The sequence below is a fragment of the Lynx rufus genome, unplaced genomic scaffold (genome assembly GCF_022079265.1).
Source record: "Lynx rufus isolate CCGP_SWC_20201006 ecotype Redwood Valley unplaced genomic scaffold, mLynRuf1.p SCAF_11, whole genome shotgun sequence".
Taxonomy (NCBI): domain Eukaryota; kingdom Metazoa; phylum Chordata; class Mammalia; order Carnivora; family Felidae; genus Lynx; species Lynx rufus.
Window position 1 is genome coordinate 12,386,009 of NW_025814825.1, and position 123,802 is coordinate 12,509,810.

Here is a 123,802-nt window from a genome sequence, read left to right on the forward strand (position 1 = left end):
TTAACAATTAGCAGGAATGGTGGACAGACTGTCTCACATCACAGAATCTAAGAGAAGGGAGCATTGCTGGCTGTCAGTCATGAGCTCACATTTCCTGACAACAGGTGACTTGACTGCTGGCCCCCAGGGCTGAGAGGAGCTCCAGAGTACTGGGGTCAACCAGGGGCTGGGAGAAACAGAGGCCATATCCCCACTGGAGGAAGAGGCGACCCTTAACCCTAGCAACCCCAGTGAGTGTTTTCCTTCTCCTTCTGTGCTTCCAGCTAAATTCATAAGCCTCAAAGGACAGGAGGAATCTGTTTCTTCATCTGTCCCCCAAAATGTGGCTTGGTTATAGTGCTTCCAGCTAGGGACAGACTACATTCACGAGGGTAGCTTCTACTACGTGACAAAGAGACCCCCAAATCTAATGGCTCAAATACAAAAGAAGTGAATTTCTTGCCTGGGTAGCAACACCAGGCCTAAGGGCTGCACACAGTCATCCAGGGACCAGACAGACAGAGGCCATCTTTAACAAGAGGCTTCCAAGGTCTCTTTTAGGGGTCACCTCCATTCCCACCAGGGGAAGGGGTTAGTACACAGAGGTTATTCTAGAGAGGCCTGGAAGTGGTACACCTCCCTTCTGCTTTCATGCCGTGAGCTGGAACTTATGGACACACCTGTGAGAGTGGCCACGAAATGCATTCTAGCACATACCCAGGAGGAAGAGGGACGCTGGTGAGCTAGGTCTTAGCCTCCCTGGTTTTCTTCCTGTGCCTCTGCTGGTCTCTTCTCAGCCCCCTTGCAGGCTCCCACTCTGCCTCTGTCCTGTAAACACTGGTGGCCCCAGGCCCTCACTGCACCTACACCCACAGCTTCAGCTGACAGCAGCCTGGGGTGCAACCCAGACGGCAGTGTAGGTCTTCTCCCAGCCTAAACGAACCCACCCTGACTGTGGCTGCTCTGAAAACACGGCCCCAGCTGTAGCAAGGCATGAGAAGATGATGGGCCCAATCGGGTAATCTGCTTTCTGGCATTTATTGACGAAATCTGAAAGTGGGGCATGTGATAAGGAGAGCCAGAGATCAAAGGGCATGGACAGAAGGGCCAGAAAGGTCTGGATGGCCAATAGCAAACTGAGCTTACAATGAAGGAGAGACTGAGTGCAGAGGAGGCAGAAGAGGGAGGACAGGGGTGCCTGGGGGGCTCCATTGGTTACGTGTCTGACTCTTTTTTTTTTTTTTTTCAACGTTTTTTATTTATTTTGGGACAGAGAGAGACAGAGCATGAACGGGGGAGGGGCAGAGAGAGAGGGAGACACAGAATCGGAAACAGGCTCCAGGCTCTGAGCCATCAGCCCAGAGCCCGACGCGGGGCTCGAACTCACGGACCGCGAGATCGTGACCTGGCTGAAGTCGGACGCTTAACCGACTGCGCCACCCAGGCGCCCCTTTTTTTTTTTTTTTTTTTTTTTTTTTTTTTTTTACGTGTCTGACTCTTGATTTCGGCTTAGGGCATGATCTCACGGTTCACGAGTTCGAGCCCCACATCAGGCTCTGTGCTGACAGTGCAGAACCTGCTTGGGATTTTCTCCCTCACTCGTGCTCTTTCTCTCTCTCTCTCTCTCAAAAATAAATTAAATAAACTTAAAGAAAAAAGAAGAGAGGGAACAAAGCAGAGAGGATGCTGAGTCATCACACACACCTAGCGGCCCCTAGAGCCTCCCCAGGTCAAGGAGGTTTCTGGCATCCGTCCAGAGGTTCTGAACACTAAACCTATTTTTTATTTATGTAATAGAAGTGAGTCTTTGTTCCTGGGGCACCTGGGTGGCCCAGTCATTTAAGTGTCCAACACTTGATTTCAGCTCAGGTCGTGATCTCAAAGTTGTGAGATTGAGCCCTGACTCCCACTCCCATCATTGGGCTCTGAGCTGTTGGGCTCGCTCTCTCTCGGCACCTAGGTGGCTCAGTCCGTTAAGCGTTTGACTCTTGGTTTCGGCTCAGGTTATGGCCTCACGGTTCATGGGTTTGAGCCCCACATCAGGCTCTGTGCTGACCATGTGGAGCCTGCTTGGGATTCTCTCCCTCTGCCCTTCCCCCACTTGTGCTGTCTCTGTCTCTCTCAAAATAAATAGACTTTAAAAAAAGAAAGATTCTCTCTCTCTCCCCCCCCACCCCTCCCCCTCTTGCATTCTCTCTCTCTCTCTCTCTCAAAAAAAAAAAAAAGAACATCACAGGAGCATTTGGCAAAAGTGGAAGGGGGTGGCTGGGTGAAGGGTGTATGGGGATTCTTGCAACTTTATGTTGAAATTGTTTCAAAATAAAATTATTTTTTATTTATTTTTTTTTAATGTGTATTTACTTTTGAGACAGAGAGAGACAGAGCATGAACGGGGGAGGGTCAGAGAGAGAGGGAAACACAGAATCAGAAGCAGGCTCCAGGCTCCGAGCTGTCAGCACAGAGCCCGACGCGGGGCTCGAACTCACGGACCGTGAGATCATGGCCTGAGCCGAAGTCGGACGCTTAACCGGCTGAGCCACCCAGGCGCCCCCCAAAATAAAATTATTTTTTAAAGAGAAGCAGGAATATCTCCTCTCTCTCTTCCCCCATCCACCCACCAGTTACAGAGAACATGACAGGAGACTCTGAGGTCCCAGATCAGTGACAGAACCAGCAGAGGGAAGGGGCCTAGGTCCCTCGACCGCTATTGCATAAAAGCCTCCCTTCCCTTCCTAGTCAGGTACACTGCTTTGGACTTCACGCGGGCAATAAACTTCTACTGTCTGAAGCCACTGAGCTGGGGGGGGGCGGTGGGCCAGGGGGGGGCTTTTACTACATTATCCTAACTCAACAGCTGGCTGCACTTCTCTGCGTGAGGTCCCACAGACACTCCAAGGAAACAGCTGGTCCCTAACCTTGCTGGCCATTCATTATTGTCCTAGTCAGGAATTCAGGCACCGTTTGCCCTTTCTCTCTCTCTGCGTTGGCCCGCACGCAGTCGGCGCCACCTCCTGTGCCCTGACTTGGTCTTCGCCATGCCCGGCAGTCCTGCTTCAGCCCTCTTCTCCCTCCCCTGGGCCTGTGGAGCTGGTTCCCCAGCCCTCAGTCCTGCTCCTTCCGGACTCCCCTCCACTCAGCGCTGCCAGAACACACGCGTGGTTTCACACTTCTGCATCCCAGTTCCTGCTGCTCTCAACCTGGAACGCCGTCCCCGTTTCCTGCCCTCCTTCCGGGGCTCGGCTCCTAAGACACCTAGATGAGGCTTTGCCCGATCCCCCCCTCCCTGGGCCCGAGGACACAGCCTTCCACCTGAGCGGCCAGGGCTGCCCTGCTCGTCACGCTAATGGGCTGGCACACCAGTCTCCCCAGAACACTGGGCTCCTGGGTGCCCACTGGAATGCATCGTTCCCTCCCCCTCTCAGCTAAGTCAGACCTCAGCCCTCACCCCCTGCCTCCGTTAATTTACTGTGGACTGACTTTGCCCCCTGGGCCATTCCTACTCTGTGAAGGGGAGAATGACGATCACAGGAGGTGGTCACGTAAAGGCCGCCCAGAGTTGGCACTCCACAGGTCGGTGTTAGAAGCCAAGCACTTCCAGAAATTCTCACTGCTGAGAATTAGCCCCCCAGTCATCCCCCAAAAGGTATTCAACCTGTCAGTGACTTCAGTCATTTTTTGAGCGCCTACCTGTGCAGGGCCCTGGGTACCTAGTACATGTTTTGACTTGCAGGGTTGGTCTTAGCTCCTCGGGGCTGCCTTGGTCTCATTGATAGCTTTGAACTCCCCAACCCACCCCCAGGGCCCAGGACAGGCCTGGACACATCCCGGACACTCTGTAAACACTTGCTGCCAGGCCAAGATCCCCACCTTCCAGGCTCTGCAAGCCCCACCCAGTGCTGACTGGTGCCAGTCAGGACCGGAGGCCAGGCTCAGTCCGACACAAGAGTAGGCCATGAGCCAATGCAAGCTGGTGCAGCCACTCTGGAAAACAGTATGGAGGTTCCTCAAAAAACTAAAACTAGAACTACCCTACGACCCAGCAATTGCACTACTAGGCATTTATCCACGGGATACAGGCATGCTGTTTCGAAGGGACACAGGTACCCCATGTTTATAGCAGCGCTATCAACAATAGCCAAAGTATGGAAAGAGCCCAAATGTCCATCGACAGATGAATGGATAAAGAAGATGTGGTATATATATATATATATATACAATGGAGTATTAGTCGGCAATCAGAAAGAATGAAATCTTGCCATTTGCAACTACATGGATGGAACTAGAGGGTATTATGCTAAGCGAAATTAGTCAGAGAAAGATAAATATCATATGACTTCACTCGTATGAGGACTTTAAGAGACAAAACAGATGAACATGAGGGAAGGGAAGCAAAAACAATATGAAAACAGGGAGGGGGACAAAACAGAAGAGACTCCTACAATATGGAGAACAAACTGAAGGTTGCTGGAGGGGGTGTGGGAGGGGGGATGGGCTAAATGGGTAAGGGGCATTAAGGAAGCTACTCCTGAAATCACTGTTGCACTAGATGCTAACTAATTTGGATGTAAATTTTTAAAAATTAAAAATTAAAAATTAAATTAAATTAAAAAAAAAAAGAGTATGCCATGAGCTCACACCCCAACTGAGAAAGGAGGAAAGAAAAGGTGTATTTCTGTGCCTGATGGTTTCCTACTCCCAGGGCAACTTTCAAAACATAGAAGAAAAAAAGAGAACCTGCTAGATAGAAGTAGAGATTTTCTCCTATACATCCTCTTTATTCCCAATCCCCAACTAGACACATTTTCCCCTGTGAGATCCCTGAGGCCCATTTTATGGGCTGGAAAGTAAAGGCACTGTGTCAGAGCGTTCCTGGAGGTCAGCGACACTCAACATATGAAGACCCACAAATCCTAACTTTCAGGGACTCCACCTAGAGGTGCAGTAGAACAGAAAGATTTTCTTTTCCTCTTGTCTTTGGTCTTCAGAGCAGGCCTTTCTGAGGAAGCCCTAACCCTAACCCAGGGAAGCAGGTGCTCCTGGTGGCCAGCGGCCATCAGGAGACAGGGAACAGACGCAGAGCCAGGACTGGGCCTGCCTTCCAGCTAGCACCTGTCCCTCAGGACCAGGGCTGTTGGGCAGCTGTACGGGGCTCCCCAGAAGGAGAAATAACAGAGTTTAGTGCCAGGGGGCAGAGAGAGGTGAGGGCTCCAAAAAGCACCCCCAAACAGGCTTCCAGGTTGGAGACCCATGGGGCCAAAGGGAAGTTTGGTCCAGATTCCAGAGCCGGACGAGATGGGTGGGGATGGGGAGGCAGCCCAGCTGGGGTGTGCCCGGGCAGGGTCCTGAGGCCGCTACCCTCCGCTCGTCCTGTGGGATAACATGGTGGCTCTTCTCTCCAGAGGGCTGGCTCACAGCTTGCTCCGCGGGGCCTCCGCCAGCGGCCGCTGCAGCCGCCACACCACCCTCACTGGCTCAGTGGCGCTGTCCAGCTCCCGGAGGCCGCCCAGGTCACCCGTCTGACTATACAGCTGCAGGGCTGGCTGGAGCACCGTGATGGGAATGCTGAAGTTCAGGTGAGGGTAGGTGGCCCCTGTGTTATTGTCCCGGGTGTTGCTGGCCACGATGCCTGTTGAGGAGTCCAAGAGGAAAGGGGGGATGAGCCAGAGGGCACACGGATGGGAAGTGAGGCCCATCACCAGCAGGGAGGCCCTCGGACCACCGGGGGCTTGAACCCCCCTCATAGTGACAGACACCCAGCCTCCTTCATGGCCTCTGGCTCCCACACCCCAGTGCCCCTTCCCCGTTTTACTCTCTCCTTAACCGTCAGTACCTAACAATGTTGCGCTTCTTTTGTGACCTTTCTCTCCACCTAGTATCGGCCCCACGGGCTTTGCTCAGGCAGGCTCCCCAGTGCCTGGTGCAGGGTCGACACTCAACAAATACTTGTTGACTGAATGAGTAAGTGAATCAGACCCCCACGCAAGTTTTTTGTTTGGCCTGCTCAGTGAGTGCACGTGTATGTGTGTGCATGTGGATGTGTTTTGTCATTGTCGTCGCTTTTAATTTTAAGTAGGCTCCGCGGGTTTGAACTCACGGCCTCAAGATCAAGAGTCACATGCTCGATGACGGAGCCAGCCAAGCCCCCTTCTGGATGTACTTTTTTAGGCTTACAGGAGCCTTGCCAAAATGGTTCGGAGTCCCTGTACACCCTTCATCTAGCTTCTCCTCATGTCACTGCAAAAAAACAACGATCAAAACCAGGAAATTAACCCTGGAACAATGCTGTTCACTGACATGCAGAATGCATTTGGATTTCACCAGTGATTCCACGAATGCTTTTTCTATTCCAGGATCTAATCAAATGTCATGCCTCCTGGGTCAGTTTCAGTCTTTCCCTATCTTTCGTGGCCGTGACACTTAGAGGAGTACAGGTTACTTATTCTGCAGGACGTCCCTCAATGTGGGGTTACCGGATGTTTTCTCCTAAGGTTAAGGTTTTCCAAGATTGAAAATGCCGTCCCGTGCCCTTCTCAGGGCGCCCTGTCAGGAGGTGCGTGATGTCCAAAAGCACTTCTTGAGACGCTAACCTTGATCACTTAGCTAAGGTGGTATATCTGCCAGGTTTCTCTATTGCAGGCTTACTGTTTTCCCTCTTGTACGAAATATTTTAGGATCAGGCAAATATCCTCGTTTCTACTTTCCATTCATCGGTGGGTCCTGCCCACAGCAATTCCTTCTGTGGTGTCCTAACAGTGATTTTCTACTTCCTTCATTTCTTCTACATTTATCACCTGGAATTCTTCTGTCAGGAAGAGCTGTCACTTGTCTCCATTTCAAGATGCATTCAGTTATCGATGTCAGTGTGGACTCAGATACTCATTCTTTTCTTTGAGTTACCATCCAACCCTATCGCTGTGTGGTTTGCAGCTCAAGTTGTTCTACTGGGAGCTCCTTCAAGTCAGCTCTTCATTCGTCACACATCTGATGTGCCGATCATTCTGTCGTTAGCCTTTCCTTCCTCTCCAGCACCACTAGGTGCTCTGGGCTCATCTTGGATCTTCCCTGCCTGAGCCCGGGAGCGAGTCAGTTCCTGGCGCCTTTTATTAGAGAAACCAAGGTCTGGGTTCTCGGTGTGGTCATCACAACCGGGGTGTCACTGCTTCTAGCCCCTCTCAGCAGACAGAGCTAGATTTTTTACACACACGCACACGTACCCACCAGCTCATGCCTGCACACGTATCTATACTTATGTCCGTATCCACGTATCAGTATATGTCCAAATCAAAAGATCTAACAACCCCGTATTAAACAGACAAAAAGGTTTACCGTTGCTAGTAAAAAAATTGCCGAATCAAGCAATGTTAGGCCCACATTCCTATGGAAGGAGGCGCCAATGTGCTGCAGCTGAGTGGTGTTCACCCCGGTTCACCCCTAACCCTCCATCCCGGCCGTCTTCACTCACTCATCCATTCATTTACCTGTGACTCTTGGATGAACTCAACTCCTGAGTTTCATAGATTAACTAAGATTAAGCGACTTACCTAAGGCAGAGAAGAAACTAGACCTCAGATCTCTTCCCTCCCTGCTCAGCACCCGCTCCTCTCCACTCCCAGGAGCACAAGTGCCCGAAAACCTTGGCTAACTGCCCCTTGGGCGTAAGGCCCACCATCTTCCCGGGCCGAGGGTGGCTCCCGGGGGCTGCACGCCCGGCTCTCACTAGATGGGACTGAGGCTCTGGCAGGGGAGGGGCTGGGAGAGGGCCAAGGAGCTGGTTACCCAGGAGGTCTCCTGTGCGGGTGGAGAAGAGGGGTCCCCCGCTGGAGCCGCCATGCACGGCACACGTGGTCTGTAGCATCACCGGCGTGTCATCCACCTGCACCACAGCTGACAGGATGCCCGAGGTCACCGAGGGCCCGCACGCCTGGCCGAAGACGCCGAAGCCCACCACGCTGACAGCTTCGCCTACCAGGGAGGAAAGGAGGGTGAAGCTGGGGAGCCGTCTCTGCCTCTCCAAAGTTCCGAACCCTCTCTGCCCTTCAGGCTGCTGTGAAGATACTCCTACCTCCGGGGAGTCTGCCCCAGGTCCCCACTGGACTTCCGCTGATCTCCCAGCACCTGCTCACCACTTGTCCTCAGCATCAGACTACTCTCCAGCCTTCATTTCCCTGCGGGACCAGTGAGTTACTTTTTAGGGTTCCTGGCACCCACCCCGGTGCTCAGTCAACGCTCGTGAAATTAACACCCATCTCCTCCTCGGACTAAGAAGGCTTGGTGAAAAAAGGAGCGGTGATGAGGGCTCCAGGCTGCCCTCCAACTGCCTTTACCGAGTGCTCTGAACGCACAGGGCATGCGGCTAGATGCTTTACAGGCCACATCTCACCGCACTCCTCGCAATGCCCGGGAGTAGGGAGCATTATCCCCATTTTATAGATGTGAAAACTGAGGCAGAGAATACTCAGTTGCCTGTCCGAGGACACAGGGCTAGCAAGTGGCAGAAGAGACGCCAGCGTAGAGAGCTTGTGGCCTTTGCTGTTCCATCACGCCGCATCTACACAACGAGGCCTCTGGAACTTCCAAGGCGGCGTGCCCCGCCAGTGGAGCCTCAAAAGGGCAACACCGTTCTGGCCAGCTGGCAGGAGCCCCCAAGCTCAGCCGCTCCACATGACACTGCTGTGGACACTGAAAGAGGGGTGCCCTACGCTTCGGCAAGGATTCCCCCTGCCCCCCAGGACCTGGGGCATGCCGGGCACAAGCAGAGAAGCCTCCAAGAGCAACTCCAGCCAAGGCACTGAAACCAGGATGATTTCATGCCAGCTTGACGCCACCCTGCCCCACGCCTCCAGCAGGGGTGGGGCAGGGGGCCCGCCTGGGGGACTGGCCCCCCGATCTAGAGGGTTAGAATGTCCAACACTGACTGTGCTTCCTCAGGTCCGCCCCACACCAGAAGCCCTCTCGTCCTTTACCTTCATGGAAATGCTCGGCAGGCACCGGCAGGGAGACATCGGGTAGGTCCTCCTCCAGGCTCACCACCGCTATGTCGTAGGGCGATGTCTCCTGGGTGGCAAATACCACTTGTCCCCAGATCGCAGCACTCCTGGGAGCAAGGGAAACAAAATGACAGGCTAGCATGCTGACCCGTGAGTACCGGGAGGAAGCAAGGGGATGAGAGTGACGGTAAAAACACGGACTTGGGAGTCCAAAGATGTGGCATCAGCCCTGAACCGTACCAGGCCGGCACATGTGGGCACGTCACCTGGCCATCCTGTGGTACTTCCAAATGTGCATCGCCAACCGTAACGTACTTCTCCACTAGCTTCCTGCACTTCACCGGGTTTCCTGAACACCTGACACCTGGAGAGCACTGAGGGCCGGGGCTGCTGTGAATGCTCTGGGCACATCATCTCCTTTAGTTCTCCCAGCGGCCCTCAGAGCTAGGCGCTGCGATCATCGCCATTTTAAATGGTGCATTTGAGGGCCAGAGAGGTTGAGTAACTTTCTCAAGGTCACACAATAGGTGGCAGAAGCCAGGGCAAACATTCCCAGTGTTCTCCTTCACTGCCTCACTTGAGGCAAACAATGCTGCCAGTCCTGTGTCCCCATTTACATACATAAATGCTAGCACATCTGCAGCTCTTACTGTGGGCCGGGCTCTGTTCCAAGACTTCACATGTCAATTCACGGAAAGGCAGCTTACACTGACTTGCCCAGGTTCACACAGGGGCTCCCCACTACATACTCTGCAGGGATAGCTTCCAGGGGACCTGGTGGGTTCCCTAGAAGCAAGAGTATGTGTGTGGTGAAGACGGGGTGGAGGATGGGGCACCACACATACAGGGAAGTCCTCATTATCAGTCTTCCTTATAAAGTCGCGGCTGTCCTGTTGGCCACCAGTGGGAAACCCTACGGTGAAGCTGGGCTGGGTTAACCCTGGAAATTCGGTAGAGGGATCTGGAAAGGCCCGGGCTGCGTGGCTAGGCTGAGGTAGGTACAGAACTTCAGGCATTAACACCAAGGTGCTATACTGCTCTGCTCCTGCCTAAGTGAAGTGCCTGGGACCACAGCAGAAATAGAACAGGTACCAGGAAAACACAAGCCAGGAAGCCAAGGCTGCTGAGCAACTGGAGGTAAAGGAGGGCAAGAGTGCTTTTCCCTGCAGAGAAGGAACAAACGGCTGAAGTCCCAACCCGGCTGCCAGGATCACCCAAAGACTGTTCAAAATACATCTGTGTGCTCGACCTCACTCCCACATTCTAATTAGGTGGAGCCCCACACCCGTCATTTTTGTCCAGCTGGGAAGATCTGCTTAAGATCTAAGAGAGCAATCAAGTAAGAGTAACAGCCCCCTCTCATCACCCCAGGAAGGCAGCATCCTGGGCCTCTGGGACTTCACTACCGCTTTCAGGGGAGAAAGAACAGGGCTACGAAGTCTGCATTCAAGGAGCCAGTGCTGTGTGCCTGCTCTAAGAGCAGTCAGATTTCAGAAAGAAAACAGGCTGGGCGGGAGGGGGACGGGAGTGGGGGGGGCGGGGGACTGAGGGGACGGGGTGCTAAAAGATGCCTAGTCAGAGACGCTGTGACTTCCCACAGTTCCCCAATGCAGAGTTGCTCGGCATCTTGCCCAAGCCCCATTCACTGCGCGCCACCCCCCCCCCCGCCAGGAAGGAGGCCCAGAACCCCCTAGGCTAGGGTTCTGAATGCCAAGGATGAGGGGAGGGACTCCGGTCTCTACCCACTCTACACCATCAAAGCATCATCGTGATGCCAGAAGGCCTCCCTAATCTTCAGAGTTCCGCTCTGAGACCTGCTGAGGGGGCAGAGGTGAGGCAACCTTGCGGGCCTTACTTGGGGGGCGTGGCGCGCACCAGGACCCTGGCCGCTTCCCGAGGGGCCACATGCCGGCAGGTCACCACGAGGCGGGGCGCCACGGCCACTCCAGAGCCCCAGACGGTGCCGCACTCCACCAGCACGGCCGCAGCTGCCCACGGGGGCCCTGGGTCTCGGGGGGTGAGGACCCATGGGGCGCTCAGCTCCTGCGGCAGGAGGGCTGCCAGGGCATCGGTGCCGGGGCACAGGCTGCCCAGCGCGGCTCTGGCGGCACGCAGGAGAGGGGCGGCGGCGCAGAGCAGCGTGAGGCCCACCCACTCGCGGGCCTTCCAGCAGAGGGGCGCGGCCACCAGCGCCACCAGCGCCCCCGCGGGCCGCGCCGCGAACACGCCGCCGCCCTCGGTGCCCGGCAGGCAGCGAGCGTCGGTGAGCAGCAGCGGGCCGGCCGCGTTGCTGAGCACGCCGCGGCTGAGCGTGTTGAGAAAGATGTCCGGGCAGAAGGCCCCGAACGGGGAGCCGCAGGCCAGCAGCGGCGCGCCCTTGGGCACGGCCCCGAGAGGCGCCACGGCCACTGCCGGCCCGCGCTCCTCCTCCTCCTCTTCCTCCTCCTCCTCGGAGTCGGGCCGCACGCGCAGCAGCGCGAACCAGCCCAGCGCTCTCAGCTGATCCTCCTCCTCGTCCTCCGTCACCTCGTCCTCCGGCGCCGCGCTCGCGAAGCGCCACTGCTCCGCCGCCTCGCCCCCGAAGAGGCGAGCGAAGTGGGCCCGGAAGGCCGGGCAGCTCAGCAGCAGCAGCAGCTCGGCGGGCCGCGAGGGCTGCAGGGGCCGCCCGCGGGGTCGGGCCTGAGGGCCTGACTCTGGGCCCGCGCACTGGGGCGTGCACAGCCCCGGGCGGCCCCGCTCCGCGCGGCCTGAGGGGCTCGAGGCTGCTGGACCCCGCTGCACGTGCAGGCGCAGGTCGTCGCCGCAACTGTCGCCGGGCAGGAAGGCGGCGCCGGCCGCGCTCAGCGCCCCGGTCCCAGCCCGCAGGAAGGGGGTGAAAATGCCCCCGTGGCACAGCACCAGGTCCGGGCAGCGGCTCAGGATCACCCCGCTGCAGCTCCACGAGCCGGCCTCGGGCTGCCCGGCCCGGGAAGCGCTCACCACGCAGCCCGCCCGCTCGGCCGCCCTCATGGACGGCCCCCACTGCCGCGCCATGTCCCCTAGGACTGTGCACACGGGGTTTTCAGGGGAACGAGGGAAGCGAGCGAGGAGCCCGGCCGGGACCCCTGATCCTCCGCGGCGCCACCCAAAGCTGGAAGCGAGAGGCGCAAACACTGACTCAGTTCTTCCTTGTCGGGCCTGATTGGCTAGGCCCCAACTTGCCGGGCCCGATTGGCTGGGCTTGGGGCCGAGCCCTGATTGGCTGCCCAGACTGACCCCGTCCCTTTCCCCGCCCTCATGGGTTCGGGCCACCTGCGCGACGCAGCGGGAGAAGCTGTCCTGGAAGGTGAGCGTGGGGAGAGTGACCGGCGTGTGGTTTTGCAGGGAGACGGGGCTTGGGCAAGGTGGGATCCCTTCTCTGTTCGTTGGGCTGCAGGAAAAGGAACAGAAATAAGGGCTGACATGCCTAGATTTGACCAGAAGACAGGACCTGAGTATCTGCTCAGGTCTGAAACTTCGGCTTCCGACCCCCGGGGTAATAAGGGCAAGGAAATCCTTGACTCCTTGACCAATTTCAGTGATTTCAAATTTTGTAAGTAAGTCCTACAGCGATCCACTAGGTGGCATGCAGCTGACAGGACTACACCTAGGGCCTTTTGATGCCGAAGGCTCGGGACAAAACTTACGAAAACGGTTTTCGCAAAATAAAATTGCCCTTTAAAACTATTATGAAGAGTAACCGAAGTCACACTTTAATTTTACAACCCTAACTGTGCAGTATGCACATTTTACATAACATTTATCACCACCACCTAGCGTTCATCTAGGTCAGGGACCAGACACTTGTTCTGTAAATGGCCAGAGTGTCAATAGTTCAGGTTTTGCAGGCCACACGTTCCCTTTCAAATACCCAACTAGATTTGTGTTCAGTAAACTTTCCTCATGGTCTCTGAAGGTTGAATTTTATGTGTCACAAAATAGCAACCTCCCTCCCCCCCCCCCACAGGGTATACAAAAACAGGCAGCAGCCCAGATTTCAGAAGGTATTTATGTCAGCATTAACAAAAATTATTCAGTTGGTACTTAAACTATAAAACCTTTTTGCCCCAATTTCTGAATAAAATTAATGCTGCTCAGTGTATTCCCAGCCCAAGGGTTAGCGCTTGCAATGGTCCCAGTGACACAAACCTGTTTGAGGAAGTTAAACGATGACCCATTATAGTAGGAGGTGGGACTGAAATTAGCAAGCAGTCTTCCATAGCAGGCACTGTCTTTTGGTTCCCTGACACAGAAGGTGCCTTGATCACAGTAACATCTAACTATTCCAACTTCCTAGTAATTAAGTTTCTTTCTCTCTAGAGTCCAGTGATTCTCCCTTAATGACACTCAGACCTCCAGCCTGAACTGTTGTGCGTCAGGTTCTTCTGCTTACAGCACATTAGGGTATAGAGTCCTAAGTCAACAGCCAACAGCCAACAGCCACGGTGAGACCCTTTGAGTGCTGGGCTCATGGACTCAGCCTGGAATTCTCATGTTCCACTTGAACTCAACAAACAATACATACATACAGACCCCGTGGCATCAATGTAGTAACACGGACATTAGTTTCAACCACAAGATGCCTCTGATACTTTTAGTACTAGGTCAAAAATAGTATGTTGCATTTTGCTTCCCATTCCATTTGTCCCATTAGTTTTAAAATCTCTTTTGGGTTTTCTAAAAACAAGGCTTCCTGCAAGCCTAGCAAATGCACAGGCACACGTTTCATCCCTTCCGCTATTTTACCAAACGTAGCGCTCAGCTGAATCTCTCCAATTCTGTATAAAATGATGAGTGATAAGCAGCTAAACTGGATCCAGTCCTTGCTAGCATGTTAATATGAGATTTTGCTAAAAAGTCCACTACGTGCATCCTATTGCCGAGATGGCCACCAATCCCGGGATCAGCACATGTTCCAAGCCTCTCAGACGGTAACTAAATTCTTTGGATGAAGTGTGTGAATAGGCCTAGCTTTTTTTTCCTCCTGGTAGCAAAACTTGTCTTTCGTATCATCTGTAACTATTTCTTCCTGTAACTAGGAAAAGAAGTTCTGCTTTCCCACCTCCAACAAATGTCATGTTCAAACTCAGAACAAACCAATACAAACAAATAAATAAAATGGAACAGGATAGTAAGTTTAACTTTTTATTAAAATGCTTAGGATACAGATTGACCTTCTTTTGTAAATGACTGTTTTACTTTTCCTGAAATAGGACATATATGCACTCTGATAAAACAGAATGAAAAGTCTCAATTCATGGGAGTTCTTGTACAAAGCTCTGATCCTCACTGTTAGGAGACAAGCTCCTCACATCAGCTTCTTTTGCAACCTTATTAAAGGAACAGTGTTTTCTGTGGAGCAAGAAACAGACGGATGCCAGTTGACTTTTCAATCTCCTCTTTCTCCAGTGGCCAAGATGCACCACTTTCACAAAGAGCTGCGCTGTGTAGAATCCATAGTTTTCTAGCTTGCTACAAAGTGATTAGGGACAAATAGGAAAAAAACAAGAAACAAGAAACAAGAAAACTAGCACTGCAATCATACTTCTCATGTCTCTGGATGAAGAAGTATGGGTTACCTTTAGCCAAAGGAAATTAAAAGTATGCATGTTAACGACCTAGTTCATTCACCATTAGCTAGATTTGTTCATTTAAGGCTTTCACCCCTTTCCAAACCAACGAGTTTTGTCCTAACCCAGCTACGCTTGCAAATAAATGAAAGGCATGCTCTTCCCAGATTGATCCTTCATTGAGCCTCTGCACTGGGTACCTGGCAGTGGAAAAGTATGCTTTCCTAACAAGTCAGTGGTGAAGACTAACAATGAGAAATCCATTAAAGAACAATACTCTCCCCCCTGCAATTTGTTATCCACACTTTCCCTGCCTTCACATTAGACACAAGATTCTACTGAATTTAGTTGAATCCTCTGCACATAAGCATCATCATCACAATTTTCAATTCTGAGGAAACTTCTAATCTCTCATTAAAGGAAAAAATGAAGATATCCACCCATCTTAACAAAGGGTCTAATATTGGTTAAGATCATGAAAATCCCAATTTTACAGGTGACACCAAGAAAAAGGAATGCTATAAAAATAATCCTCACACTACTGGGGACACTGAGGCTTTCTATACTAAGGTCTTCCTGACAAGTGACGCTGGCTCAAAAAGAACACCACCACACAAAGTTAAGATTAGAGTTTCCGCAGCTTACTTCTGGAATGGAGAAAGGCAATTTCATACCAAAAAAAAAAAAAAAAAAATCATCTAGCTACAGATGTTAACCTTTAAACACCAAAAAAACAGGTAATCGATAAAAAGAGCTCACAAACAGTCCAATAAAGAGACTAAATCCTGCAAGTGAAAATTTTAAAGCCCATTAAAGAAATCTTTCCTGGATCCAAACAAATGATACAAATACCAGATTTTTTAAGTTCTCAACTCACAGAATTAAGAGCCCTTCAGTGGCTAACTTTGTCCTCTGCGATTCACCGATGCAGAAAATTTTTCCCTAGAATCTGTGCAAAAGTAACAGACACACACCTGCGGTGTAGGGCAATTCGGGAGGTGTTCTCTTTTAGGAGGCAAACGTCATTTCTTATAACTGAACATGAAACAGGTGTGTGAAGAGAAATGAAGTTTCCCAACAGTATAAAAGCAAAGCAAAGCAAAGACCGGCTGCGGTTTGCAACTCTGTAAGTAAAATAAGAAAATAACTGCTCTATAATTAACCCCTCCACAGTGAGCAACCTGCTGTACACGCCCCGACGAGGAACGGGCCTGGCTGGCCACAGTGGACACCTCCTGCAACTGCCAGGCCCAAGTTCCGCCCTTTCCCACTTCTCTGCGCAGAAGGTGGTGCCCACCGCAACAAGGCAGGCAGAGACACGGGGCGGGGGGTGGGGGGGTGGGGGGGCTTCTCTCACTAACCTGTTATCTCAACACAAGTGAGTTCACCTGACTGAGCTCTGGCCTCCGACGTGTTTTGGTGCATAATTTTATGAAGTCTCTAAATGCCATTCACTAGATCACGAGGAGGAAAAAAAAAAAAAAAAGAATAGAAAACTCTGGACCAAGTAAATTCTGAACTCAAAAAGTGAAGAGGGACACCAATTACATTAACAACGCTTTCTTTAAAAAATAGAATCACTTTCTTTTGAAATCAACCACAGTGGTGAGACGTGTTTTTCTTTCAGGTGCCCCATGATGGCATACAGCTTTACCCAGCAGATCCTGCCAGCTTCCGAGTCCCGGGACACTGACCTGCACTGGCATGTGGGGCAGCGTCACCTCCCAATAGTGTGTAGAAAGCACATGTCACCACTGGGCGATGAGAGGGCGGACAGAGACTCTTGGCTTCTCAACGCCACACACGGTTGAAGAGCTTTCCTTGTTCTATTAGAAAAGTTCATGAGGAAGCTGGGAATGGGATCAGTCCAGAGAAGTAAAACTCTTTTATTTTCACTGTCCAAACATCAGTCAATATACTGGGAGAGCCAGCGGAAGCCCTCGCCGTAGCCTTGCCTCTTGAGCACGCTGCACATGAACACTTCCATGGGGCGGGCATTCAGCTCCTTCAGGGTCACGTTCCCCTACGAGAGGCAAAACCGAGAAAAGCCTGTTAGCACCCCCATGGTGGAAGAGCCTGAAAGAGTGATCACAGGAATCACTTTCTCCATCCCTCAAAAATAGACCGAAGTAGGGATTCATGACAGAAATGCGGTCAAGGCCATACACATGACTTCCCCAGGGCTTCATGCTCTCAGGAGAAAATAAGCGGCACAGTCCTAGTCCCAGACTCTCTTTGTAAAGAGAACACACAGACATCTGGAAAGTTATGGCAGCAAACCAAGACAAAGGCCACTAGGTCCCACAGAACCAGCATGTTCTTTGACGGACAGAAGTCCCCAAGACTGTTCAGAAATAAGGACATTATCATGAACACAACCATTCAGAAATCTACACTGATGACAGGTTACGTTGAGAAAGTGAAGAGTCTTCTTTTACACGTAACACTCATGTAAAAGAGGAGAAACTCAATTAAATTAATTAAAGCAAGTGTTTCTAGAGAGATACTGCTAACCAAAAAGAGACAAGACTAAGAAACCATGTAAGAAAGTCAGAAAGTTATCAGTGATCCCAAAACTGCAAGCTGAAAAAGCCAGAATTCCTGCTCAACTACCACGGATACGGATTTTTCTGACAAGCGCTTCTCGGCAACAGAGCTCTCCTACCTGGGGAGAGCACAGCCTACTGATCCGGAAGACTTGGCTTCTATTCCTCAACTCATCTTCAAAATGGGGACAACAGTCCTACCTCTCTTAGCAAGGAACACTGGGGATAATCCAGTGCTGGGTTTCACTGCTTGGAAAGTGATATGAAAGGTCACTCTTCTTCATAACCTGAAATCTCCAGTCAAAAACAAAACTGATTTCTGGTTAAGAAGGCCTCCTTCAAAAAAGATTTGAGGGGTGCCCGGGTGGCTCAGTCGGTTGAGCATCCAACTTCGGCTCAGGTCATGATTTCGCGATTCGTGAGTTTGAGCCCAGCATCAGGCCCTCTGCCGTCAGCACAGAGCCCACTTCGGATCCTCTCTCCTCATCCCCTCCCTCTCCTTGGCTTACGCTCTCTCTCAAAAATAAACATTAAAACAAACAAAAAAAAAGATTTCTCTGAATTGGGTTTGAAAGGGAGTCAGAAAACTCTTAAATTCGTCTGCCTTTCCTACCCATTTCTTCATCCTCATATACCTGAGGAAAATCTCATGAGAAAACTGAAAACACATTCTCCCGCCTTCAGAGTGATTACAAATCACTGACGGTAAAACAAACCCTAAGCCCAGTTAAACTTTTGAAAAAGACAAATAAAAAAAATCTAGATAGCAAAACATGTATGTTTCAAAAGCTGTGAGTTTCCTTTGTAATAGGTCCCCTGAAGATTTTTCTCTTACCTTTCCTGTGGTCTGTCCATAAAGCCCAAATATCTCACGCAGTTTTTCTTCACTGATGGCATCCGTTCTGTCGATCTTGTTACCCAAGATAAGGATTGGCACGTTGGATATTGTTTCATCAGTCATTAGAGCCTAAAGACAACGTAACAGCTAGTTGAGGAATCTATGAATGCCCACCAGATAATGAAAGCAACTCTACCTTTCTCTTGTCTATAAAGCATCAAATGTGAAGTGAAAATCTGATCATCTTTTACCCGCGCAATTAACAAAATCTTGACATGATACAACACTCTGAACATTAGGTAAGAAGCCCCTACACATTACTTTGACGTTAGGTAAAAATCCCCTAAGAGCCTCCAAACAATTGCAACTTAAGGCTGGGTCTATTTACAAGGCAGGAGAACTTTCCCAGCCTTAACTCTCAGATCAGTCACCCAGCACAGACCACCCTCGGACGATCCACCGCGCGGTCCTAGAAGACTGAGTGCTCTGGCCACAGGAAGTCCCCGAGTAGTCACCGAGTGCCCCATGTGTGCAAACTGTCTCTGCCACTGAGAGGGATACAAAAAGAAGAGGAAGACCTATCTGTGGCCTCAAGAAATCCTCACTCTATGTTCATCCATCTGTCAACAAAGCAAGGCAAATGGATGACTAAGTGTCACAATGAACAGGGACAGAATATAAATACTGAAAGATATTCTGGGAAATCAAAGGCGAGGAAAATGATGGGCTTGAGGAAAGTCTTAGCGAGTCTTGAGGAACCTAAACTAAGCTCTGAAAGAGGGGGCAGGATTTGGATAGGTAGAAAAGAGGAGAATATAAGCAGTGGCTTTACAGTAGGGAAAGAATTGAGAAAGCCACAAGGAGCACTGCCTGCCTTTATGCTGACACACAGTAAACAGAATGGGAAGGCATGACTACCATTATGGTGCCAGGGTGAGAAGTTAGCTGCGATCGATCCTAAAGACCCCAAATCCAGAAGCTCCTGGATAGAACCTATGTGTAAAAACACAATGAATTCACAGAATCTGTGCTCAGGTAAGAGACAACAATCTAGCCTAAGATAGCAGCGTCCAAGGAACAGTGCAGGCATTCTGAGGAAGGAAGATAAGAGACTGCCCTCTGGATGAAAAGACAGATAAAAGAAAGGCCAGAGCTGGCAGAGATCTCAAGCCTGGGAATCCAGTGACCACTGACAGGAAAAGCTAGGAAAACAGGAGAGCCAAAGGGATAAAGGGGAACGCGCTTTGACCATCTTACGTTCCAGGAAATGTTAGACAAGATCAGAGTAAGGATGTCATTCATTCGTTAAATACTAACCAGACGCCTACTGTAAGTCTGACGCTTTACTAGGTGCCAGGGTTTCACAAAGAAACGAGACTAGGTCCCTACTAAGTTCACAATCTGATGACAAGACCTACAAGAAAACCAGTAAAGACCACAGACACTGATAAGGCGGCAAGACTAACCATCTCAGAGGTCAGGGAAGGCTTCCTAGAAGAGGTCACGGCTGAACTCTGAGATCTCTTAAAGGGTATTTTTTAATTTACCGGCAAAAGGGGGTGGGGTCAGATGAGAAAGCCAGGCAGGGACAGCCACTTGTGCACACTGGAGGAAAGACGAGTTGTTCTCTATTTTTGGAAGATAGTTCAAGGTAGGTAATAAAGAGAAAAGCGGCTGGAGAAATGAAACAGAGGAAATATCAGGAGAGATCTTACATGCCATACAGATTTGTGGATTTTATCCCAAAAGTGAGAGAGCTATTAAAGGATGTTAAGTAGGCCAATGACAAGTCTGAAAAAGTTCCTTCTAGCATTACAGCATGTGGGGGGGGGGCAGTGAAATCTATAGTAATTCACAGGATCTAGACCATGTGTCCAGGTAGACAGTGGGGATGAGTTCCATTCCGGAAGACCAGAATTGGTAGGTAGAGTTGTCTAGCAGGTAGCGTCATGTATGAGGCTGGAGCTCAAGAGAGGTTTAAACAAGAGAAATCCATTTGGGAGCCACTGGTATGTGGGTGGCAGATGAAGGAATGGGAGTGACCTGGACCAGCCTGGGAGAAAGTACAGACCCTGGGGAACACCAAGATTTAAGGGCTAAGCAGGAGAATGGGTGCTCGTGAAAGAATCTGAGAAGTATTAGCCAGAGAAGGCACACCAAAACCAAGAACGTAAATGGGAGTTTGAAGAAAGAGAGAATACCAGTGCCAAGAGGTCGAGTCAGGGAAGGAATGCCCTATAGCGAGTCTACAGAGATGAGAGCTGTAGAATTCAAGAAACACACTCACAAATAAAGGTGACAGGTTCACAGTGCCAGAAACAAGAACGCAGAGAGACAGTTACAAACCAAATCAAAAGAGGCACAGGGTGAAGCGGGAGGGATAACAAAAGCAACATGACAGAAACTGTGAAGTCAAGGAAATGCAATGTTGAGGGGAGAGAAAACTTGAAGCGAGTCCTCGATAGTATGAAATGCTGCCGGCGACCAAAACTGAACACTGAGGACGGCCTGTGATCACGTTGGCGAAGTCCTTCAGTGCAATGTGGGCAGCCACAATGTGAGGACCCAGATTAAAAAACATAAAGAACTTTAGTATCTCTCCTAAGGCTGCATTATGCCATCGCTTCATATACAGTGACCACACGTGAAAGGAAAAGGGATTGCTTATGTTGGGGCAACCAGCATAAACTGGGCAGTGTCCGAGCAAACTGGACACAGTCACCCTATGATAGATATAAACAAAGTTAACTGACTCCAGTTCGTGCTGAGTTTCCTCAGGACACTGAAAAGCAACGTCTTAGCTTTTAAAACACTCTCTTCCTGTAGCCAGGACTGTCATCAAATGTTAACTGGAATGACAAAGTATTGGCGCTACTGAGCTGTATTTCTTAAACGAACTAGAGGCCAAGGGGCGCCTGGGTGGCTCAGTCGGTTGAGCGACCGACTCTCGGTTTCAGCTCAGGTTATGATCTCACGGTTCACGGAATCGAGCCTGCGTCGCACTCCACGCCAACACCGAGAAGCCTGCGTGGGATCCTCTCTCTCTGCCCCTCCCACGAGTATGTGTGCACACGCGTTCTCTCTCCCTCTAATAAATAAATAAACTTTAAAAAAAAAAGAGAAAAAGAGAGAGAGAGACACAAGCCGAGAAAAGAAAGACTATAATCTTACATTCAGCTCAACTTTGGATTCCATGAGGCGAGGGTGATCTGCACAGTCCACCAGAAAGACAATCCCGTTAATTGCCGGGAGATAATTTTTCCAAACCCGGCGTGCTGAAAGACAAAGTTTACAGCTGCATTGATAAAAAAAAAAAAAAAAAAATAGAGATTTTGAAAAAATCTCTGTAAAATATCTCTGTATTTTTTTTTGCCCGAAAATGGGCAAATCTTGGCTAGGTTTCAGTAATAGTCGACTCCATATGGATTCTCCATGTCCTAACCGGTATGAAATCAGAACCGAGGGTATACACTGACGGCCCATGAACTAAATCTGACTTTTTCCAAATTCAAAAGTCAAGGTATTCTGCCAAACTGTAACACCTGGCAATGCCGCACACACCCACCCACGCATCAGTCATCAGCTGGAACTGAGGTGTGGCTGCCCCTTCAGACGATGTCTGGGCTCCAGTTTGGCAAAGCTTCCACCGCTCCCTACGGTCTGTCACCCAGTCACTTTTACTCAAATGACCTACCTTGCCCCCAAAGCTGTTTGCAACCTCTGAGTTAAACTCCTCAGGATGCCAATTACCTATCCACATACCTACAGTCTCAATCTAGTTCCCAACTAACCAATGCGTACTTGTACTGACACACTCACGTGCTCTGTCCTCAGAAGCCTGGGTCTGACAGGTGGTTGAAGTTCCCAGGCAATTATCCCAGGGTCCCATGTTTAAAACCAGCATGCCTGGGGTTCCTGGGTGGCTCAGCTGGTTAAGTGTCTCCACTCTTGATTTCGGCTCAGGTCATGATCTTACGGTTCATGAGTCAGAGCCCACCATCAGGCTCTATAGTATGGAGCCTGCTTGGGATTTTCTCCCTCTCTCTGCCCCTCCCCTACTCGCTTGAGCTCGTGCACTCACCCGCACTCTCCCTCTCTCTCAAGATAAATAAATAAACTTCAAACCAGGATACCTTATAAATTTTATTTTTTTAAGACATGAAGTGGTAGGGGCGCCTGGGTGGCGCAGTCGGTTAAGCGTCCGACTTCAGCCAGGTCACGATCTCACGGTCCGTGAGTTCGAGCCCCGCGTCGGGCTCTGGGCTGATGGCTCAGAGCCTGGAGCCTGTTTCCGATTCTGTGTCTCCCTCTCTCTCTGACCCTCCCCCGTTCATGCTCTGTCTCTCTCTGTCCCAAAAATAAATAAACGTTGAAAAAAAAAATTAAAAAAAAAAAGACATGAAGTGGTAAAGATTTGGGAAGCAATGCTTCAATTGTATTATAATTTCTAAGCCATTCATTTCTAGTACCTTCAATGGGATGAATAACATCTCTACATCAAAGAGTTAATATTGGTTAACTCCAGGGATGCCTGGGTGGGTCAGTCTGTTAGGCATCTGACTTCGGCTCAGGTCAAGATCTCAGGTCCCAGGAGTTCGAGCCCCACATTGAGCTCTGTGCTGACAGCTCAGAGCTTGGAGCCTGCTTCGGATTCTATGTGTCACTCTCTCTCTCTGCCCCTCCCCTACTCACGCTATCTCTCACTCTTAAATAAATATAAAAAAAAAAATTTTTTTTTAAATATATTGGTTAACTCTGAAGAGTGGGATGGGGAAGGAGAGGCTGGGGAAATTTTCACCTTCCATATTCCTAAGTTGACTGTATACTGAATTTGTTACGCTGAGACTGGACTACTTTATTTTTTTTAAGTAACCTCTACACCCAACATGGGCCTCGAACTCATAACCCTGAGATGAAGAGTCGCATGCTCTTCTGACTGAGCCAGCCAGGCACCCTGAGCCTGGACTACTTTTATAAGTTAAACATTTAAAGTTTTTTTAAAAAAGGAAATCTTCATATGTATAGCACTTTAGTAACTTCTGTAAAATGGTAACTAAGTTACTATGATAAGTATTTCTGTTAAATAAATTTTCCTCAAACAAAACAAAACTATATAAAACACATTTCCCTTCTTTATCAAAACCTGAAAGCTAAATTTAACACACCAAATAACATAATTCTCAGTTCAGGTGCCTAAAAACTTCTACACCTGCATTCTCCAAATGGTCTCCGCTCATCTTATAATTATATTATCTCTGAATTTAAATCCTTTGAAAGCAGAAAAGCCACCATACGCCCATTTCTACCGCAGTGAAAATAACACAAACTCATTATAGAAGAAAAGGATACGAGACCATCTGTAATCTTCCATGAAACACACATACACTAATGTTTCTGTATATATTCTTTCAATCTTTTTTCTGTACAGGTATTTTATGTGATAGTGATCATACTACAGAAGATTCTGTGGGCTATGTATTTATTCATTTAAATATTAAATGAATAAAATAAATGTAATTATGTGTTAATGAAATGACAGAATACAAAATCATCTAGATCATTCCTTAGCCTTTTGATTAAAATTACCAAAATTTTAACCACTGGCTCAAGGTGGTTGAGTATTCAACTCTTGATTTTGGCCCAGGTCACACATAATCCCAGGGCCATGCGTGGGCTGGAGCCCCGTGTCTGGCTCCATGCTGAGCATGGAACCTGCTTAAGTTTCTCTCTTTTTCTCTCTCTCTCCCTCTCCTTCTGCTCCTCTCCCCCGCTCACGTGATCTCTAAAATTAAAATAAATGAATGAATGAATGAATGAATGAATGAATAAGTAAATAAATAACTTGGCTAAACCATTAAAATTGCCAATATTTTGGGTTTCTCTAACTACATTTTTAAAAAGCTATATTAGATTCAACCTAATGAATACTCCAAAAGGAGACTTCTCAACTCAATTTAATAACAAATAAATATGACAGAATTTCAATAGTTTCTTTTTTCTACTTTCCCAGAATATTTATTCCTACTTCTTAAATGTTTTACTCCTACGCTTAGAGTCTTGTCAAATGTAAAGTGAGTGTCCACCAGAAAAATACCCCATTCTGTATATTTCTAAAAACCACACAAGATATCTGATAGGAATCTAGGAACTAAACGAACACAGCCTGCATAAGGCAAAAAGCACTAAGAGAACAAGAAGGTGGAAAGTGGAAAGAAATGTCCTACCAACCACCCCAAGAGGACAGATTATACAAAATAGATCAGAATGGTCACAAGTAATCCCCGTATTACATTTGCAACTTTGGACAAATCTGAAATTACTTGCAAAAAGTAACAATTTTCTACATACTTACACTCCACTGAATAAAGAACAGAGACATGATTAAATCTGATATGTGAGTGATACTGTACTGGATCTTGTTCAAGAAGAAAAATGTTATAAAGGAGATTATGGACACAAGTGACAAAAAGAGAAATCTATAATACAGAGTAGATAAAAATAAAACTTCCCGGCTTTGATAACTTAAATGTTAATATGTATTACACAGAGAGGGAGACTAATAAATCAGGGCAAAAGGTATAAAGGAGTAGAGTTCTCTGTATTTATACAACTTTTGACAAGTTTGGTATTACTTAATAAGTAAATAAAACAACTTCATTTAAGTAATAAGATCTCAATCATAATTTAATCACAGCTTAAGAGGTAAAAATGACACGCTGCTTAAAAAAAAAAAAAAAAAGGAAAAAAAAAAAGGGAGGCATAAAAAGAACCAAAATGGTGACCCGCAAGTCAATACCATTCTTCCACTGAGTTGTCTTACCTTGCTCATGCCCACCAAGATCAAAAGTTGTAAAAGTCATTCCAGCAATTGTCAACTCTTCTGAGGCTGAAAAATTGTTAAAACAGAAAAAAAAAATAAACTTCATCCAACAAGGCTCAGCTACCAGTATTGTAAGCCAATACAAATGCAAAACCTAATGAAGCTTTTACTTTGTAAAGGATACAAGAGTGAAAATATTCTGAAATTATTCTAAAAAGCCAAGTTTTTTTCTCCAAAGTGTTTGCTGCTCCTTAGAAGTAGATATGGGAGGGGCACCTGGGTAGCTCAGTCGGTTAAGCTTCCGACTTCGGCTCAGGTCATGATATCACAGTTCGTGAGTTCAAGCCCCGCAGTGGGCTCTGTGCTGACAGCTCAGAGCCTGGAGCCTGCTTCAGATTCTGGGTCTCCCTCTCTCTCTGCCCCTCCCCCACTTGCACTCTGTCTCTACATGTCTCTCTTTAAAAAAAATAAATATTAGAAGAAACTTAAAAAAAAAAAGTAGATATGGGAAAGGTGTTGTTCCCTTATAGAACTAGTGAAAATAAATACTGACAAAGTTCCAGAGGTTGAGACTTATGAGTATATGACCTGAATGTGTCCTATAGGGAATTTTTTCAAATGAGCTGTCTTTTGGGACCTCCGTTAATACAAGAACTCCATCAACTGGGAATTCTTCCCCCAACCCTAACATTGTCCTTCAAATATCAAAAGGTCACCTGGTATTTTCAAACCTACTCGGATGTAGTGTTGGAACATGCTGGCCCAAGCGGTCATCTTTGAGCATGTGTAGAAGAGTGGTTTTGCCTGCATTGTCCAAACCCAAAAATACAAGTTTTCCAGATTTCTTGTAAAGCCCTAAAAAAGAAAAATATTTTTACATAAGTTTGCTTTCTCCATACCAAAGGCTGCTTGTATTTAGACTGTTGGAGGAAATGTACAAAGTTTGAAACCTCTGATATATTTTAAGGAAATGGCTTTACCTAGGAACTGGAGCACACTGCTGAAGCCATTGTAGATCCACTCAAAGATGAAAGACATTATTAATGCTTCCTACCTGTATAAAATACGAAAGCGGCAAACATTAGCTTTCTGAATGCTAGTAGAGTTCCGGAGAAGTTAACTTTTATTCTGTAGCCCTGATGCATGTTTACAGTCCCATGTTTTCAGGACCAAGAAAATAAAGGATTTTGCACCCTGGAGGGAAGTCTCCCGGGTCCTCAGAGCTGCACAAACTCCTGGTTTTCTAACAGTCTTTAATCTATGATGCTCCAAAGACTAGGAGTTACAGATAAATCTTCCTCTCTTACTGTATGACTTACTCCTCCAGGCAGCTGCTCGTCCACATTTCTCTAGATACATCGCTGCTGTCTACCCGTTAGCAACACCTCTAGGAAATCAGTCCCATCAATAATCTGAATCAAAATGTCACATCAATACACTAAGTAGAAAATGAGAATGAAAAGCACATTAACGTGAATGAAAAGCATATTAACCCTTCCTTGTAAACACTCTGAAAAACAAAGTCACCCAAATCCTATCGGCTGACATAATTTGTCCTGCTCCACTTAGCAATGCTATCTTTCTTTAACAATATTTATTGAACCCCTCTTGCAGATATGTGTCTCAACTTATAAAAAGAGATGATATCACTATTTTGGAGAGTCATGAAGAAATAAGAGAATCCTTTTGTAATGTGAATAATCAAGGCCTAACTCACTTTACAAATATGGATTTTCTTAGAATACTCAAAACAAAAGATGACTCAAAGCTACTAAAAGGTCTAAATACACTGGTAATAAGCGGGGCGCCTGGGTAACTCAGTTGAGCTTCCCGACTTTGGCTCAGGTCGTGACCTCGCGGTTCGTGAGTTCGAGCCCCGCGTCGGGCTCTGTGCTGACAGCTCACAGCCTGGAGCCTGCTTCGGATTTGTGTCTCCCTCTCTCTCTGCCCCACCCTTGCTTGTGCTCTGTCTCTCTCTGTCTTTCAAAAATGAATAAACATAAAAAAAAATTAAAAATACGCTGGTAATAAGCAAGAGGACTTCTGAAAGAAATTAAAGAGGGTAAGATCTAGAGCCAGTGGTGGTGGTAAAGTTTCTCAGAGTCAGCATTTTCTGGTCACTGAACTTTTGCCTCAATACCTCTGACTTGGTGCAGAATAAAAGAAAGATCCCCCACTTTCACTCCTCTCTCCATCAGCAAGAGCATCTGAACACAAGGCTATACTAGATGTGACCAACTGCTATCAAATATAACTTTCATGAATTTTTGTTTCTTTAAAATAATAAACAAAAATTCACTTCTGTTACTTTTACTAGTGACCTTAATAGGCTTATCCACAAAAACACACCTATATTCTTCAAAGAATGCTAGATTAAAAAAAAAATTGAAAAATGAAGACAATATATGTTAATTTTCTTTTTTCTGTCCAATAACTGGGGTTTGTTTTTAAATCAAGCCTGATCTATAAACTTTAGGGATTGCTTAATGCTTATTTTCTATGACTCTTCTCATGGAAGGCCAAATGAAGCTTGGGAGTTTGGGTGAGGGTGAAGGCTAAGGCAAAAGCTTTTATAAAAAGGTATTAAATAAGTTTTTTTGACCTTTTCAGTTACATTAAAATATACTTTGGCAGAGACCAAATTTAGCATGTCAAATAACGTGTCTGGAAACTCAGTCTGCACTTTCGGAAGTCCAATGAGTTAACTATACTTACAAAGCTCCTGTTCTTAAGTTTCCACTGTAGGTAAGTAAAGGAACAACGTGCCTTTTCTCTGCAACCCCCCAAACCAGTCATCCTTCCCTACTTTTCTCAGTCTACCACTTGGGAGAAGCACGGCTCACCTTTACAGGGCACCTCTCATTAAGAGTACTCCCACTCTGATCACTCCTTTAAAACCCACAGTTACATATTCATTTGTACTACACTGGTTTGCAATCAATACTTTATAGACTCTCTGAAGTTTTACCACATCATTTTAGAATTATCCCCAATTCAATGACTTCTCCAAAGCTGACAAGGAGAAAACCCCACTTAAAGGAATTTTTCATGATAACTGAACTAGTCTGATTTTCCAATTCACCTTCCCTTGACATCCTTGCTTAGAAAGTCCTAGAATCCTTCCCTCCAAAATGATCTATGGAAAATGCTTGAAGAAACTCTTCAGGTGATGTTGAAAAATAATAAAAACCATTACTGGACCCAAAGAGTTGCACTATTTGGCCACCCAAAGTTAACGAAATGTCTCTGATGGCTCCTCCATCCATGAGATCTTAGGATTCGCACCCCTCATGAATAGTTTCACAGTTTTGTACAATGCCTGCACATACATCTCATTTCAACCTCACACAACACCTTACTGGGGAGGAGTCCTTAGCCTCAGACAAGGATGCTGACACTCCTAAGTCAGCTGACTTAACCAAAACTGCTCAACGAACAGAAGTATCAGTGCCAAGACCAAAACCCTCCTTCTTAAATTCCAAAGCCAAAGCTCTTCTTGTTAATATCACATAAAATTCAAATCCAAATAACAAAACGGTTTTTAAAGGAACATTAAAACTTCCTTAACCCACGAGCTACACAGATGATAATCTTCTCAAGTTTTCTTCCTTACAACTTATCACACCTTCTGAATGGTATTTTAATAATGGTATTTTAACCATTCAAAAGGGTATTTTAATAACTGGCATTCTATTTCCTATCCTTGATCCGTCCTACCACCTCATGGCATCTTATGGCAAATTAGAGTACTCTAAAACTTAAGAACTCCAAACTAACACAAAAGCACTGCCAATGTATCCAAAACTGTGCAAATTTCAGGACTGACTGAAGTCAATAAAAGAGGAGCACTAGCCAATATATACACTACTTTCTATACATCCTCATTACTTCTTACACATACTCGTTACAACTCTGACACACCATTCCATACAGATCTGGGATAGCAAGCTTCTGGTTTTTTAGCTAAGAAACTATGCTTAGCTGCAGGGTAAATGTCAAAGGTCAGCTCCAAGGCAAAGCACCACAAGTCCTCTATCACGACCTAAGTAGATGGACTGAGGTAAAGGAGAAAACACAAGAGCAAGGGAGAAATTACAAGAGAGACAAGTGGGCTTCTGACCTCTAGGCTAGAATCATTAAAACATTAATCTATACCAAACGTGCATGAAGTAATTTGTCGACGCACTGAAGAGAGGGAGGAAAAGAGGAAGGTGGAAGAAGAAAATACAGGGTTCGACCCAAGACCTCAAATAAAACATAGCTGAAGGGAGGGGGGGGGCGCACTGGACTAGGAGCCAAGAGATCCGGTTCGAATTGCTCACTCTTGCTCTCTGCGAGGCCTTGACCAATTCACTGCCTCGGCGAGCTTTATTATTCCCCAGGTTGCAAACCAAGGATAATCATCAAGGACTCCCACCCGCCTGACCAAGGGCTGGGAGGCTCATCCGAGACGAGATGTGAAATCGTTTCGCAAACAGGAGCGCACAGTACAGACAAGAAACCTGTTATCCCGCCCAGCCGCTTCGGGACCCTCGAAGGAATGCAGATCGACCCGATATCCCAGGGTCTGTCAGGAAAGGGAGCAGACCGGCCAAGTCGGCCAGTCCCCACCCAGAACCAACCCCGCGGCCCCGCAGAACCGCCTGCGTGTCACTTCCCCCCCACCAACCCCGCCTGCGCCGGCCTCCGCCCCGACCCTCCCCGCCGTCAGCCCCAGCCCCTCCCGCTCCCCGGCTCCCTCCCTCGCAGCAGCCCCCAACTCACGGCCGAGGGGCTCCTCCGGCAGCAGCGGCGGCTTCGACCCTCCCTCACACCACACAGCCCAGCAGCACCCGAAACCGCCAGCTACTCGCCGGATATACGTAACGCCCCCTCCCCCGGGACTTCCGGGCGCGTGCCTGCCCCGCCCCCTCGTAGCGTCACTGCGCTCTGCAACGCCGGGGCCGCCTACCGACCACTCAGGCTGCGGAGGGGCGGGCCTCAGAAGCGCCCAGCGATCCCAGGGGCGGGCCCGGCTTGGCCCCGCCCCCTCCCTTTTGGACGGCTGGACGCGCGAGACGTGGCAGCGCTGGGGCTCCGAGGGCGGGGCGGAGTCTGGAGTCTTCGCGGTGCGCCTAGACTCCCCCCGATCGCCGCTTCTAGTCCGACTGCTTTCGCAGGCGCTCGGGCAAATTCGGGAGCGGTGACCGACGGCTAGGTAGGTTCTCAGAGAGAAGAGTTGCCCGACCGCCCTCGGCCTAGGGTGGATCCCAGAATGCCTTTGCTTTGAGTCGCAGTTCTGTTTTTAGAAAAACGGCGAATACGCATTGAGTGTTTATGTTCCAGGTCGTGCCCTCGTCGTATTTGACCCTGACAGCAGCCCTTATGAAGCAGATACTATTCTTATCCCCGTTTTGCAAATGAGAGAACCGAAGTTCGGTGTAGTCCAGTAACCAGACCCAAGTTCCTACGCTACGGCAGCGGCAGAGCAGCACGTTGGCTCCTACTCTGCCGTCCTTCCCAAACTTTTTCTCATTGAATTCTGAAGCCCTACGGGATTGGTATTGTTATTCCAATTTTACAGACAGAAAAACTAAGTCAACTGACACGATGAATGATGTTTTTGGACAGTAAGACTCAGTATCACACATAAACCTCTCAATTCTCCTTAAGTAAAATTATAAATGGAACGTAATTCCGATAAAAGTACTAATAGGATAAATAGGTTATGTGGCTGCAGCAGATCACAAATATTCAAGCTGAAATCTATCAGAAAAACCTAGAAATTGAACTCCTAAGATAAGGGAAAAGATACAGCCAATGTGCATCTTCCCTTTTGGCTCAGAAGTGTCATACTCTGCAAAGCATGAATAAATCATTTGGAAGCAGTGCTAAAAAAAGAAGAGGGTCCCCCAGGCAACGGCTGTTGAAGCCCTTGTGCCAGCAAAACTTGCCTAGTGAAGCTTTTCATCACAGAAACACGGTACCTTGGCTGGAGTTGGTGGTGACTTTCATTGAGAGATTGGCAAACCATCTTGAAACAATTAGAAATACCCCTCACGCAGAGGCACATCTGGAGAAAATGAACAAGGCTTTAGCAAAGATGGCTCTTTTGATGACTGAGACACAAGACCTGGCAGAGAATGTACTCAAGTGGCAAGAACAGCAAAAGAAAGTTTCCTCTTGTATCCACCCCCAAAATATTAGCTGAAGAAAGTTAGCTTCCGACCCATGATATTATAATGCCTCCTTTACCTTTTACTTCTAAAGTTCATGTCTAAACTATTAAGTCCAAGTGGTTGCCAACTGTTTTTGCTTAATTATATGTAGTCATGCGAAGTTCATTCAGTCATAACATGGGCATTTCTAAGCTTTGCTGCTAGCAGTCCTGAAATAGTCCTCTTTATATTGAAGGACTAAGATTCTAAGTTTACCAAGTCCAAACTGAATTTGCCTTCATTTTTCATTTATTTTCATTCCACTGTTCAGTAAAGCTCGGGAAGATTAAATAGGACGATTACAATTTATTAACGTGAAGGCATCAGCCATATCTCAGGTAGCTGGCTTGATTATGTCTTTTCTTTTTAATGTTTTGTTTCTGAGTTAGAAGAGTTTTCTTGAACCTGGAAGTACATTGACCGTTCCTGTGGGATTGTCACTGAAATTGTTGCAGAAAAGAACAACACGACAAACCAGAGCGCTCTCCTTTGAAAGGCCTGCTTACCTTTTTGGTCCTCGGCTGCCATCTGGGAACTTAGATGTCAGCAAGGTTCCCTTCCCTCTCACTGGTAAGAGTTGCTCACTGTGACTAAGATGTTTGTTTGGTGTGGTTTGTGCTGAACATCTGTTTTCCTTTTGGGAGTCTAGAATGTTGGTACATGTTAGGAGGAAGGTACCTGTGTGACTGGCCCACAGTAATAACCCTGGGCGCTGCATCTCTCGTGAGCTCTCACGGAAGACATTTCACACATGTCACAGCTCCATCGCTGGGGAAATTGAGCACATCCTGTGTGACAACACTGGCAGTGGACCCTGGAAGCTAGTGCCTGGTTTCCTCTGGGCTTTGCCCCATGCATCTTTTCCTTGTACTTTGTATGCTTTGCTGTAATAAGCTATAGCCGTGTGTACAACGATATGCCGAGTCCTGTGAATGCCCCCCACACGTCATCAAACCCGGATGGGGGTGTCTTAGGGACCCTGACACACTAAGCAATTCCTGAGGATGTTCACTGGAACATTAGGAATTGGAAAAGAAATTAGAAAAGGAATTGGAAAAAAAATTAGAAAAGAAAAGGGCACATTATGCAAAACTCTTAGAGGGTTACCTTACAAAATGCTCAGAATATTTTCCCTATCTGAGATTATTGTGCATATAAAAGGGGATGATATACAGACACTTACTAATACTAAGCCTCAGGACGTATTAATTTGTACAAGTACTATGATTATCCCTGACTTGTTTTCAGACTTCCGGTTCTCTCTTACTTTAAAACGTGTACGTCGATCTTTGTATTCATCACACTTCTTCACACAAGAAGCCCTCAACACAGTGGACGAGTATAGTTTGTAACGAAGCAGGATTGTTACCAAAAAAATATCCTGCCGAAACAAGCAGGAGAGATGCTTTGAAGCCTACGTTGGTGACTTTTGCAGATGGGGTATAGAGTGGTCATAGTGTCTCAAATGTCGCTCAACGTTGCTGAGACACTTGAGCAAAACTTTTGGTTGTGTTTCACCAGAAGTCTGTTCGAGCCCAGCCTTGCTTTCAGACATCTAACCCTGCACTTTGTTCTCCTGGTTTTCTGTACTTATATGCCTGGTTGTTTTGTCTTTTGTTTTTTCTTTTGTCTTTTATGTCTTTGTCAAAATTAAAAAATAAACCTGCAATTTCTCACTAAAAAAAAAAAGATTGACAAAGTCAACTACAGAAAAATAGAAAAGTTTTATATAGCAAAACAGCACAGACACAAGAACGATGACACCACAAACTCAGCAGATGGCAAGTTGGGAGAAAATATGCATAATTGCATCCCAAGTGAGAGATTAATATGAAAAAGACTAACTGTTGTTAGCAAATAGACAAAGAATAGTACCAGACAATTGGCAGGGAAATATAGATGGGTCTTTAAGGATGATAAATAATGGAGGTATAAGACATACTCTAGTGTATATAGATATGGGAAATAATAGAAGGTAAGATATTTAAAACTCACTGAAATGCTATTTTCACCCATTAGATTGGCAAAAGCGCACCTGTTTACTGGTGGCAAGGCTATTTTAAGACTAGTTGAGGAAGGCCCCACTAAGGTGCCATTGGGACAGAACCTGAGGACATGGCGGGGAGGGTGAAATGTTGCCAGGCTGATAGCAGAGGCCCTGAGGCAGGACTGTGCTCCGAAGGTTCCAGGAACAGCTGGGAGGCCAGTGTAGCTGGGCAAGGTAACAAGGGAAAGAACGGCAGGAGGTGAGGTGAGAGAATGTGTGGGGTAGGTAGTTAAGAGGGTTCTGAGCCTTCACCTTACCTGCAGGCTAACGAGGTAGCCCGGCACATTTTGGGGGTTACTGGCGCAGACACAGGCTTTCATTACCTCCAGCTTAGCAAGTAGTATGAGCTTCAGGTTTGTGTCTTCTCTACTCGCCCCTGCTAGATCCTTGGGAGTTGATGAGAGAAACAAAGGCAAGAAAAATGCAGTTTAAAGTACATTCCCTTACAGCCTGCAGCCCTTTGGTAGATGTCGGAGACCTGCAGCGTGTAACATTCGCCCAAACGTTTTTGGCCGCCTTCATGCTGTAATGTTTACGCTTCCTTAAAAACTACAAGCATCCTTATCTCGACAATAGCTAAATCTTCAGGGTCCTCGGAGACCCTCTTTCAGCTTCCAGAAATTCCTTGGACACTTATATTTATATACCTCCCCGCCGTCCACAAACTTGAAAGTATATAATCAGTCGCTCCTCACAACCCCAGTGCAGCCCTTCCTGCCCACGGGGCCTGTCCCCGTGCTTTAATAAAATCACCTTTTTGCACCAAAGACGTCTCAAGGATTCTTTCTTGAGGACGTGTCAAGGATGTCTTTTGTGATTTGCTCACGAACCCCACTTCAAATGCCATCAGGGGTGACACGGAGCAGCCCACGTGGATGCTGCCCATATAGGGGGTTTGCATCACAGCTGAGGAACCCAGAGCTTAGAGAACCCGACGGCAAGCACACCCGCCTGACCTTTGACCTAGAGGGAGGCATTGTTACGCTGGATACTAAATCTGTCTCCTGGGTGCGGGCTTGGACTCTGTCTTCCCAGGCTGTTCCTTGTATAAACACCTTTAAGAAGACAGTCCAAACAAAGGCAACAATAACTCTGCCCCAAGAAGGGGAGAATTGTCTCCCAGAAGGGGGCAAATCCTTAGAGCCTTGGAGGCCACGGTGGGGACTTTAGCTTTTATTGTGAGTGACCTGCAGAACCAGTGGAGGGTTTGAACAGAGGAATTTTATGTAATTCTCCCCCACTCTATTCTTACTCCCCAACAGAGGCTCAACGGTAGGTAGACAGGACTCAGAAACTAGAACGGAGATTGAAAAGCATCTGTGTTAGTCATGGTTCTCCAGAGAAACAGGACCAGTAGCATATATGTAGATACGTATATAAGAGGGGGTTTATTAGAGGAATTGGCTCACGTGGCTACGGAAGCCGAGACGTCCCAGATGCGCCATCTGCAAGCTTGAGAAGCAGGTGGTATGATTCTGTCCAAGCCCAAAGGCCTGAGAATCAGGCACCTGCTGGTGTGTATGCTCCTAGAACCAGGAGCTCTGATATCTGAGGGTAGGAAAGGTGGATGTCCCAGCTCAAGGAGAGAGAAAGAGAGTTTGCCCTACCTTTGCGTTTGTGACCCATTTGAATCCTCAAGGGATTGCATGATGCCCACCCACATTGGTGAGGGCGGATCTCTTTACTCAAGTCTACTGAATCAAATGCTAATCTTTTCCAGAAATGCTTTCACAGACCCACCCAGAAATATTTTCCTACCTACCAGGGCATCCCTTAGTTGGGTCAAGTTGACATGTAAAATTAACCTTCATGGCATCTGTTGGAACTGTCAACATGCGGGTCATAGGTGAGTGAGCCTGATAAACGCAGTTTTGGGGGAGTACCGAGTATGTGTGCTGGACTGGAATGATCTAAGGAGAGACTGTGGAGAGGAGGAAATGGGGCAGTGACCCTGGACAACGTCGTTAGAAATGTGGCTGTGAAGGAGAGGAGAACCAAAAGAGGTGAACCAAAAAGTCATCGTTGATGAAAATCAATTATACCTTTCTGCTCAGTAGTAAAAGCTGGAATACCATCTATGTCAAGACTTAGAAATTCATTCAACTCTTGAGAAAAATGTAAACATTGCACTTTTTGTCATCTGGAGGATTTCATATAATGTTGATTAGAAAAATTGTCCTGAAAGGCAATCTGTTTTGAAATTTAAAGAGATGGGGCGCCTGGGTGGCGCAGTCGGTTAAGCGTCCGACTTCAGCCAGGTCACGATCTCACGGTCCGTGAGTTCGAGCCCCGCGTCGGGCTCTGGGCTGATGACTCAGAGTCGGGAGCCTGTTTCCGATTCTGTGTCCCCCTCTCTCTCTGCCCCTCCCCCGTTCATGCTCTGTCTCTCTCTGTCCCAAAAATAAATAAACGTTGAAAAAAAAAATTTTTTTTTTTAAAATAAAAAAATAAAAAAAAATAAAATTTAAAGAGATGAAAGCATTAAATTTTCCACATGTTTCCCCTTTGACATAATCTAGAGTGCAATCAGGAAAAAAAAAACTTACTTCTCCTTAAAGTAACTGTACATCTCCTAGTTTACAAAAGAGAGGGAAAGGGCATCTAACGTCAAGTCCTTTCCTGAAATACATTCTTATAAATATCTATATGTCTGGATTCTAGTTTCCTTGCTCATAATAGTTACACAAACTTAAGTTTTTCCTTAGATTTCCTCATGGACAGGGAATCCATCCAAAACTGAAAGGGTTTTGGAGTCAGAAAAATCACTAAAAGAAAAGAAAATTATTTTTTCTCTAAACCCCATGTCCTTCTGAATAGTATGTTACTTTCTTCGTCCCCTGTTATACTCCTGTAAGAGTTGAGGAACCTAATAAGCAAAAATGCCCCTTCCTCACTCTTTTCAAGATGACTCAGAAGAAAAAGGCAAATCAGAGCTCCCTGTGTCTTCAGCTCTCTAGGAAACTAGAGCAAGGCATATGCACTGTGACACTCGGGAGATTTTCAAGCCATCTTTGTCCCATTTTTATTAGGAAACATGCCTTATCTTTGTACGAGTGATTTTACATAATATCATTTCATTCCAGTCAAATGTAGCAGTCTCAACAAGAAAACAAAAATGGGCAAAGGGCTTGAACAGACATTTCTCTAAAGATCTATAAATGGCCAAAAACATGAAAAGGTGCCCAACGTCATTAACCATCGGATAAATGCAAATCAAACTGACGCAACATACTACCTCGCACCCATTTGGATCGCTAGACCCAAAAAACAAAGAAAAGAAAGGAAGAGGGAAAGAGAGAAAGAAAAGGAAGGGAGAGAGGAAGGAAGGTAGGAAGGAAGGAAGGGAGAAAACAAGAAAATAAGTGTTGGCAAGGATGTGGAGATACTGGAACTCTTGGGCACTATTGGTAGGAATGTACAATGGTGCAGCTGCTGTACAAAACAGTATGGTCGTTGCTCAAAATGTTGAAAATAGATTTACCATCTGACTTAGCAATTCCACTTCTTCATTATGTATCCCAAAGGATTGAAAACAGGATCTGACAGAGATATTTGTACACCCATGCTCACAGGAGCATTATTCACAGTATCCAAGAGGTGAAAGTAACCCAGGTGTCCATCACCAGATAAATGAATAGAGAAAAGTGATATATACACACAATGGATACTATTCAGGCTTAAAAGGGAAGGAAATCTGACGCTACAACATGAATGAACCTTAACGACATGCTAATTGAAATAAGCCAGTCATGGGGCACCTGGGTGGCTCAGCCAGTTGAGTGTCCAACTCTTGATTTTGGCTCGGATCATGATCTCGTGGTTCACGAGTTCAAACCCCTCATCGAGCTCTCTACTGTCAGTGCAGAACCTGCTTTAGATCCTCTGTCTCCCCCTCTCTCTGCCCCTCCCCAGCTGCGCACACATGCTCTCTCTCTCTCAAAAACAAGTAAAAACATTTTTAAAAATGGTTAATATTATAAATTCTTAAATTGTAAGATATGTGTATTTTATCACAATTTTAAAAAGAATTAAGTTTTATTTATTTAAGCAATCTCTACACCCAGCGTGGGGCTCGAACTCATGATCCGGAGGTCAAGAGTTGCATGCTCCTCTGATTGAGCCAGCCAGGTGCCCCTAAAAAAATTTTTTAATGCACATGTTTCACTTGAAACCTCCAGCATTTTCACAAATTTGAGTGTCATACGTGCACAGGGGCCATGCTAATCTTCCCTTACCATTCCAGTTTCAGTATATGTGCTGCCGAAGTCAGCACGGAACCTCCAGTGTTGTCAGCTTTCTGTGCCTGGTCCATTTGAGCATCTCCATTTTCTGCAGGGTTATTCCAATCCTCATCAGCACTGACTTTCCCTTTTTTCTCTTTGGGTCCCTTCACCCCCTTCTTTGCAGGGACCTTTCAAAGTGTAGGCCCTGGCTTCAGAGGGGTAGGTTTAGAGTTGGAGGCATTAGTATGCATTCATATTTGGCTTAATATAGATACAGATGGCTATACATGGAAATATTTATACCTATGTGTATTTATACAGGTTGTTATACCCACATATTTTTCCTTGCCGCATCCACTGAGAGGACCTAGAAGCAACTCAGTAGCAATGAGCACACCCACCACCCAGATCTTGGTTTCTAATACCATTCTCCAATGAAAGGAACCAAGGCTCTTTGAGACATGGCTGACTCTAGGGCTAGGGAGGGAATATACAAAAATAAAATTACAAGGCAACCTATGGAATGGGAGAAATATTTGCCAATCATATATCTGATAAGGGGTTACTATCCAAAATTCATAAAGAATTCATACAACTCAATAGCAAAAAACCAACCTGATTAAAAAATGGGCAGAGGGTCTGAACAGACATTTTCTCAAAGCAGGGCATACAGATGGCCAACAGGTATGTGACATCACTAGTCATCAAGGAAATGCAGCTCAAAACCACAATGAGATATTGCCTCACACCTGTTTCAGAATGGCCATTCTCAAAAAGACAAGAGATAGCAAGTGTTGGTGAGGATGTGGAGAAAAGGGGCCCCTTGTGCACTGTTGGTGGGAATCTTAATTGGTGCAGCCACTGTGGAAAGCAGTATGGAGTTTCCTCAAAAAATGAAAAAAAATCGAACTACCGTATGATCCAGCTCTTACATTTCTGGGTATATATCCAAAGACAATGAAAACGGAGCTCAAAGAGATACGTGCACTCCCATGTTCATTGCAGCCCTGGTCACAATAGCCAAGGCACAGAAACCGTCTACATGCCCATTGATGATTGAATGGATAAAGACGACATGGTACGTATACACGATGGAACATTATTCAGCCATGAGAAAGAAACCCTGCCATTCGTGACAACACGGACGAGCCTGCAGACATTATGCTAAGCGGGATAAGCCAGAAAAAGAAGTCAGTACTCTAGGATATCACTCACACATGGAATCCAGAAAAAGCCAAACTCATAGAAACAAGAGTGGAGTGGCGGTTGAGTAGGGTGATCTGTGTTACATACTCAACAGTCGCCAAGAGAGCAGATCTTAAATATTCTCACTACGAAAAAGAAATGGTGAATGACCTGAGGTGCCATGATGGAGGGGTTGGCTGACGCTGTGGTTTTAGTCATTTTACACCGCGTGAGCGTATCTCATCAATATGTCGTACACCTCGATTTTTCTTTAAGTTTTTAAAAATTTCTGTAAGGCATCTCTACACCCAGCGTGAGGCTAAAACTCACAATTCGGGGATCAAGAACTGGATGCCTTTCTGACTGAGCCAGCCAGGAGCCCCGACGAGTTGTGCACCTTGCAACTTACGCTGTCGTCTGACCGTGTCCTCTCAACCAAACTAGGAAAAGAAAAAGATTGACAGAGAGGGGGAGGGGAGAGCCTGGCTGGTGCAGAGGAATCTGCGACTCTTGATCTCGGGGCCGCAAGTTTGAGCCCCAAGTGGGGTGTAGAGATTACTTAAATAAATAAAACTTTAAAAAAAAAAAAAAGAGTGAGCGCGATAGAGTAAGAGAGAGAGGAAGGGAGAAACATGTGATGGTATTTATGCATTTACACTAAATGATTACTATTTATAGGGATGTATCAAAGACCACGTTTTGAAAATGAGCTCTGGAGTCAGACCACATGGGTTTGAATCCCAGTTCTTCCACTTACTCACACTCTCACTTTGGGTAACTTATTTAATCTTAATGTGCCTCAAATGGATAATACAAGCATCTACCTCCGCATAGTGTCTCTGGTGGTTAGCTCCGTTCCTGGCACCTAGGTGGTGTCCAATGAAATTTGTTCAATAACTGACGGAGTGAATGAAGTAACGATTTTTATGGAGATTAAATAAGGTCATATAACTTTAGTTTGCTGGCATGGTGCAAACATTCAATAAAGGTTGAGTGTTACCATCGACATCCTCTCTAGCCTTGGGAATACTTCCCTAGCGTGGGCTGTTCCCTGTGTCTGGAACACCCTTCCATCTCTTCTGCACCTTGTTTCTCAAGACTCCGGTCAGGCAAAACCCCGCAGTCAGTCTTTCCCGGGTGGCCCCTTCCCAAATTGTCCCCCTGCTTCTTTTCTCCACTTATAGCACCTCTGATGTTGGGTTTACAATGATTTTTGTTTCTTTCATGATGGCCTTATTGAGATGTAATTCACGTATCATACAAGTGACCCATTTACAGGGTACAATTCGGTGATTTTCAGTATGTTCACAGAATTGGGCAGTCATCACCTCAATTTTCGCCATTCCCCAAAGAAACCCCATACCCATTAGCCCCACTCCCCCTCACTCCAGCCGCTGGCAAGCACTAATGTACTTTCTGTCCTGATGGATCTTCCTATTCTAGACTTTCATGTAAATGGAGTCGTGCGAGATATATGGCTTTTTGTGTCTGGCTGCTTTCACTCAGCATAATGTTTTCTCGGTTCATCCAGGTTGTAGCACGTGCCAGTATTTCATCCCTTTTCACAGCTGAAAAATACCTACTTCATGGTCATACCACTTATCCACTCAGCAGTTGATGGACATTTGGCATATTTACACTTGTTGGCTATTCTAAACAATGCTGCTATGAACATCTGTACAAATTGTTGTGTGGACACATTTCTCTTGGTACATACCTAGGGGTAGACTGCTGTGTGATCTGGTAACACTATGTTCAAGTGTTTCAACACTATGTTCAAACCGCCTGTTTTCCAAGGCGGCTGCACCATTTTGCATTCCCACCAGCAGTGTATGGGGGGGTCCAGTTTCTCTACATGTACCATCATTTTTCAGTGTACCTCCATACCAGTGAACTTCTTGAAGGCAAAGAGGGTGAGACTGCGGTTTTCTGTCCCTCCAGCTCTTAGCCCAGCGCGAGTCACCGAGAGAAACTTTTCTTTCCCCAGCTCATCCCTGCTCCACTGGACTACATCAGAGTCATGGAGACATGATATCTTCCGTGTTAAAATATATGCTCGGGTAGGAGTCCACTCTGTTATTATACAGAATGAGGAAAATGAGGCCCAGAGAAGTCAAAAGATCTGCCTGATGTCACACAGAGCCAGAGCTAGAACTCAAGGCTCACGACTGGAAGCACAGAGCTCTTTGCCTGCAGTGCTCTGCAAAGTGCCTCTGAATTTACTCCAAGACCAGAGGAGAATGAACTTTGACTCCAGGGATCTGGTGGCATAGCCCTAGATAGCAAAGCCACAGGTAGCACCTTGCCCTGAGATAGCATGTTTCTCTTCAAAATCCGTGGGAAGCCAGCATTCAAAACCACAGCATGTCTGGTGTGTGTGTGTGTGTGTGTGTGTGTGTGTGTGTCTTTCTTTTAACCTATGAATAACCTTGTGATTATTCACCCTCCAGTAATATAGAAGCTGCAGGTCTTTGCACGGTTCTACGCGGTGGCTCTAGGACCCCTGGGCACAGGCTGCGTCCCCGTGGGGTGCTGGAGCCCCCACGTGGGTATATTTTAACGAGCTGAGAGGAGAGATGCGAGGGAGGACAGGGATGCTAGGGAAGTAGACGTGACTCAGGTGTGCAACAGCATCACCATCTGCCTCCCAGGGAAGGAGCAGGCGGACAGGTTAGGGGAGGATGGCCCCAGGCGCATGGGTGCAGCAGCGAGGAGCCACATGTCACACTGGAACACCCATACTACGGCTCTAAGGTGGGGGCGTGGGTGTCAGCTCTGGAAGAGGCCTTCAAGGGGACCCAGGTCAAACCTCATTTCCCAAGAGTGGAAGCCGTGTGCTGTGTGTTGAAGGTAACCCAGCCAGTTAGTGTCTTGGGACCACCTGACCAACTGCAGCCAGTATTATGTAGCTTTGCCAGGTGACAAAGGAGACCGGCCCCTCACTGCGGGGAGGGCCATGGGGCTGGGATGATGTGACATTCCCTGCCCTTCACCAAGGGCCTGGCCCCAGGCGCTCAGAGACCACAGTCCCTTGGCCTCCTTGGTTCCGTGTTGCAAGTGAATTAAACAAGATGGAAGTACGTAAAGCATATAGCACAGGGCCTGACATTTAGTAAGTACTCACAAGTGGGAGGTTTTTTATTTATGATTTTTTTTTTTTTACGTAGTCTCTACAGCCAACATGGGGTGTGAACTCACAACCCCGAGATCAAGGGTCGTATGCTCTAATTGGGCCAGCCAGGGGCCTCACAAATGGGAGCTATTTTTGTTGTTGCTGTTGCTGCTGCTGTGGTAGATGTTTGCTGGTTATCTCATGCTGATTATATTACAACCCACTGAGAAATCTTTCGCCGATTTATGAGATTCATGACTAGAGCAGTGGTTTCAAACATCAAGGTATGTTAGAATCACCTGGGGGAGCTGGTTCAAAATTAGATTTCAGGGCCTAGCACCTCCTGGGTCTAATTTAGTAGGATACACACACACACACACACACACACACACACACATATACACACACACACATATATATACACACACACACACAGAGACTATAGACTGTATACAGAACATATAGATAAAATATATAGAGAACATACATATAGTATATCTAGAATATATATATATGTATTAAGTATATGTAATATGTATATTGTTATACATATTGTTATATATGTATACATATATATATTATACATATTACATTATACATATATATTATATATTGTATTTACTTCTTTATTTTTTATAAATATCGCAGGTGATTCAGTGCTGGTGGTGCAAGGGTCACCCGCACCCGGCTGCCTGGAGCCGGGAGCCCTCTGCCCCTAGCTGCGCTGAGCACTGTCCATTGGTGTCCTGCTTCATTTGATTTTCTTAAAAAAAAAAAAAATAAGTTACACATGCTTTTAGGAAAACCATCCAGAGAGCACAGAATCTTATGAAGTGGAAGGAAACTCCCTGGACCCCACTGCTTCCGTGCTTATGTCTGCGTTCCCACCCCAAGATAATCATGGTTAACCGTGGTTTGTTTCCAGAAATGGTCTCTGTCCGTACGAGCATATCCACTAATGTATAACGTTTCCCCCGTGCTCACTTGGTCAAAAACACGAAGAGGATCAGAGGATTGAGCAAGGATTGGCAAATGTTTTCAGTAACGTGTTGAATAGGAAATATTTTTGGCTTTGAAGGCCATATGGTCTCTGTCCCAACTACTAAACTCTCCATTGTAGCTTGAAGGCAGCCACAGCAATTTGTAAATGAATGGGTGTGGCTGTGTTCCAAAGCGATTTTAGTTACCGGACAGGTGGCAGGCTGGATTTGGCCCACAGGCCACAGTTAGCTGCTAGAGTACAATTTTGTCTTTTCACTTATGTATTTTGAACATCTTTTCCATATCAGCCCATGCAGTGACTTTATTCTTGAACCGCTACATGGTATACTGATAATATACTTAGCCACTTCTCAACTGGACAGTTAGACATTTTTCCAGGTTTTGCCGTACTAAACAAAGCTGCCATACACCGTGCGCTCGGTTGACTACTCTCAGTCAAATGGAATGAATTCTCTGAGCAGAATTGCTGACTCCAAGGGTAAGAAGGAGTTTAAACTTTTGATAGAGATGGCCAGACTTCTCTTAGGCTTCTTCTTAAATTCAGATTGCCACATAACCTTGTGATTTTCATTGTGTAATCTTCCTGCTGATGACAATTTTCTCGTTAATTTGAAGTTTTTGTAATAACTACGGGAAAGATTCCACCACAACAGAGGGGACAATGAACTATGTGGTAACGAACTCTAGTTTATAATTGTTTAATAAATACTTGCCCGCCATGAAGCAATTTGCACTGCATTCTTGTCCACGTAAAAAGCAAATTCCCTTCTGCCCAGAAAGCAGTAGCCCGGGGCAGCTCTTTATACACGTAAAGAACATTCTGTGCAAAAGCACAAGTGAAGCCCTTGCAGAGCAAATATGCTGATCAGATGGGACATAATTGCCTTTACAGCTGCAGCGTATGCAGGCCAGGGCTCGGCAATGGTGCAAGTGAATTTTGAATTTCCAGTTGGAGCGCTCAGTCAGACCCTTTACACAACCGGGCCAATGTTGCAGATTCCCTTATCTGAAAAAGATGCAGTGATCCCACTCGGTGTTGTTGAGATTACAATTATGAACAACTAGCCTCCATTGAGCACCTGCTCTGAGCCCGGCACTGGGGAAGTCCTTCACCTCCATTCCTTCCACCCTGTGATGATGATTCAATGACCATCTTACAGATGGAAAAACTAAAGCTCAGATAGGCCAAGTAACTTAACCATGGTAATAATATAGTCAGGCTTGACTTCCAAGTCCTTGGGGGAAAAAAAAGTCATTTGCTGCATTAAAAACTGGCAAAAACCTTCGTGACTGATTCCTAACTATTGGGCCAATTTTTATGAAGTCCCCCACGTTGTATAATCTTTCGTTACAAAACATATTTCTCATCCTGACAAATAAATCACTTCAGCAGTCGTGTATGACCATGACTGAGGCAACATTTAAAAACAGACTTATAAAAGGAGTATGAGAAATACTGCTAAAATCTGAATGTTGACATTTCTGATTCTGGGTCCAGGCAAGATGGCATAGCCCCGTTTTTCCTTGCTCCTCACGGCGACACACAACTACAGACCGTGGAAATGGCAAAAGAGACAACCAAAGGAAAACCCCGGAAGGTGGTAAAAGGTGAGCTGGTTTGGGACCAGGACCAGAGAACAGCACAGTGGCAGGGCACGTGCGTCCTACCACCCAAGGGAGAGTCCTTCCCCAACCCTTAACCTAGCAATAGAAGGCAGCCCAGATAGACTCATTCCTCCCTCTTAGAGAATGGGTGTCTCGCTGGTGGGTGTGACACTACCTGGCAAGGGGGATCGCTGGGAGTCCAGCCAGGAATAAGCCACCAGGGACGTATTCTCTTTCCCTACAGACTCTCCACCAAGTATCCTAAGTGGGTGGGCAGGCTGAGCCTGAGGGAGAAATCCAGCTATCGCAGGTGGACAAGTCCAGGAAGCCTCTTTATCCCTGCAGCCTAAGTAAGACTCTCCTCCTCGACCCAGAGACACTGGCCTAGTCCCTGGCTAGATGGAGGGGATCAGTTTGGGGACCCACACATGCTTCCCCCACCAAGAGATACCCACCAGCCCCTTGAGGTGGCACCTGCAGGTACCAACAGAAGCTCCAAGGGCACCACATAAAACCAGGCAGACCAAAGTAACACTGCAAAGCTGCTGTAAAGTGCCTTTGAAACCGCAGTCCCCAAAGTAGGCCGAGCCCCATGTGCTAGCCCTAAGTGGGGTGACACCTGCTAAGACATGAGATTTAAATAGGGCCATCACAGATGAAATGTCTAGGATACTACTAACAATTACCCATCATACCGTGAACCAAGGAAATCGCAACTGAATGAAAAAAGACAATGGATGCCAACACTGAGATGAATTGTGACAAGGATTTTAAAGCAGCCATCTTAAGACTGCCATTAGACTGTCCATTGGAAATTCCCTTGAAATAGGTTAAAAAATAGAGAATCTCAACAAAGAAATGTAAGTTATAAAAAAGAACTGAATAAAAACCATAGAACTAAAAATACAGTTAACTTCATAGTTCCATTATAATGGCACACTTGCTCAGTGGTTCACTGTCAGAGTGCAGATGACGGAGGACAGGCTCCATGAACTTGGGGACAGAACAACACAGCTCACCCACTGTGAAAAAGAAAATAGGCTGGGAAAAGAGAGCTACGGGCCTGGGGACAGTAACCAAAGATCCAACCCTTGTATCATCAGATCGAAAGGAGAGGGGGGTTAGGCCTAAAAGGGTATTTGAAGAAATATGGCTAAAAATTCCCACATCTGGTGAAAGACACAAACTTACAGACCCAAGCTGAGCAAACCCCAAACAGGATACAATGCAAACATAGCGGTAACTATCTTAAATGTGAAATAGTGGAGCCACCCCGGAAAACAATTTGGCAGCTTCTTATTATTAAACTAAATGTGCATCTATTGAGGTGCCTGAGTGGCTCAGTCGGTTGAGCATCTGACTCTTGATTTCAGCTCAGGTCAGGATCTCACGGTTTGTGGGGTCAAGCCCGAGTCGGGCTTCCAGCTGACATCGAGGAGCCTGCTCGGGATTTTCTCTGTCTCCCTCTGCCCCCTCCTCCGTGCTCTCTCAAAATAAATAAATAAACATTAAAAAAAAAAATAAACGTGCATCTATCATTTGACCTAGCAGTTACAATGGAAGGTGATACTGACACACAAATGTGTATGGGAATGTTCACGGCAGCTTTATTTGTAACAGCCAAAAACTGCAGTGAGCCTGGAAGTCCTTCAACAGGCAAAACAAAGTTTGGTATGCATACCATGGAATACCACTCAACAATAAAAAGGGATGAATAAAAAAGAATGAATTTTCAAAAACATGCAACAACCTAGAAGAATCTCCAGGGAATTACGCTGAGTAAAAAAAAGCCAAACCCAAGGTTACCCACTATATGGTACCATTTATAGAACATTCTTGAAATGACAAAATTGTAGAACTAGAGGACAAATTAGCAGTTGCTGATTTGGAGATTAAGGATGGGGGGGTGGAAAGACCATGAAAGAGGAAAGCGTGGTTATAAAAGGGCGACAGGAGGTCGTGTTGCCAAAACTTGAGCATCTTGTAGGGTACAGGAACCTTCCTAGGCGACTCAGTTGTACACAACAATACACACCACAAACGAGTATAGGTAAAACTGGAAAATCTGAATAAGATCAGTATTCTGTCTCAAAGCCATTGTCCTGATTGTGACATTATACTATCGCTTTGCAAAATCGTACCTTTGGAGGAACAGGGAAAGGTAGAGAGAGAAATTCTCTGTATTATCTCTTACAACTAACTGGATGTGAATCTACATTGATCTCAATGAAAAATTTCAGTTTAAAAAATCCACTTAATACATGCCATTACACAAGTAACATCTTATTTACAAATGAGGGAACTGAAGTTGGGTGTTTGGTAACTGACCTAAGGTTACAGAGTTAAAAGTCGATAGGCTAGGATTGAAAATTCAGGTCTGTACAGCTTCAAAACACATGACCTTAATCACAGAGCTACCTGGGCTAATAACTCAGAATATAATGTAAATAACTCAAGAGTCCAATTAGTTGATTAGAGAAATTAAAAAAGTAACTATATCATTTCAAAAGCTGAGCAAGGTTTTGCTTTCTGCTAATATAAAAACTTCTGCTTTACAACGGGATGCTAGGAATTAGGTAAGAACATAGTATCGAGGCTACTGTAAACACAAGGCGTTTCATTCTCAGGTTCCTAAAAATCAAGCCAATTTTAGCCTAATAATTACAAAATTGAATTATAAGATCACGGATAGAAAACAAACGCCAAACGGCAACCCACGCCTCTTTGGTAACATCAGGTTTCAGATTAAAGTAAAAATATTATAAATGAAGTTTCAGCAAAATAATTTTATTTCCTAACACATGGTAAACATATACATCCAATATGTAGTTATCTTGCATGTTTATTCACAAATGACTTCCAAATTACAACTGCTTTGACAGTGAAACATGTACTAATAGTTATCTTAGTTGAGATATGAAAAATGCTTTTAGATGGATAACATTCTGAATATTGGTCACAGCAGAATTTGCTTTAGTTAGATGAGCTCTATGAATTTAAAGCTTTGAAAAGCTACTACTTTTGCATCTAATACTCCAGATGAACAGGACGCAGCAATATCAGCTTGTATTCCACAGAATTTTCCTTAGTTTTTCTGGTGATGGAACCACTTATCCACTGTATTTGGAGAAAAGAAAACCAAATTAGAATCTCTATTAAGAATCAAAACATACCCGGGGCACCTGGGCGGCTCAGTCGGTTAAGCATCCGACTTTGGCTCTGGTCATGATCTCACTGCTCGTGGGTCCGAGCCCCACATCGGGCTCTGTGCTGACAGCTCAGAGCCTGGAGCCTGCTTCAGATTCTGTATCTCCCCCTCTCTCTGCCCCTCCCATGTTCATGCTCTGTCTCTGTCCCTCAATAATGAATAAATGTTCAAAAAAAATTTTTTTTCTTAAATAAATAAGAAGGATCAAAACATACCCAACATATATCCTACCATGGGTTGCCTTAAAAAAAAACTTCGACGTGACATTTCACAATGTGACATTACATGTGACATTTATAAGCAAAAACAGGTGACTAATCACAGTGTTTTCTTTTGGGCTTCTTTACTCTTGATACTAATCAATACACACGTAATTCTCACCAGAAGAACCTTATAGAGAATTCTAAATCTACAGGGGGAGAGAACTGTTTTCTGGGTGAAGCAGCCTGTGGCCAGATTGGGATCCAGAGCCCCACCTGCTCCAACATCTACAAGGCATCCACCCAGCACCCAGAGGAGAAGACTGGGTCGTGCTTGGGAAACTGCCATGATGGGGGCTGGGGGGAAGGAGAGCCCGTGCAGCTATCCTTCTTCCCACAGACATTATGGGACTCTAGAAATGCCTCTTCTCCCCTTCCTTCTCTTTCTCCGTAGATGTGGTATGTAAGATGTATCTGTAGATACAGATATAATTTTCCCACACATACATACAATGTTTAGTGTAGTTTTACTAGAATGGAGATCTTACCATCTGTTGGTATTGTGCAGGCAGATTCACATGGTGGTGGTAACTAAAATAAAATATGAAAATGTATTAGTCTAATGCCAGAAAAAAATAAGCTAAAAAAGTACACCAACACATATATTAAACAGAATCTGAACAGAAGAGGACTTCCCCAATTTTTAAATCCTAAAAATAATTTATAATATATAGAAACAAGGTAATGTTTGCTCTCCTGCCAAGAAACAAATTCAGGCCTCTTAGCTTTTGAAGGCACCCAGGAGAATAAACAAAAGGAAATGCATCTTGAGATAACTGATTTATGCATTTGCAATGATTTTATATATATACATATATATATATATATATATATATATACACACATACATAAAAAGTAGGCAGAGCGTTCTCATTGAAAAGTTATGATTGTTAGCCAATGGTTTTTCCCTTCTAATTTTTCCAATTCACCTCAACGTTGTCAGGATTCATGTATAAAGACAAACCTAAATATACTGGCTTCGTTGTTAAATTATTCTTTTTCCTTGTAATATACCCCACTTACAAGGCTACTAGTAAGAAGTCAGACTTCATGTTTTCTGTTTGTTTTCCTTATTTAATATAGTTAATAAGAATAATTTAGGATTATCTAGTTCAGTCTTTTGGTTAATCCAAATAATTGAAAATAATACAAAGTCAAAATTGTAAGATTATGAACCACTCCTGCACGGTGCCTGAAACTTGACCACTTTCTTAGTCCTTTCTATAAAAAGTCAAGTAAGTTCCCATTAATTCTTTTGTGAAAAATGGCCTGTGATAGGTACGCAGGCACTTGGGTTAGTCGGTATATTCTGGAATCATTTTGATTGTTACAAATTATACTGTTTTCTCATCTGCCCTGTTAGTGTTGACTAGCATCCTTCTTAGCTTCTTCCTTCAGTCAAAGGTCTACTTGTGTGCGCTCATCGTTTGCAATTTCAAGACCTAACACGGTAATATGCATGAGGAGGAACTCTGATATTTGTTGAAAGAAGTACTTTCCTTCCCCATTAGCATAGTTTTTTTTAGCCATCAGGAACGGTCTTTTTCAAGGAAAATTTTACATACAGCATCCACAATAGCTTTGGCAGCATCAGGATCACACTTGAAGGGGCTCTCAGGCACCGTAGTATTCATGCTGTGAAAGAAAACAAAAGTAGTCATGAGTCATAGTAACGAAACCTGTCTATTAAGAGTTAAAAAACAACAGGTTGAGATGGGAAGCCAGATGAGATTCAAGTTTGGTTTACCTGAATCAAGTTTACTCAAGTTGTAGGATAGAAAATCAATATATACAGAAATCTGTTACATTTTCTATTCACTAATAACAGACCATCGGAAAGAGAAATTAAGAAAATAGTAACACTTGGGGCGCCAGGGTGGCTCAGTAGGTTAAGATTCCGACTTCAGCTCAGGTCATGATCTCACGGTTCATGGGTTCAAGCCCCGTGCTGGGCTCTGTGCTGACAGCTTAGAGCCTGGAGCCTGCTTCAGATTCTGTATCTCCCTCTCTCTCAAGAATAAACGTTACCAAAACAATTTTTTAAAAAAGAAAGAAAATAATAATATTTACAGTTGCATCAAAAAGAATAAAATACCCAGGAATAAATTTTTTTTTAAGTAATCTCTGTGTATGCTCTAAGTAATCTCTATGTGGGGCTTGAACTCACGACCCCGAGATCAAGAGATGCATGCTTCACCAACTGAGCTAGCTGGGCACCCCAATTTAACCAAGGAGGTGGGAGATCTGTACACTGAAAACTGTAAGACATTAATAAAAAGAAATTGAGGAAGACACAAATAAATGGAAAGATACTCCATGCTCGTGGACTGGAAGAATATGGTCAAAATGTTCATACTATCAAAAGCAGTCTACAGATTCAATGCAATCCCTATCAAAATTCAATGGCATTTTTCAAACAGGACAAACAATCCTAAAATTTGTGTGGAGCCACAAAAAACCCTGAGTAGCCCAAAACAATTTTGAGAAATAAGAGCAAAGCTGGAGGCATCACACTCCCTGATTTCACACTACCTTACAAAGTTACGTTAACCAGAACAGTATGGTACTAGCATAAAAACAGACACAGAGATCAATGGAACAGAATAGACAGCCAGGAATAAAACCCATTCATATAAAGTCAGCTAGTTTACGGTAAAGGAGCCAAGATATACAATGAGAAAAGGACAGTCTCTTCAATGAATGGTGTTGGAAAAACTGGACAGGCACAAGCAAAGAATGAAACTGGACCACTATCTTGCATTATACACAAATATTAACCCAAAATAGGTTAAAGACTTGAATGTAAGACCTGAAACCATTAAACTCCTACAGGAAAACACAGGCAGTAAGCTCCCTGACATCACTTTTGGGGATCAATTTTTGGATTTATCCAAAAAGCACAGGCAAACAAAAGCAAAAAATAAGTAAGTGGGACAACATCAAACTAAAAAGCTTCTACACGGCAAAGGGAACCATCAACAAAATGAAAAGGCAACCTACTAAATGGGAGAAAATATTTGCAAATCATGTATCTGATAGGGGGTTAAGATCCAAAATACATATATAAAGAACTCATACAGCTTGACAGCAAACAATCAGTCTGATTAAAAAATGGGTAAGAGCATCAGACAGAAATTTTTTCAAAGACACACAATACAGTTGGTCAACAGGTACATAAAAACATGCTCAATAACACTCACCATCAGGGAAATGCAAATCAAAACCACTGTGAATCACACCCATTAGAATGGCTATTATCAACAAGCCATATCAACAAGGTAAGAAATAATAAGTGTTAGTAGGATGTAGAAGAAAAATGAAGCCCTTGTGCACTGCTGGTGGAAATGCAAATTGATGCAGTCACTATGGAAAACAGTATGAAGTGTCCTCAAAAAATTAAAAATAGAATTACCACTTGATCCAGCAATTCGACTTCTGTGTATTTATCAGAAGAATACAAAAACACTAAATGGGAAACGTGTATGTACCCTCGTGTTCACTGCAGCTTGATTTACAACAACCAAGACATGGAAAAAACCTAAAGGTCTACCAATGAATGAATGGATAAAGAAAATGTAGTGTGTACGTACGTACACACACACACACACACACACACACACACACACACACACACTCTGGAATATTATTCAGCCATAAAAAAGAATGAGACCTTGCCATTTGTGACAACATTATGCTAACTGAAATAAGTCACACAGGAAAAGGTAAACACCATGTAATCTCACTTATATGTGGGATCTAAAAACAGAAAAAACAAAACCACGCTCATGGATATAGAGAACATACTGGGGGTTAACTGAGGCAGAAGGGAGGGTGGGTGAAATGGGTAAAGGGGGTCAAAGGTACCAATTATCAGTTATGAATAAGCCATGGCTCAAACTCACTTGTGTGCTCTCTCTCTCTAAATAAATAAACTTTAAAAAAATGGTATATCTAGGAGATGGGATATTTTACAGAGATGGAATATTACATATTATAAAAACATTTTTTAATGACATGGGGAAATACTTATAGTGTTAAATATTTCAAAAATCAGGGGCGCTTGGGTGACTCAGTTGGTTAAGCATCTGACCAGCTCAGGTCGTGATCTCATGGTTTGTGGGTTCGAGCCCCACAACGGGCTCTATCCTGACAGTTCAGAGCCTGGAGCCTGCTTCAGATTCTGTGTCTCCCTCCCGCTCATGCTCTGTCTCTCTCTCTCAAAAATAAACAAACATTTTAAGAAATTAAAAAAAACAAAAACCATAAACTATAGATGCAATATAATCTTAACTACTATTATTATTTCAATTTATTTTGAGAGAGAAAGAGAGCACGCACATGCATGGGGAAGGGGCAAAGAGAGAGGGAGAGAAAGAATCCCAAGCAGGCTCTGTGCTCAGTGCAAAAAAAGCCCAATGTGGAGCTCAACCTCATGAATTGTGAGATCAGGACCTGAGCTGAAATCAAGAGTCAGACACTTAACCAACCGAGCCACCTAGGTGCCCCCCCAAATTTAAATATAAATAGATGCTGTTGTGAGTGTGGAGTATGTGTTTATCTTGCATAAATGGGTTCATGTTAAGTACACTACTAGGAACTTTGCTTTTCTCCCTTAATATGTTTTGGATATCATTCCATATCAACATATAAAGATATTCTTTTAACGTGCCATATACTGTCCTATCATATAGATGTACTTAACCATTACATTTTTCCTTTTTGCTATTATAAAGGGCACTATAATGAACATCCTTATACGTGTATCTTGGTGAACTACAGATATATTCCTAGCAGTAGTGGTATAAAGAAATACATGCAATTTTAACTTCTGGACTAGATATTGTCAAATTCCCCTTCACCAAGCCTGTACCCATTTATACGCTCAACAACCATGTATGTATGTTCTTGGTAACCCTGGCTATCATCTAATTTTTTTTAATTTTTGCAAATCTAATGGGGGATATCATTATCTTGCTGAACTGCATTTTATAAATCATGAGTGAGTCTGTACACCTTCTTATATGTAAACTTCCTTTTTCTATCTTTTCTCTCCATCTATTGAGTTGTCTTTTTCTTATCAACTCGAATAAGCTATTTACAAATTATTTTGCCCCTTGTTGTGTTTTTTTACAAAAAAACTGGGAAAAATGGTCTCCTGATACATAAAAATATCACAAGTAAACCTTTCTTTTATGGATTTTGAGTCTGTGTTCTATTTAGAAAGGGCTTCTCTACTATAAGCTAATTAATAGATTAACCTATACTTATTCTATAATTTTTTTGCATCAAAATTTATGTTTCTGGAATTAAATACTAATGTAAGACGAGGGCCGACAGGCTGCACCCAATTAAATAAGGGTGCATTAATTAAATAAGGAAAACATGCTGAGCTGCTTCCCTGGGGAGCTCATGAAGCACCTACCTGGTCACAGCACCTTTTAAACACAAATCGAAACAGCCAGAACATGGTGGTGGTTGCCAGTGTGTATCTGCCATTAAGGAGAATAAGGAGGAAGGTCGGGATCTAGCCTGTTTTCTTCCTCAACAGCCAGTTGGTCCAACACCATTCATCCGTAATACTTTACTATAAACTAAATTCCCATATGGCATTGGGTCTACCAAACTCTAACAGGACTGAGTAATCTGACTTTCTTCTTCAATATCAAACTTTGGGTAAAACAATATCACTCAACATTATGAAAATAATTAACACTCCTCCCCCCACCTCCAACACTACCCTCATTTTTTTTTTTTCCAGAATTTTCCTGGCTATTTTCACACGCAAATTTTTCCTAACGAAATTGAATGTTATTTAGGAACATAGTTTACTTTTCTTTTTATCATATTTTATATTTCTCAATAGTCTTAAACTGCTCTTCTTATGGGTCTTGCACTGTCTTGTTTATACCTTGGTGTTTTGTTTTTCTAAGTTTATTTATTTTGAGAGAGAACACATGTGTACAAGCAGGGGAGGGGCAGAGAGACAGAGAGAGAATCCCAGTGCCCACCACAGGGCTCAATCTCACAAACCGTGAGATCATGAACAGAGCTGAAATCAAGAGTCAGACACTTAACCAATCGAGCCACCCAGTCAGTGCCCCTGAGTATCATGTATATTTTAGATACAAATCTGTTTCTTTTCTTTTTTTTTTAAATGTTTATTTATATTTGAGAGAGAGAGAGAGACAGACAGACAGACAGACAGAGTGCAAGCAGAGGAGGGGTGGAGAGAGACTGAGACAGAATCTGAAGCAGGCTCCAGGCTCTGAGCTATCAGCACAGGGCCTGATGTGGGGCTTGAACTCACAAACGGTGAGATCGTGAGCTGGGTCAAAGTTGGAGGCTTAACCAACTAGGACACCAGGTGTCCTGGTGTTTCTTTGTTTGTTTTATTTTTATTTTATTTTTTTAACGTTTATTTATTTTTGAGACAGAGAGAGACAGAGTATGATCGGGGGAGGGTCAGAGAGAGGGAGACACAGAATCTGAAAGAGGCTCCAGGCTCTGAGCTGTCAGCACAGAGCCCGACGCAGGGCTCGAACTCACGGACCGCGAGATCATGACCTGAACCGAAGTCGGCTGCTTAACCGACTGAGCCACCCAGGCGCCCCTGTTTGTTTTTTTAAATACTATTCCATATGAGACCTTTTCCTCCATTATAGTTTCTGTAATCACTTGTATAGAATGCTATCAATATACATACACACTCATTTTGTAATAGGGCACCTTTTTGAATTATTTCCTGGGGTTTTCTAGGTGCAAAATCATATCATCTATGACAATTTGATCCTCCATTTCCAACATTGCTGCATCAAAATACATCATTTCTCTTATATACTTCATTGGCTACTATTTCAAGAACGACATTAGTTAAGTGGTGATAGTGGGCATTCTCTTGTAAACCTCTAAAAACCCAAGAGGAAGCATCTGATCCTGGACATGGGTTGGGGGCCAGACAGACTTGGATGTGAGTCCTAACCATGAAACACTTATTGAAGGATGACTTTGGTTAAGTTTAATTTCCCTGCATCTCTGCTACATGTTTGGCAAATATTAACTGCTCAATAAGTATTAGCTATTATTAGCAGTAGTAAATTCTGTGTGCATGGTAGATCCTGGTTTAGCGGCAACACATCTTACATATTTAGATCAGAGCAAAACTCTTGCACTCAACCTTATTTCACTCACTACATTCTGAGCACTCTGCTTGTAAGCCTTTCTAGTTACCCTCACAAAGCTCTGATCCCACGGTCCCTTTTATAGTTTTAGTTTGTACTTGTTCAGAGAGTATCTCATGAGTACTTTTCAGTTGCTTATATACCTACCTTCCCACTTACTTTAGCAATGACTCACAAACCAGCCATCCCTTTTCAAAGGAATGTAATAATACAGTGTGTTTATGGTCGTTAAAACCTTTGGAGCAAGCTGGTCTGCCTTCTGTGGTAAACACACAGAGAAGAGTTCCTGCTTACCAACTGATCCCCTTTCCATCGATCTTCTTCGTCACTAATGCTCTCCAGTGGTCATGAGTGCTTTTAATAATATCAGTTGCAAAATCCTGTAATTTGAAGATATGCATTACAAAGACAGATAAGTGTCTTTTCCTTATTATCAACATTTTGCCAAAGCCTGAGAACTTTGTCTTTTCTAAATTCGTTTCCTTGTGTCAGAAATGGAAGAGGACATTTAAATGAATCGATATCAAGGCTGTCTTACCTATATCTTTAAACATTTGTTTTATGGTCATACAGTCTTTAAATGGTAACGATATAGTTAAGTTGGTCTTGATACAAACGGGCCGAAAGCTACACTTCTATATGACACACTACCTTATCTTTAAATTCTGCATTGAAAGCAAACTGGTTCTCCGGTTTTCCATCAGGAACCTTGTACCTTCTAAACCAGTCCACAGTAGCTTCCAGGTACCCAGGTTTCAGCCGCTTGACATCGTTAATATCTAAAAAGAGGACAAGCAGATTGCAAGATGAATATGTAATTGTTCATGCAATACAAATATCAAGTACGTACTTTGAGAGAGCGATAGGATGGATTATCAAAAAAGTTCAAGATAACATTAGAGTGAACCACCTTGCTGAAAAGAGAACACACAGACATTAAAAGGAAATCATCTAGTGTCTTAGAATAGCTCTGATGTTAAGTACTAAGAAAACAACCAATACAATAGTAACTTCTATTAGAGAGTTTTCTGCCAGGAACTGGAAACAAAAGACCAAATATGTTTTTATTATACCACAGTGAGGAAAACTGTCAGAGCTGATTTAACTCTCTGACTGCGAACCAGACATTGAAAGGTATGCTGGATCCGGACTGGAGAATCCTGAACACCAGATCCAGAAAAGAAAAGGTCGGCAAAAAAGAATCCAGTCAACTTTTGTTCCTCATCTTGCAAAGCTGCATACAGAGACACAGGAGTGGTCTCCAGAGCTACCAGAACTGCCTCCTGATGCCACATCAAGAGCCTACCAAAGACAGCACCAATTCTGTGCTGTTGCCTCTTGGGTTTGGCTTTCCTAACCAGCCCGGCAGTCCTGGTGTTGTAGCAAGCATGGAACCCCAGGCTTACTTTCGCGGGTTCCCACAAAATAGCAGGGCAACCTGGCTATCGGGGCTCCACAACGACCAAGAAGATCAGTGTGTCTGAACTGACTGCTTTAGTGGTAAGTAGTCCTCTTCCATGGCTCTGTGTGTATCTCTCCCAGAGGTGTGGCTAGTCAAGAATTCTCTCCATCTAGCAATGCCAATAAACTCTTCAGATTATAACAGATGACAGACAGACACTATCTTAGGCTGACTTGGAGGGAAAGCTGCATACTATTTGCAGCATGGGGCCAACCGCCCAGAGAAAGTTTTCAGTACTCCAATAGCCTCAACTGCAGGGCAAAAGGCCACATACATGTTTTAGGATTCCACGTACAAGAAATATCCAGAATCGGGAAATCTATGGTGACAGCAGATTAGGGATTGCCAGGGCCTGGGAAGAGCAGGGGATAGGGAGTGACTGCTTAGACATAGAATGATGAAATGTCCTGGAACTAGACTGTGGTGATGTCGTGTGACTTTGTGAATGTATTAAATGCCACCAAATTGTACACTTTAAAATTGTTAAAATGGTAATTTTGTGTTAAGTGAATTTTACCACCAAAAAAAAAAGGGGGGGTGGGTAATGAAGTACTGATACATGTTACACTGCAGATGAGTCCTGAAAACATTATGCTACGTCAAAGAAGCTAGACAGACACATTAACATACAATCCCATTTGTGTGAAATGTTCAGAACAGGCCAGTCCATTAAGACAAACAATACATTAGTGATTGCCAGGGACTGGGGGAAATGGGAACAGGGAGTGGCTGCTAATGGATACAGAACTTACTGTTAGAGTAGGGAACACGTTCTGGAATTAGACAATGGAGACAGTTGCACAACAGAGTGAATATATTAAAAATCGTAGAATTGTACACTTTAAAATGATGAATTTTATAGCATGCAGATCATATCTCACTCAAAAAAATTTTTTAATAAATAAGTAAAGCAAGAGAATGCTAGTATGTATGGAAGGAAAAGAGAAAAGAGTAAACACAAACTACCAGATTTTTCCTTTCCTGGAATGAAGGAGAAAATTTACTCAATTACTAAGTTAATTACTAAGAAGTTCACTGTGCGGAATAACAGTGCTTTGTCAAATGTTTTGCTTCTCCATTCTTTAACAGTTTGAAAGCGTGGGCTTATTCCTTAGTGCTTACTGAAGGTGATTCTGTCTCTATAGGTTAAATTTGGTGGGGAGTAAGATTTAGATGTAAAGACTTTAGATCTTCAGATTTCCTTACCATTGTAATTGGCTGCATCAGGATCATCCACATTAATGGCAATGACTTTCCAGTCGGTTTCCCCTTCATCGATCATAGCCAGTATGCCCAGAACTTTCACACTAATTATTTCACCTCTTGCACATACCTAAGAGTCAATAACCACAGTTAGGACAATACCACAGAATGAAACTTTGGAAGAAAAGTTTTACTTGGTAGATAACAGGAAACAAGGAAGATGCCAAGTTTCTGCAAACTTACCATAAAATGGTTTCTTTAGGCAATTTTTAAAAAGCTAAACAAGCAGATCCCTGTCTTATCAAAACTGAAAATAAGTACCCTTGGAGGCCCTAAGAAAATCAGTAACGTAGTTGAGGATAATTCATATTTTTTGAGGTGTCATTGACTGGGCCAAAAAATAAATCCTCCATAATATGTTCCAAACACATATTTAAATGTGCTTTCTTTACTTTTTATTTTATTCAAACAACTGAATTAGGCAAGTCAAACAATATGATTTAACTTAATGAGTTAAAAAACTGAATGCCAACTTTCTTTTCGGTTGTTAACTATTTCCCTCAGCCTGAGCGGTATCGTAAGGAAATGATAACTACAGTCGTGATGTGAGAGTTGCCCTACTTGATGAAGAAATTCTGACCATAGAGCTCCAGCTCCTGAGGTTGGCTGACATGGGTCGGTTCACTGACCGTTCCGAGCAAGTCGGCAAGGTTTGCCTTGTATCGAGATGAAATCTGCCTCCTGGTACTCTACCCGTTGACTAGTCATCTGCCTGCCAAAGCACTGCAGAACACAACTGCTTCTTCTGCGTGCGTGTATACATACATTTTTTTAGACTAAGTTTAAATGCACACATTATAGTATACAAATGCTTAGCAGAACTAGAAGTTTTAACTTCTCAAAGAGACATCACTATTTCACTAATATGCATATATTTTATTCACAATATTTTTTAAAGTATGAACTTTGTATACTTCGTTACTATCATCTTGACACTACAGAAAAACATTTCAGATTCCATTACCTTGCTTCCAATTTCACACACATCGATTGGGTCATTGTCACCGCAACAGCCAGTGTGTTTGTCATTGTGTCCTGGGTCTTCCCAAGTCTAAAAATTAAATTAATTAATTAATTAAAAATTAAAAAAAAACTAAGTCTGAGAGTATATCATTTCTATACAAGCTACTGACAAAGTGGATCATGTTTGCATTAAAAGATAGCAGCCCATGAGTCTTTCTACAAAAATATGAATATTCAGCTATTTTTTTCTCATTTTTAAGAAATTTTTGATTTACATCTAAGAATCTTCACTACACACAGTAATTTTAATTAAATGCTAGGACCCTATTATGCTAAATATGCTATATACACTCAACTAAATATTCTATGCTAAATACGCTAAACTGAATTTAAGATTTCTTATTTTTGTTTTTTGTTTTTTTAAGTTTAAGTGTTTTTTAAATTTATTTTGAGAGAGATATAGAGAGCAAGTGGGGGAGGGACAAAGAGAGGGGGAGAATCCCAAGTCAGGCTCCAGATTGTCAGTGCAGAGCCCGATGCAGGGCTCGAACTCACAAACCTCAAGAGTCGGACACTTAACTGACTGAGCCACCCAGGCACCCCTAAATTTAAGCTTTAAAACAGATGATACTTTTTTTTAAAGTTTATTTATTTATTTTATTTTTAGTGATCTCTACACTTAATGTGGGGCTTGAACTTACAACCCCAAGATCAACAGTCGCATGCTCTACTAACTGAGCCAGCCAGGTGCCTCAACAATAATCCTATTTAAAACAAACAAAACCCAACCACCTAATAGTTGAGACAGCATGCAACACAAATACAGACCCAAATATTTACTTAAAAAATACATTAAAAGGAAAGTGCTTTGATGAACTTTTTGTGCTCACTATCTTCTATAAATTAGATTTTCTTTAAAATAAATTTCCAAAACAGAGGTAGGTAGACAGTAATGCTAAAAGGGAAATGAGATGTTCTGATGGTAAGTGTCATCACCGACCAGGAGCCAAGACTGAAAAGCTCAATCAGGATCTTCTGGAGCTTTCTTTTTTTTTTTTTTTTTTTTTTTTTTTAATTTTTTTTTCAACGTTTATTTATTTTTGGGACAGAGAGAGACAGAGCATGAACGGGGGAGGGGCAGAGAGAGAGGGAGACACAGAACCGGAAACAGGCTCCAGGCTCTGAGCCATCAGCCCAGAGCCTGATGCGGGGCTCGAACTCACGGACTGTGAGATCGTGACCTGGCTGAAGTCAGACGCTTAACCGACTGCGCCACCCAGGCGCCCCAAGGATCTTCTGGAGCTTTCAATTGCTAGCTTTATTTCCTGAATCTCTGCAGAGATCTTACAGATGGCTTGTGCTTGCTTGGATGTTTAAAATGTACTTATTGTTCTAGTTATTTTCTCCCTCAATCTAGAACATATTTCTTGGCTATTCAGCTGGAATAAAGGCAAAAAGATAAAAGTGAAGGGGGGTAAACAAAGACCAGATCCAACAAGCCAAATCCAACCTCCAGAAGAATAAGTATTTCAGCAGTGTTTTCCCAGATGGACAATATTTTGAGGCTAACTACTAAATGAACTGGAATACAAGGTGAAGTGCTATAACTAAGGCAGAAAAATGACTTTGTGATTACCAGCTGAGTTTGATCTATGTTTTGGTAACTTACAGATTGTTTCACAGTAGACTCGACTTAATAGACTTAATGGTTAATAAAAACAAACCATTTATCAACAGGAAAAAGTAAGTTGAGTATTTCATGTAAAAATCCTAAGTACCACAGGCATTAGCCTAGACAAACTGGAATTAAATATCCATCATTTACTCATACTAGACATGATTCTAGTGATTCTTCCTTTAAATATTAAATAAGAGCCTACTATACACACTGGCATTGTGCTGGGATAAATTGGTATACAATACAGACATCCTCCCTCCTCAAAGGTGTTGTCTGTTTAGGAAAACAGAACCCCATTATTACTTTACCACAAAAAGACTGGCATTAAGAAGAAGAAATCAGGACTCTCAACATGAAAGCTTACCTGTGCCAGGCTCCTCACAATAGCCATATGAATTAAGTGCTCATAATCTCAGAGAGATTGGCCTCAGGGAGGAGGAAAGAGAGGCAAGTCAGGTGAGCCAGCAAGTGGCGGACTTGGGATGTGGTGCCAAAAATCCATGCTTTCAACCACTAGCCTACACGGTCCCTCTTTGCCACTCATTCCGTAAAGAAACAAAGCATATGGTTTACAACCAGTCCATATAGAAAGATAAATATTTCAGAAAAGAACTTTCAAATGTGAATTTAAATATCATAAAACATTTATCTTCAGTTTATTTTGAAAATAAGTTTATTCAAGGAAGTATTAAAGTAATTACTCCTGGGGCGCCTGGGTGGCTCAGTCGGTTGGGCGTCCGACTTCAGCTCAGGTCATGATCTCACACTCCGTGAGTTCGAGCCCCACGTTGGGCTCTGTGCTGACAGCTCTGAGCCTGGGGCCTGCTTCGGATTCTGTGTCTCCCTTTCTCTCTGCCCCTCCCCTGCTCATGCTCTGTCTCTCTCTGTCTCAAAAATAAATAAAAACATTTTTAAAAGTTTTTTAAATTAAAAATAATAATTACTCTTATGTTGGTAAAATCTACTATGGCATAAACTTTCTGCAGGTGTTTAAATCTTTTCCACTAACAGCTATAGGTCAATTTTTTGTAAGCTAAAAAGTACATTTTTAGCCACTGCACAGATACATACCTGAGGGATAGCACCGTAATTCCAGATATATCCTTTATAAGGGAACAGATTTGCAACGTAACGGAGTTTTCCTTTTTTCACATCTTGTTTAATTGGGTTTAAAGGGTCCTTTGTAGCTATCTGAAATAAAAAATTTCAAATTATTGTATATTTGGATATAAAATACTATTCAAATAACGATTTGAGGAAATGAATTATGGAATGCATATCCTGTAATTCCACTTTAATGAAGTATTTTGCCTCTAACATTTTTATGATTTGATATAAAAGTTTTTCCATAATCAGCTTTAAATTGGAAAACTTATTTGAGGTACACAGGAACTATCAAGAAGGGAAAAAAAACACTAAAAAAAAAAGCCCCAAAATTTACTTATTCAAGAAAGCAAAAACTAAAATTACCTGGAATAAAATCCTAACATTTGAGAAATGTTTTAAGATTTGTATTAAAAGGGCAAAGTAAATATTATCCAACTTAGGCTTTCCTTAAAACTTTTTAAATTATTCAAATATTTGAGTGTATATTACATGCAAAATATGGCTACTGTCAAAAAGCTTAATTAGGTGATAGAAGAAATGTAACAAATATCCACAACAAAAAGCCGAATCTATTAGGAGTCATCAGAAAGAAATTAACGTAACAGAAATTCCAATACAATCACAGGTGGCTGGGGTAACTGAAGAAAGCCCGGTGACTCCATGGAGGAGTCTGGAGGAGTCGTTGATGGACTTAAAGGGGATAACACAGGAGAAACAGGTAATTCTAGGCTTTCAGAAGCCAGAAGCAAAGGTGTGGGGAGGACAGTCTGCCGCTTCAGAGCCCAGGGGGAAGACTGGCAGGCAGTGGGCGATGCAACCTACCGGAGACGAGATTGGGACCAGCAAGAAGAAAACCTTAGGCTTCAGCGGTTGAACATTCAAGCAATGCAAATCAGTGTGCTTAGATCAAAATTAATATCCTAAGCCTGATCATCAGTGTAAGGAGAAACATACCTCCATTTTTGCATTTGACCAGCGCGGTACTTCAACTATCATGTGGAACACGTCCTGAAAAACACATAGAAGGTGAAATGGTCATAGGAGCTAATTTGTTCTCTCACCCCAGTGAGCGTTTCACTGGTTCGGCCAAAGTTAAACTGTTCGTTGTATTGGATCTTTGAAGTCAATAGGCTTTCAACACAAGTCAGCCAAAAAATCAGACCCGGGGCACCTCAGGGGCCTAGTCAGTTAAACATCCGACTCTTGATTTCGGACTCTTGATTTTGGATGATTTTGGCTCAGGTCATGATCTCATGGTTCGTGATATTGAAGGCGCTTTCTCTCAAAATAAATACATAAACTTAAAAAAAATCAGACCAAATATGCAAAGTAACTGTAGAATTAAGGTGGTGGGTGTTTCTTGTCCAATCTGTAATTCTTTCGAATTTTTGTGTGTTTAAGTAAACATAATAAATTTTTCATAATAAAATGTCGGGGGGGTGGGTGGGTGGGAAGAATGTTACTATAAAGAAAGGAAATAGTTGTTTTTTTTTTTTTTTTTTTAAATTTTTTTTTTTTCAACGTTTATTTATTTTTGGGACAGAGAGAGACAGAGCATGAACGGGGGAGGGGCAGAGAGAGAGGGAGACACAGAATCGGAAACAGGCTCCAGGCTCCGAGCCATCAGCCCAGAGCCTGACGCGGGGCTCGAACTCCCGGACCGCGAGATCGTGACCTGGCTGAAGTCGGACGCTTAACCGACTGCGCCACCCAGGCGCCCCAGGAAATAGTTTTTAAACATAACAGAACTTCTATCTCCGAGGAAGACCGTCTTCAAAGAGATCATCTCCAAAGCCCATTCGCTTCCTCCAGTGACACTGCAATTGCTCAAGATGTTTTCAGAACTCCTCTTTCAGTGGCAGTTTGGAAGACAAACCCTAAGTCAGTTTACTTACATTGTCATACGTTAGTTTGACAGAGGAGGGGCAGATAGAGAGGGAGACACAGAATCTGAAACAGGCTCCAGGCTCTGAGCTGTCAGCACAGAACCTGATGCCGGGCTCGAACCCACAAACTGTGAGATCATGACCTGAGCCGAAGTCGGACGCTTAACCGACTGAGCCACCCAGGCACCCCAATAAATAAAACTTTAAATGGTCAGGTTTTCAGTTTATAGCCTTGCAAAAGGTATACATGAGGCCAAATTTGCAATTATTCTTTTAGAAAATGTGTATTTTTTAAAGCGGATTTGAAATGAAAGTCACTTATGGCGTACCTGGGTGGCTCAGTCAGTTGACCATCCAACTCTTGATTTTGACTCAGGTCATAATCCCAGGGTCATGGGTTCGAGCCCCATGTCGGGCTCTGCACTGAGTATGGAGCCTGTTTAAGATTCTCTCTCTCTCCCTCTGCCCCTCTCCCCAACCCATGCTCACTCTCTCTCTCTCTCAAAAAAAAACCATTTTTTTAAATGTAAGTCACTTAGTTACACTTTTTAGAATTATTTTTCTGCTACTTTGCACCAAAAAACAAAAACAAAAAACAGAGACTGATAAGCAACAAAAGGATAAGTCAAAGGTTTTGAGCCAATGATTACTGTGCTGTTACTTTTAACCGAGCAGAAAAGCTAGAGCTTACAGTCTCAAACTTCTGCCCTTTATTTAAGTTCTTGGTCAAACTGAGGGAGACAAGAAGATTTCATGAGTTTCTGCTTCAAGCCTCTTAATACCTACTTGATATAACATAAAACCCACAAAAAACAGAGATCTTAAAATCCAGGACTAAGTGTTCTATCCATGTTAAGTGATAATTGTGTGGTTTAGAAAAAGTAACACATTGTTCATGGGAAGACCCAATCTTTGATTCAATTTCAAGATTTAATCAAAGAAATGTGATTTCTTTTCAAGAACTGCATCTATCTCGTACCACACCTCAGGTATTAAAATGAAAGATCTATGGGTCTACGAGCAAGTCTGGATTTTAAGTTTTCAGCAGCAATACCCTAACTGTTCACAAGATGGAGCTGTTACCACATGAAAGAGTAACTGAGAAGTGAAAACAAAGAGATCAGTAAATTTAAAAAAAAAAAAAAAAAAAAAGCATTACCAAATGAATAAATTACCTCAAGAAAAAGGTAGCAAATAGGGCCAAAATGTACAAATTTGAAATTTGGTAACTATATTGAACATTTTAATGGAATAAGTGATAAATGCATATAGATCCTCAAAAACCACTACCTAATATTACAAACCTACGTAACTATAATGGAAAGCAAGCAAAGAAAGAACATTTAGGAAAGAAAACATCTTTCTGAAAATGGTTAAGACAACTCCACTGCACAGAGGAATTCCAAAAGCCTGAAGGTTTGGTGCTTTTTATTTTTTTATTCTTTAATTTTTTTTTTTGTTTTGTTTGTTTAATGTTTATTTTTGAGACAGAGAGAGACAGAGTATGAACAGGGAAGGGGCAGAGAGAGAGGGAGACACAGAATTTGAAGCAGGTTCCAAGCTCTGAGCTGTCAGTACAGAGCCCGACATGGGCCTCAAACCCATGAACTGTGAGATCATGACCTGAGCTTAAGTTGGATGCTCAACTGACTAAGCCACCCAGGTGCCCCAGTTTGGTGCTTTTTAGGAATTAGGCCAAAAAACAGCAGGGAGTATCCTGCAAAAAGCCTCAGAGCCAAATCATTCATGTTCTCTCAATAATTAATTAATTACTGAGTGCCACTGTTGGGTGTTACTTTCCTAGGCACTGAAGAAAAGCTATTTTTTAATATTTATTTTTGAGAGAGAGACAGAACATAAGCTGGGCAGGGGCAGAGAGAGAGGGAGACACAGAATCCGAAGGAGGCTCCAGGCTCTGAGCTGGCAGCACAGAGCCCGACGCAGGGCTCAAACTCAGACCTCGAGATCATGACCTGAGCTGAAGTCGGACACTTAACCGACTGAGCCACTCAGGTGCCCCATAAAAGCTCTTTGAACTCCCTCGAAGTTAGATTTCCAAATCCAGGCCTCTGCATGGAGGCCTCAGGCTACAGTGGGGCTGGGGTGGGGTGTGGGGTGTGTGTGTGGGTGGGGAGGGTGGGGTTCATAAACCTGGGGGAGGGAACTTACCTGTAAAATGAATGCTTAGCACACTTTTAAGTGTTATGTAGATGCCCTAGTGAGTACTGTGCCTTTTTTTAAAGCAATGAACTTATAGGAGCTTTTAATCATTACATGCCCCATCAATTATCACAACAGAAGGTATTAAGTATGTTGATATAAAAAGGAGGGGGGTCATTCTTTAGCAGGAACTACTGCTGAGGAGTAGTTCATTTCTCCTAGAGGCTGCTACAATTCAGGGAGTTGTTCAGGTGAACAGTGATCCTTAACATTTTCAGGGCAATATAAGAAATCCAACCAATTCCACTGCAGGAAGCACTTTTACTGTTAAATTACGCATTCTAATTGGAACTCCTGTGCACTGCTGGTAGGAACGTAAAATGGTATAGCCACTATGGAAAACCGCGGTTCCACCAAAAATAGAGTTACCATATGACCCAACAATTCCACTTCTGGGTATACACCCAAAGAACTGAAAGCAAGGTCTTGAAGAGGTATTTGTATACCCATGTTCATAGCAGCATTATTCACAATCTCTAAACCATAGAAGCAACCCCCCCAAAAAAGGAAGGAAATTCTGACACATGCTGTAACATGTGTGGACACAACTTGAGGCCATGATAAGTGAAATAAGCCAGTCACAAAAGGACAAATACCGTGTGATTCCACTTACATGAGGTATCTAAAGAAGTCAAATTCATACAGAAACAGAAAGTAGAAGGGTAGCCGCAAGGGGGTTGGGAGAGGGGAACAGGGAGTTCATGTTTAATGGACATGAAGTTTCAGTTTTGAAAGATGAAGCGAGTTCTGGAGATGAAGGGTGGCAAGGGTTGCACAACAATGTGAATGCATCAATACCCCTGAAGTGTACACTTAACGATGGTTAGAACAGTCAGTCTTACGTTATGTGGATTTTACAATTAACAATTGGAAAAAATCATGCATTCTCGTATTTCCAACATTTATGCATTTAAAATACTGAGACAAGACTTTAGGGTATTTAGTACTACCCAGTTACAAATTCATGCCTTCTTTCTCTAATCCTAACTGGTTTCAACTATTACTTAGTTCAATCCTGGATTGAGAGGAGAATCTGTTCTCCACTTCTAGTCTGCTTTGATTCTAAATCCCCGCTCTGGCATCAAGCTCTCAGCTCCCTATTTATAGTTTCAGAGGAAGGAAGGGGTTAGTATCCCCAGTGGGATGATTTGGATAAGCCTGTAGGAGGCAGAAGAAAGGCAAACTATAGCTTTAGCTCTGACTTCCGAAAGGCAGAGACCTAACACTCTTCCCAGCTTTATAATCATTTCATAAGAATGTCAATGTTAAAGGTGTTCAAATTCTAAGGAGATTGGAAACTTAAGCCTAAACTAATTATATCATTCCATTAAATCAAAAAGAGTGTAAATAAAAATATTTTAGGGGTAGGAGACATGTAACCTATATCTTGATTAGTCTTTTACTTTCACTGATTAAACAGGAATATTTCAATAGTATGGTGATCAGGGGTTTCATTTCCAAACCGGTTAGTTTTCTTATGGATCAAATTAGTAGCCTAAAAGTTGGTTACTAATGAACAGGCTATGGCTATTTGGTAGGCTATTATAACTAGTATAGTTAAGTATGGGTATATAGGGAGCATTTAATTATATCCCATCACTGAATCTTAGTAAAGTTAAATGCATCTTTATTGGGAGACCTATGAACACCTTAAGACTAATGATCAGTTTCCAACACTGGATCCAAAGCCTAGTGAACATGACATGCTATATTGCCAACTTATATAAGTGGCTTTTAAATCAACATTTTCAAGTTGAGCCACCATGTATCTCTCCAGATAACTTCAGGAACCAAGTAAATGCCAGACTTGGGAAGAAATACAAAATCACTCTCTGATTCCATCGTCCTTCCTTTTATTTTCTGTTTTGCAATAAAATTTGCAGAAAAACGGTGGTGGTAGAGAGGACTTTCTTCTAAATTCATCTAGAGATTACTCAACAAGCAAGAAGCTAATAAAAAACAAGGGCAGCTTTTTTTTTTTTTTTTAACTTCTAGAACAGTTTTGTAGTATAAAATCCCTATCAGAAAAGCTCACATAATAAGGAAATGTTCCACCTGCAAACAGGTACTTTTGAAAAGGTGTACTAGATTTAATCCTGTCTGAGGTTATTATACCTTATTAAGTGCTCATCAAGTGACAATGGCTCTTAATCCTTAGTTTTAGGTTTGGGCTTCAGTGTCCGTTTTTTTATTACAGGAAATACTCTAAACTATTAAATGCAAATGGATTCCTCCTTGTGCCCCGTTGGTGGGAATGTAAATTAGTGCAGCCATTATGGAAAACAGCATGGCGGTTCCTCAAAACACTAAAAATGATTCAATGAAATTTGCTTAATGAGTAGATCTTAGGGGTGCTTGGTGGCTCAGTCAGTTAAGCATCCAACTGTGGCTCAGGTCATGATCTCACTTTTATCACTTGTTAATGAAATAATTCAGGAAACCATTTGCTTTTTCTTTTTAAAAAACTTAATTTCTTCAGCTTTACTGAGGTATGACTGACAAATAATCACGTATTCAGGATGTACAATGTGAGGTTTTGGTATATGTGTACATTGTGAAATGATCCCCCTCATCAAGGAAATTAACCTCTTCATCACCTCACATATTTACTTTGTGTGTGTGGCAATACTTAAGTTCTACTCTTTTTTTTAAAAAAATTGTTAATGTTTATTTTTGAAAGAACGAGAGAGAGAGAGAGAGAGAGAGACAGAGAGAGAGAGCGAGAGCGAGCGCACGCGAGCATGAGCAGGGGAGGGGCAGAGAGAGAGGGAGACACAGAATCCTAAGCAGGCTGTAGGCTCTGAGCTGTCAGGACAGAGCCTGATGTGGAGCTTAGACTCACAAGCTGTGAGATCATGACCTGAGTTGAAGTCAGATGCTTAACCGACTGAGCCACCCAGGCACCTCCGTGATGACGAAGAATTTTGAACATAGAACCTTTCCCAGGAAAAATGCACATTTACACCAAATCGCAGTATCACAGAGTTCACAGAACCTCAGAAACCCGTCCGTGGCCATTTGAGGGCCTCGGGGCCACCAAGAATGCCTGGACTAGAAGACTTCTGAGCCTTTCCAAAGAAAAAAAAGCTCTTACTCATTTCCTTTGAACGCTGAGCAAAAAAAAAAAAAAAAAAAATTAAGCAAGCCTTTTTGTCTGCATTATTAAAGAGATATCTACTGTAGAAAATTTGGAACATATAAGAAGTACAAAGTAAAATCCACCTCTCCTACATATCCATAATCACTCAAGGAAGTGGAACACAGTGGTTAAAACCACAAGTTCTGAGCCAAAATGCCGGGTTTCAAGCATGACACTACTGCTTATAAGCTCTAGTGGCTGATCCTGGACAATGGGGCTAATGAAAGAACCTAGCTTAGAGAATGACGTGATGGCCAAATGATATAATCCACAGAAGGGCTTTAGCATAGTGCCTAAGGTTACAGGAATCATTCAATAAATATCAACAATTTTGGGCCTTTTTAAAAATAATGATCTGTAATGAGGGTTCATCAATAAGCTCTATACACAGAATCATGGGACGTCAACATAGAATGTAATCTAAAACACCCACCAAGATGAACATGGCTCAGAGATGAAGGAATTTGCTCAATATCATTAGGCCAGTTAGTGGTAAAACCAAGACTAAAGTCAAGATTCCTTACTCTTAATTCAGTGATTTTTTTTTTTTTTACCCTATAAAATAGAGCTCTGAAGGGCTAAAGAAACAATCAGTCATTGTGCTCAACATCATCATCCTATTTGGTTGGTTACTGTTTACTGAGACTTTCCTATAAATCCAGGCATTGTGGTATGTTATATGCATATTTAATCATCCCAACTTTACCTTTTCAACGAAGTTGACAGACCACAGAGATTATGGTTAGAATATCTGTTATCAAAATTTAGTCACCTGAATGCTCACTGGAGAGGGAAAAAGTAGGAGTTTATTTTTAGTTATGACATACTGATTAAGCTTAACGGTCATCAGTTCCCATCTGTTCCCGGTTCTAACTTTGGTTTAGAAAACATGAAACCAAAGATAAACAAAACAAAAATCCAGAAAACCCATTCTATATACGTACAAAGCTAGGGAAGAAAACAGTGTTTAATTAATTCAGTGACATTTTACAAACTTCCATTTAAGGAACTGTTTATAAAAAGAAATCGAAAATTTGAAACAAAGCAAATCCCGGAAGGAAGGAAGTAATCAAACAGGCATCTGCTTGAGTAGATCTCTCCTAAAGGGCTCAGGTACAGCGAAATAGTATCTTCAAAAAGAATGATAACATGGGTGCAGGGGGCGCTTGGCTGGCTCAGTTGGTGGAGCATGTGACTCTTGATCTTGGGGTTCTGAGTTTGAGTCTCACGTTGGGTGTAGGAATTGCTTAAAAATAAAATCTTGGAGGGGCGCCTGGGTGCTTCAGTCGGTTGAGCGGCCGACTTCGGCTCAGGTTCACGGTCCATGAGTTCGAGCCCCACGTCAGGCTCTGTGCTGACAGCTCGGAGCCTGGAGCCTGTTTCGGATTCTGTGTCTCCCTCTCTCTGACCCTCCCCCGTTCCTGCTCTGTCTCTCTCTGTCTCAAAAATAAATAAACGTTAAAAAAAAAAATTAAAAAAAATAAATAAAAATAAAATCTTGGAAAAAAATGATACACGACTGCAGAAAATATTGTTAAATTTCTGAGGCATCAACCTATTTGATTATAAGCTGAACTTTTAGAAGAGGAGAAAAAAAAAAATAGTTCCATATTTACATATTCTCCCAACAGTCACCTGGAAAACAAATAGAAGCCTATATTGTTAGAACAAATATTTAACATCAACGTTTAAGATACAGAACAAAAACAATACCAAACTTCTAAATCTAAATATCAAGTCATGATATTTGAGCACTTGAAGATTTAGATAAAAGTTAATCCACCCACTATTTCACACCGTTTATGCTATGTTCTGGATTTTAAAAATTTCTCTTATCTAAAAAGTTTTATGTCAGAAGACACCCTGAGCCACAGGTATTTTTATATTTGACCCCAAAATAGACCCAGAGCAAAGGACAAAATCCAGTGAGTCCTTGCCTTTGCCTTCTTCCACCGAATGGATTTGGAAATAATCCAGGCAGGGTGTTTGAGTCACATGGATTCCCAGAACTGGCTGGCTTGATTACCTAGTGGCTGTCCACATTGAGAGGTCCTGACATAGAGCCGAATATATAAGCCTTTGGGCATTTTTCCTCAGTAGAGTGGTAAGAGTTGTGTGAAAGATACATTCCCTCATTATCTCCCTTTGAATGACTGACCATATTAGAGATAAAGTCCACAACCACACACTAAAAATGTATTTACATAAACTTAATAACATTGGAACTAAAAAAAAAAAAAAAAAAAAAGCACACTCTTCTGTAACCAATGGAGTTAATCAGATCTTTTATTTAGGCTATAATCCAAAATAATTTCTGTGTACCACACCCTTTTGGTATTTTGTATATACTAAACTTCCTTAAAAACAGAACAAAACAAAAGAACTCTTTCCTGCTTCTCAGACACGAATCTGAAATGCTGAAGTTCACTGACGTCTGGACCACTAGTGAAATCCAGAGTTGTTGTAAGAGATTGTGTTTCTGAGCCAGCTCAGGGCGGTGCAAAGGCAGAGTTTTCATTTGAGTAATCCCAGATTATAGCCCAAATCAGTCCCATACAAGACTCCAAGGAGTTGCAGAATAAACTGAGTGAAGATGTTTTACATAGCACCAAAATGTAGTCTCAGTTTCCTATTTTGGGGTAACTTGAAGCAGTAATAAAACTGGGCACCGCAACTATTATGAACATTCTGATCCTTGGCTAGAATATTATAGTTTATATAATACAGAATATTGTATCAGTTACTTATAGCTATGGTCTGCATGTTTGTGTCCCCCCAAAATTCATTTGTTGAAATCCTAACCCTCAATAGCGATTGTACACTGGGTGGGACCTTTGGCAAGTGTTTAAGACACAGGGGTGGAACCCTCATGAGTGGGATTAGTGCCTTATAAAAGAGGCTCCAGAGAGATCCTTAGCCCTTTCTGCCACAAAAGTACATAGCTAGAAGTCCATGACCAAAAGAGGGCCCTCACCCAACCATGCTGGCACCCTGATCTCAGACCTCCAGGCTCCCTGAACTGTGAGTAAAAAACGCATGCTGTTGATAAGCTACCAGTCTATGGTATTTTGTTACAGCAGCCCAAATGGACTAAGACACTTATAAACACACGCACACAAAAAATAGCTCTAAGTCAAGAAAATATTTTTCTTCCTTAGCACATCTACATGTCAAGTTACTCTCAATAAACTTTCAGTCATCATTTTATACCTCTTAACTACTCAAAATGGTATGAGACATGACTGGAAAGTACTTTGATATGCATACTAATTACACACCAAACGGATAATCAAGTCAACCAAATGATGCCAATTCAAGAGGAAGGAAGGATCCTGCAGCTCATGCCAACTCCCAGGAAATCAGACATAACAAATTAGAGTTTCTGAATAAATACAACTTTGAGAATCCCACAGGAGAACACACGCCAATTAGAGGTCCCTCCTGTCAGCGTGGCACATAATTGGCCTTAGGCTATTTGCTCTACTATCTCCCGTTGGAGCCCAGCACAAGGGAGCTCCTAGGAAGCAACACCTTGAGTTGGGATTTTCTGCCGACGCTCAAGTTGTCAGTCTGGAACTGGAGCAAATTTCCTGGTACAAGTTCGGTGAATTTGCCTATGTCTCTCTGATAGTCAAGTACAGAGAAACAGTAGGACTCAGCATATACAAGGAGAAGATTTCACCTATAATGTATTCTAGACTTGCACTGGAATGCGATGCTCGCATGTATTATGTATTGGCATTTAGCCAAGGAAAATCAACAATCTATGTGCAGTGTTTAGAACTCAAAAAAAATTGTGTTCATCATGAATCATGCTTCCCGGTTGGACAAAAAGAATTTTTAAAGGTTTAAAAAAGCAGCAGGCATCCGTCCTTGTGTCAGTTCCTTGTGTCAGAAGTACAAACTTCTCCTACTGGGAAGGAGGCTAAAACAAGCACTGAATAAAAAAAATAACAATAACTATTTCAATTTGTAAAAATAACCCATGCTCATTGTAAAAAGATTAGAAAATATAAAAAGACAAAAATGAAAATAAAAATCAGAAAGGGTCACTAGCAATTCTTACTTCCAAAGGACCACAAAGACTTTGGAATATATCGTTGTAGACATTTTTTCCTAGCAAAGTAAGATTCTTACCCATTTGTGGTTAGCCTATCAATTTGTGCTAGATTTCTTCAGCTCACTGGTGTGCATACTAACAGAGACCTCTTTTTAGAAGTCTGTAGACTTAACCTTTATTAACACTGTACTTTTTTTTTATTATATAGTTTTTTAATGTTTATTTATTTTTGAGAGAGACAAAGACAGAATGCGGGTGGGTCAGGGGCAGAGAGAGAGGGAGACACAGAATCCGAAGCAGGCTCCAGGCTCGGAGCTGTCAGCACAGAGCCGGACATGGGGCCCGAACTCACGAGGTGTGACATCGTGACCTGAGCCAAAGTCAGTCACTCACCCAGGCGCCCCAACACTATTTGCATCTTAACTCTAACAGTCCACTGAAAGTACTAAATTTTCCTATAGGAAATTATATCACTGAATAATACAGTTTAATTTTTGTAAATAAAATAGTTTATTTTTGCTGTTTAATAAATATCCCACAACCCAAATTTTGTGCTGGCTAGCTGGTGTTATTTTATTTTATTTTATTTTTAAATGTTCATTTATTTTTTGAGAAAGCGAGAGAGAGCAGTGGAGGGGTAGAGAGAGAGAGAGAGAGAGACAGAGAGAGAGAGAGAGACACAGAGAGAGAGAGGAGACAGAGGATCCAAAGCAGGCTCTGCACTGACAGCAAAGAGCCTGATATGGAGCTGAACTCATAAAACATGAAATCATGACGTAAGCCAACGTCACTTAACCAACTGAGCCACCTAAGCGCCCCGACCTGGTTAATTTTAAAACCACTTATGAGAAAAAATAAAAATTAAAAATAAATGAATAAAATAAAATTAAAATTAAAATATAAAATAAAATATAAAATAAAATATAAAATAAAATAAAACCACTTATGAGGTACTAAGATTTAGTCCCAAGGACAGCTTTGAAACATTTGTTATCTGTTCCTCTACTCCTTCCCCAAATTATAATTGCTTCTTTAGCCAAATAATCTGGATTTAAGACTGACTTCTTAGTCAATGTACCTTGAATTTGCAGCACAATGAGGCATGTTAAGCACTTATGAAGACGTATAAGAAAATCCATATGTGGAATTAACTGATCTGAGTAAAGAGACTATGTTTAAATGGTCAGGACATCTTACCTTATCCGCATAAATTGGAACATCATGAAATGGAGATATATACTGTCCTTTTTCATTTTCTGCAAAATGAATTACAAAAAGTCATTAGTTCTTTTGCTAATTGCATTTCCAGATGCATTAAGTACACATTTTAAAAAACACTTAAATTTTTTAGAGTCATTTTAGGCTTACCATAGGATTGAGAAAAAGATACTGCGATTTCCCATACACACCCCGTCCCCAAACTTGCATGGCCTTTCCCATTATCAACACCATTCACCAGAATAGTGAAGTAGACATTTTTTATTCCCACACGAGAAAAGCTGGTTGTACACTTTACCTTCCGGATCCCTCCAAGATTGGGTTAAATTTTAATCCTCTGCTCTCCTTAGGAGTCTAACAGATACTAACCTCTATAACAATGGCAGGGGCTGTCTTACATACTTTTGTATCCCCAGACTCTAGCAGTGCCTGGCATACAAAAGGCTATCAAATTGTTTTGGACTGATCTTACATCACTTAACAGCTTACATAGCTAATGAAACAGGTGGGCTTGGGGGCAAGGGAAGGGACCAATTTGTTGAGTTATAAAACCATGTTGTTTTAGGCAATGTTCCAGGAAGACAGAGACAGATTATATTTCTTAAGGATAATCAAGTTCCAATAACCCTTTCACAGGTAATTTCTATATTCTAGAGACTTAACTACCATATCCAAAAAGTAATTTCAAAACTGTCTTACAGGGGTACCTGGGTGGCTCAGTTAGTTAAGATTCAACTTCGGCTCAGGTCATGATCTCACAGTTTGTGAGTTTGGGCCCCACATCGGGCTCTGTGCTGACGGCTCAGAGCCTGGAGCTTGCTTTGGATTCTGTGTCTCCCTCTCTCTCTGCCTCTCCCCTGTTCACGCTCTGTCTCTCTCTCTCAAAAAAATAAATAAACATTTAAAAAAAAACAAAAAACTTCCTTACTATTCTTTAGGAAACCTAAGGGTAAACCCATATCCCTTCACATTTGAAAACTGAGGTGGAATACGAAAAACTGAGCAGTGACCAAAAATTTAAGTATTTTTTAAAATGTGGACTTAATGCATCTGGAAATGCAATTAACAAAAGAACTAATGACTTTCTGTAATTCATTTTGCAGAAAATGAAAAAGGACAGTATATATCTCCATTTCATGAGTCCCATTACGATTCCTTCAGAGTCACCTGTGACTTCACAGTCCAATCCACCATCAGTTTTAAAGAGACTGACAAATATAACACTATAGAGGTAAAAAATCTTCTATTAAGGAAGGGTGCTAAGAAATCTATGATTAAAAAACCTTGGGGCGCCTGGGTGACTCAGTCCGTTAAGCATCCAACTTCGGCCCAGGTCATGATCTCACAGTTCGTGAGTTCGAGCCACGCGATGGGCTCTGCTCAGCTCAGAGCCTGGAGCCTGCTTCCGATTCTGTGTCTCCCTCTCTCTGAACCTCCCCTGCTCGTGTGCTCTGACTCTGTCTCTCAAAAAATAAATACATGTCAAAAAAACATTTTTTTAAAAAACCTTAAAATTGTGTAATTACATAATAGTTCTAATCATTGGTATTTTTTAAGTCCCAGAGAGTTCCATCTGATAAAAAGTTACATTAGCCAGTGTCAAAGTCAAGGAATGGCTGTGGTCTTCCACAACGGCCATCAAATTCTTGCTACCATTAGGTAACCTAAGTGATAACTACTGTGCAAATAAATACAGCTTGAAGTCAATTAGCCAATCATCTTTCCACCTTCAAACTTGAGCGTCACCGCTCTAAATCCCTCCTACAGAGAGATCCTAACCACAGAAAAAATAGTTCAGTGAATTATGAGTCAAAAGATCCTACACTGCCCTTATTTAAGTCCAAAATTAAATAAAATGGGGAGTCCCATCCTTCCTGGATTTTACATGGTAATCTTTAGCTACATGTGTAAACCTGAGTTCACTTTCCTTTTCCTCCCGCAGCAGGTTACTTTTCGCTAGGATCTTAGTGCATTCTCTCCGTGTTCCCATTGGTCCCCTCCACCCGGCAATTTCCTGCCTGCCCTTCACACATCACCCGCAAAGATTTGCTGCACCTGCCCATTTCCTTCCGAGTAAAACGGCTCTTTACAGTTAAAACAGAAACGCCTCTACTGACACATTTTCGAACGCCTTGGCTCTCTCCAGTTATCTATTCCTAGTGGCTTGGGCAGGGGCGTGGGTAGAGATCAAGATAAAACCCGAGGTAGCTTTCTTTCCTCCACCTGCAAGACAAAAGGCGGTGGGCGAGGGAAAGCGGAGCTCCATCAGCCCGCAGCGTGCAGAGCTCTAAGTGCAGCTCCAGGTGTGGACCTGGGGTAGGTACCCCTCAGATGTCGATTCCCTGCCCAGGGGTAAAAACTTGGCACTTTCTCCCTCGTGCTTTCCAGACTGACGTCACCTGTTTGACTTGAGGGAAACAGCTTTCTGTTTCAAGAAGGCTCATTCCCAACACCCGCGCTACAGGGGAAACCTCCGCGGGAGGGAGGGGCAGATGCGCGACCGGGCCTTCCTGGAGATGGGTTCGGTCCTCCACTGACGGCTCCTGCTCCGGGCCTCAGTTTCCCCCTCTGCAGAACGAGGGGTTGGATCTCACCCTGCCTGGTGCCCGCAGGCTGAGCTACAGTTCAGGAATTAAGGTCCTTAGGGAGTCATCCCTCCACCCTGCCCCCGTTCCTACAAATCAAGCAATCCTCTTACGCAGATTAGTTTACCTCCTGACACCTTTTCTAGAGTGACTCAGTGGTTTCCCTTCCCATCAGACGCTGCCCGAGGGCACCTGCAAAACTAGCCGGGCCCGGGGTCGGGTCCCACCGCGCGTGTGAAAGAGAAAGACCGTCCCCGCGGTCACCCTCCCCCCACCCCGTTTACCCGTTTCAAACGGGACGTGTGAAATGGGAGGGCCTGGCCGGCCCAGGGCCCGGGAAGCCCAAGGAACCCGGCCCGCGCCCGGGACAAGGGGCGGAGCGCGGGCCGACGGCGCCCGGGCAGGAGGCGAGGCGAGGCGAGGCCCGGGAATGAATGGGTTGGCGGGCGGGGAGGGGTCGCGGTCGGCTGACTCACTGAGGAAGACTCGGTACTCGGGGGTGAAGGGCGCTGCGCGCTCCTCGCTGCTGAAGCCGCTCATGGTGCGGATGACGAGCCGCAGCCGCCGCCACAGAGCCACCAGCCTGCACGCGGCGCCGACTGACAAGGAGAAAGCTTCGCGCGTGCGCACCGGGGAGACTGGACTTCAGAGTGGGGCGGGGAACGGCTTTAAGCGGCCGACCCACCCCGCGCGCAGGCGCACTCCGCCCGGCCCGCCCGGCCCCGCGCCCCGCCCCGCCGGCCCCGCCTTCGCGGACAGCCCCCCTGGCTCCTAAGTTGGGCCACGTGGCTAGCGGCGATCCCTGGCTTTGGCAGTGTTCTTTCCGCCTCCGCCCCGTGTGCTTTAGGGTTCTGTCTGACCGAGGACGGCAAAAGTCCAAGTTCTCGGCTTGCACCAGCTAGGAATGGACTGGAGACCTCTCCTTCATCGTGCACACAGGGAACTCACCTTTCTCACCTTTTCCTCTCACCGCCCCCGCCCCCTCCCCCCCCTCCCCGCCCCAGAGTAATTCCTGGTCTCAAAAGGCATTCTGAAGTCACAGGCTTCATCAGACATGCCCTGCCTTTCATCTTAAAGGTGTGCATTTTAAGCGAATTTGAGGCATATTACTAAGCCCCTGATGACTAAGGTGAGTAACCAGCTCCACCATTTTTTAGTGTAGGAGAGCAGGCAAATTGCTGTTAACTTTTCTGACTCAGTTTCTCATTTGGGAAGTGGAGAGTAATGGTAACTGTTTCCTGCGTTGTTGGAATGATTAACTGAGTTGATACATGTCAAGAGTCCGAGGAAGAGGGACACCTGGGTGGCTCAGTCGGTTAAGCATCGATCCGCTCAGGTCATGATCCCCCATTTTCATGAGTTCGAGCCCCACTTTGGGCTCTGAGCTGGCAGCACAGAGCCTGCTTGGGATTCTCCCTCTCCCTCTCTACCCCTCCCCCACTCACGCTGTCTCTGTCTCTCTCAAAATAAATAAGTTAAAAAAAATGTTTTTTTAATACGTAAAAAAAAGTCTGAGGAAGAGCCTGGCTTGTTGTAAGCACTCTGGAAGTATGACTTGTTATTTCTACCCTCCCTGGTGAAGAAGGATTTACTCTGCCCCCCTTCCTTGCTCAACCCGCCCTACGTCCCCCAGGGACTTTTCAGATGTAAGCACTGGGAAAGTCCAGGCATGAGTTCAGAGTCCCTTGAGCACATTTCTCTCAGGCATAAGTTCTTTGGACCTTGTTTTTCAACTGTTGAGTCAGGCCAGACCCCAACAGCTAAAGTCTGATTGCCTGATTGATGCCCCTGTGTGGACAGTTAATTGCATCACTTCCCAAGCCTATATATTTAAAAAAAAAAAAAAAAAAAAAAGCATATTTCAAAATCCGAATTATAAATTAGGAACTGACCATTCACTATTTGATTATATAATAATGAGTAGTTCTTTTTTTAAAAGTTTGTTTATTTTTGAGAGAAAGGGAGAGAGAGCAAGGGAAGGGCAGAGAGAGGGAGAGAAACCCAAGCAGGTTTCCCATTGTCAGGCGAAGAGCCTGTTGTGGGGCTCGAACCCATGAACTGTGTGATCATGACCTGAGCCTAAACCAAAAGTCAGACGCTTAACCGACTGAGCCACCCAGGCATCCCCATGATAATAAGTATTTCAAAGAATGCCTAGTGTGATGAGCTGGGTTTCTTTAAATGATCTTGTTTTTCTGGGGCATTAAAGAGATAATGTGCTTTAAAGACATTTTGATTTAAACTTTTTATTTCAAAACAATGTCTACTATATAAAATGAGATGCCCCCTGTATTAAATGAAAACCCAATAAGATAGTTCTCTGATTAGTTAGGCAGAGTGTCCCTCCCTTGTCTCCATCCAGACTCCCATTAATTTTCAGAAGTTCACGCACGATTCATTGACCTTTTGAACAGTACGCCACACTGTTCTACTGTAGGTGGAGCACAGGGCAGGAAAAAAAATAGAGCAGTAATTTAGTCAGTAATACATCGTATTGCTGGAAGTTAAAGGAATCTCTGCAGAGTGAACACTAAGGATTAAGTTCAGAGAGTTTCTTAAGGGGATGCTTTTTGGTTGAGTTGCTCTACCAGTTTTCTGCCTTTGAGCACAGGAACTAGCTTTCTTGGAAAAAAAACCCCAAATCCCCTCTGCGACCGACTTGGGAACAGACAGAAATGATGCAATAGTGGACCACATACACTTTCCCTTTTGCCTCCTGCCAGCTCAGAACAAGATAACAAAGCCTTGCTGACCTCTGGACTTGCACATTAACTCTTGTTTCATTGAGTGTATTTAGAAAGGCAATCAGTACCAACTCCCATAAAATGCCAAGCCCCGGCTTTGCTGGGGCACAAGTCAGTGCTTTGTAACTTTCCCTTGCAGGCAATGGTGGTGAGATCCACAAGCCCGACTGGATATTCCTCTATTTCTCTTGTCTCCCTGGGACCTAGCACAGTACCTGGCCTAGAGTAGATGTTTAATGAATCTATGCCAGGTTAATGGATAGAGGAAGTAATGAAAAGGAGGCGGGCAGTACCTTCTTGAATTCATTAGTTTGACAAAGGATAAACCCAAGTGTTGTTAAACATTATCTTTCTTGCTCTGTAACTCCAGTGGCACTTCCTTTCAGTCTGTATCCTGTTCTCTTTGCTGTGGTTGGCCTTGTTGGGGGCCTCCAATTTTCTGAGGCACTCTTTTCTTTGGCTTATGACCGCATTCTCTTCTGACATCTCTCCGACTTGTCTGGCCATTCATTTCTCGTTTTCCCCCTTAGCTTCATATCCGTCTCTTCATCTTAATCGTCATTGTCTTTCTTACTTCTCATGTTCTCTCTAGAGATACCCTCTCCCTAGATTATCTCATGTATGTATTTGGTGTCGACTACCACCTACAGGACCTATACATCCTATAACATAAAAACTTTCTCTCTTTTTTTTTTATTTTACTCATGTATTTTGAGAGACGGAGCACACGCGAGACGCAGAGAGAGGGAATCCAAAACGAGATCATGACCAGAGCCAAAATCAAAAGTTGGATGCTCTGCTGACTGAGCCACTCAGGTGCCGCCCCCCCCCCTCCGCCGCCCATAACATGAAAACTTACAAATCTACAACTAAGTTTTATTTAACACTTATTGTGGTCATCGTCTGTGCTAGGTGGTAGAGATGTAGCACTTAGAAAGACATGGTCTTGACCCTCAAAGAAGTCATAGTCCAAAGAGAAGACAGACTTCAACAAATAATTACAATAAATGCAGATAAGTAGAGTGATAGAGGAAGTACAGGGCATTGCATTATGGGAGCAGAGAACCCCTCCAAGGAAGTGACCCTTAACCTATGACCTGAAGGGTAAGAAGGGGTTAATGAAATGAAGAAGACAAAGCAGAAGCCAGAAAGGGATTATTAACAGAGGAGACCAGAGAAGTAGGTCAGGGTTGAATGGTAGAGGGCCTTGGAAGGCACAACATAGGGTTGGAACTTTTTTCTAAAAGCAATGGGCAACTTGAGAGTTTTAGCAAGAAAATGACAAGATCAGGATTGCTTTAGAAAGTGGCTCTGTTAGCAGCTTGGAGCCTAGATGGAAGTTTTAAGACTAGAGGCAGGGAGACCAACAAGGAGGCTGCTGCAGTGGCCCAGGTTAAATAAAGATGCAGACCATGCCCTGAACTTGAGTGGCAAAAGAAAAGAGCAGTGACAGAGCTGTGTTTAAGGTAAAATCAATGGAATCGATCATTGGTTGGATAGAGTGGAAGAGAGAGACTGATTGCTTGAAAAGGGAATGAGGGGGCTCCTGGGTGTCTCGGTTGGTTAAGCGTCCACCTCTTGGTTTCGGCTCAGGTCATGATCTCATGGTTTCGGGGTTGGAGCCCTGCATCGGGCTCCGCACTGGCAATGTGGAGCCTGTGTCAGATTCTCTCTCTCCCTCTCTCCCTGCCCCTTCCCCCCCCCCCCCGCCAAATAAGTAAACTTATTAACCTTGAAGACACTATGCTAAGTGAAATAAGCCAGTCACAAAAGGACAAGTATGTGATTCCACTTATATAAAGTACCTAGAGTCGTCAAATTCACAGACACAGAAAGTGAAATGGTCGTTGTCAGGGGCTGGGCCAAAGAAGGAATGGGGAGATGTTGTTTAATGTTGTTTAATGGATACGGAGTTTCAGTTTGGGAAGAAGAAAGTTCTAGAGATGAATGCTAGCGATGGCTGCACAACAGTGTGAACGTACTTAATGCTACTGGGATGTATCCTTAAAAACGGTTACAACGCTAAAAAAAAGGGAAAAAAAAACAACCAGAAACGGTACAGTCAAACATGTCTTCCTTTTTTGAAAAATCTCACAAAGTTTGAGACATCTGTGATCAATAGTTACTCCAAAATTTATGCATAGGATGGTGTATCAGCGAGTCTGCAATTAGACAAAACGGCTCAAAATGTTGAAAATAGAGGGACTTTAATGCAGGGAATCAGCTGAGAAGCCAAATACAGATTAGCGACAGCAGGGAGCCACCAGCATCAGGCTAGAGGGACTCGGCAAGAGGATGAGGCAGAGTCAGCCAAAGGGAGGAGCACAGGGCCCATACTCAGGAGCAGGAAGCCCCGTGGGCCTGCCTACCCGGAGACCGAGTTGATGCTGGAGAGACTGCCTGCGGCAAAAAAGGAAGGAGAGACATGGTTTTCCCTTCCTCACATCTTCTAGTCTCCTGCCAGTGTTTCCCATTGGTTGGGCCCACATGTGAGCCGTATCACTAGCCAGTGTTGACTAGTTTTTGCCGCTGTGCCAGACACTACGAAACATCTCAGTTTGCTTACAAGAACGACCATTTATTTCTTGTCCGAGTTTCTTGGTGGTGATAGGAGTCACCTGTGGCTTTGCCCTACCTGTCGTCTCATTGGCAGCCTGAGACTGAAGTAACATCCCCCAGCTTACAAGACCAAGCAGAGGGGGAAAAAGAACTGCCCAAACCACACAGGGGCTCTTAAGCGTTTGCTTAGAAATGCTATGTGTCACTTCCACTCACATTCAGTCGGCTAAAGCAAGTCACGCGACGTTGCCTGATGCCAATGTCTTCTGGAAATGCACTCCTCTAGCTGACAATGCAAACGGGGAGCCACGTCTCAGGCTGTCTGATTCTCCTACAGGGAGAGAAGCAAATAAATAGTAAAAATAATAGTCTCATCACAGTCGACCTTCTTGGTCATAAATAATCATTTCTCTCTTTTTTTGCATGAGAAAAACATACCCACTCTTCCTGCGAAGAGTGACACCCAAAAGTTTCAACTAGTCATGACATCAAGCTCGAAGCTCACTATCTCATGAGTCTCTGTATTATGTCCAGACAGGGTCCTCTTAATCCAGACACCAACGAGCAAACAAACGTTATCTACAGCTACCCCCCCCCCAACATCTGTACCTTATATGAAATGGTTGAACCAAGACTGAATAAACACTTCTATTCATTGAAAGAAAAACCGAGAGACTCACAACCATCATTGGTTCTTAGAATTCCAAAATCCTGCAGGGTGTAGGAAACATTCCTTGATTAACTTCCATTCCAGGTCCCTGGGAGTAGCCCCTGCTCTTCATAATTTTGGGCTTCTTGTGAGGTGAGCAGCTTTCTCAGCTTCCTTCCTGCCTACAGAAATTTTGGAGCCCCAATGTTGGTCTCCAGTGATCATATCTTTTAACCCAAGCTGACATGTCTTGGCTGTGCACCTCTCTTTGAACCTTGAATAGCATTTTACCTGATTCGAGTCAGCTCTATTTGCAAATTACCGTACCTATAAAGACATACCTCTTTCTCTAGGCATAATTGCCAAGGTAAATTGAATTTACCAAGCTGCCATTGGAGAGCCATGCTCTTAGTCTACTAAGAGCCGCTTTATCCAACAAAGGACTTACTGGGAGCCGCCGCTCATGCCCTTGATCTGGTCTCCATCCCAAGACTGCGGTTGTTGTTTTTTTGTTGTTTTTTTGTTTTGTATTGTTTAAGCTTATTTATTTATTTTCAGAAGGAGAGAGAATCCTAAGCAGGCTCTGCAGTGTCATCACAGGGCCCAATGTGGGGCTTGATCTCACGAACCACAAGATCATGACCTGAGCTGAAATTGAGAGCCAGACGCTTAACTGACTTAACCACTCAGGCACCCCCCAAAACTGAGTTTTAATCTCTGCTGACAAAACAGCCAATTCTTTTCTGAGCTCGTCTCGTTCTTGTAGTAGCCTGTCAAATGTGGCTAAAAACAACCAAAACAGATAACAATCTGTTTCCCAACTTTTTTGCCTAAACCCACAAGCTACTTGGTACACAATCTGCCTTCTAAACGACCAAAGTCTACATCACTTGGTGCCCGCTGCTAGGACCCAAAGCCAATGGCACCTGTTTAAGCACAGCATTCTGTAACTTGCACCAATTATTCTGTTAGTCAGCTTTTTCTAGACAATGTGGTATTAACAGACAGCCCTCCCCCTCTCCCTGAAATCTCACTACATTCATTTCTTCCTCAGATTACATATCAGGGCTACAGATTGGCTTTGGCTCTGCCCCAGGTATTTATTATTCTGGGGTCCTGCCGGAGGGAGCAGCTCTTATCTTGGTCTCCTGGTAAAGGGAGGAGAGAAACAGGACCACATTGTGGCTCCTAAAGCTTCTGGTCAGAGTTGATATTGAACTTCTGTTTACTTTCCATTGGCCAAAGCAGGTCATGTAGCCAGGTCTAACGCCAAGGGCACAGAGAAGAGTACTTATCTGCAGGGAGGCACTATAAGGCACTTGGTAATAAAGGGTTTTATACTCCTGTTTCAGAGAAGAGAGTGAATAATTGGGAACAATAATATAATCTTATGTTCCTCTGACACAGGAGTTTGGGAAACCTAGTCCCTGGGGGTTTACTGGCCCCTGCCCCCTGCCCACAACAAATACAGCAGGGACCCAGGATAGCAACAGAGCTGGATAAGGAGGCACCTTGAAGTTACATTTGCATAGTCCATCATATAAGACAGAGGAAAAAAATGCCCAGAATTGTCAGTAACAAATCACGAAGAAAATCTTACAGAGATTTTGGGGGGTGAGTAGAGACAAAAGTCCAGGTTGAAAAGTCCAGTGAGTGGTTAGAGGACTTGGAACTCAGGAGAGAAAGGAAGGTTGGCTGAAGTCATTGATTTAAATTTTTTTTTTCAACGTTTATTTATTTTTGGGACAGAGAGAGACAGAGCATGAATGGGGGAGGGGCAGAGAGAGAGGGAGACACAGAATCGGAAACAGGCTCCAGGCTCTGAGCCATCAGCCCAGAGCCCGACGCGGGGCTCGAACCCACGGACCGCGAGATCGTGACCTGGCTGAAGCCGGACGCTTAACCGACTGCGCCACCCAGGCGCCCCTGAAGTCATTTATTTAAAGCCAACTGAAAATGACACCACCCAGAAGAAATATATATAGTAATGAAATACAGGTTTTTAAATTTTTATTTATTTTTATTACAAAAAATTGTGTAGTGTTTACTTATTTTTGAGAGGGAGAGAGACAGAGCACAAGCAGGGGAGGGACAAGGAAACAGAGAGAGACACGGAATCTGAAACAGGCTCCAGGCTCTGAGCTGTCAGCACAGAGCCCGATGTGGGGCTCGAACTCAGGAACGGTGAGATCATGACCTGAGCTGAAGACAGATGCTTAACCGACTGAGCCACCCAGGCTCCCCTTTATTTATTTATTTATTTATTTATTTATTTTTTATTTATTTTTCATTTTTTAATTTTTTTTTTCAACGTTTATTTATTTTTGGGACAGAGAGAGACAGAGGATGAATGGGGGAGGGGCAGAGAGAGAGGGAGACACAGAATCGGAAACAGACTCCAGGCTCCGAGCCATCAGCCCAGAGCCCGACGCGGGGCTCAAACTCACGGACCGCGAGATCGTGACCTGGCTGAAGTCGGACGCTTAGCCGACTGTGCCACCCAGGCGCCCCTATTTATTTATTTTTAAAAGGTGTATTTATTTACTATTTTGAGAGAGAGAGCGCGAGCAGGGGAGCGGCAGAGACAGAGGGAGAGAGAGAATCCCAAGCAGGCTCCATGCTGTCAGTGCAGAGCCTGATGCAGGGCTTGAACTCACAAACCTCCAGACCACGAGCTGAGCTGAAGTGGGAAGCTTAACAGACTGAGTCACCCAGGCCACCCTACATTTTTTTTTTTTTTAAAGCAGAGGGCCTAGAACAGAACCTCGGGGAATCTCAATATTTCAGGGATGGGTGGCAGAAGAAGTGCCAAGAAAGGGTCAAAGAAGGAATGGCAGAGAGAGAGGAGACAAAAACAAGAAGTGTGGTGTCTTGGAAGCCAGAGAAAGAAATGGGGTTTTAAGAAGAAGGGGATGAGGGGGCGCCTGGGTGGCTCGGTCAGTTACGCGTCCGACTTCGGCTCAGGGCATGATCTCACGGTTCATGGGATGGAGCCCTGTCCTGGGCTGCTGTGCTGACAGCACGGAGCCTACTTGGGATTCTCTCTCTCCCTCTCTCTGCCCCTCCCCTGCTCGCATGTGTTCTCTCTTTCAAAATACACAAGTAAACTTTTTTTTTTTTTAAAGAAGGGGGTGATGGGGCACCTGGGTGGCTCAGTCAGTTGGGCGTCCGACTTCAGCTCAGGTCATGATCTCACGGACTGTGAGTTCGAGCCCCGCATCGGGCTCTGGGCTGATGGCTCAGAGCCTGGAGCCTGCTTCCAGTTCTGTGTCTCCCTCTCTCTCTGCCCCTCCCCCGTTCATGCTCTGTCTCTCTCTGTCTCAAAAATAAATAAACGTTACAAAAAAAAATTAAAAAAAAATAAAGAAGGGGGTGATCAACTATATAGCTGCCTTCTAGATTTCTCAGCTTGGCTGGTACATGAGCATCTCATATTCACCAAGTCCAAAAATGAGCCTCCCATTGTTTCTCTTGAGCCCTCTCTCTCAGTTAACAGCACCTGAACTACGCAGTTATTCTACCGAGAAGTTCCTCCTAGCCCATTTCCTGGTTAAGGTCTGTAGCAGTCTCCGGTGATCGCCCACCCAACACCTGTTCACTCCCCTTTCTCCTTCCCAACAGGGCTCTGTTGTTCAGACCTGCCTCTGCCCACCCCAGTGTGGCCATGTGGTTTGGGAAATGAGGTGCCGTCCCATAGTCAGGGGAAGGTCTAATTGATCAGTGGTTCTGTTCCCCTTGCTAATGACCAGACTGGTGGTACGTATGGGACAAAATGCTACCAATGCAATCTAAGGGGTAGGGTCTTCTGACAAAGGTTCTCTTGCTTCTGTGAGAGATACTCTTGGCTTCCTTTACGCCTTGTCATGGAATTTGCTAGCCACACCTGTCTTACAATCTGGAGGGGAGAGGGGCTGCAGGTAACACGAATACACCCAAAATGAAGATGCCAAGTGGACAAATCTTGGGTCTTGATGTCACTGAGCTGCTGACTTAATTAACCCTGGGCCTTTCCTGCGTTAGGTATTCTTATGAAAAGATAACAAATTGACCTCACTAACAATTAATGTGCTATGTAAGATAATAAATTGACTTTGTTGTATTTAAAACAGTATGATTCAGAGTATTATGTTTCTTGTGGGCTTCTGAAAGACTTTCTAATGGATACAACTTCCCATCAATCTGTCATTCCCTCCCCCAGATTAACTAGATTGGAGATTGACTCTCAGTTCCAGAGATGGGCCTTGATTTGTCTAAATCAATCATTGTAATCCTATCCCCTTTAAATGTTTTTTTTTTAATGTTTATTGATTTTTGAGAGAGAAAGAGAGACTGAGCATGAGCCGGGGAGGGGGAGAGAGAGAGGGAGACACAGAATCCAAAGCAGGCTCCAGGCTCCGAGCTGTCGGCACAGAGCCCGACATGGGGCTCAAACTCACAACCCACAAGATCATGACCTGAGTTGAAGTCAGATGTCACCAAGGCGCCCCAAACCCTATCCCCTTTAACTGTTCTAGAACCCCATCAAAGAACATGAGGTTCAGAACCTGGCCACAGGGACTGGTTCAGCAATGGATACCTGACCTAATAGGAACCAATATAAGTTTCCTGCCTCCTTCTGAGAAGTTACTTTGTTCTCTTAGGAGAAAGTCATGAGGAGAGATATTCCTTCTCTCTCTCAATGTAAACAAGAAAGAATACAGCTCTGATTGCTGATAGCGGCCTCCTGTACCACGAGGGAAGCGAGACTGAGGGCCAAGTTCACAGTGTAGATGGCAGAGCAGCTGAATGGAGACCATGTGGTCCTTGGGGACATTGTTGAGCTTCTGGATCGACCAGTCATCTGCACTAACTTGCACACCTTTACTTTAAGCTGGTTACTGGCAACCAAAAGTATCATAGAACGATGGCCCATCCTCCCACATCCGAGCAGTTATCAGATAATATTGAATTGATCTCGCAAACATCTCATGAACTTGCCATCTCTTCCCCATTCCTCCTGCCTCAGCCAGTCCCGGGGTATCTCCCCTGGGTTCCCCCAAATACCTCCTGCCTCACTGGTCTCCAGCTTCACCCCCCTCCAAGTCACTCTGTCCTGCTGCCAGTATAAGCTTTAACAGGTGAAGATCTTAGTGCATTGCTTCCCTGCTTCAAACCCTCCTCTCTACCCGGCTGTCTCTAGTTCAGTCGTTAAGACGTATTTCAAGCCTCTTACAGGAGTTCTTTTCTGATGCGCCTCAGGCTGTCCCATTGCTTCTTTGGCCAACCGTGGTATCCCATTGTAAAAAGCACTATAGTGCATTACAGTTTTTCTCTTTTCTATCTCTGCCTACTGAACTGTGAGAGGTCATGTTCCCAGAGTCCAAAGACACTAGGTTTGTGGAGCATACACTTGCCGGAATGAAGTTTTATCTAAACTTGTCGCATAGGCATCAAAGTAGGAAGCTAACCAAGTAAGTAACTCGGTGAAGTGTCAAGAACACTGGATTGGAACACACACAGAGCCTGAAGCTTTGTTTTGACTTCTTCCACTTATAAGACACGGGAACCTCAAGGAAATGCCTTGGTCTCTGTGCAACTCAGTTTCCCATCTGTAAAACGGGAATACCGCAATCATGTCGGTGATGACATAGCCCGCTGTCTACCTATGTTGAAGGGATGGCTATTTGCCTGGAAACTTCATTCACAGTAAAGACGCAAAAGAGAGAAAGCTACTAATGCGATGGAAAGTAGAAAGTAAACACTCACCTCTTTTTCATAATGAGTTTATTTTACATAATTTACAGCATAGGTAACATCGTTTTCCAAAGACACGGACCAGAGGAGAGTGAAGGGGTGATTTTGATCATCAGAGGTGGCTTCGAAGGACCGCCAGACAGCACTGTGAATGAACAAAATATGCTACGTAAAATACTCTTCCTTGAGGGTGGTCAAAACATGGAAATGTAGATTGCTCTGTCACTAAAACAGCTTGACTTTGGCTGTTCTAACCTCCCTGCAGAGAGGAAGACAGAGCCGGGTGGGGAGTGATTACTCCTCAAACAGAGAGTGATTTAACACCACCACTGGCTATGTGACAGATAAACTAATTTGCCCAAATCACTAAGCTTGGGTTTTTCCACCCACATTAATTTGGTTGCTTGCACATGACAACAGCGGTATTTGTCGGTGACGGGGATTCAAAGGCCTGGACATCGCAGCCAGCAAGAGCACACAAACAACGCGAGGCAAGACAGGACACAGCCAGATGGACAGCCTTTGCCCCATCAATGACTGCAAGACAGAGGAGTCAAAAGGATGATTTCTTTCAGCCCGTGAAGGCTTGATGTGGCTTGGATCCAACTAAATTTTCACCTTTTAACTAAACCGCTGGTACTCCTTCCATCTCAAATTTTTGGAAGCCACTGAATGTGATGGAAATGTGGCCTTCTGGCCAAAACAGCAGTCTGGAGCCTGTGGCTGGCTGGTTTTATTTTTGGATTAAAGGGGGGACCTCCATCAAGCCTCCCTGTTTTATTCTGAACCTCAATTTCCCAAATAGAGGAAGGAGAATCCACAGCAGCTTGGGGGATCTGCAAAACCTGTGCTCTCTGGTCAGATGGATCAAGATTTGAGTCTCAGCTTCACCACCATCTAGTTATGTGACCTTCAGTAAGTGACTTGGCTTCTCTGAGACTTGAGTTTTCCATCTAGAATATGGGCATAGTAATAAATACTTGCTTATTTTATTACTTCATCCATTCAACAGTCATTTATTGTCTCCCATGTACCAGGCAGTGTCCTAGATCTGAGTCTACAAAAGTGAGTGAAATAGACATAGTTAGTCCCTGTCCTCATGGAGCTTACTGTCTGTTGGGAGAAATCAGACAAAAGCTCTCGGTACCATGCCTGGCTTTTAACAGGCACTCGGTAAGTTCTTCGTATCTGTACTCAACTGTCATCTCCCCAGAGAGGCCATTCCTAATCACCTATTAAAATAGCCCTCCCTCGTCTACCATGTTCCACCTACTTATCTAACTTTAAACCCATTCTTGATGAGTTTAAAAATCATCTATTAGTGATAAGTGCCTCTTAGATTTAGGGCAAATTTTTGCACTTAGGTCTCTACAATATAATCATCTTTTTAAAAGATAGATTTGAAAACATGTTGCAATCAAATCTAGAAGAATGACCAATAAGCCTATGAAAAGATCCCCAGCATCATCAGGGACATTTTTTTTAATTAAAAAAAAAGTTTAACTTATTTCTTTTGAGAGAGAGAGAGAGCAAGTGAGCACGAGAGGGAGAGGGGCAGAGAGAGAGAGGGAGACCGAATCCATTGCCAGCGCAGAGCCTGATGCAGGGCTTAAACTCATGAATCATGAACCGTGAGATCATGACCTGAGCCAAGATCAAAAGATGGATGCGTAACTGACTGAGCCACTCAGGTGCCTCCATCAGGGACATTTTTCTTTTTAATATTTATTTTTTATTTTTGAGAGAACATGAGCAGGGGAGGGACAGAGAGAAAGGGAGACAGGGAATCCGAAGCAGGCTCCGTGCTGATAGTGAGCCCGATGCGGGGCTCGAACTCACAAACCATGAGATCATGACCTGAGCCGAAGTCAGATGCTCAACCGACTGAGCCACCCAGGCGCCCATCAGGAACATTTTTAAAGACTGGTGCTACTGAGTATTGGCAGGAACAGCTGGAACACTGCTGACGGGAGCGCAAAATGGCGCAGCAACTTTGGAAGATACTTTGGTGGTTTCTTACGTGGTTAAACTATACACTTAGTTCCAACCCAGCAGACCCACGCCTAGGTATTTCCCCAATTGAAAACGTGTATACTGGAAGGACTTGTATATGAGCTCGTTTATGGCAGTGTTATTCATAATTCATGAATTCATACTTGAACAACAACCCAAATGCCCATTAACTGATGAACGGAGAAATAAAATGTGATACAGCCAAACGATGAAATAATGCTCAGTGATAAAAAGGAACAAAGGACTGATACATGCTGCGACAAAAAGCTCAAGAACATCATGCTTAGCGAAAGAAACCAGACTCAAAAAGTCACACGCTGCATGGCTCTGGGTATATACCATTTTGGAATCAGAAGGGTGTTTATCTGGGGCCAGGAGTGAGGGAGAGGATTGACCACGGTACGGCACAAGGCAGTTTTGGGGGGATGCTGGAAATATCTTGGGTGGGGTCGGGGTTACACGGCTGTACACAAAGCGAAAACTCATCAAAGTGCACAATTACGAAAGGTGAGCTTCGTTGTAGGCGAGTTACGCCTCAATAAAGTTGTTACAAAATTTTAGAACATGTGGCTATATGTGTGTAGAAGATGACTTTATGCTTATCCCTTGTGATGGGATTTGGGTGTGTGTTTGTTTTTTTTTTTTTATTTTCTTCTCTTTGCTTATCTAAATTTTGTAAAATTTCCACAACGATCATGGAGGGTTTGTGTCGGGAGAGAAAACACCAACAATGAAATGCCGTGAGCATAAATAATTGGGTTATTCAACAAGGAATCTATTGTCGATTCAACATTGTTTGCTTGTAATGAAGCCCATTTGGGCTACCTCCTTCTCATCTATCTCCCCTCAGTGGCACTTCTCAGGGGTGAGCTGAGGAAACGGATGCAAAAAGGTACAGAGCTTAATAGCAACGCTTTGTCCATCCGGCTCTCGGTTTGGCTCTCATCTGGCTTTCTGGATGAATACACAGTAGACTAATGATAGGGGGCTCGCGTCCTCCTTTGCCAGCTCTGCCCTCCATTCCAACCCAAATCAAGTCATGCGTCCTCCAGGTCCCAAGAGGAAGTCCTCAGTGTAGGGCCGGGCAGATTGTGGTTTGTGGGGTCCAAGCCGGGTGCCCGCCTCCGGCTCCCATTGGTCTGTTGCGTGCTGCTGCATGGTCTTGGTGAAGGCAAGAGGCCATTCATCAGTGGAGACCCACGATTAGGATGACCGCTCACGCTGCGCACGGCGGGATAGATACAGAGTCCCTCCGAGTGTCGTCTGGGGTGAGGGTGCTCAGTGTCAACAGGCCTCTGGCCCTTTTCGCCCATGACACCTCCAATTCATCTTCAGACTTTCCGCCTGTGAAAGGGCAGTTACCTCAGGAGACCAACCAGTCGGTAGGCGGAGGACAGCACATCAGAAGAAGTCTGCTTTGCTTCCTCTTGCGTGCCTCAGGGTAGCCGGCGAGGTTCCTGATAGGGCCCAGGTATTGGGACACAGGGCTCCAGTGAGGACAAGAAAGCTATAATTATAACGATAGCTTCGTAAGATATCATCCCATGGAGGGAACATACAACTTTCTCGCCTCTCTAGCGGAGAAGTAAAGCCCAGCAGAAACTCAGAGCAGCGGGGTGGGCACAGGGAAGTAAGAGCGATCACAGCTTTCCTTGAGCCTCTGCTTTTGTCACCCATCAGTGCTGAGTTCCCCACCTGGGGTGTCTGTCCTCAGGGTCACGCAGGCAGTATTTTTAGGAACGACTTCCGGTATCTTAAAACTCCACCCATTATTCACAATAACCAAAATAAGGAGGCAACCCAAAATGTCCACCCAGTGGAGGAACAGATAAACAAAATGTGGAATATACATACAATATAATATTCTTCGGCCTTAAATAAAAGGAAATTCTGGGGGCGCCTGGGGGCTCAGCCAGTTGAACATCTGATTCTTGATTTCTGCTCAGGTCGTGATCCCAAGGTCGTGGGATCGAGCCCATGCTCAGCATGGAGTCTGCTTGGGATTCATTCTCTCTCTCTCTCTGTCTCTCATAAAAGGGGAGGGGAGGGGAAGGAAAGGGAAGGAAAGGGAAGGGAAGAGAAGGGAAGGGAATTCCGACATATGCTACAACAAAGATAAACCCTGAGGACATTATGCTCAGTGAAGTAAGTCAGACACAAAAGTACAAATACTGTTTGATTCCCTTGCATGAGGTACCCGGAGTAGTCAGATTCATTGATTGACACGGATAGTAGAATGGTGGTTACCAGAAGCTGGGAGGAAATGGGGAGTTGTCATTCACTGGGTACGGAGTTACAGTTTGGGATGTTAAGAAAGCTCTGGAAATCCACAGTGGTGACAGTTACACGCCAGTGTGAACGCACTTACGGCCACTGAACTGTACCCTTACGAAAGTGAACAATGGTAAGTTTTATGTTGTGTATATTCTACCACAGACACAAAAAGCAAACATTCCACACATACCCACAAGGCCTCACCCCCTCATGAGAGCATAAAGGCATGCTTGTTGCCATTCAGATCCAATCTCTGAATGGGCTGGCATCGCCTTGGACTGATTTTTAGAGAGGAAAATAACAGCAAAATATATGAATTATGCCTACTGCGGTCTCTCTGGCAGGCCCAGCTCTCCAAGCATGGTGTCTTTGGGGGGAACTAAAACAAAGGGGCCTTGGTGGAAAGGTTGGCTGGGGTGAGCGCTCTGATCTCCCCCGGCTGTAAAGGCTGTGATTCTGTGGTTGGGGAGGCCATGCGAACGGAGAAACACCCCAGAGGAGGGACCAGACAGTGTCTCTGGACAGATCCCACCCAGCCACAGGGAGAAGCATTTGGGTTTGAGATGGCCCTTTCTCTGGGCAACTTGTAGAGCCTGGAGACAGAGTTCTTCACGAGAAGCAGCTGGGACCTCGCTGGTCTATGTGACAACACCAAGCACCAGACATGGGGCCCATACATGCGCTAGTTAACGAGGGGCTAGTTAGGGAGTCCTCTCCTCTCCTAAGCCCTGCATTCATCACCCCCAGATGCCTGGACCTGGGTGGGGTCATGATGGATCTCGGCAGCCTGCTCAGCTTGTGGGTTATGGATATTGTGCACAGAGCAGCTCGGTCTGGATATTGCAAGAGTAGACACAAGAGACTCCCATTTCCCAGACTGGCAGCCTGAAGGGAGTCTGGCTCCACGAGCGTCCTGGTTCACCGTCAGGCAGAAAACCTCCGTAGAAACTTCGGGTCTCCTCCCCATTCCGCCCCACCCACGTTCCCTGAGAGGCAGAATGCAGCAGGGGCAGAAACCACCAGAAGACAAATTCCAATCCCCATCCTGCCGCTCCGTGGCCCGTGACCTCGGCCCCCTGCAGCCTCAGTTACTTTGTGAAACGGCAGCAACAACATCTGGCATGGGTCAAATGAGACAGTGTCTGGGGTCAAGCCTGGAGAATGTACTGGACAACTGCTTTGGAGTTTTCTGCTGCTGTGACGTCCAGCGCTTAGGGCGGAGTAAACGGGGTTAAGTCATTGTCCATTACTGAAGCCATCAAGCCTCCGAGCTGCCTCCTCTGGCCTGACCCCCGGAAACATTCGCTTGCTATGCACTAAAATTCTAGCAACATGGTGTTTTCTATAGAGACGAGGGGGGGAATGCCCAGTTCGCTTCAGATTATGGGGGGCCATGCAGAGATCACCGAGGCGATCCCATTTCCTCCCATCTCCTGGACGAGAAACCTCGTTTCTTCGAGGCGATGCAGGTGTACTGGTGAGAGCTGTAGAGAAGACAAGGGGGCCTCCTGGTCCCCACCCCTTTTCAGAGGACAAGTTATCTGTGCCAGGGGGGTTAGTGTGTGTCCTCCAGGAGGCCCCAAAGGCCACCCCAGCTTTGATTGACCTATCTCCCTTCAGAGCCCCGAGGAAACAGAGAAGCAGGGCCCTGCGAAGGCTTTGCGCTCGCAGCTCCGGTGGGCTGATGTCTTTCCAAAAGCTGCAAGTAGGTCCGGTGCTCTCCCTTCCTCCGGTCCACGAATAAATAAACCAAGGCCTCCCTGTGGCCTTGCAGCTGCCTGTCGCCTTGTAAGTTCTTGCCTGGGTGATGGTGGAGAGCCCTTCCTCTTTTCTCTGGGTGAGGACCCGAAGGGCAAGACCCAGAGTGTCTGCAACTGACACTCCTTCTGCAGCTGCCCAGACGCGATGTCCCCTCGAAGCACTGTGGGGAGAAGAGAAGGGCCCGGAACACCTCTTGGAACAAACAAGACAAACCTACACAGAGTTGGCACAGCAGGTTCTCCTGGAAAGGGTGAGGCCGAGTGGCTTCCGTCATACATAAGGGACTCCAGGACATGGACACAAAGCATCGAATGGACAGAGCAACTTCGCTTTCCCATCCTTCCCAGCTGCGTAAGTAGGATGTACCCATTTCACTGTGCCCCGCCTTCGGGGGCCCTTCTGGAGGCAGCTGGAGATGCCCATTCAGGCGCTGGAGTGGGGGCTCCTGTGAGAGCTCCAGCTGAGAGCCCCGGCTAGGCACACCTCCTCTCTGGTCCTCAGTTTCACATCTGGAGAAGCGGAGACCAGAAAACCTAGTCCCAAAGTCTCGCGAGGATTCGGGGAGCCGGGTGTGCGCGGAGCCGCCGCAAGGAAGGGTGCGGTGGAACGTTAGCTCCCGCCCCGCCAGGGGGAAGGCAGTAGAGGAGGTGCCGCTAGCTGCCACCGCCTTGTATGTGAGAGCGAGGCGCGAGGCACGTCTCCCGACACCACACCCGATTGCGGTCCCGTCCTGGCCTCCCATGTCCCGCCGGGGCCCCCAGGTTCAAGGGCCCGCCCTCCCCATGCCACTCAGATATCCCACGCTGGTATGGTGAGGGGCAGGTGGGGGCAGCCGGGACGCTCCCCGGCTTGGGCCAAGCCGTGGTGGGCCACCCGGCCACCGCGCAGCGGGAGGCGGCCGGGCCGGGGCGTCCCGCTGCCCCGGCCGGACTCGGAGGGCAGGCCCGAGTCGCTGGGCTGCACCTCCACGGAGACCGGCGCGCGCAGGAGCCCGCCGGGCCGCTCCGAGTAGGCCTCCCTGGGGCTCGCCCACTGCGGCGGGCAGAGGCGGGCGCGGAAGGCGGCCTGGAAGCCGCGGCGGAAGTTCTCGTTGAAGTAGCCGTAGATGATGGGGTTGGCGCTGCTGTTGAAGAAGGCCAGCCAGTGGGCGAAGGGGAAGGCGTAGACGGTGACCAGGTGCAGCTGCGGCTCGCTCAGCTGGCCGTAGTCGATGAGCAGCAGCAGGGCCCAGAGCGGCAGCCAGGACAGCGTGAAGACCAGCGCCACCATGACCAGCATGTGCACCACCCTGGCCCTGCGCCGGGCCCCCGGGCGGCCCTCGGGCGCCGCCGCCTCCCCGCCGGCCCGCGCGGGCCCCGAGGCCTTGCAGAGCTGGCGGGCGATGCGCGCGTACATGAGCACGATGAGCGCCAGGGGCGCCAGGTAGATGTGCGAGAAGAGCACGGTGGTGTAGACCCTGCGCATGCCCTTCTCGGGCCAGGCCTCCCAGCACGAGTAGAGCGGGTAGGAGCGGTTGCGGGCGTCCACCATGAAGTGGTGCTCCTCGCGCGTGACGGTCAGCGTGATGGACGAGGGGCACATGATGAGCAGGGCCAGGGCCCAGATGACCGCGATGGTGACCAGCGCCTTGCGCAGGGTCAGCTTCTCGCGGAAAGGGTGCACGATGCAGCGGAACCTGCGGGGAGGGGGGAAAGAGAGGCGGGCTCGGGACGAGTCCCAGGGGTCCCTGTGCCAGGGGCGAGGGCTGCCCTGGCCGGGGCTGGGGGCTGGGGCGCGTGGGCATGCCACGTGCATCCTCGCACCGCACCGTGGGCAGCTTCCAAGAGCAGCTCCCGCAGTAGATCTAGGTTCAGGTTCGTTTGCAAGCAAGCTGGTTTCTCACCTGAGAGGGAGTCAGATCCCCGCTGAGTAGTCAAGGAACAAAGGCAAGGAGGACGGGAGGGGGGACGGAACTGCCTGCAGTGGGAAACAATCCTGTCTGTGCACTTGGGGGGGGGCGGCGGGGGGTTAAACTGATTAGCTGGCAGCTAGCAAAGTGATCAGCCTGCACATTCTGTCCTTGAGTAGGCTGAGTAGGTAGGTGCATCAAAGAACACTTTTAGCTGTTTACGGATTCTCCAGAAAACCTTGGGCGTTCAGGTGTGGAGTCTACGTGACAGGCTGTCCCCATGTCATCTTGGCCAGTGTCCTTGCCTGCCTCCCGTGCTCTGGGCAAAAGTGCCCAGATGAACCCTTAGTGCAAGGGCTCACTGAGGTGGAGGAGGGGAGAAGGACCTGTTGCATGCATTTGGGTTTTATTGCTTGCAAAGCTTCCTTGGCCCCTGGCTCCATTCTGTTCGCGGGCCCATGCTTATCAGAGACTCTGATGGAATCTGAGGCCGAAAGAGACCGGAAGTAGCTTCTGGTAGTGTGGAGATGGGGAAGTGGTAAGGCCTGGGCTGCCAGGGAACAGCAAGGGGGGCGTGGAGGGGGAGTGAAGGAGCAGGAACACACTGAGCCCCCCCGCCCTCGGAAACTGGCTTTCCTGGCTCATTCTCATGAGTGGCAGGAGTCACGGCTTAGGAAACGAGGCCTGCCCCCAAGCTCTCATAGGACCCAGGAATCCCTATTAAACCTCGGCAGGAGCTGCCTCCAGGCCTTCCAGAAGGAGGTGGAATTCTCTGCAGGTCCCCCCAGTATAGAGGGCAGACAGCCCCACAACCCTTCCCTTTATGGCTCACGATTCAGCCCCAGGCTTCTGGTCAGCCCAACCGTGGAGACAGAGGCTCTTCCTAGTGGCGGGCCTCTGTCAGCCGGGGAGAACCCAGCCGGGAACCCTCTCACCTTTCCACAGCAATGGCCACCAGCGTGAACACGGAAGCCGACACGGACATGCCCTGCACCAAGCCGCTCATCTTGCACGTGGCGTTGTCAAAGGGCCACCCTGCAATGACAGAGCCCATGACAGAGCGAGTGCCTCATCCACAAAAAGCCGGACACCTTGGGCCATTTAGACCAGTCCTCACGGTGGCTCGGATCTTTCCTCCATGTCCTGGTGGTGGTGGTCATCCTCTCATCTGCTTACACAGTTCCAGAAATGAGGAACTGACCAGTCCGAACAGTCCAAACTACCATGGCCGGTTTTCACCATTAGAGAGGCAATCTTTTTTTCTTTTCTTTTCTTTTCTTTTTTCTTTTTTCTTTTTCTTTTTCTTTTTTTTTTTTTTTTGAGCACACGAGAGAATTCTAAGCAGGCTCCACACTGAATGGGTCATTCCAACAATTTTTAAAATTGAGGCACGTGAAAAGGACTGGAAGACACCACCTTACCCAGCTAGTGACTTTGCCTTATCACTGTTCTTGCTGCTTGTGTGTGCCTGTATGTGTGTGCACCTGTACCTGTGTGTGCGTGCATGCATGCGCGCGGGTCTCGGTGTGCCGGGAAGGAGAAGGATGAGCAGTTTATGTTCAGCAGCTGTGAAAGAACTCGAGCTCCAGCAGCGAGTGAAGGGCCCACCAGGCTGAGCCAGTGCAGCTGAGGGGAAATTGTTTGCCCTGGCTACTACTAATTGGGTCCTGAAACCTACAGAAACACAGGCTGTGATTCCCCAAGTCGGGTCAGTCACTGGTAAGCCTCTGGATGGGGCTTTTCAGGCTCTGGATCTGAGCTCCGGAGCCCCGAGCTCAGGGCCTACGAGCTCAGATCTCTAGATGTCTCCATGGCCCTGGAAACTAGTCCTTCCCCATGTAGAGTCTCAGGGTGTGTGGAGCCTAATTCTGAAACAAGGCAGGCAAATCACGTGGGAGAGAGTAGACAACAGTGTGATCCCTCTGACATGTGGAAGATGGACAGGTAGGAATTGAGAGGTTCGGTGGTCTAGTTCTGCCTGAATCACTTCTACCAAGTCACTGCTAAATGGCCAGCCCGTCTCTACTTGGACACTTCCAGTGACAGGCAGTTCACTACCTGTCGGACAGAACTCTCTTTCGTTGGAGAACAACTCAAATAAGTGGGGATTATTAGGTTCTTATTCAGAGGGAACCTGCCCCCCTACGACTTCTTCCCATTGGTCCTAGTCCTGCCCAGGGGAGCTCCAGTAACACTGGTTAGAAATATGGGCATGAGGCCACGGGACTTGACACTTAGCTGGTTAACAACACACATGTCCCTTAATCACTCTGGGCATCAATTTCCCCGTCCCCAAAATCAGGATTTTGTGGGACGCTCATTGGATTGCTCATTGGATTGCTCTAAGGATTCATGCATAACTCATTGGATTGCTCTAAGGATTCATGAAGGTAATGCAGGAAGAGTAGGTCATACAATGCCTGGAACAAAGAGAATAATTAATTCATTGTATCTGTTATTTCTAACCGAATCCTTCAGCCACAAGACTGTCTTAAGTTTGAGGCAATGACATCTTGGCCAAGAGACCGAGCCAACCACGCTTTCGGGGGCGGAGGGGACCCTCACTGCCTCTGCTGCCTCCACTCACCAGTGATGAGGTTGTCCACGAGAGTGGTGGGCATACAGAAGATGCCCACCAGCAGGTCGCTGACAGCCAGGTTGAGGATGAACATGTTGGTGACGGTGCGCATGTGCCGGTTCGTGAGCACGATGAAGCAGACCAGGGCGTTGCCCACCATGCACAGGAGGAAGATGAGCACATAGGCCACAATGAACATAGCTGCCACCGGTGAGGAGTGCTGGTAGTAGGAGGAGAAGGTGAGGTTTGCAGCCAGGGTGGCCCTGGCATTACTCCCATTCTGACTTGGGGGCCAGCTGCTGTTGGGAGGCTGGGCGGGCTCCCCTAGAAGCAAAGGAGCATACAGGTCAGGAGCCTTGGCAAAGAAGGGCTGACTGACTCCTTGCCATTGGGTGCGACCCTTCCGTGCTCCCAATCCCGACCATGCCCTACCGCGCCCGATCGTGTGTTCAACTCCAGTTGCAACCGGATTCACTTTCGACCCACAGCACACAAACCCTCATCTCATGCCCCCACCTTGTCTCGTCCACAGCTCACTTCCCGATGTTGGCTCTCCTCCATTCCCATCCAACTCCCCCGCCTCTGCCACATCTGGGCTCCATCCTTCTTAGCCCCGCTGTCTGCCCCAGAGGCTGACCTCTAAGGACTACATCGGCCAGATTCCCTTGCCCTCTGGTGTCCGACCAGGTTCAGCCAATGGGAAGCGCTGGAGGAGATTGAAGGACTGGAGAAGACAGAAGGCAGGTTACTCATCTCCCGACCCCCTCCATGCCTGGCCCAGTTCTGCCTGTGCGGCTGTCTTTATGGATACAGCTCCTACCAGGTGGCCCTCTTCCATGGCTCTAGCTCTTTGAGGGCCACAGTGACACTATTTTCTCTCCTTGCACTGACAGCTCCCTGGGATCGCCAGTCCTGGGTGCTCGTCCATCCCTGCTGGTTCTCTTGCCTCCCCTCCCACCCCCCCATAAACTCCCCCTATTAACCTCTTCAGATAAACACTTTCTGAGTCAACCGCCTGTTTTCTCCTGGGACCCTGACTGTTATACCCTCGGAATCTTTGTTGTCCCTCCACATCGCCTCTACAGAACTTTAGCTGGGAAAGGCAAGAAGGCAGTAGACAAAGGGACAGTGAAAGAGGACTCTGAACCAGGGTAAGAGCAAAGGCACACATTAAATTTACCAGAAGACCACGCAAAGCCAAGGCTACCCTGCCTCCTTCACTCTGTCCCATCGTGGTATCAGCTGCTTCACTGGCACAGCGTCTAACAAAGCACTTGCATATGTATTATTTTATTGAACCCTCCCAATCACCCCACGAGGTAAACATGTTAGGTATTAGCCCCATTTGAAATGGGAGAACTGAGATCAGAGGGGTTCTGTGACATTCTCAAGGTGGCTCAGGTGTATGCAGCAGAGGTGGTCCTTCTCTGTGTGTCTCTGAGTCAGTTTCAGGCTTTGGCGTGTGCTTTCCCAGCCACCTTTGGGAAGGAGCAGTTCGGTGTCCAACCACAGCTCCTCTGGGAAGCCATTAGATGTGGTGACTCATGATGTTGTCTCATAAACTCTCCTCCTGCCTTCCTCTGGGACTGAATGTGGTCTGTTCCAGGGGACGAAGAGTCTTTGGGGAGTCTTCTGTCACGTCCAGAGCTCAGCCACTACCCTGGAGACCCAACGGAGGCTTGGGATCTGGAGGCTAGAGACGCTTAAGGGCCAGTGAGCTGGCGTGACCAGGGCTGGAGGGACCAGCAGGTGTATCAGGGGCACTCAGGGTGGGGGTGGGGGTGGAGACGATGCAAACCTCAGGTGCACGATGAGAGGAGGAGGTGATACCCCCTGCTGAGGCATTCCAGGGCGTCCAGTTGCACCCAAACATCTTTATTTTAATATGGAAGATGTCAGACATGCACAAGAGAGAACATTATAGTGAGTGCACACAAGAGCGTATAGCTCAGGGAACCATTACAAGGGAGTAGAGTATAAGGAACTGCCATGTGTACATCCTCCACCTCCGACAATGGGCAACTCAAGGCTAATCTTGTTTCACCCATAGCCCCACCTCTCTTTGGAATATCACATCACTTCCTTACATCCACCAACATTTCCAGTTTGTATTGCTAAAAAGTAGGACTAAAAAAAAAAAAACAACAACAACAACAACCCACATAACCACAGTGTCATTATGATACCTAACAAAATTGACCGTTACGTCTAATATTATCAATTACCCAGCATCCAGTACTCAGATTCCCTGATTGTTACATACTTTTTTTTAACGTTGTTTGTTTGCTGCAATCCGTACACCCAACACGGGGCTCAAACTCACGACCCGGATATCAAGAGTTGCATGCTCTTCTGACGGAGCCCTCTAGGCACCCCTGTTAGGTGCTTTTTAAAATCGTTGGTTTACTCGAGTGAAGATCCAAACAAGATTTCTGTTACCTGTTATTATGCAGCAAACCACCCCAAAGTTTAGTGGTGTGGTGCTGGAGCTTGGCAATCTGGGTGGCCCTTCTGCAGGTTCTCTGGGGATCACCCATACAGCTGTGGTCACCTGATGGCTTGACCAGAGCTGGGAGGCCCAAGATGGCCTCCCTCCCGCGGCTGGTGGTTAGTGCCAGCTCTTGGCTGGGGTGTCTTCATTCTCCTCCACGTGCTCTGTCATCCTCCAGGAGGCTAGATGGGGCTTCTTTACAGCTTGGTGGCCATAGGCTTCCGAGCCAGCAAGAGGAGAAGCTACAGACTTCTTAAGACCTAGGCTCCAGAATTTTCACGTCATTATTTCTGCCCCATCAGTTGGCCAACGCACGTCACAGAGTCAGCCCAGATTCAAGCTGCAGGAGAAATGGTTTCTACCACTCAGTAGGAGGGACGGTAATGTGACGTTGCAAATGTGATTCATTAAGGTCCATCACTGTAAACTCGACCGCCACCTCCACGTTGCATTTGGTTGACGTGGCGGTGAATCTCTTTTAGTTTCTAGGTTCTCCCTCTGCCTCTCTCCCCCTACACTTTGTCACATAATTGAGTGAGCCGTTTGTAGAATTTCTCAAAGACTGGATTTTGCTGAGTGCTCCCTTGTGATGTCATTTTTACATGTTTTACTCTGTCCGCTGTATTTCCTGTAATTGACAATTAGATCTGAGGGCTCAATCAGATTGTGTCTCGTGGGCTTTTTTTGGGAAGGCGGCTCTGCTCACCGCTAAACCACCAACACACACTTGTGGTCTCTTTGTTAATGCCAAGCTTGACCAGTGGACTCCAGTGCATCAACCCGATGCCTCCACTGTCGGGTCCCATCCGCTTTTCCGCAATATTTTCGGCAGGAGCCACTAAGGATTATCGCAGAACCCTCAGCGTCTTTCAGATACAATCCAAACTCTTTACTTGGCCTCCCAAACGCTCTGCGGTCTGATTTCCTGTTGCCATCTCTGACCTCGCTTCCCTGCCACATCCCCCTTTGTCCACTATGCTTTGTCGCTCCTGCCTCCCCCCCCCCTTCTTTAGCCCTCGGCTTAAAGGCCGTCTTCTCCGAGAAGCCTGACCCGATCACTCTGTTTCAGGCAGGTGCGCCCCCCCCCCATTTATCTTCTCTTGTAGCATCTTATTTATTTTCCTCCATCTGTCAATATTTGATGTGTTTTCACGTTTATTGGGTTTTCCCCCCACCCTTGGAAGCCAGTTAGTAGCCATAGCCCCAGCATCTCTGCAGTGCCTGTCCATAGTAAATGGTTCAATAAATGCCTGTTGAATGAATAAATATTTGTATGAGGGGAAAAGGAAAGAAAGGTGGATTCTGACACCAGGTGATAGGGTCCTGCTATAAGGTGGCATTGCTGGTGTCGGAAGGCCCTCACAGGCTCCTCTGTGAGGAGGAACCCCCATCCCAGTGTCTGTTGGGAGCCTCTCCAGGCAGCTGACCCCTCCGGAGCACCAGGTCAGCTCTGAACCAGTCCCCATGACTCGAAGAAATCCGTGGATGTGCATGGGTAGACTCCAGGCTGTCTGTCCTCTGCCCTTCCCTCGGCCTCAGAAAACTGCTAAGTGAGCTCCTGTTCTGCAGTCTGTCCCTGGGAGGCGCCCGGGAGCGACCCTGCCTATCTCTAGACCCCCTCTAGACCCGGGTGTCCGTCTCTACCATCCGGGCAGCTTCCGGCGTTGCAAGATGATGCTTTCTCGAAGAGGAAGGATTCCTGACAACTCCCCTGGGTTGAGGAGCAGCCAGGCCTCCCACCCCAGCTGAGCCAGGCCAGCAGCCAGAGACCTCATTAGCACCCTGGACTATTCCTTTCTGGGATCTGCCCAGTGCCCTTGTGGATACATTAAAGCCTGTGAAAATCTCTTCCGCTGAGCCCAATTAAAGCATTCCCCTACTGGGGGAGCTTCCTGGAGGTCTCAGGATATAATAAGGGTTGCCTCCAAGGCATTCTGATAATCGCAGAGAGCAAGCCCAGGGCCAGAGAGAAGATGGGGGTAAGCTGGTGCTCCCTGTGCGGTCCCGGCCAGCAGCGTCAGCATTAGCTTGGAACTAGTTAGAAATGCAAATTCTCAGGCCTCACCTCTGATCTAGGGAGCCAGAAACCCTGGGGACCCGAGAAGCCCAGCTGTTTTAACACATTCCCCCAGGCGATTCCGATGCAGTCTAGTCTGAGAACCACAGATTTAAAGGACTTGGACCAAAGACCCTGGAGATAGTGGACACACACAGACTGGAAAGTCCCAGCCCTCCTCCCCGCCTTCTTCCCGGTGACTTCAGGCAATAGGCTGGATATTTGTGTCTCCTCAAAATTCACAAGCTGAAGCCTAATCCCCAGTGTGATGAGATTTGGAGATGGAGCCTCTGGGGTGTGATTAGATCACGCTGGGCAGCTGTCACGAGTGGAATTAGTGACTTGTAAAGAGACCCCAGCGAGCTCCCTCCTCGCTTCCAGCATGTGAGGACACAGCGGAAAGACGGCTGTCCGGGAACCAAGAAGCGGGCCCTCACCAGACACCGAATCTGCGCCTTGACCTTAGACTTCCTTGCCTCCAGAACGGAGAGATGGCTTTCTGGGGTTTCTCAGCGCCCCGCCCTGTGGTATTTTGTTGCAGCAGCCCCGAAGGACGGGAACACCGCCTCACCCCTGTGGGGACTCAGCATTACCATCTTGAAAATCGAGACACACGACGCCTGGCTATGACCTCGCGTAGGTCACGTCACCACCCTGGGAACCAGAGTTCTCTCTGGTGAAATGGAGGTAAGCTCACGCGTCCCGAAAGGAGGTGTGGTGAGCCAATAAGATGACGAGTAAAAGGACCTGGGCGCACTGCTGTGCACATGGCTCACCCCACGCCTTAGCTCCGTAATCGGTAGTGTTGACAATGGGAAGTTACACAGTGGATGTGAGGACGAGATCCTCATAATCTTCTTGGTCTGGGCCACCCCGCAAAGCCTGGGAGATGTGTGAGGGAGCAAACACCACCACAACGAATGCCTTGAGCACAGAGCCAGGCTGGGTATTTGTTTCCCTGAGTCCACAGCAGTCCCCTCTAGGAACGCCATCGTTATCACCACCTGCCGATCCGTCCTGGCACCGCGTGGGAGCTTCGTCCCTCACTGGAGACCTGGGGCTCACCATCCAACAGCCCTTCCTGAGACCCTCCTGAGTGAACATGACCTGGGCCGGGAGGCTCTGGGGACCTGCTGAAGAATACGACACAAAACGGCACAAATGGCTGCTGAACACGTGAGACGGAGAGTTGAAATTCGTTTGTGATCAAAGAAGTGTGGTTTTAAAGAACACCCTTTTCATCAGGCAGGATGGTGGGGAAGAAAAGTGCTCGGTGATGGCCAGAGAGTGGCTGAGGGTCGGTGGGGGGAGGGGGAGGGCACACAGCAGCTCAACCTTCACAGTGGGGCACATCCATCCGGCACCCTGCAGAGGACTTGCTCCAGGAGTTCCAGCTCTAGGGACTTATCCTAGGGAACAAGATCTAATGAATGGTGTGGGGGGAAATAGTGACCACGGGTGGTAGCAGCTACAAAATAATATCTATGACAAATCTGCATTCCGTGTAAAAAGGTGTGCATGTGTGTGTGTGCGAATGACAAAAAAAAAAAAAATAGTGTTTGTCCACAGGGATGTTTCAAGTGCTTTTTATTTTCCTTTTCACTAATTTGCAGTTTGACCTTTGCAATCAGGAAGAAGCTCTGATTTTTCAATGTGATTTTAAACCGATTACACCTGTGGTTCTAACCTCTGACTCAGATCAAAATCACCTGGCTTTTAACACTACAGCACTGCCTCCGAATGAATCAGAATCCCTGGGAATGGGGTCCAAGCCCTGGCGTTTTTCTTAAAAAGCTCCCCTGGTGATTTTTCACGTGTTACGAATTTGCGAACCATTGACGTTCATCACGGTCCGTGCTTTCAAGGCGCTTATGGTCAGTGCGTAACACTGTGGGATTCACCAAACTCTTTGAGACCCTGGTGCATTTGAATTCATTTTACAGATGCTTTCCTAGTGCTTTGTCCTGACATACCAAGAAATGATCCCTGTCCCGATAGAACTCACCGTCTTTGAAAGCTCCGGAAGTGCCCTCGATCATCCACACACTTTCAGGGGAGTGGTGGGCGTGTGGGGCTGTGGCTCACCTTGCACCCCTTACCCCTTCTCGTCTTGGGGAGTAAGCCCTCTCTGCGTGAAACCTTAGAGGGACTGTCAGTCGGGTGTCTGCACTCGCCCCTGGCCAACAGATGGCCAATCAGACCTTTTCTGCTTTGGAGTTGACCCTGGATCCTGATAACACAGCTTCTCCTTCTGTTGGATGAACTAGCCCCACTCTTCCAATGCGTTCCCATTGTTGATTAAGTTAGCCAGAGACCGTTCCTGTTGCTTGTAGCTCAACGTCTTGACTAGTACGAGGACATCAAAGTTGATCATCTTTGAGCCTCCTTGGAATCTGTGGAGTCCAGGTTCAAAACCCCAGGAACAGTTGGAAGGGGTAGGGACAGAGCCCCAAGGTTCCTGCTCCCCAGATTAGATATCAGCCCTCCCTATGCTTCCTCTACCAGGCCATGCCATCTTCCATGAAGTCTTTGCCGGTGCAGACGGGAGAGGACACTGACCTGGGAGTCTGAAAACATGGCCTTGAGAATTGGCCCAGGGGTGGTCACTCCAAAACTTGCCTGGAAGAGGGGCTCGTGGGGGTGTGTGTGGGAATTTGATTTGAAGGCGAAGCTTGGGAACTTCTCTTAAAGCTGCTTTTGCCCAGTTTTTACAAGGAGGTATGTTTGGTTTGGGGATGTTTGAGGACCGCTGATGGGGGAGCTTAATCCTGTACGTCACCCCTTGGTATGCCTCTGTGAACTGGGGGGACCCACTTCACTTCCCTGTGTTCTCCGTGGCTTTCAAAGGTAGATGGCCTGGGCTTCTTGGACTCCCGACCTCAGGGGGTTGTTCCCAGGTTCAGTAAGATATCAGAGTAAATGCTAAAGGGTTTCATAGACCTAAGGGCTGCATCTTGACTATATCAACTATCTGGCAGGCAGCTGCAGGGGACCAAGGGGTTAGAGCGAGGTCCCAGTTGATTTGGGTTTGTTCCCAAGGAGACCAGCCTGGGCAAGCCCTGTGTTGGGGCCGCACAGGGGAGTGAAGGGTGGGTGTGTCGGGCGATCACTGCTGAGGAAGGAGGCTTCCTGAGACCTGTGACCTCATTTCTGTCCCTCCTGGCAGCTGAGCTAAAGCCCACCACATCCCAGGCACCCACTGCAGCAACACAGATCTTGCAAGTCTGGCCCTTCTTTTTAAAAAAACATTTTTTTTTAACATTTATTCATTTTTGAGAGTGGGAGAGACAGAGCATGAGCAGGGGAGGGGCCGAGAGAGAGGGAGACACGGAATCGGAAGCAGGCTCCAGGCTCCGAGCCGTCAGCACAGAGCCCGACGCGGGGCTCGAACTCACAGACCGCGAGATCATGACCTGAGCCAAAGTTGGACGCTCAACCGACTGAGCCACCCAGGCGCCCCAAGTCTGGCTCCTTCTTGGTGAGTAAGAGCAGGTAGGCCTCCCAAGAATCCTTTGGGTTGGCAAAGGCCAAGGCTGAGGGCTGAAGGGTTTCTGCAGCAGCTGAAGGAGCCAAACCAGCCTCTTTTTGCACTTTCCCTTCTACTCTGGAATCCTTTCATCTCTCCTCACTTCCTCCTGGAGCCCTCCCGATTTCTCTGTTTTACTCATTCAAAAGCTAGATTCCGGAAAGAAGGTTCTGATGCAAATCGTTTACCTCTCGGTGAAAATTGACGACACTGAGCTGCTCTTTACTCACATATTAAGCCTATACTCCCAGCTCATTTAAAGGAATTTCAGACCTTAGAATATAAGGGTAGAAGGGATTTACAGGGAGAGCAGAGAGGGAAGGGACTTTCCTCTCTCTCGCTCTGGGTAAGGCTAAGCATATGGCCAGGAGCATCCTTTCTGGGTTCTCTGATTTCTTCCCCAGGGTCTACCTGTAGCACTGGTCACATTCAGTTTCCTCTTCAGCTATGTGCAGAAATGTTTTTTCTTCCACGAAGCTAGAAACGCGTTAGGGGCAGAAACAATGCCTGTTCCATCTCAGAAAGATCCCCACTATCAGGCACAGGGCACAGAACATGCAGACAATTAATAAATGGTGGCAATTAATATAGGTCCTGAAGGCTATCAGTTTTCCTCTAAACACTGCTTTAGCTATATTCCATTGGCTCTGATATATACCGTTTCCATTACTGTCGAACTACTTTTGATACAGCATCGAGCTCTCTCTGACAAGGGAAGAACTGTTCATCGCACAGATAGGAAATCAAAGCTCAGAAGCAGAGACATGCTCTTGGAGCAAAGGAGGCAGTTTTGTTTGGCTCGAGGATTCGGAGTCCATCACGGAAGCCAGGTGACCCAGGCTGAGCCTGAGCCCCTGGTTCTGGTTCTGCCACCTGCAATCATTTTCTCCTCTTCTCTTGGTATCATCTGGCCACCTGTTAAGATCTCCAGTGTCCCTTTGCAGCAACTGGGGATCTTGGATCCAAGGGGTCCCTGCCTACCCCAGGCTACACCTGCAAAGCCGACACGATGCAAGCGTCATCTGAAACCTTTCCTGAAGAAACAGGCACACAAGTGGCCGGACCCAGACCCGGTCTACCCTGAGCTCAATCGAGAAGTAATAGAAGGTGAACGCTTAACTCCCTTGGTTTCCATTCGTCCCCCACCAGTACTTCCCAACCAGGCACCACCACCTGAAGCTTCGGCATCCCTGTCCCAAGATCCTTATGTGCTCTCTCTAGCACGATCTTCTTTCAGGAATAATCCTGATGAATTGGTTCACACAGATGAGGAAATGACTCATAACAGCTTCAAGTGCAGTGTCTCTTTTCGGTGTTTGCATTTCAAAGGGAGTCAAACCTTAAATCAGAAAAAAAAAAAAAAAAAAAAAAGCTCCAATGGTTCAATTTTAGTTACTAAAGAGAGAGTGGCAAAAGGTTTTTGAGGAGAGACTGAATTTAATTATTTTGCATTTGGATCCTAAGTCGATCTGGTAGAAATTAGCGGTGTTTGTGAGTTCCACTCTCTGTGCTACAGTTTCCTCATTTCTAAAGCCAGGGTTGAGCACCTGCTCACCCAGGCCTCTCCTGGCTCTAATAACCTGGGATCTTTGCAGTGGAATGGCCACACAATGATTGGAGCAGAAGTACTCACTGGTAGGAGCAGGACAGACTGCCGTCAGACAGACCCTGGCTCCCGGGAGAAACAGACAGGCATCCGCCTGGCCTCTGCCTCCCAGCAGCAGCTGAGACCCCTCCCATTCCCCACTCCTCACAAGCCAGGAAGGTGCCAAGGGTCATCAGCACGAAGCCGGATAGCCGGTCTCCATGGAGGCCGCAGCCCCAGGTGTCCCCAGAATCTGGGCCGTTTGTGCAGAAGCCAGCAGACCTGCTTTAGCTCAAGCCAGGGCAAGCGGCACCTCCTGAGCGCAATTTTATCGTCTGTTAAATGGAGGTGACGCGGTCTCCCTGCCCACTTCCCCGGCGGGATGAGCCGCTCCAAGGCGGTGAAGTGTTTTGCAAAAACGCACAGGGCACGATGCCTCTGGCAGCGTTTCCAGGGGGCCTGGAAAAGCAGAAGCCACCCGGACAAGACGTTTCTGTGTCCTGCACTGGAGACAGATGGCTATGGCTGGCTGACTCCTCTCCTCTCTCCAATGACCTACTTCCGCTGCCTGGGCCGCTTCTCCACAGTACTCCCACCTCCAGCCACTGGACGCGTACCTCCTCCCAGCCCCGGGGGCCTCCCTCGGCCACACAGCTCCCGGGCCAGGCGGCAGCTGTGGAGGCTGCCACGGGTGCCAAGGAGGCCACTAGACGGGGGCTGGGCTGGAAGGGGGGGTGGGGAATAGGTCTGATTTGCTGTGCTCCGCTGACTTAGAGCACGGAACACCACGGCCAAGGCCAGTGGGAAGTCTGATGGGGGTTACTGCCCGGCTGGGCCCCAGCAAGTCTGCAGGAGGCTCAGCAGACGGCGGCGTCCATCTGTAGGCCCTGGGAGAAGGTTTTTGGCCCTCAGAGACCCCTCCAGGCCATATTTTTGGTCCAGCCACCCAAGAATTCCCCCTCCAGGCTCCCATCAGCACTCCCTAGTCCAAGCTGGATAATGAGATGTGGTGAGGAGCTAGCTTCTAGGCCAGCTCTGAGTGCTAGAAAGTTCTTCCTGATGGTTGAGTTGAATCGTCTTAATGTAACTTGCCTCCACCTGTCCGAGTTCCGATCCCTGGGGCCACATGGAACGAGAGTGAGCCCCTGACCCCAGGATCACCCCCCTCTCCCTACCTTTGTCCCACCAGAACAACCAGGGGCTCTTCAGGGAAAGGGGTTCTAGGCCCATCTTACTGACGGTCCGCTTTATTCTGTCCAGTAATTGTCCTCAGGAGTACAAGCCGGGGCCCCCTCATTGTAAATGGACACAGTTGACTTTTTGGACTGAAATTTAGGACTTTGCATTTCACTTACATTTACATTTCATTTTCTTGGTTTCGATCTGCATGTTGAGATACCCTTAAATCTTCAGTCTATTGCCATGTGGGTTTTGTGGTCCTTATCCAAAGATTTGATAAGGATGCCTTTCAATTTCCCTCTAAATTGCTTAATGTCAGGTCCAAGTGGGAGCCCGAGGGACCCTTATGTTGCACTGAAGCCTTTAATGAAAGCCCTGTCATCAGTCCTCCAGCCCCTTCCCACATCTTTCCATCAGTTTCCAGGGCTCTCACGAAAGATCTTTGCTGTGTCCTGCCGAAATGCTGCAATTCACCTTTGTTCCAGTCTGAAGGAAGAAATTTGGGGGGTACCTGGGTGGGTGAGTCGGTTGAGCAACCGACTTCAGCTCAGGTCATGATCTCACGGTGTGTGAGTTCAAGCCGCGCATGCGGGGCTCGAACCCACAGACTGTGAGATCATGACCTGAGCCGAAGTCAGAGGCTCAACTGATCGAGCCCCCCCAGCCCCCCCAGTCCAATTTGCTTTTAAAGAACACTAATATTGGGCCACTCACGAGTACTACATTATTTTCCTTCTTCTTGAAAAAAAACCACGTTTTTTTTTTAGAAAACAATGATGCGCTTCTTATAAACCAGTCCTGAGCACTAACTACCAAAGAAGAGAGTGAACATCACTGAAATCGCACACACAGAGATAACCCTGCGGCCAATGTGTCCGTGACGCCTCTTGCTGTGGACCCCTTCAGCCTGAAGGTCCGGCTGTGGTGGACCGTTCCTGGCACCTCCCGCACCTCACCAAGCCTGCACCCGAGGGTGTCTCTGCTCTGCTTCCTTTGAAACCAAGAACAGGAACCTTCTAGGAGTGCAGGAGGAGAACCAGTGGAAAGGAGCAAACAGCACCAGCTTCCCATCTCACGTGGGGGAAATCTTGGCCGCTCTCTGCACGTTCCCCAGAGGGTCCCGAGAGGTGCCCGCAGCTAAACCCAGCTCGTTCATGCACCCATCTCTTGTCTTTTCTCCCTCTCCCACCCTGCTCTCTCTTTTTAAAAAAATTTTTTTTAACATTTATTTATTTGTGAGAAACAGAGGCAAAGCGTGAGCGGGTGAGGGGCAGAGAGAGAAGGAGACACAGAATCTGAAGCAGGCTCCAGGCTCTGAGCAAGCTTTCAGCACAGAGCCTGATGCGGGGCTCAAACCCACGAACTGTGAGATCATGACCTGAGCCGAAGTCAGACGTTCAACCGACTGAGGCACCCAGGCGCCCCCGCCACTCTGCTCTCTTGACGTCCGCTTTCAAGCATCAGAGAAACTCCCCGTACCTGAGCCCTTGGCTTAGGGTACACTTTCAGAAGCGGGGGAATCCAAACGAAGATGTTAGTGACCATCTCTTTGCAGACATCTTACATACATCGCCAATAACAAACCTACGTAATTTTGCGTAAAGGGATCGTACTCTACGTGGGTTCTAAAACCTACTTTTATGAAATTGCTCACAGTGGGCAGGGAACATACTTTCATGCCTATAAATACAATCCTCAATGCAGTTCTTAATGTCTACATGCTATGCCACGGCAGATGTGTTTCATCATTTAATTTACTTAATTATGGGCCTCTAGATGGTCTCCAGTTTTGCACTGCGATGAAAATGCTCATGCATATATCTTTGCAAGTGTTCAGGACGGCATCGTTTGACAAAATTCTGAGATCTTCAGAATTGCTTCATTGTTTCCTAAGTTTTCTCTACGTGTTTGATAATCTATTTCGGCATTTTCATAGAGGCCAGTATTAATCTTAGCAGGTTAGAGATTTCTTTTCTTTTTTTAAAAATCTCCCTTTACTTCCTTTTTTGAAAATCAGGACAGGTGCCCGTCTTCAGTTTTCTCGCATTTTTTTCATCCTTTGTAATTTCTTTTAAGGCAATGATTACATCTGCCTCCACGTCCCTGGGATGTCACTTGTCTGGGCTCCGATGCCTTCTTCCCATCACCTGTCTTGGGCTTCAATTTCCTCCTTATGCTCTTTATTCTATCATTTGGAGTAAAATTGCCTGTGCCCTGCTCCGCCTGCCCTCCCTTGTGCATTAAGCTTGTATCACCTATCTCGAGCCCTGAGCCGAATTCCTTATTATCCTTACTCAGCCTTCGAAAGCTCTTTGCTCTGCCTTTGTTAATTTCCCCGGGCTTCTCTTCACTCGACCTTTGCTGTTTTGCTAACACTGTGCTTGCGGATCCTGCCAACCTTCCAGATTCATCTTGGGTTATGCATTCCTCACCGCATCTTTGTGTGTGTGCGCTTTTCAAACCCTGCAAGTGCAGCAGCGCAAGACACTCTGTGAAACTCTCTTTTCTTTCTTGCCTGCAGTCCAATCATTTCCTTGGAATTTCAAGGTTTTATGATCTCTTGAAGTAGCCTCTCTTACCGGTATGAATTTGTTCAACGCGTCTTGCCTTATTTCACCCTTACACCCACCCTGTGAAGCCGGCTAAATGTAAGTTTCTCCCTTCAACAGATGGGTAAAGGGGCGCCTGGGTGGCTCAGTCGGTTATGTGGCCGACTTCGGCTCAGATCATGATCTCACGGTCCGTGAGTTCGAGCCCCGCGTCGGCCTCTGTGCTGACAGCTCAGAGCCTGGAGCCTGTTTCAGATTCTGTGTCTCCCTCTCTCTGACCCTCCCCTGTTCATGCTCTGTCTCTCCCTGTCTCAAAAATAAATAAAATGTTAAAAAAAAAAAAAAAACAGATGGGTAACCAGTGACCCAGAGAGGTTTAGGCACCACCCCAAAGATACCCAGCAAACCAGTGGACCAGTCCTCAGTCCTCTAGGCTCTTAGTCTAAATATGGTTTCCCTTGCCCACCGTGGCTGAGATGGGGCTCTGGACCCCCCACTTGGTAAGGTTGGAGCAAGCAGTCTTCTACCAGGGACTTATCCTCCAGAGTCCTGCGGGTCAGGTCCATAAATCCACCTTTCTTCTAGAAAGAAAAATTCTCTCTGCATGGAAGAAGTCTCGTCTAGAATTCCATCGCCACCCCCCTCCCCCCCACTAGTCCCACTCCTTCTAGCCAGCAAAGTCGGTGGGTGACAATTCCACTGAGGTCAATAGCTGAGCTCACCTGGTTTCAAATGACCCCCTGCCCACGCAGGAGGCAGGGTGCATGCACACACGGACAGAGAGGCACCAGATCTCTTTCTCCCGCCCTGTCTCTCTGTCTCTGTCTCTGGCACACACATACACGCACACACAGTACGGAGCACTCTAGGTCTTTCTCTCTCCCTCTCTCAGTGTCTTTCTGCTGCTGTCACACACACATTGTCACAGTGCCTGGCTCTGGACAGCTGTCAGTGATCAGATACCCCAGCCCCTTTGCCCTCCCTTGGCTCGCTGCTCCTGAGTCAGTACCTGAGCCCACCCTCAGCCCCAGCTCCGGGCTCACTCACCCTCCATGCTGCCCACTCCTGCCGGCTCTGGGGAAGGGCACAGCGGGCCCCTCGGACCTGGCAGGGCAGGGGGGATGTCTCCGGGCGCTGGGTTGGTCGGCCTGCCCGCGCCCCTACCTCTGAGCTCAGCGGATCGAGTCCGGGGCCGGGAGGAAGCGGGCAGGGGGCGTGCGCCCACAGGGCCCGGTCCTTCGAGGGGTCTCGCTCCCCCTCAGGGCCCAGAGTGAGCCCGGCAGGGGTCGGGCTCCCGCGCAGCGCCGCTGCCTGCCCCGCTCTGCAGCCGGCAGCCCGCTGCCCCTCGCCTCCCGAGGCTGGAGCGAGGGAGGGGGCCAGCGCGCGGCGCCGTCGCCATGGCAACCCGCACGCCTGTGCCCGCAGCAGCGCCCCCTGCCCGCTGTGCGCCGGGCCCGCCTCGTGGACGAGGCCGTCTCCGCAGGGACCCAGCGCCCCTCCAAAGTAGGGGACACTCCCCACCGCCTACTGCAGCTCTGCCAGCGACGTCCACTAACTCTGTACCTCTCTCCGGTGCCACACATCCCGGCCCCCGGCCCCGCACCTCCTCTTTATCCCACCCCAGCCTGACCCCTAGTCACCCACCCTAGTGTCCAGGACCTTGGGGCCCCGCTGAGAAGGGGATGAGAGGCAGCTGTGAGTACACAGGAGCGCCAAAGGAGGGAGGTGGGGGCTCGCCATCAGCTCTGAGCTCTGCGAGGAGAGTGGGGACAATGTGTCTCCTAGATGGCCACTGACTTTGGAATCAGGGAGCCCAGGCGTTCACCGCTTTCCCCCGGGACAAGTTTCTAAGACCGCACCCTAGTCTCCGTTTCTGCGTTTGTGAAATGGTTTCGAGGGGAGTACGTGAGATGTCAAAGTTTCTGCCCAGCACCTAGTAGGTGTCCAACAAATGGTCCCTTGAGCAGGATGGGAGCGCCCTCCCGTTATCCGAGCCCTCATCATCCCCCAGTAGTCACCGCCATAGACTTTTGTCACATGAACGAAGATCCTGGTTTCCAGGCAGATGAGAGTGAATGGTCCATTCCTTCCTGTATTGGGGGTGGGGTGGGGTGGGGTCTATATCCGGGGTTTTGAGGAAAGGGTTGGAATCCAGCTCCTTCCTAGCCTCCCTCCAGCTCCTCTGCCCTGAGTGGCTGTCCGAGTCTCAGGGCTGGAAGGCCTTAGAGGCCACTGGGTCTAACCCCGCCCTGGGGCACGTGTCTGGATCCTCAAATCACCCTCTCTTTGCCCGGGATAGATGGCCCTTAGAGAAAAGGGGGGATGGAGAGCACTCTCTTGAGGCCGCCCTGCCGCAGGCTTAACATCTGATTTTCTTTGGGCTTTTTTCTTCCTGTGGCTTGCCTCAGGCTTATCTGTTAAATGGGACAAATAATAGTCCTTATCTCCTAAAGCCGTGTTGAAGATGAATGGAGTTACTCTATGTGACGCACTTGAAATAGTGCCTGGCACATATAAGTGCTCCATAAATCTTAACTCATATCATTACCGTCTTGAGTAATGATCACATCACATCCACCTTCCAAGGGACGTGTTATCAAGCCGCCTTGATCAACGTGGAGGTCAGGGCACCGCTGTAACATCCAGAACCATTCAAATAAAAGTCATATAACCTCTCTGTGCCTCAGTTTCCCCTATTCTACAAAATAGGGATAATAACAGTACCCACCATACAGTCAAGCACTTACAACCGTGCCTGGAACATAGCAGGTGCTCAATAAATAGGAGCTGAATTAATTTGGGCACTAGGCTTTGCCTAAAAGCCCACTTTTTCACTCCCGCCCCCCTTCTCTCCCTTTTCCCTGCCTTTCACTTTTCCTCAGCAGCCACATCGTTCTAGGGCATTCACTTAGGCTTGTGGCCAAGTTCGCACACTCCCCATCTTTTTTATTTGAATGGTTCTGGATCACAAAGCCTCTTTTTTCTCCCTTCTGCCTCCTGTTCTACAGACGTCCTTCTTCCACCTTCGCACGATGCCTAAGTACACGAACACGCCCAAGCACCACCCACAACGATCTCAGTGGGTCCAGCCTCTGAGGGGCAGGGAGGGCCATGCCGTGGATAGAAAGACCTGCGTGTGAATTCTTCCTCCAGCATTTATTACCCGTGTGACCCAGGGTAAGTCATTTAAGCCGTCTAACCTCCTCTTCCCCATCTGCACGAGATTTATGATCCTCTTGTCAAGGCTGCTGTGGGATTAGAAGTCAGGTGCCCATAATATGGTGCCCTTCCTTATCCCCAAAGCTATAGGTAGAAGCCAAACAGATAGACTGGGTAAAGATCTTTCCATGCAGATTAAAAAAAAAAAAAAAAAAAAAAAGTGCCCCCTTGCACTCCCCTCCTTATCCCAAAGGGGCTCCCAGGAAACCCGAGGCACCTCAACGTTCTGGTTTAGGTCATGCCTTTCTCCTAGGTTCACCTGACCGCAGGGCTGGGGTACTTCCCAATCTTGAACCTCGGATCCAGAGCCCTTTAATCAAGGCACCATTGCTCCTGTTTTGCAGGTGAAGCCACTGCATTAGTCGATGCCTTACCCCGCACTTCACAGCTGGCTAAAAGAGAAAGAACCCTCTTCTGGACTCCTTGGGCATTGGCCCTGCCACCCCCACCCCAGCCTCGAGGGTCTTGGCCCTCTGACAGCATCTGAGAACCTATGGGTGTAATCATCCAGGGCACAGAAGCGACCTCTGTCCATCTTGAGGGGGTCTGCCCTTCGGGGCTTCCTTCTCTGCCCATTCTGGCCAAGCTCTTGGCCTGGCCCCTCATCCTCAGGGGGGCTGCTCCCCATCCCGACCCACCCCCGTCAGCTGTAATGCAAGGAATCTTTTCACGGAAAGCCCCACTGTCCTGGAAACAGATTTCCACCTGAAGAGCTGGGTACCAGGAGGTGGCATGAGGGCAGGGAGATTGAGAAGCTCCTTGACAGGAGAAGAGCCTTCTGTACTGAAGAATCAATGTGGACACCTGCTTGGAGAAGGGTCTCAAGGGAGCAGGGGAGGAGGTAGAGGGGGATCTTCTTAGAATCAAGCTTTCTGGCGGGGGGGGGCAGTGAGGGAGGTCAAAGGAGACAATATCATGCCCGAAGGACCGCCTTTCTCCTTGGAAGTTTATTTTCTCTATTTTTCAAATTTATTTTAGACAGAGAGAGCATATAAGTGGGGGAAAGGGACAGAGGGAGATGGTGGGCGGGGGTAGAGAGAGAGGGGGAGAATCTTAAGCAGGCCCCACTCTCAGCACAGAGCCCAATACGGGGCTCGATCCCACGACCTTGGGATCATGACCTGATCCCAAACCAAGAGTCAGATGCTTAACTGACTGAGCCACCCGGGCGCCCCAGTCCTTGGAGGTTTAGTGTCCCGGTCACAGGCCTTGGGTGGGTACGGATGGAATGCACAGGCCCAGGCCGGCCCCTCACATGAACTCCTTCTCTCAGCCGGATTGGAGGTGTGTTTTGAGCTGCCTGAGAGAGTTGATAGGAGCCTGAGGAGAGGTTGGCATGAAGCTACAGGATGCCCTGTGGGAAATCCTGGGCGGTGGGAAAGCCAAGCATCTCTGATGGGAGACCCAGTCTCTCTTTCCCAGCCTGGAAATGAAAACGCACTTGGCCTTTAGGGCAAGGAAGGCCGATGGCACAGCCATCATTTTGAAAAGGTTCAAATCCACAGGGAAGGGGTAGGGGTCTCAGCCTGGTGGCAATACGGTCCCCGGGAAGCAGACCCCAGCACGCTGCTGGGGTTTCCAGCATCTATTTGGTGGTCGTGGAGGGGGTTAGGGGAGGAGGGACTATGCCCTTGAAGGACGAGGCCAGGGGAGCTGCAGAGAGGCTGGGGTCTAGACCGAGGTGGGGGCCCTTTCTGGGAGCCCGGACGTGCCCCTCCTTCTCCCCAGTCAGCCTCCGAGGAGCGCTTCCTTCAGAATGCTTTCAAATGCTGATTAGTGAGCTCTCCCTAAGGAAGGAGGTCCGAGTTGTTATCTGCATTTACAAATGAGTGAAGGCTCTAATGGCTGACTCACTCCCACAGCTCGGCTACAGCAGCATAGCCCTGGAGGAGAGGCGGGGAGTGCGAAGCAGACAAGCTCCCCCAACCGCAGGCCCCAGGGAGGGCCCCAGAAAGAACCCAAGGCAGGAGCCAGGAAGCCTGTGCATTTGTTAGGGTTCTGCCCCCAGCTCCCTGCTCAGTCTTGGGCAAGCCTCTCCACGTGCCCTTTGGAACACTCCCTCTGGAACTCCGTGTTCCCATCTAGATAATGGGAGCGGTTGGGGCACGTGGGTGGCTAGTGGGTTAAACGTCCGGCTCTTGATTTCGGCTCAGGTCACGATCTCACGGTTGGTGAGATCGAGCCCAGCACAGGGTTCTGTGCTGACAGCGCGGAGCCTGCTTGGGATTCTCTCTTTCTCTCTGCCTCTCTCAAAAATAAATGAACAAAAATAAAATGAGAGAGGTTTGGACCAGAAGAACTTTCTTACTCTGACAGTTACCTTCTCCTCTGGAGAAGGTAAGTCTCTTCTTACCTTCCGGAAGGTAAGTCTCTTCTTACCTTCTGGAAGGTAAGTCTCTTCTGGGGAGAGAAGAAGTCTCTCTCTGGAAGAGAAGTCTCTTCTGGAAGAAGTCTCTTCTGGAAGAGGGGCGGGGTGGGCTCCTGCACCCTGGGCGGTGGCCGTGCAGGCTTCTGGCTCAAAGCGGGGTTCAGGTCAAGTTCCACAGTGTCAGGAAGAACACATGTTTGGCAAAGGTGTTGAAGCTTCTTGGGGAAGGCGGGCAGCTTTCTGGAGGCCGCCCAGGGGCCTCCTCCAGGTGGGGGTGGGGGGCGCTTTTGTAAACCATTTCCTGGGCTCTGGACGACAATTCTAAGAAACATCGACCGTGTTTGAAAGGCTTGGGTTTGCATGCCAGTTATTCTCTCTGACCTTGGCCAGGATCCTGGGCTCCTCCAGTCCTCAGTGTCTTCATCTAGAAAACGGAAACACAAAAAGTAGCGATCTCCTACGTCGTTGTGGGGACTAAGGGGGAAAAGAAATGGAAAGCACTTGGCAAAGTCACAGACACGTGGTAAGCTGTTAGTGTACATTTTTATTTTGTTTTTTTCACCTCTGTTTTTTTTTTTTATTTTTTGGTGTTGTTTCTTTGTTTTTTTACTCTGTTCCTTTTCTTGTAGTGCTGGTTTTCCTTTCCCTCAAGGTTTGGATCCTTTAACGGAAACACAGAGCTGGTGATCTGCTTGGGCCGGGGAACAGTCACACCCTCCCAGGGGAATCTGTTATTAGGAAATGTTACCAAACCTAGAGACGAGGCCAAGACAGAAAGTGCACGCTCGAAGTGCTGTTCAACAGGCTTGCCCACGTGAATGTACCACGGTGGTTTGTTAGTTGCCGTTAGCGAAGGGCACAGGCTCTTAAGAAGTTACCAGTGAACTTGTGGATTTGTTTTACAGCAGGAAGGAACGTCGGCCCCGGGTGACCATTTCTTGCCCCAGCTGTTTCTTCCGTAAAGAGCTACAGAAACTCCAGTCCCTCAAGTGCTCTGGGAACGAACTTTACCATCTTACGGATTCCCTCATCAGTTAATAAAACTGAATGAAATCTTTGGCACGTGTTCATGCTATCATAAGACACATGTCTTTAGCTTCTGAAAATTACACTTGGGCGCTGCCTGCCACAGGGACTTTGACGTGGCGAGACTGGGCCTCAGCCGGCGAAAGCCAGGCTCTCAAACTTCAGGGGGCCCGCAGACCACGTGAGCGTCTCGTTAAAATGCGACTCGGACTCAGAAGTTCTGGGGAGGGACCAGGCCTCTGCAGTTCCGACACGTCCCCAGGTGCTGTCGATCCTGCCTGCTCAAGGACTACGCTTTGAGCGGCAAGGGCCCGGGCAACCTCTCAGGGAGGTTCTCTAGGGAACCCCCTTCGCCATCCTGACAGGGGCCGGAATAAGATCGATCACAGGGAGAGCCTAAACAAAAGCAGTGGTCTCATAGTGGTGGGACTTTAGGCACAGTGGCAGGCTGTTGTGGGGGTTGCTAGGGGACTGCCCATGCAGCCTGTGGGTACCAGCTACCGGCCACTCCACTTAGGAAGAGTCCCAGCCATGGTACCTTGTGGCTTGTGAGGGATGGGAGGACCACAGTGAGGAGGATGTCCTACTACTTGTCAGTCCTTGGGAGGCAGACTTCCCTGGTGAGATGCAAAGGCCCTGAGGCACGAGCAGCCTGGAGTATTAGAGGAACAGCAGAAGCCAGTGTGCCCGGAGTGCAGTGAAGGAGCGGGTAGCACGAAACAGCAGTAATGGAAGGAGGAAAACATCAGGCTTGAAGACCATTATAAGGACTTGTGTTGAAGTGCATTGGAGAACCGCCGCAGGACTTGGGCGGATGAGTGACTTGGGATTTAGAAGGCCGCTCTGGGTGCTGCGCAGGGGAGAACAGAGGCCCTTCAAGGTGCAGGGGTGTGGGCTCCGCTTCCAGTCTGGCTTACTGGGGCTCCAGGGGGCCTGGGAACCCGTATTCCAAAAACGCCCAAGTGACTCTCTCGTATGGTCCAGAGACCCAGGGCCGTCCCTTGCACAATTTCAGGAGCCCGTTTGCGTTGTCCTCTGTGTAACTGGTGCCAGTTAGCTAGAGTGCATCACGAATGACGCCCACTGGGGCCGTGCGAGGTGGCAGTCCTGCAGGGGCCACCTCGAAGACACCCTAATTTAAGTGCTTCCGGTCTACAGGAAAGAGGGTGCCCGGGTCCCGTGGCTGTAAGAATTTGGATGCACACACACGGTGCATCATGAGCCCCAGCTGGCCCCGAGCCAAGGCCTTGAGGGCCTCACCATCCTGAGTCATCTGTTGACCTCCAGAGCCTGCGACAGAGTTTCAGAGATGCCTGAACCGGTGAGCGTGGGGTGGGCGGGTGGCGGCAGGGGGTGGGGTGGGGGTGTCTGCCGGTCTTCTCATTCCCCGTGGGAGTCGGTCTCCCACCAGCATCCCGATGTGCTCCAGCGATGCGTGACAGGCGTGTGTGCCCTGAGAGCCGGGAGGTTCTTGTGGAAGCATTAGGGCCATGCTCACACAAGGCAGGTGTCTGCGGATGGGAGAGGAAGCTCTCGGGTGTGTGAAATGGGTGCAGCGCTCCTCACCGAGGGCTGCTTCCCTGCATCATCTGTGGCTAACCCCTCCGACATTAGGGAAGGAAGGCAGCGGGAGCACCCGTTTCCCAGATGAGGAGAGTGAGGCTCAGGGAGGCCTCTTCACGGGACTGTGATGCGAAAAGCCACGTGTGAGCTGGAGAAAGCCGTCGTTTCTCCTGCCCGAGCTGGCCTCCCAGTTCAATCCCCGGCACTGTTCCTCTCTGGGCCCTTGCTAACCCCTCACCGACGCTGTCTCCTCACCTGCTCGGCGGGTGCCGAGGGGGGGATTGATTGCCGATGGTAAACGAGAAACACACACATGCCTGCCCGGTGCTGGTAAACAGCAGGAGCTCACTGGGTGCTCTTGCTCAGACCTAAAGCAGCTGGGTTTTGGCCCTTCTCTGAGGGCGGGGTCTGGCCCACCGGGCCCTGAGACACAGGTCTGGACGCAGCACGGTCTGGCTGCCCCTGGGCCCGAGTCACGTGGTCTCCCAGGCTGCCCTTCCCAGCCTTGGCATCCCTCCAGGGGCTCGGGTCAGGCCTTCTGGGGCGGCCGCCAGCACTCACCCTTCCAGAAACTGCTCCCACACCAGGGCCGGCTTTCTGAGAAGCACCCGGCACGTCTCACAGAAAGGGCAGCACCCAGGCGGGGTCCGACATGGTGTTCCGGAGAGACTGACGATGGATACCCTCTACGTGTGGTGATGGACGTCAACTAGCCATTGCGGTGGTCTTTTCACAATGTGTACGTAGACTGAGTCATCGAGCTGGACACTTGAAGCTAATATAAGGTTATACGTCAGCTCTATCTCAACGGTAATTAAAAACCCCTCTAGCCCCACACAGCTTACTGTCTACGTTAATAAGACTTTGTTATACCACCGTCTTCTTCAGCATAATGGTCCCATGCCAGGAAGCCCTTGCCCAGGAAGTAAAAGTTGTAAAGAAGTTTGTTGTTCATTCTGGGAGCTTCCCGAATCATTTAAAGGAACCAACTGCTCAATTCTTCAGTGAATAGCATCAGCCAAGAGTGTACATCTTAAGACTCTTTGAACTCCTTGCCTCAAAATGCCGTCCATCCCTAAACCGGACCATAATCTTCACCCAGCCTCGGGCAACGTGTCTGTCTCCGCCACACTGAAAACCCACCTGAAACCAGACTCCGAAGCCTAACCACCGTGACTTTTGTCCTCCCGCAGGGAGGACGCGAGTCGGACTCTCTCGAGGCAGAGCTTCTCTGCCGCGAGGAGTCTCGAGCTTTGTCTGATGAGCGGACCGATCGGGTGCTATTTTTGGTGAGCCAGCGTTGGGCCAGAAGAAATGGAGCCCTCTGTCTGGCCTTTGGGGTGAGGGTGGGCAGCCTGTATCCAGGTTGATCCAAAATGAAGAAAGAGGGATCGCATGTTCCAGAAAGGCCCTTGGAGATCTTCTGGTGCGGCCCCTTTATAGACAGGAAACGGCCCAGAGAAGGAAAGGGATTTTGTCCAGCTCCGCACTAGCTAGGGTTGTTATGGGATTCAATGAGTTAATATCTGCCACCTGCTTAGATGACCCTAAACTCTGTTAAATAAAAATAATGGTCTGTGGCACAAAACTCAAGACAAACTGAGTTGGTCTTTCAGATTTAGAAAACAAAATCGGACTTAAATTTTTTTTTTTTTTTAACGTGCAGTGTCTGGTGGCTCAGTCATTTGTGCGTCCAAGTCTCCATTTTGGTTCAGGTCATGATCTTGCAGTTTGTGGGATCGAGCCCCGTATCTGGCTCTGTGCTGACGGTGCATAGTCTATATGGGACTCTTTCTTTCTCTTCCCCTCTCTCCGCTCCTACCCTGCTCATACTCCCTCTCTCTCAAAATAAGTAAACATTTAAAGACATTTTTAAGAGAGAGGGGGTGTGGGCACCTGGGTGGCTCACTCGATTAAGTGTCTGACTTTGGCTCAGGTCATGATCTCCTAGTTTGGGGGTTCGAGCCCTGTGTCAGGGTCTGTGCTGACAGCTCAGAGCGTGGAGCCTGCTTCGGATTCTGTGTCTCCCTCTCTCTCTGCCCCTCCCCTGCTTGCTCTCTGTCTCTCTCTCAAAAAATGAATAAACATAAAAATTAAAAAAAAAAAAAACAGAGAGAGAGAGAGAGAGAGAGAGCACACATGCGAGTAGGGAACAGCAGGTCCCTTCATCCTTTTCCAAGTGTGCGGCACCCCCAGGGCTGGCATCTGTCTGTCCTGTAGCAGCATGGTTCTTGGGCATGTATCACTCCTACCGGCAGGGCCTGCACCCATCTGGGAGTATTCTGAGTATCACCCCAGGGTATCCTTTTTAATCTCAAGTTTCCAACAAGAGGGGCAGCCCCTGGGGTTTAACACCCAGGCCACGGGAGGTCTGTGTGGACAGAATAAACAAAGCGCCAATCAGGCAGATGAAACCAGTGCATTCTTTATTGCAGACTGAAGCTAAGGGCTCATTCACACTGGGGGCTGTGACTAGGGGGTTTCTCTGACTGCTCAAGCTTTCCCAGACAGGCGAGGGCAAACTCTCCAAGAGGAGTACAAAAGAACTTCCCGAAGCAACTCCTGCAACGGGCCTGATGTGAGGACCTAGAAGCAGGAGCTAGCTCTGCAGAGGTTAACCAGAAAGGCAGTGTCCAGAGGGCCAGGCAAGCCCAACCCTCATATCTTGGTGACTTCAGGTCATTCCCTTCACCGGGAGAGTCACACACACTCTGAAAAGATCTAAGGCCCGGGGTCTCCCAGAGCTAGTTTAGGGAGGGGGGTGAGCACAGACTCAGAGGCTTGGAGTAGCAGGGGGAGGGCTGAGAACCTCAGCCACAGGGCCACCCCTAGGCCGTTACTTCTCAAACAGTAAAGTGCTTACAGGAATCACCTAGGGCTCTTGTTGAATGCAGGTGCTGATTCTGGAGTTCTGGGGTGGGGCCTGAGATTCTGCATTTCTAACAAGTTCCCATGGATGCCAGTGCTGCTGGTCCACAGACCACACTTTGAGCTGCAAGGCTCTGGCCATACAGCGCCTTTGTGCGTATCAGAAAAGTGCACCTCCTCTTTGACAAGGAGTAAGCCCACCCCAGGGCACAGAGCAGGCAAGGCCTGGACCACAGTTCTCACTCATCCACAGCGGACCCTGCAGCCCCGAAAATCCCACCCTGACCTCCTCCTCGCCCTGCAAACCCCTTTCCCCTTAAGAGATGAGCATCTCCCAGGACACTGAGTGCTCAGTGATGGGCCAACAGTGGTGGTCAACAGTCCTTGCCAAGAGACAGGGGGCCTGGGCAGGGGGGAAGGAACACAGCAGTCTGAGAATGAAGGTCTGGGCTGGGAGTGGCTTAGCCCTGGGGGTGGAAGAGTGGCTACCAGTGCATGGATGTAGGGTTTGGTGGCCTGGCCTGCCCCAAGTCCTGCAGCCTTGGGTGTCTCCCGACCAAGACGAAGGTCCGGGCCAGATGGGCTGTGGACTGCTCCACGGATGAGTAGACGGGAGCTAGATACCTGGGGGATTGAGAGATCAGGGATTCTCCAAACCACAGATGCTATCAGAAATCAAGAGCCCCAGGCCCTCTCCTGGTAGGAAGCCAGTTGTCCCTGTTTGCCAGGTACTGTCCCCGTGGTAGCACTGACATCCCGTGTCCCAGGAAACCCCTCAGTCCTGGGCAGACAGGGGTGGTAGATAGCCCTGTGGCTT

The 123,802-nt window shown here is 46.7% G+C and overlaps 4 protein-coding genes, 1 non-coding gene and 1 pseudogene across 6 annotated transcripts; 1 reads left to right on the forward strand and 5 right to left on the reverse strand.

The window, feature by feature from the left end:
- Window positions 1-4,727: 4,727 nt before the first annotated feature.
- On the reverse strand, window positions 4,728-12,100 carry TYSND1 (trypsin like peroxisomal matrix peptidase 1). Of its 2 annotated transcripts, none has more exons than XM_047072879.1 (4): window positions 10,822-12,100; window positions 8,943-9,073; window positions 7,756-7,941; window positions 4,728-5,605 (listed from the first exon to the last, which is right to left on the reverse strand). In XM_047072879.1, the coding sequence occupies exons 1-4, from the start codon at window positions 11,997-11,999 to the stop codon at window positions 5,388-5,390; spliced, it is 1,713 nt and encodes a 570-aa protein (XP_046928835.1). In that variant the 5' UTR covers window positions 12,000-12,100; the 3' UTR covers window positions 4,728-5,387. The 2 variants fall into 2 exon arrangements, 1 of the variants encoding a protein (XP_046928835.1); XR_006960889.1 differs by lacking the exon at window positions 4,728-5,605 and adding an exon at window positions 8,042-8,144 and having other exon boundaries at window positions 7,857-7,941.
- A 2,016-nt stretch (window positions 12,101-14,116) lies between these two features.
- Window positions 14,117-29,609, reverse strand: SAR1A (secretion associated Ras related GTPase 1A). Its single transcript, XM_047072880.1, has 7 exons — window positions 29,523-29,609; window positions 25,739-25,812; window positions 25,494-25,613; window positions 24,759-24,824; window positions 21,110-21,213; window positions 17,936-18,067; window positions 14,117-16,577 (listed from the first exon to the last, which is right to left on the reverse strand). Exons 2-7 carry the CDS (start codon window positions 25,794-25,796, stop codon window positions 16,461-16,463), a joined length of 597 nt encoding a protein of 198 aa, XP_046928836.1. The 5' UTR covers window positions 25,797-25,812; window positions 29,523-29,609; the 3' UTR covers window positions 14,117-16,460.
- An 856-nt stretch (window positions 29,610-30,465) lies between these two features.
- Window positions 30,466-31,057, forward strand: LOC124507298 (HAUS augmin-like complex subunit 2; annotated as a pseudogene).
- A 6,112-nt stretch (window positions 31,058-37,169) lies between these two features.
- Window positions 37,170-37,275, reverse strand: LOC124507349 (U6 spliceosomal RNA). Its single transcript, XR_006961003.1, has one exon. It is a non-coding gene; the product is annotated as a U6 spliceosomal RNA (small nuclear RNA).
- A 9,620-nt stretch (window positions 37,276-46,895) lies between these two features.
- On the reverse strand, window positions 46,896-76,972 carry PPA1 (inorganic pyrophosphatase 1). The gene is made up of 11 exons (XM_047072882.1): window positions 76,833-76,972; window positions 73,751-73,809; window positions 62,203-62,256; window positions 61,213-61,332; window positions 58,465-58,551; window positions 57,444-57,570; window positions 55,427-55,554; window positions 55,070-55,155; window positions 49,163-49,232; window positions 48,086-48,128; window positions 46,896-47,246 (listed from the first exon to the last, which is right to left on the reverse strand). Exons 1-11 carry the CDS (start codon window positions 76,894-76,896, stop codon window positions 47,215-47,217), a joined length of 870 nt encoding a protein of 289 aa, XP_046928838.1. The 5' UTR covers window positions 76,897-76,972; the 3' UTR covers window positions 46,896-47,214.
- Window positions 76,973-94,878: 17,906 nt separating this feature from the next.
- On the reverse strand, window positions 94,879-99,393 carry NPFFR1 (neuropeptide FF receptor 1). Its single transcript, XM_047073698.1, has 4 exons — window positions 99,376-99,393; window positions 98,565-98,910; window positions 96,913-97,012; window positions 94,879-95,764 (listed from the first exon to the last, which is right to left on the reverse strand). The coding sequence occupies exons 1-4, from the start codon at window positions 99,391-99,393 to the stop codon at window positions 94,879-94,881; spliced, it is 1,350 nt and encodes a 449-aa protein (XP_046929654.1).
- Between the last annotated feature and the right edge of the window lie 24,409 nt (window positions 99,394-123,802).

Excerpts from the sequence above, each read along its gene's own strand:
- NPFFR1 (XM_047073698.1), bottom strand. Across the intron at positions 97,013-98,564 it reads CGTGGACAACCTCATCACTG|GGTGGCCCTTTGACAACGCC; the intron begins GTGAGTGGAGGC and ends CTGTCATTGCAG. Across the intron at positions 95,765-96,912 it reads GTGGCCATTGCTGTGGAAAG|GTTCCGCTGCATCGTGCACC; the intron begins GTGAGAGGGTTC and ends CCCTCCCCGCAG.
- TYSND1 (XM_047072879.1), bottom strand. The coding sequence starts at position 11,999 with ATGGCGCGGCAGTGGGGGCCGTCCATGAGGGCGGCCGAGCGGGCGGGC. Across the intron at positions 9,074-10,821 it reads GTGCGCGCCACGCCCCCCAA|GAGTGCTGCGATCTGGGGAC; the intron begins GTAAGGCCCGCA and ends CCTTGCTCCCAG. Across the intron at positions 7,942-8,942 it reads TGCCGAGCATTTCCATGAAG|GCGAAGCTGTCAGCGTGGTG; the intron begins GTAAAGGACGAG and ends CCTCCCTGGTAG.
- SAR1A (XM_047072880.1), bottom strand. The coding sequence starts at position 25,796 with ATGTCTTTCATCTTTGAGTGGATCTACAATGGCTTCAGCAGTGTGCTC. Across the intron at positions 24,825-25,493 it reads TGTTCCAACACTACATCCGA|CCTCAGAAGAGTTGACAATT; the intron begins GTAGGTTTGAAA and ends ACAATTTTTCAG. Across the intron at positions 18,068-21,109 it reads AATCCAAAGTTGAGCTGAAT|GCTCTAATGACTGATGAAAC; the intron begins GTAAGATTATAG and ends CGTTGTCTTTAG.
- PPA1 (XM_047072882.1), bottom strand. The coding sequence starts at position 76,896 with ATGAGCGGCTTCAGCAGCGAGGAGCGCGCAGCGCCCTTCACCCCCGAG. Across the intron at positions 73,810-76,832 it reads CGAGTACCGAGTCTTCCTCA|AAAATGAAAAAGGACAGTAT; the intron begins GTGAGTCAGCCG and ends TTCATTTTGCAG. Across the intron at positions 61,333-62,202 it reads GGTCAAATGCAAAAATGGAG|ATAGCTACAAAGGACCCTTT; the intron begins GTATGTTTCTCC and ends TTTTTATTTCAG.